The sequence below is a fragment of the Haliotis cracherodii genome, unplaced genomic scaffold (genome assembly GCF_022045235.1).
Source record: "Haliotis cracherodii isolate W230 unplaced genomic scaffold, xgHalCrac1.p SCAF_3, whole genome shotgun sequence".
Classification (NCBI taxonomy): Eukaryota; Metazoa; Mollusca; class Gastropoda; order Lepetellida; family Haliotidae; genus Haliotis; species Haliotis cracherodii.
The window spans coordinates 47,862,854-48,007,032 of record NW_027266286.1 but is presented as its reverse complement, the minus strand read 5'-3'; the positions used below and the strand labels follow the sequence as shown (position 1 = coordinate 48,007,032).

General features: G+C 40.1%; 5 protein-coding genes, 1 long non-coding RNA gene and 1 pseudogene across 10 annotated transcripts; 5 read left to right on the top strand and 2 right to left on the bottom strand.

Moving 5' to 3' along the window:
- Positions 1–19,247: 19,247 nt before the first annotated feature.
- On the top strand, positions 19,248–20,259 carry LOC139475485 (involucrin-like). Its single transcript, XM_071258686.1, has 2 exons — positions 19,248–19,361; positions 19,912–20,259. The coding sequence occupies exons 1-2, from the start codon at positions 19,248–19,250 to the stop codon at positions 20,257–20,259; spliced, it is 462 nt and encodes a 153-aa protein (XP_071114787.1).
- Positions 20,260–33,598: 13,339 nt separating this feature from the next.
- Positions 33,599–48,479, top strand: LOC139473840 (uncharacterized). Of its 4 annotated transcripts, XM_071256608.1 has the most exons (11): positions 33,599–33,707; positions 35,012–35,129; positions 38,069–38,184; positions 41,682–41,705; positions 42,608–42,622; positions 43,891–43,926; positions 44,708–44,731; positions 45,048–45,068; positions 45,590–45,671; positions 46,372–46,481; positions 47,604–48,479. In XM_071256608.1, exons 1-11 carry the CDS (start codon positions 33,671–33,673, stop codon positions 47,699–47,701), a joined length of 681 nt encoding a protein of 226 aa, XP_071112709.1. In that variant the 5' UTR covers positions 33,599–33,670; the 3' UTR covers positions 47,702–48,479. The 4 variants fall into 4 exon arrangements, with proteins under 4 accessions (XP_071112709.1, XP_071112710.1, XP_071112711.1 ...); XM_071256609.1 differs by lacking the exon at positions 42,608–42,622; XM_071256610.1 differs by lacking the exon at positions 45,048–45,068.
- LOC139473842 (uncharacterized) lies at positions 45,919–46,363 on the top strand (annotated as a pseudogene).
- Positions 48,480–52,575: 4,096 nt separating the features above from the next.
- LOC139475170 (uncharacterized) lies at positions 52,576–62,034 on the bottom strand. Its single transcript, XM_071258426.1, has 7 exons — positions 61,878–62,034; positions 59,492–59,603; positions 58,336–58,451; positions 56,616–56,642; positions 55,734–55,851; positions 54,451–54,560; positions 52,576–52,749 (listed from the first exon to the last, which is right to left on the bottom strand). Exons 1-7 carry the CDS (start codon positions 61,921–61,923, stop codon positions 52,637–52,639), a joined length of 642 nt encoding a protein of 213 aa, XP_071114527.1. The 5' UTR covers positions 61,924–62,034; the 3' UTR covers positions 52,576–52,636.
- Positions 62,035–70,093: 8,059 nt separating this feature from the next.
- Positions 70,094–74,236, top strand: LOC139474880 (uncharacterized). Its single transcript, XM_071258071.1, has 4 exons — positions 70,094–70,288; positions 71,836–71,956; positions 73,023–73,132; positions 74,084–74,236. Exons 1-4 carry the CDS (start codon positions 70,249–70,251, stop codon positions 74,185–74,187), a joined length of 375 nt encoding a protein of 124 aa, XP_071114172.1. The 5' UTR covers positions 70,094–70,248; the 3' UTR covers positions 74,188–74,236.
- An 11,711-nt stretch (positions 74,237–85,947) lies between these two features.
- Positions 85,948–109,974, bottom strand: LOC139475920 (uncharacterized). Of its 2 annotated transcripts, XR_011654032.1 has the most exons (4): positions 109,891–109,974; positions 108,864–108,929; positions 96,153–96,211; positions 85,948–86,100 (listed from the first exon to the last, which is right to left on the bottom strand). It is a non-coding gene; the product is annotated as an uncharacterized lncRNA (long non-coding RNA). The 2 variants fall into 2 exon arrangements; XR_011654033.1 differs by lacking the exons at positions 85,948–86,100; positions 96,153–96,211 and adding an exon at positions 107,329–107,382.
- Positions 109,975–113,027: 3,053 nt separating this feature from the next.
- LOC139474022 (uncharacterized) lies at positions 113,028–136,653 on the top strand. Its single transcript, XM_071256880.1, has 11 exons — positions 113,028–113,088; positions 115,784–115,883; positions 117,020–117,135; positions 123,358–123,405; positions 127,368–127,461; positions 128,541–128,647; positions 129,573–129,623; positions 131,661–131,681; positions 132,708–132,807; positions 135,176–135,282; positions 136,456–136,653. Exons 1-11 carry the CDS (start codon positions 113,028–113,030, stop codon positions 136,551–136,553), a joined length of 903 nt encoding a protein of 300 aa, XP_071112981.1. The 3' UTR covers positions 136,554–136,653.
- Positions 136,654–144,179: the final 7,526 nt, after the last annotated feature.

Genomic DNA, 144,179 nt, shown 5'->3' with positions numbered 1-144,179 from the left:
GAATGTGTGGGTATTGATAACAAAGACAGTGAATGTGTGGGTACTGATAACAAAGACAGTGAATGTGTGGGTACTCATAATATATTTTCGTAAGCTATTAACGTATTTACCTACAAGACGCTGCCATGTCTTTCATATTTCGGACTTGGTTTCCCAAGTTTTCGACACACTTCCCCACAGCGGCAAAGTCGCAGTCAGCACAGCAACTCCATACCAGACCTGCCAAGAAAAGAACAGAAACCTAACGTGGGGGAATTATTCTGTCGTGCTGTCAAAATCGAGCAACATTGATTATAACGAATTTTCAACGAGGTGGAACTACAGTTGCAGTGCATTTCATATCTTACAGAAGGAAGACATCTCAGAGTGACAAACAATAACCATCCACGAGGCTGTATGACAAGACGGATGACTTCAACTTACCAATAGTCAACATTCCCTTTATACCTACATTTCGCAGCTTACGAATATTTCAGTGAGTGAATTGTGTTATTTTCTGATTGAACAGTATTCCAGGTACATCACGGGGATGGGGAGAGCATGACTTGGTGCTGGTCTTACAGTCCACTTTGATGAAATCCACCAGCAAGGTAATTGGACCGACAATCCTGCAATAATAACGACACCCCTGGAATAACAGGGCGGATCTGGGACTAGAATCTAGAGGCATATGTTCCTGCATGCTGGATAAACTACAAGGGTCGATCCGGGAAAATGTGGTTGATTAAAGAATGTTTTAAAACTTTTGAACGTTTACATTTTTATTAATGTCTACCATAAGCAACCATGGATGCCATGGGAATGATACCATTGTTATGATACCATTGCTAGGATGGATCATTCAAGGGACCCACCAACACCTCCGGATTTAACGACCTATCCGACTGTGTTATAGCAGGAGTGTACCATATGTACCTGCATGTCTAATATTACACGGGGGCCACGGGTGGCCCAGTCGTCGAAGGCGCCGCGATTCGCTGTGCAGAGTTGAGTCCCTTGGGCACGCCAGAAACCTATGATTGTGGGTTCGAATCCCAGTCCTCCGCGATTATGTTTCTAGGTTTGTCAGCACCATACGCGTGCTCGTGGGTTTCACCGAAGTGGTAAACGTCTGAGACCTGTATCACTTCGGGCTTTCCTCCCACATTAAGCTGACACGCCGCGATATAACTGGAATACTGTCAAAGGCGGCGTTAAACCCAACTCACTCACTCTAATATTACACTGATTGAAGTAAACCTACATCTGTGGTACAAAACTACTTGATATATATATATATATATATAGAGAGAGAGAGAGAGAGAGAGAGAGAGAGAGAGAGAGAGAGAGAGAGAGAGGGGGGAGAGAGAGGGAGAAAGGGACACACACAGAGAGAGGGGGAGAGGGAGAAGGAGAGGGAGAGGGGTTGAGAGAGGGAGAGGGGGGGGGGGGAGAGAAAGAGAGTATACACAATGTGACGAGAGCTGTTCTGTGTTCAGTTGGTACTGCCACTTGCTCGCACATTATACAAACAATTGCTCTTGGCGAATAAAGGATATTATTGAAAAATAATCAACCTATCCTTGAGGTGGCCTTTGACCTCAATCCGTGTTGAGGATCCATATTTAGCTCCAAAAACATTTATTGTTCCATTATACCGGAATACAGTTATACGGAGCTTTATTTGGACCTTTCTGTCCCTGAAGTCAAGCATGTGAACGAAATGTTCTAAACACCAAAAAACTACAAGACAGCTCGCTAAACACCGAATTAACTGCCACTAGCAGAATATATTTTCCAGCAGACGAGGTCAGTATTGATAACATATTGACGGGTAAGTATTATCGGTCAGTGTCAGTTGCCTCATTTGACAAATTTTTCTCCTTTTTTAATATTAGGTCAGACTGACATTTATGGTTTCCCTACGCAATATGGATTGTTCAATGAAACAAAAACTCTCAATAAAGACACAACAACATCTAATCAATGAATGGGTTTTTTTTCAATTTTGTGATTTTGTCAAAGGATTACAGTCACAAATTGTGAAAATCCATTAGTCGTCCAATCCAAGATTTAAAACAAATACGTCGGGTGAATGCTGAGGTCACATCCATGGGTAGCCTCTCTCCCAGTCCCTAGAGAATAAAATTGAAAAAAGAGTTCAACTTTAGTCTAGAAGGATTTGGCAAGGATTGATCTGGGCTCCATTTGGATTTTATTTTGTTTATTTTGTGGATATATATTTTCGAATAAGATTCTGGGACTAAATGTCAGTCGAGTACATGGACGGCGCAAGGATATAGACCGTTTACGTCAGTTTACGCCCTATATACATGTAAGTGTTACTTCGCTTCTCATACAGAGATACATTTTACTGCTGTGCCAAATCAAGGTCGTATTCATATTCATTTGATCGATTGTTCAGTATGCTTCAAAATAACTTCAGAACGATCTGAGCAATTGAAGACAGATATTAAAACACGGACTATTTCAATTCCGTAACTGAAGTATCTTGACCTACCAGTTATCCTTTACGCTGCCAAGCTCACTGCAGGGCCTACTACATATCGCTGTGAGGAGCTTGCTGTGCTAATAATCAACAAGTCGGTACATCGCGAAGTTAGTAGGTCACGATTCACCCAGCAAAGGAGAACAAGCAATCTTGGAATGGTGAGTGCAACATGCATGACTTACAAAATCAATGAGGAGCTCCCATGGATTATTACCACAATCACTATAACAGATCTGTGAAAATGTGTGCGTTATTCTGTAACGTCACCATTCTGTGCAGCTAGTGTTCAGCATGAACTGGAATGATTTTAACTATATAAGCCTCCACATGTCTGCCATTTCAAACAATCATTTCTTTTCCTGTAAACGTACTTTACGGTGTTGTATTTCAATTGACACAGACGAACGATGGCGGTTAGACCGAGCGACGAAACAGAAGGCCGGGGGATTTCGGGACTGCAACGAAATCTTATTTTCATACTGATGCTGTGCGGTAGACTAACACTTAACGAAAGGGCTCTCTACTATAAATTCTTGAAAATAATTGACAACTGTAACGGGTGGAAAATACCAGAATAAATTCAAAACAAGATCAGACTGAGTGATGGGGAGCATGTTGTCTTCTATCACAGACAAATAATGCCGGAACGTGTGTTGTCACTTGTGCCAACCAAATACCCAAATAGGATAAATGAGCCATATATGGGAACTGACTTTGTTTTTTTTCTCATTGTATATATATTTATATTTATATATATATATATATATATATATATATATATATATATATATATATATATATATATATCACTTACTGTTGCTGTTGATGCGGTAGATAGCTGATTACTTGCTGCTGTTGATGTGGTAGATAGCTTTTCCCTTGCTGTTGCTGTTGAAGTGGTAGAGAGCTGTTTACTTGCTTCTGATGAAGGTGTGGTAGATACCTGTTTACTCACTGCTGCTGTTGAAGTGGTAGATAACTGTTTACTCGCCGCTGCTGTTGATGTGGTAGATAGCTGTTTACTTGCTGCTGCTATTGAGCTGGTAGATAGGTGTTTACTTGCTTCTGCTGTTGGTGTGGTAGATAGCTGTTTACTTGCTGCTGCTGTTGGTGTGGTGAAAAGTTGTTTACCTGCTGCTGTTGCTGACGTGATGTTGCTGTTGGTGGCTGTTGGTGGCTGTAGATAGCTGTTGGGTACGTGCTTCACGCAGAAAATGCTTTAGTCGATGCAGGAGAGATCAGGTTGATGTCACACAACAGGCTCTGTTTATATCGCGTCATAATACACGGTATTGCACTGGCAAGCTATTTTTTAACGCGACCTCATTTATACGAGGCTTTAATTGGGTTAAACACAATCAATCCCACGATAGGTTGGCGTTGAACACTTTTCTCCTCATCATCAACCAAGTCAGAGAGCTTGACCACCGCCATCCCGCGCCGTTTGTCACTTCTTACGACATACAGAAGCTTCTGAAGATCAATTTGTAACCCGGATCTTCACGTGTACGACCCAATTGTAACTGCTCTTGAACCACAACATGCGGTATTAACCCCCAGCTTCCAAGGTTATTTCAGTAGAGCAACATCATTTACACCTGTTTACTTAGGAACGAAAGATAACAAAAGTATAGATGAAGTTGCAGAATTATCTTAGTTACTCTGGCATAGTTTTTTAGGATAAACATATGAAATTAATGTCCCGCGTGGAATCATTTTACCTGCCAGAGAAAAGCCATTTCACGAGGGACATAAACTTGACATCAATAGGAACGTGTTTGTGTCCTATCTAATACCAACGACGCTGTTATTGGCAGAATTACGTCATATCCCCAGACTGAGAGCAAAGTGCGCATAGACAAAAGAAGTGTAAAATACATAAAGTCGCATTCCTTCCTGAATGCAAAACATCATTGCGAACAGAATACGGACTGCGGAAGTATTTGGGAAATGAACGTTAATGGCTAATCTTTGGCATTACATAATCTCCTTCAACTCCCTATGTATTAACTCGTTCAGGTTAAAATGACATTAATTTGCCTACTGTCGACATGATGATAGTCTAGGGAGGATTGTATTATACACAAATTTTTTTCATTTAAAATAAAACAAATATTCTGACGATGATCGTTAACTTGAGCTAAACAGACTTGCTTTTATACACATCTAGATTGGTTTTGTGTTCATAATATACAATTCCACAGTCATAGCAAAGGGTTATCTCCAAGTACACCAGAAGTGATATTCCTTGACAAAACTTTAGAGGCATCAGTGAATACCAGTATGTAAGTATGTATGAGTTGGGAATGACGCCTCTATTAACAGTATGTCAGTTATATCACGGCGTGTCAGCTTAATGTGGGAGGAAAGCCCGAAGTGATGCAGGTCTCAGACGTTTACCACTTCGGTGAAACCTACGAGCACGCGTATGGTGCTGTCAAACCTAGAAACATAATCGGGCCGAACAGGGGTTCGAACCTCCAAACTTAGGTTTCTGGCGTGTCCAAGAGATGCAACTCTGCACAGCGAATCGCGGCACCTTCGACGACTGGGCCACCCGTGCCCCACTAGAATGTTACTCCGAAAAGCAGAAACAAAAGCATCCTAAACAGCTTAAACAATATTTCGACGATTTTAATTTAAGAATTGATTTCCACCTTGCTGAAAGAAGACATCTCCCAAACGATAGCTGATTCAGGGTAAGTGCATCAAAATACATTAACTTCGTAAACAGGATGACGGAATTTCCCAGGGCTTAACCCGCGAATGTGGGAGTTGTCCTTTATATTAAAGTCATTTGCGGAATACAATCTCGTAAAAAAAGTATAAACGTCAAAATGTGTCATCCATTCGCTCATAAAAGTCAATGGAAAAGATGTATATTGTGTAAGCGTCACATTAAAAACATGTTCCTGAGCATGTGCCCTGGTTTATGAAGGCAACATGGAGATGATCTGGGCGGGGAAGACTTATCCACAGGATGTACATTATTACCCCCTGTTGATCTATGAGTGTCGTTGAATATCTCTCGGACATACTGTTCAGCAAACATGAATACCCTTTTGAAAATGAGCCACTATTGTTTGTTTGTTGTTTAACGCCGCACTCAGCAATATTCAAGCTATATGACGACGGTCTGTAAATAATCGAGTCTGAACCAGATAGTCCAGTGATTGACATCATGAGCATCATTCACGCAGTTGGGGCACGATGACATGCATCAACCAAGGCAGCGAGCCTGACCACCCGATTCCGTTGCTCGCCGTTTAGGGCAAGCATGGTTGCTGAAGACCTATTCGAACCCTGATCTTCAAGGGAAGAGCCACTTTTTAGTTGGAAACATGTTATGGTTGCCTAAAGAATAGAATTTTAAAGTTATTATCGTGGACACTCGGATAAAGATCAAGAATGATTAAGATTGCAAGATCTGGACGGGCACGAGTGTGTTATCCCACCTACCATTCCTGTGTTTGCTTGTTGGCGGTATGACATTTGGACACCATAATTATCATAATCATCACTGTCAACCCGATGAGCAGAGTCTATTGCGAACTTGTTGACAGTGTGTGGGATTTGACATGGCCGGGTTCGTAAACTGATCGCTCTTTTACCCGCTTTTAGCAGAGATTTCCTATAACTATGGAAATGGATTATTAAAGAGAACATTATTTACCACAATCACATACTGATGACCGACAACCACCCCCTGCTCGACAACTATGCACCGACATTATCTAAATGTCAGTGATAATATGTATGAGGTTTGGCGGCGCATTGTTTTTATTGGACCCTAATTACTTTATGATGACTTGGACTCTTTATCTCAGCTTCATAGCCGTGAGGCTGGAAAAGAGTAGCATGTAATTAATGAGGGTGGGTTATATCATTGAGCATACACTTGAGGGAGAGAATACTAATTACCGTACTACAGGAAGAGACCTGTACACGTAAGCGCGGGGTTGTGTTTTAGCTGGCCGTTCGATAATGGCCGCCAGGAGAAATGAGCTTTGACTGCGTCATCTAAAATAAATAATAAGATACAGCGCCACGGTCAATGTATCTTCTACTTGATCCTTGATACAAGAGTTTGGCATTCACAATATATAGTATTTCAACGTACAAAGGAGCACTGATCTAAAGCAATTCCGCGGGAGTAGTTGTTACCTGTGCATTACTGTATTTTCCCAGTGAGTACCCGGATGATATAGCAGAAAACTAGACTTGTTCGCGACCTGTGCTCGCCATCCGTAAGCGCATTTTTATTGAAAGTAGAAGGACGTATGGTCACACTGATCAACAAAAATGAAATACAGTTTTGGAAATGTAGGTATATTTGTTGGGTGCATCGGTAATGGTGATGCAGTTTTGATCAGTCACTTGCTTGGTAATTGTGCGATCTTCGTGTACACTATTTTGACTTGCAGCAAAAAGTAAATATTTCATCTGAACATTGCTTATTTTACCGTGTGTATATGTTTACATTCAAAATGTAAATAGATTTCACTAAGGGAATTTATTAAACGCCTAAATATTCAGTTTATTTTACAAATTAACTGAAAAATATGTCCATCTTTATTAATATGATAACGAATTCCAAATATTTGTTTATGTTTAATATCATCACCAAGTACAGTTCTGTATTTTATTGACTTCTTTTCTTAGCATAATTAATATATTGTGATGTGTTTAAGCTCTTTTGGTCGTCTTTATCATTTTTAGTCAGTCGGTTTGAATAAATCAATGGATTATTCAGTCAATTTGTAAAATGACTGAAATATTTAGATATTTAATAAATTGCCTGAGTGAATCATATTTTACACATTGACTGTAACATATACACGCTTACAAAAGAAAATACTTGTGAAAACAACGTCTATCGCGCATCGAAAAACTTCCCAACCAAACGGAAAGGAAGAAGAATGATTCTGTTCAAAGTTGCAGCGAATGAATGAAAACAAAATGCAAATATCATTATTATATATAATTACAACATACCAAAGTTATAATGTATCCGGGAATATCAACATAAAGGAACAATATCCATTGCGTCTGCAGCTGTACAAAAATACTTATTCGATGTCAAATGTCTATGTGAGAATCAAATACTTTAATAATAATTATTTGGAAACAATATTTGGAATATATAAGAAATATATTAAAATGTTTAAATATATCTTTTGTAAACGTTATTCAAATGTATCGAATATTATAACCCGTGTTTGTTTCTTAACTAATCACTTAGTTTGTTTCAATTGTTTCACATAGGTGCCAAGTTAGGTGAGAAAGCCCACGTGACAACTATTTTTATAATGTCCACGGTTCTTAAAAACATACATTGTGTTAGATAACAATGAACAACCAGTCAGTTTATTATCGGTTACCCTTTGAACAAAGTATGTTGTTTTTACGTCTGTATTTCACGCCATGATATGAGTGTATTCCCTAGGTTTAGTAAACCTACCTTCACATGTAAACACTTACCTTTGACATATCCACTGTGCAAGATAACAGTAATTAATCAATCAACGTATTTCCTGTTGATCCTTTGATGTGTGGGAATGATCAGTTGATTTACAAAAAAAAGTAAAGCAACTGATCATACATCTCTTGCTGGGCTGCCACGTGCATATCACATAACTCACATTCCACCTCACTTCATACCTGGATTTAGATTGAATAATTACCCCAGGTACAAGAGAGACCAAATTTGAACCTTTATCGGGTAATCTGAGTGGTGCTACAACTAAGTATACATGTTATAAATTCATTAACTGAGCAGCAAGTGAATTACGACAAATACACAAGTGTAGGGTTATACCAGAAAATGTGGATGACAACAAGGGAGTAGTAATTGTATCACCCACGCAATCCGAAATCCGCAAATGCTTTCACTCAGGGATACTTTTTTATTATTAATCTGTAACCATCAGGGGTATTTCCAAATAACGACATCCGATGAGCTTTCGCCGTTATTTGTCTGTTTGTTTAGACTGAAGAAATTAATTACTATGCGCCCTTTGTCGAAATCTTCATAGATCACGGGTAACCAATCAGTTTTAAAAAATGCGTAAGTTTATTTAGCTGTCCTTGCAGACTGGTAGCCCAGTCTCTTTTCACGCTCGGTTGCGTTAACGAGCAAATTGACTCACGGCAGCTAGTAAGCCCAAGCGGAAATCCAAAGGTCGTATTACCTGAAGAATCAACCTTTCTCCCAATACTAAAAGTCAGAACTTTCTAACCAAGGATTATCAGTTGAAACTGGTCGATGGCTGAACATTCCCAGGGAAGACAGCCAGTGTCCACTCTGTGATTCTATGGCTGTGGGAGATGAATTGCATTATTTATTCCGATGTGAAGCTTTTCACCACCCCGATATCAACTCTTAAATAAGCAATATCTTAAGTTTCCAAACATTTAAGAAAATTATGACCACTAACAGTGTAAGAAATCTAAAATGCCTATCTAAATTCCTTAACAATGTGTACAATACAATTGGTAAGAGTGTTATGTCAACATGTTTCAGTACCTATGCGATTTTGCTAGTAGAGGAGGTCTAAAGTTTGACCTGGGGTGGTTGTTCAAAGTGAAACGGACGACCCCGCCTGTTATCTAATAAATGCTGTGCGGCGCCTTTGATCTTGCCTCCAACCATACACCTTATAGTAGTAAACGACGATCAGGATGGCCTGGAAATAAACACAATTCTGTCTGCCCAGTGTATCCACAATTAACTAGAATGCTTCATATCTACAAATATGTATAGAAAATAGATATTTGCCTACAGCAAATATTCATATCTCTACGCCAAACAAGGAGTCCCTTTCGTCATGGTGCACAAGAAGGGGGGACAGGACATCGAGTACGACATCACAAACTACACTGACTTGTACCACTTCTTCCAGAGTAGTGGCGTACCGACCTCAAACCACTTCGCCGCCAATACCGCCGCCCTCCTTGCCAAGAGCCTCTACCAGAATCCCGACTCCCAGGATGAGAAGCTGACCAAGAGACTACTACAAGGATACCGCCGCTAGACTTCTAGCCACACACGCTCGCCATGCGTTCCCACGCTTGCGCCCCCCCCCCCCCCCCCCCCCCCCCGGCCCAAACTTTTCCATATTATTGAATATCCTTTAATCACCCACTCCCACCCACCGAAACCCCAACCCCCTTAACTTTATTAGAATAGGCTATAAACTTAAACAAGTTTAAGGGGGTGCACTTCTTTATTTAATCATTACGCTTTTTTACCCTAATAGTATAAGTGCTTCCCCGTGTGCGAGATAGGCTTAAGTCGGAAAGCGCACGTTAAATCTCCGAGGTACCTATCTACCAGAACTTTGCTGTTCTGGTCATACATAAATATATGTAAGTTACGTACATGGGGAGGCTAGGTTATTTACAGCTTACAGCAATATAGTGCAAATATTATGTTCAATAAAAGAAAACGTTGATAGATCTTTAACACACTATTTGTAGTATTAAACAAACTGTGGACATCTAGCTAACAAATCATGTCTATCTCTGAAATACACAAAACATAGTTGCTGTCAAACCTAAAATACATATTCAGGGAGGTCAGTTTTGACTTGCCAAGCACCTTAAGGTGAGTTTATATTTAAACTGTCAAAAGCGATTGTCCCTTCAATACTAGTATATGTCTGGAAGCTGTCTCTCGGACTGTTATGAGTTATGATGTATTTTATGATATAACTGGGGAATGTTCAAATTAGTTACTGTCATTTAATCCAACGTTCTCACTGTCAACTGTCTCAACAGCATCATAGGTTGGTTATATATCTCCTCCCTGTCTCTATGTCTTAAGTTGTTAATCGGTAACTGCGGTCCAAATGTATCAACTTATTCATCTATTGTTGCAAACTTGACTGATTTAAACATATCTAATTGATCATGAACTACTCAGTCAGTCAAGCACCTGTATCAGAAATGTAAAACCAGCCATGTTTCATGTAGTCCCAATATCACTGAAAAATGCCGATGTAACGTGACATATAAATTTACTCACAGACAATATATTTTTCGTTAGAGTGAAGCACAATTTTATTAAAGTTTTATTAACAATTTCATAAACTATAATGATATTTATATTAAAATTCATCATCACTTGCCAAGTTTATGAAAATGTCCCCATTTGGGAGATATCACATATAAACAAGGATTCGAACTAAGTTTGATCGTCTTTGACACTGAGGTTTATCCCCACTTTGCCAGCAAACTGCAGAAGATTAACAGTGAGTGAGTGAGCATCGTTTCTATGTTTATACAAGAAAAGATGTCATGCCAAAAACGCTCACAGTAGTTAGTGAGTAAGCTCACGACCTGTCATGACCTGGTTGAGTGACTTCCTCCAATCAACGTGAAAGGATTACCCACAGAGAAAGAAAGGATTAAAGTCACCCATAAATCTTATTCTAACGTAGTACTCCAACTTCTAAATGCCTCTCAAAGAAGGATTAAAATCCTAAAGATATCCTATCTACGTGGTAAAGGTACTCACAACTTCTAATAATAAACTGTTACGTTTGGTATCCCCAGCAATACTCACTATGGTCATTGGGCAAATGTAAAAATCACAAACCCTAACGAGATTCTGTCTACATGGTCACAACCGGTGATTGTTAAGATCTCAAATTCTATCAACAGTCAGACAGCATGGCTGTTCATATTCATTTACAACATCCTCTTATAATTAGTATAAAAGTGTCCCACACAAAACCTCTATCTAAAAAACTTGACCCAATACAATATCAGGCTCTCAAACTCATTACACGCACCCAACATGGCACCTCCTATACCTCACTTCAGGCCTTAACAGGAGAAATGCCACTAAGTCTACGCAGGGAACAGCTAAGCTTAAATTTCTGGGCCGCGTCCCAATCAAACCCTCTCATCCAAAACTTAATAAACCAAAACATCAGCCCTAAAAACCAAGCTCTAGCTCGTAAACACCCCTTACTTACCCCAATATCCCAAAGAATAACAAACTACCTAAATGAACACCAAATTAAAAATCTTAAACAAAACTGCAAACAATCAAATATCTTCACCCCTAAAGTTAAAATACCCAAAATAGACACAACACTAGCTAGCCAAATAAATAAACAAACCGACCCAAACATAGCTAAAACTACCACACTAGCATACATACACAAAAATTGGCCAAATTGGTGTCACATTTACACGGACGGATCCTCAGATCCGACCTCCAAACACACGGGTTTCGGAGTCCATACCACACAACCAACTAGAACCACACAATCCTTCCGACTCCCAAATAACCAATCAATATTCACGGCCGAACTAATGGACATGGCCTCAGCCCTCCACAATCAATAATCCAAAAACCACCCAAAAATCCTAATACTTACTGACTCCCTAAGTGGACTACAAGCCCTCCAAAACAAAAATACCAAAAACCGACCTAAATTAATAAATCAAATACTTAAAAGCTCCAACGACCTAACAAAAGCAGGCAAACAAATAACCTTCTTGTGGATACCCGCCCACGTAGGAATATACGGTAATGAAAACGCCGATAAAGCAGCTAAACTTTCCCTCAAAATCCCAGAAATAAGCTTAAACTTACCCATCTCAAAATCAGAAATTAAAAGTGTAAACAAACAAAAAATCACCAAAAAATGGCATAACCTATATCTAAACTCAAATAGCCAAATCAAAAGAGTGCTCAGCAAACCACTAACCAAACCAAAAATTCTCCATCCATCCAAAAAAATCGACAGAGTAATCACTAAACTCCAAACAGGACACACCAACCTAAATAACCACCTAAAAAAAATTAAAAAACACACTACAGGTAACTGCCCACACTGCAAACAACCAGAAACCCCAGAACACGCACTCATCCACTGCACACACTACCTAACACATCGAACCGCATTACAAACCACCCTCAATCTAAACAAGGCTCTCACTCTAGAAGCAATACTAAACCCACAAAATAAACTAGAAAACTTCAAGGCCTTAGGCGTATTCTTAATAAAAACGGAACTAATAAAACACATCTAAAACCATAATAACCTACCAAATCAAAATCACATAAACAAACAATCATCCACCATACCCAGCTCCCTTAGTTCTCCTCCCCAACCCCATCGGCATCTATTCCAAATCTCAAAATTCCCAAATTCTATATAAGCAACCCCTAAAGCCCCCTCTTGGGTTGCACAGACCACCCTCGCCCCTTTCGGAAACACATTAAATGGCCTGGCCGGGCCCGTGTGCGAAATACGCATCAGTCGGAAAGCGCACGTTAAATCTCCAAAGTAAGTAAGTAAGTAAGTACCTTCTTTTATTTATTCTTTCAAAATACAAAACAGAAAGTGGGGTGTGGGGAAATGGGACATATTCCTACGTGAAATAATGAGACATTAGTAGTGGTGACGGCTATATCATAATTGTACTGTTTAAAGCATAAATTTGGCGAACGAAAAACGTTATATTTGCAATCAAATGGAATGACTCGTGTGGGCAAATGAATATGTTCGCAATCCACAAACAATCATTTTATTAATGGCGAACATTTACCAACCCGCGACAATCGTGTCAACACGGGGGTTCCCCTAGCAATAAACTCGCATCTAAATTCACTACTGTTCTACTGTCGGCTAGCCACAATGGCTAGACTGGACCCTAGTGGAATGGTTCATGCCATAAAAGTCTAGCAACCGAACACTAATTAAGACGGGCCGACCTTGTATTTACGGTCGGGTGAACACAGCTCAATGGCCGCTCATTAACTCAAATTTCACATCTCACTGTTTTGTTTTATCTCACTATTCATTTGATAAATTTGTCAAATTCAACTGGAAACGAGGCCCCGTGTTACACGCGTGGCACACGCGTCCAACGGGCGCTCACCCCGTGTGCAACCCGTTGAGTACCCGTGTCACATGCGTGTTACACGCATTCTCAACGCGTGTTAGGGGAATGAACTTTTAGGCAGTAGTGTAGCAACAAAATACCCAAACAATGATTAAAGTATCTATCTATCTATCTATCTATCTATCTATCTATCTATCTATCTATCTATCTATCTATCTATCTATCTATCTATCTATCTATCTATCTATCTATCTATCTATCTATCTATCTATCTATCTATCTATCTATCTATCTATCTATCTATTTCACAATCATTCCACAACATTTGCTTGAACACACACACACACACACATTTTCTTCATTCGTGTTAGGGGAATGAACTTTTAGGCAGTAGTGTAGCAACAAAATACCCAAACAATGATTAAAGACTGAGGTCATCTATCTATCCATCCATCCATCCATCCATCCATCCATCCATCCATCCATCCATCCATCCACGATATGTCTGCCTGTCTACACAATGTGTGTTCCTGTACCTGTCTAGAAGCAATACGGCGTTTTGACCTTTTAAACTGACAATAATTGTATTCAGCAACCACTTTGAGCGGGTGTTTCCACGATATCTGATTTTCCCGTACTTTCTAGGACGGATGAGCAAGCAGACGACAAACATGATATACCGCTCAGTGAACAGACGCACACGCACACGCACACGCACACGCTCTGATACAATAGGTCGGAGTTGGAAGTGGAATTATTTCTTTGAAATGGGAATCATGTGTGATTTAAACAAGCTACAATACAACATTTGTTTTTCACATGGATGAGTTGGAAAGGAGCTAACATGTGTGACATGAAAAATGGAATGTCACAAATCCAATATTTGAACATCTTTCAAAGCAGTAAACTGTTTTATTTTCAAGTTCTGTAAGGCAGCGATGTCATGGTATCAGATTTCCCTTAGGTGTTTATCCAATGGGACCCAGAACGAGACTGGAATTCCCTTCTGTAATTAGCAGACAGGCCTCAAAGAGAGAGATGTAAGTGAGCCAAACGAAGCAGACAGACAGACAGACAATAGTTTATTAACGTCTCACTCCTGTACATACATAAAACAGCTTTATACAACTTGACATAGATAAAATGTACAGAACCATTCAATAGAATTATGAGAGACGAATTATCACAGAATTTATACATAAATGATATAAAGATGATATAGTAAAAAGTTATCCATATAAAAGATGTTTTCTACGATTAAGAATTAAAAAGCAGACTTTGGCAAGTATAAAACACACACTGGAGTCACTGAAAATAAAACAAAGTTTGTCGACATCAGGCATATCTAAAACATAATAAGATTTAGCAATACATTCATTAAAAAGAGTTGCCCTGATATCATCATATAATGCGCAGTGAAACAAAACATGGACCTCGTCTTCTACGCTGTCATTACAGTGAAAACATCTTCTATTATTGACAGGTACACCTTCGTGTCGACCGGTTTCCACTCGAATAGGAGCCACACCACATCTAAACTTGGCTAGTGCCGATCTATAGTTTCTGGGCATCTTATTTGAAACATAGTATTCTGTCCCATATACTTGTTTGTAACATCGATACATTCTCAATTTATTAAGCCCATTTCGCCCCTCTTCCTTTCTTAACATATCGCTCCAACGGGTAACATATTCATTTTTACACCATTGTTCCACCTGTGTACAAACAGAAAATTTATCAATAAAACCTGTAGCGTTTAATAGATGTCCTAAATCCATATTATTAAACTTCTTTCTTACCCTACCATTCCAATTTTTACAGCGTATCTATCAGCCCAGTTAAACACATGTTTGTTTAACCTACTAGACATATTCTTAAGGCGACACCATTGTCTTGCTACACTTTTCCACTGTCTGACAACAGGCGGTATCCATCCCATGTCCCCATTTATAGCGACGTTAGGGGCGTATTTGCCGAGTCCCAAATAAAATCTAATGGCTCTATGGTGTACAGCATTTATTGCTGACACATCATAATTACCCCAGATAGCCGCCCCGTAGTCAAGAACAGACCACACCATACTATCGTACAATTTGGAATAGGTTTGGAAATGCATACCGCCTATTGTCTTAACTTTGGATATCAACAGACCCAAATCCCTATTAGCAGACTTCGCTGCTGCACGTGCCATTGCAGTAAAATCTAAGTGGTCTGTGAACAGTAGACCAAGATAATTATACTTAGCAGCAATGTCTTAAATCATATTTCCGACATTAAAAACTGTTGAGAGTATATAATAAATCATTTATGAACAAGTTAAAAAGCAAGGGAGATAACAAACACCCCTGTTTTTAAGCCACGGTTTAACGTGAACCAGGAAGTAAAGAAACCATTCACTCGAACACTGCATTTAACACCCTTGTATAATGATTGCAAAGCAGGCAACATTTTGCCTCCAATACCATGGTGAGAAAGTTTATCCCATAAAATGTTTCTATTAACACAGTCGTAAGCTTTCTTAAAATCTATGAATGCAACAAATGTAGATTTCTTTTTTACTTTTCTGTTTTCTATAATTGTTGCTAGCGTTTGGACGTGATCGATAGTAGATCTTGTGCGCGCGCGTGTGTAAAGCTTTGCCAGATATGTTGAATTCAAATGGGTCACAAAATGACACTTTCCACCAGACCTGACGAACGCTGCCAACCAAGATACCCGACCGCGTCAAAGATATAAGATCTGGGGTAGAATAGGTCTTCAGCAACCCATGCTTGCCGTAAAAGGCGACTATGCTTGTCGTAAGACTCGATTATTTACAGACCACCGTCATATAGCTGGAATATTGATGAGTGCAGCGTTAAACAACAAACAAAACAAACAAACCAGAGATATACATCCGCTTACACATAGTCTATGGAATCCTTTCTTACACAATACAATTCTCTCCTCTTATTCATTTCCCTGATTCTGATGCGCTAGACGTGGTTTTTCTCATATAATCGACATTGGTTTGGGATTCATAAAATGCATACCCACAGTCATGAAGCATGACTAGGGATACGGCAACATTACACCGCATGTATATGTATGTATAACTGCAGCTTATTTCGGGCAAATACATTCATTTACAAAACATTTATGACACGAAAAGCATTCTTCAATCACCCTTCTATCACACAGCAGCATTTCATACCAACACGCTATAAAACAGTCACGCCAGACTTTATGAAATATATCATGGCAAATGTTCTTAAAGTATCATTTTTGATCATAGCAAACCCTACCTCCAACTACGATGATGGAGAAAATAACCCTGTCCATGGTGACTAGTCCCGGCTGATAGATCAATGTTACCCTTACAACGTCAGGAGTTAAATCAGTGTGCGAGCTCAGCCTATGTTACCGCTTATAGATGAAAACCAAGCCTCGCTTTCACACAGGTTATAAGTAGATACAATGCTAAAATCTGATAGCATCACATTCTAATGACAGATATGTTACTTTAGGGCAGTTTTACACCGTTTGTTTAAATTTGTGTTGACTGATATGTCATTGAGGGTCTAATTTGTGTCTAGGTTGTAGTGTTTGACATTTGGTTCTTTCTGTCTTAAGCTGTCTGGACATAGTTTGTGAGTGTTTTCACACTGAACAGACATTTGCGCTTAAATAAATCAGAACTTAAATCTCAAATATGTATTGGTTTGTTAGTTTTAATTAGGAAAAATAACCCTTCACAGCACCGGAAGTAGTCAAGATTTTAGTCACGTGACCTCTATCAGTAAAATGATTGGCTCAAACCCATCGTCTGCTGTAGCAGTATTCTACTGTTTCTGTTGTGGTGGACGATTACTTTTGGATTATACCTTGGCTATTGCATTTTTATGCCCAATCATGGCTAAATTGTGTTTTTCAACTGTTATTTTCTTGGCACTCACTTGGAATACCAGTTTCTTACCAACTATTTATCATGATGCGACTTCCAACTGACACCACTGAAGATTTGTCAAGAAAGGTATGAACATATTGGAATTCTGACGCCTCTAAAACTAATGAATTTTCAAGTGGAAAAAATCAAGAGTACATTTTTACAAATAAGGCTTGTGTTTGCATTAATATTATGTAGAACTTGTACACGCTCGCAGAATTTTGCATCTTGTGAATGTGTGTGCATTTATGCCATCCAAAAAGTCAGAAAGGAAAGGAAACAAAAGCTGGAATGATGGCATTCCTCCTCAGAAAAAATGTAAGACATCGTATCATTATGGTAGCCCATGTAGTCCCTGTCAGGTATGCATACAGTTGGGAACATTTTATCAAAGATGGTCCTCATCATGAAATGAATAAACCTTATCACCCAGGTGAAAAGCATGAATATTCAGTGAATATATTTCGTAACATGGAAAACTAATAAAAGTACAAAAACACAGTTGTTTTAGTAGAAACCTGTTTATCCAGCTGACAGAAACTAGAGAGTGAATATGTCATCTGCTAGCAAATTGTATTTACTGTTTGTAGGTCGCATTTGAGAACGAGGCTTGGTTTTTACGGGAAAAGATATCAATTACAAAATTGAGGCTAAGCTCGCACACTGAATGAGGATTTCGGCAACCGCAGCGCGTATGTCAGTAGGGGCATGTGCCTTCCTCCATTCGATTGTCACCCTCGGGATCTGGCTGATTTGCAATGTACTGTTCCCCGGGAATAGGGGAGTCCACTTGAATTTGTATACCTTACGTTTTGTAAATACATTTTTTGTTATTGTATATATAGTGAATGTAACTATTCTATAACGGACATGGTTACAAGGAACATTATTTCGTAATTAATGTATATAAGTCATTTGATTAAGATATGCACTTTGACTGGATATATTCTTATCATGCAGTAACTGTTTCATTACTATCAAATTTGTAGCCCACATACCTGTTGTCCTGTGATGTTCCGTAGCAGCCATATGTACAATATGCATCAATAACACATATTCACCACTAATGAACTGCGATATGGTACACAATTTGTTTGTAGTCAGCTTCTAAATGTATTTGTATGATTTTGTGATATTTGGCTCTGACTTGACCTGACATGAGATCATGCCACTATAGCCATCATATATATATATATATAAATACATAGACATAATTTAGAAGTGAGATCTGTTTTGTTATATTTCAATTGTTTTAATATGTTAATATGTAATTGTCCACAGTCCCAAGCTGAGGGGCAGAGGGCCACATGACCCCTTATCCATAATTGTATGTGGCAGAGGAATGTAATGTTTAGAACATAAAGTGGGAAGCCGATTTGGGTGCTGAAAGGCTGTAACTGGCGGTTTAAGCTGAGGCCATGAGAAATACTATTCTAGTCCATCAATGCAGTATCAACACTAAGTGTACGCTGCCAGCCACCTCATGATATACATACATGTTTATATGATGTAAATGAAATAACATGTAATACCTCTCTGTATAATGTACATCATGTATATCTACCTTTCATGTCTATAATTATATATGTGTCCATTTGTAGCTAGTTTGTACCCTACCCTACGAGGGTGTCCTGTACAATAAAAATTCTTGATTCTTGATTCTTGATTCTTGATTCTTGATTCTCTTGATTCTCTTGATTCTTATTGTCATAAACCCACACGTGTTTTCTTTTAAAACGCTCATCACCATCATCTATGAACAGGTGCTGCGAATTGAGAAGGAGTGTCCTGCTTATCTCAGCCTCATCACCAGCTCCGTCATACTTCCATCAGTTTGCTTCATCTCTTAGTTAGGCCGTGCCAGCAGGTTACACACACGATAAACATCATGGAAGATTAAGCTTGTCATGGGTGGCTCACATACCGGTATGTTCATGAACACGTCTGTAAGAGATTAAGTTATTTTAGATGCCGGTACTGGAGCTCCTCCAACTTTGTCTCCCACGACTGTTTATCCACTGCACTACAGCTGCTCTGCAGAACGGTGTCAGGTTGGATGGGGTCGCGCTGCAGGGGCATATGGTAAAATAACTACTAAATGCATGTATGAAGAGATCGGTATATCAGTCGCTCATATAACCCTTACAGGGAGATAGTAAAGTCGCTAGTTTCCTGTTTTGAATGGGAATGCAAGCTTAGCTAGATATGAAATCATCATTGCTATTATTTATTGTTTACTTTTATAAAATAGCAAAATCTAATGTGTAATAAATATGAGTATGAATTTAACCCGGCTGTGACGCGTTGAAACTCATCTACGCTAGATACGCCTATAGTGTTGAGCTGAAATGATCAAAATGAATTCAACATGGAACAAAAATAACTAGGCCACATTAACAACCATCCCTCTTCGGATTTGGCAACGGTTATAAACATGGTTTGGGCAAGAGGTTGACTAAACACAATTCTCTATCTATTGTATTGCAAAGGTTTAACGTTGACGAGCAAACGGGGAACTTTTCAACTTTCCAACATTAATGCAAAGAAGACTGACAACTGAAAACAACTTTCAAACATTAGTACACGGCAGATTGACAACTTAAACCACTTTTCCAATTTTAATGCTCAGCAGATTGACAACTTAAAACAACTTTTCCACATTGATGCTCAGCAGAATGACAACTTAAAACAACTTTTCCACATTGATGCTCAGCAGAATGACAACTTAAAACAACTTGTCCACATTGATGCTCAGCAGATTGACAACTTAGAAACATCTTCAAACATTGATGTTCAGCAGAATGACAACTTACAACAACTTTTCCACATGGATGCTAAGCAGAATGACAACTTAAAACAACTTTTCCACACTGATGCTCAGCAGATTGACAACTTAGAAAAATCTTCAAACATTAATGTTCAGCAGAATGTCAACTTAAAAAAACTTTCCCACATTGATGCTCAGCAGATTGACAAATGAAAATAACTTTCCGACATTAATACTCAGCAGATTGACAACTTACAACAATTTTCCATTTGGTGCCTTTTACACCGGTGTATGTTTCAAATGGATTGGCATTTCTGCCGTGTGGCCCATATTCTGAACGTTAAATACAACCGGTGTTTTCTGGTGTTCTTGGCGTCATGTTCGTTTCCTTTTGAATTATTAATACACATGTAGTGTAAGTGGATACCGACAAACGGCAGGATTCTTTTCATCACACGTTCATCACGGTTGTGTCGTTCTAGTAACGTGATTTCCTCGCATAATATTCGGCTACTGGGAGCGTGATTGGTTTTTTGAAATTGTATGCTGCTGATGGACAAAATAATTCATATATATATATATATATATATATATATATATATATGTGTGTGTGTGTGTGTGTGTGTGTGAGTGTGTGTGTGTGTGTGTGTGTGTGTGTGTGTGTGTGTATATATACATGTGTATTGAAGGGTTAAATTAAATTTTACACACAAAACTTTAGCAACCGCGTTCAAAGTTACAATTCCGTTACTATCCCCTCAATTATAGTCTCAAAGCAAATTCGTGAAAAGATAAAACAAAACGAATATTGAAGAACTGTATCATTGCTTCATTGCTTTAATGATATAAGACTGACAGAACGTTAGGAGAACGTACAATCCAGTCATTATCGTTGTCTGGAATTCGTTACCATTCCAGTAAATCATATTAATTTGCAATTGTCCAGGTGAGGTGAGGTGAAATTGGGTTTAATGTCGCCTCCAAGATTATTGCACATAAATAGCGTCGTGCATGCTCGTGTGTGTGTGTGTTTGTGTGTGTGTTTGTGTGTGTGTGTGTGTGTGTGTGTGTGTGTGTGTGTGTGTGTGTGTGTGTGTGTGTGTGTGTGTGTGTGTGTGTGTGTGTGTGTGTGTGTGTGTGTGTGTGTGTGTGTGTGTGTGTTGAATCAATACATTTGTCTCAGTTGTAACAAAGTCACAAACTAATTGGTTTCGTGTAGTCCTCTCCCCTGCCATTCAGTAGTAAACCAAGTACGTTCTTTCATGTACATAGAGGAAGTCACAAATTGACGTATAAATAGCTTTTGACATTTCAAAATATAGATATTTCATAAGAAATGATATTTTTAGTATAAGGAAGAACAAAATGTTATATAGAGAAATAATTTGGGTGTGAATATATGTGTTGTGAAAATAACCCTTATATCAATACTTCACTGTTCTGACTTTTTTACCTGATTTCAGGCTCTACTACTAACAACCATAGTCTATGTATATAATGTTAATGGACAGTATAATAAATATAATATTGTGGTATTAATCATTATTATAAGCTTTAGGAGAAAACAACTAGAGTTGTTTCAAATAAAAACCAGTCGACAGAAGATTGTTACCTGAGGAGAAAGCCATTCTTCGTCGTTCCATTTGTTTGCAATTATATCATATTTGTTTGTCAATGATGGACCAGGAGCGTAATTCGAAATTGCTGGCGAACCGGCCAGGACAATATTTTCAAATAAATATTATGGCAGAATTACAGTTTATGACATAAGATGTTTTATCACGATATTCATAGTGATGCTTTCTTTTTCACGACAATATGTGTGTGCTTTGTGAATCACGATGGAAGCGAGAAAGTAATATTGTTTTGCATCATATCACTCAAATATTTATATACAAACACATTTATCCGCCGATTTTACCATTACGTCTAGGATAAGGGAATACGTCACAGGTTTGGCATTTCGAGTGGGACCCCCCCCCCCCCCCCCCCCCCTCCCCCCCCCCCCAAAAAAGGAAAGTAATCAACTCATAAATATTGTTTTAATAACCGGTATGGTTTTTAAATATATGGAAATACAAATATCATAAAGATGCGTTAAGTTAGATAAACTCTCTTCTCTTAGCTGATATGCTTCGGAAAAAGTATTAAATTTACGTAGGAATGAATACAAGCGCAAAAACGCGACATTTCGTTGTCATGACTGCAGTCATGGAATGCAGTAATCTGCACAGCCAATTAACAGGTTTGCGTATCATCAACTGATTACTTCCATTATTGTTTGATTGGAGCTCTGGGGTATGTCAAAAATGCGTTTAGCAAAGAATGTCCGCCAATACCATGACTATGTTACTGAACAGCAGTTACACGGTCAGACGAACTAAGGGAAGTGTAATACATGCGTGATTCTTGTGGTGTTGTCTGTGATTAGTCACGGAAGGAGGGACAGTGGCTGCAGTGGACTAACATCTAGTCTCTGAAATGAAATATTTTGCAGAAGAAAACGCTGTTCAACTATCCTAATAAAATATAATATAAAGGAGACAATAGGCTATCTTCAACTGCAGTAATCTAGACTTGCTAAATATTATAGACTTAAGGAAGATAATATATGGATGTGAAAGTGTTTTTTATGAGGAACAAAACGTTCACAACGTGTATTTCACCTGATGGAGGAGTAAGCATATACTCAGAAACGTTGTGTTCCTTTTAATAAAGAAGTTGACATCCATACATTCTCTTCCTTATGTGGATCACTTCTAAATGCCGTTCTAAGACTTATTATAGACTTGCATGGGATATATTGGCTATATTTTTGTTTAAGAGGCTGTATGGACAGTAATGTATTCTTATTTTGCACATAAAACAAATTGCATGCATCTATCCCTGTTATTGACATATGAAGTATTTGACTGACTGTCTAACCCTTTGTGACAGCAACTGTGAGTGTATGAATTGACCTTTGCCCTCGTGTGAAGACCTTGACCTTTTCAGCAGAATTATAATAGTTTTATCGTTCGAATTTCGAATGAACGACTGTGACATACGTTTAGTCTAACCTTGACACCATCCTGACCTTAAACTGCTAATATGATTGATTAACCTTTACATTTGACCTTGACCTTACAACATAGTGAACGGCAGTATATATTTAAATGTATTATACGTGTACCATGATGAAATTAACAATCACCTGTATAAAACTTTGACATTTGTATTGAAGGGATAAATCAAAATTTACACACAAAACTTTAGCAACCGCATTCAAAATTACAATTCCGTTACTATGCCCTAAATTATAGTCTCAAAGCAAATTCGTGAAAAGATAAAACAAAACGAATATTTTTGGCCACTTTATGCCGAACGCCAGGCAGTGTAACAAAAAGTACTATCACTATCACTCGACCACGAGGGCGTTCTGCACATGTATGTGCAACATCCAGAGCACTTGCCTCCATGCTGATCCTCTGCCCTAAGGCAGGATGAGTTAACTCCCTTTGGCGGGTGGTTGATTTGACAAGAGAACACAGACTTTGTAGGATTTGTAAAAATGATTGTATTGAAGATGAATATCATTTTTATGTGTATGCCCAGTGTATAATGATTTACGAGGAAAATATCTTAAAAAAACTATATTATTGCCACAATCCAAATGGTAACAAAGTTTGTAAACTATTGACATGTTATTGTACAGACACTATGAGAAATTTATCAATGTTCATTTATCATGTTATGAAACTAAGAAAATGTCTGAATTTGTAACGCGCCCCAGACAATATACTATAGGCCTTTGATCCGATTAGTACCATGAATAAAGATTGATTGATTTGACAAGGCTACCATGAAATAACCATTCTTTAAGTAATTATAGTGTAAAGGGCCCCCCACACTGACGCAGCGCGCGAGCGGCGCGCCCGCGTCAAAAAATCGCAACTGTTATTTCAAGGAACTGCCCATGCTCACGCGGCGCGCGGGCGTCGTGATTTTCGAATCGCTCAAAAAGCGATTTTTAACGCGTGATGCCCCAGAAAATGCCAAACAAAAACATTAACGAGGAGAAATTAATAGAAATACCCTTTTCTGTATAATGTGGATTCACCCCACTACAAAGACAATGTAATGGCATTAAATACCTGGAAATCAATCAGTTCGTCATGTTAGGGTTCAAGTGGTAAATATTCGTATCATTATTATCAAAATACATTTAACGAAGAAATACTGGATACAATTTCTCTAGTATCTGGAGTAAATAAAAGACTGTTAAATAAAATTGGATCTATGATATATTGATATCCTTCACGAATGGTCAAAGGCATAAAACCATATTTTTTCCTTTAGCGCGCTATGGGCGGTAAAGCAGCGCGTCATTGTGGAGAAAAAACGCGTTGTCGCGCTGCGCCGCTCGCGCGCTGCGTCAGTGTGGGGAAGCCTTTAGAGTAAACGCTTCATTGGCGTGTAATTAATTAAACGGTTTATGTCGCGTAATAATAATAATCGAGTCTGGACCAGACAATCGAGTGAACGATACCATGAGCATAGATCCACGCAATTGGAATACGATGACATGCATCAACCAAGTCAGTGAGCCTGACATCCCGATCCTTTTAGTCGCCATTCACGACAAGCATAGTCGCCTCTTACGACTAGCGAAGATAATTCCTAAGCAAGAAATGACTTGTACAGGTATATGTGAATTTACGGATTTGAAAGTGTAACGATTCAATGCTTTGTAGATGATAATCAATCTTTTATGTTAAAATGTTAATACTGCTTTATACAGATGACACATATTTACAAAGGTTGTTGTTACTGTTCAAAATGGAAATTATTAGTTAATATATCAAAGACAAAATAGTTATATTTGGCGGAGGGCCAACCCATGAATACCGATTGACCTTCTGTTCTGGAGAATATACCATTGAAATTTTGATTATTATTTGGAATAACAATTACATAGGAACAGACGATTAAGTCTATTAACAGCAAACAAAGTTATGTTTTGTCTTCTGAAAAGAGAAAAAAAAAACACATCTATCAATAAACTGCACTATTAAGGCTTTGGATGTGATGGTACTTCAATATTGGTGGGGCGGTCGGGTAGCCTAGTGGTTGAAGCGTTCGCTCCTCACGCCGAAGACCGGGTTCGATTCCTGACATGGGTACAATGTGTGAAGCCCATTTCCGGTGTACCCCGCCGTGATATTGCTGGAATATTGCTAAAAGCGGCGTAAAACCAAACTCACTCACTCAATATCGGTATATCATTGTGAAATCTGGGATATGAACATTTAGAAGTAACAGAAAAATTCATACTCCGATTAGTTAATTTTTTTTAAGATTGTAACTGCTTTTAGGAACTTTGCTCCAAATGTTCTGGTAAAAGAACCCATAAGTGTCCAAATGTCAAAATGATTCAGTAGTCCTGTGAAGTGAATTACGTCTAATTCTCCAGCGGCACGCAATATGTTCTAACTCTTCTTACTCTGTTCCCCCCGCGTGAAGGACGTAAACAATATAGACGGCATAGAAATATCAACTGCGTAAATGTCACTCTCAAACAAATGTCAATGCCTCTAAGTAAATACAGAAATTCTAATCACAGTTTACTGATTGAGACCCATGAGAACAGAACATACTGCATGTGCGACGCTCCATGTATTGCAGATGAATGTCACTATCTATTTTAATTTCCGTATAGTAGTTCTCATAGACATACATTTACAGGGAAGACATTTTACTTGCCAAGCGTACTTAAATATTAACATGTGTTAATCCCTTCAAGACTTAAAAATATCAAGAAACTTTCTAAATTTACTTTCAAAGTTCACTTCTGTCAACCATACATAATGTCGTTTATTATACCAGTATTTATGTGTATGACTTTCATCACGTGTATTTATTGTAAATGTTCTGTAAAATATGTTCCTGTTCTACCGTGGGGGTTATGAGAATAAAATTACTTACAAATGACTTGTTAACACTTCATAAACTCACTTTGTAATCTTCCAAACACACCCACTTTCAACACATCGCATTTAAAGCTTCTTTCAAGTCACAGATGGTTCTCTTAGATACTACTTATATGCATGCCTTTCTGTTTGAGGAGAGTATATACGTTAAAGACACATACAGGCAAAAACAATTCGTGTTAACCAAAATAACAAATAAGTGTATTTTCCTGGGAGAGTTTATCTAAATGACAGTTTAGTAATACACCGAGCCTTCATCAGGTAAAGCACTCACTGATGCAAGGACGGGATATGTGTCCAATACCAACCCTCCTCCTTCAATACCTAGATTAAATGTAATACTATATCTTATTGTGCCTGTGGTGATTACAAATCAATCTATCGTTCTAAAGTATACTCACACGCAAAAGAAACGCAAGTGGTTTTCACCAAATAGGTAAGAATCACGGAACCATAAATTTATACGAGTTTTAGCATGTAGTGAAGCCTGATGGTGTTATCAATATTTTTGGTTGCATTTTGAAAGCCCCGAGTAAAAACGCAACATAAAAAACGAATCGCCAAAACGCACCATTTCAATGAATTTGTGGGCATGATGCACCCATTTCTCGCGAAATCGAAAATGCACGAACTGTCACGAACTGTAGTGTGTATAAAAGTGTGTCCGATTCTTGGACCTACCACTCCTTGGTCAACAATGCCACGCCTAACTCAAATTCAGAGAAACCAGGCTATCGGACGTTTGGAAGCTGGAGAGTCTGTCCAAGATGTTGCCCGTCATTTCAACGTTAACATAACCACAATTTACCGTCAGCTGCATCGATACAATGCTACACAGATGACCTTCCTCGGAGCGGTCGTCCCAGGGTCACCACACCTCGACAAGATCGGCAGATTACCCGTCAACACCAGCGACATCCGTTCCTGACTGCAAGTGAAAGTGCTCGACAGACCACAGGAACACATAATCGACACATTAGCCGGGACACTGTGATCCGACGTCTCCGTTTCAACAACTTGAGATGTCGCCGACCAGCACGTCGTCCTGTTCTCCAACCACGGCATCGACAAGCACGACGAAAGTCGCTTTTGTGTCTCCCGTGAAGACGGAAGAGTCAGAATTTGGCGGCGTCGAAGTGATCCTTTCGCTGACAGAAACGTTGTGGTAAGGGATCCGTGGGGTGGACCTAGCGTCATGATATGGGCAGGGATTGGACCTAATGCTAGACTTGGTCCCATGTGCTTTCTGAATGTTGGTCAAGGTCGGGGACACGGCGTCACTTCTCAGCGGTATATCGACCAAGTGATCAGACCCCACGTTGTTTCATTTTTTGCACAACATCAACAAGACATTTTCCAGCAGGACAACGCTCGTCCCAATGTTGCCAGAGCTACCATGGCCTTTCTGCAGCAACACAACATCCGTGTTCTACTGTGGCCAGCCCTCAGCCCTGATCTGAACCCTATCGAACACTTGTGGTATGAGGTTCAAAGGCGTCTGCACAATGTGCGCCCAGTCCCTACAACTGCCGATGAACGACGCACAGCTGCTCTGGATGTGTGCAGGAGGATCCCTAGGGCCTTCACAAATCGTCTGATCCACTCAATGTACAGTAGATGTGTGGCAGTGATCAATGCTAATGGTGGTCACACCAGATATTGACTGACATTTTGGGTATTGACCTGAAACTGTGTAAGCCCTTAACATTTGTAAAAAACAATTATGTCATCTGTCTTTTAATCCATGAAATTGTCTTCAGTCAAATTTTTGTCAATCTTGCCCTATCAGTATTTCTTTTCTTTACTGTTGAAAATAAATACCATGTATACTGCAAACTCGGCTTGCGTTTCTTTTGCGTGTGAGTATATGTACAGAATTAAACAGAGGGTATATCACAGCATATATCACCTGGCATTAGTATTTACGAAAAACAATCAAATCCTCATTTTTTCAGATTCGCCGAAACCCCCAGATACTGTTTCTAGTCGTAAAACATATATTACTTAAAATGTATGTATGGATGTATTCATAACAATGTACAGAGACAAACACCTGCCCTTACTCTCTCCCAAAGTACGAAAACATTATAGTATTAGTAGTGGTGGTAGTATTAGCAGTAGTAGTAGTAGTAGTAGTAGTAGTAGTAGTAGTAGTAGTAGTAGTAGTAGTAGTAGTAGTAGTAGCAGCAGTGGTGTTGGTGGTGGATGGGGCGGGGGTGACGGAAGGGAGAAATTCCTTGTGTATGTAAAAGCGACCAAAACAATTTCTATAAACAAATCACCACTAAAAGTCTTTATGAGTGCGGCGTTAAACAACAAACAAACAAACAAAGACGTAACCTCCAAATTGTCAGACATCCCGTTTGTCAGACAGCTTATACCAGGATTAGTCCAGGTTGGTTAGTCAAGCAACAGTTACCTGTTTACCTGTTTACCTGTTTACCTTTCATTAAAGTGGGACAGACTAGAAAACACACATTTTGGGAATTTACAAGATTGGTTTATTATGCACTTATAATCATCAAATCACACTTTTTGAAGTATTCATTACGTTATTGCAATATTGCTATCCACACAATACACACTGATCACAGTTCAGTACAATGTATGGCTGTTTTCGGCTCAGCTTCAGCAAATGTTCAACAGTAGGGTAGGCAACACATATCTATTGTGAATTTGGTATTCACATACTTTCTGTTTTTGTATTGATATGATTTCTATTTTCGTATATTGATATAATTTCATTATTATCTTTGGCTGCTCTGTTTATATACGTTCGAGTAGCTGTCCATCTCTCGTAAATAGACTTAGTTTGGTCTCCCTATTGCATCTCTTGGCTTTAGGAGATCTATGACAGGGTCTGTTGTTGTTGCATTAAGTGTTTAAGAGGTCGTCTTCTGCCTAAGCAATTTCGGCTGACCTGTCCCTCTTTGGGACTCCTGTGTGTGAGTAGGGTACACATATCTATTGTGAGCTAGCGGGTCTAAGTGCAATTCTTTTTTTAACCAAGCCCGGGCATTCCAGTACCATGTGAGCAATGATTCAGGTTGATTTGAACATGGACAAACCTTTTCATAGTGCTTTTTGTGACCGAGTCTGAGGCGTGAAATGGCAATTTCAACTTTCCTTTCATATGAGTATGAGTTTGGCTTTTGGCGGAGACTACATGGGACGTTACCTATACCATATTTGAGATAAAACTCGGGTTATTCTATTTCATGTGTACTTATTCTACCTAATATTGTATTTAACATTGTTTGTTAATCTTCACTGAGTGTCCTGTATTCTATATCATTGGAAAAAAAACGTCTCCAAATCTTTGCTAATAAAACACCTGCAACCCGACACAGATCAAAAGCAACCTACAAACACAATCATAATCTTGCTAATATGTATCACTTAACGGGTTGGAGTCGCATCGTCTGCCCACAGTTGGGAGCAGTTCATTAATTTGTAGGTAAGACCAGACAGCTACACTCGTCACAATTGACTGGTCTGTCTGACAACTGGGACGTCTGACAATTGGGAGTGAACCAACAAAAAACATCCATTAACTCCCACCTTTGACACAAAAACATCACAAAACTCTAAAAACAACTTCTATGACCTTGAACATGTTTATCATCTTGTACGCCTCTCCCGTGATCATGAAGTGAATATTTATTTTTACGGGATAGACATACATGTATTCGACTTATTGCACAACCCACTTGAAATACAACGGAATAAAACTGATATTGCAACACCAGAACCCACTGACCCGGTGACACTGTATCTTGTGACTAATCTTCTCATGACTCTACGCCCCGTCACGTGTTTATATTTCGACATACCCTGAAAGGTGCGATGGCGGTCCCGCGATGGCTGGGAATGTGAACGTGTGAATCCAGTCATTATTCAACTCAACCCAAGCGTCACAAACATACAATAAAAACCACACAGCCCCGGGGTTGTGCAATGTCGGTACTAGTGTACTTACATTACAGTAAAGAGGGTGAGGTGAAATTGGGTTTAACGTCACGTCCAAGATTATTGCACTTATATAGCGACGTGCATGCACGTGTGTGTGTTTGTGTGGCTGCTTGTACTAGACCGGACTGATGCCGATTTATAGTGCTAGCCCAGTGAGATACCATGCCGCAATTTAACATGAATACCCCACTCAGACACAGTTTACTGACTCCGAGCCTACCAGTCCTTGTTTTAGCCCCTTAATGCCGAGCGCCAGACAGAGTAACAAGTACCATCTTTTAACGTCTTTTGGTATGACGCGGCCGGGGATCGAACCCCGGACCTTCCGCTCTCCGGGCGGACGCTCTACCACTAGACCAGGGAGGCGGTGTAAGGGAAGAGAGAATGATATGTACAGGGACTGTGAGCAATGATCAAGTCTGTATTTAAAGATAGTCATCGAGTCCCACTAAGCCTGGAAGGCGTAAACTGACACGTGGCATAAATACGTCAAGTAGAATACGCGTCAGCAATACAACGTCCTTATTAAAGGTATCACAAAAGCAAATAAATTCAGTAAAAAGTGTATGGAGCCCTGTTTTTTTTCGTACCACAAAGTCGAGACCCAAATCGTTTTTGAATCTGCCGCTTGATGATTACCTCTGAAATGGTGACTCATTGTAAGATCGCGTCACCAAAGGAAACACATTTAGGACAGAATACACATACACTCGTTTATTTGTATTCGAACGCAAACATGAGATTCATGTGTTTTTACATGCACACCCCATATACTGTTATTCAGCGGGCATTCATAAGAACAGACTCGTTCAGACCCGGGGAAGGTCTTCAGCAACCCATGCTTGCCGTAAAAGGCGACTATGCTTGTCGTAAGAGGCGACTAACGGGATCGGGTGGTCAGGTTCGCTGACTTGGTTGATGCATGTCATCGTATCCCAATGGCGTGGATCGGTGCTCATGATGTCAAGCAGTGGATTGTCTGTTCTAGACTCGATTATTTACAGACCGCCGTCATATAGCTGGAATATTGCTGAGTGCGGCGTTAAACAACAAACTCAACTCATGGGATCAGTTTCATCCATATGAGTTCTACCATGCTTCACAGGAGATAGCTTGACGTTTAGAAACACATTTTGTGACCGAGCATAAAAGCAAATTCACAAATAAACCTGTATCTATATATGCTCATGTAATAACTAACGTGTCTTAGCAGTTCTTTTCTAGCTTATATAAAACCGCCACTGCGCATAATGTATACGCGTTTTGTGTCCTAAAGTACACCAACAATCCTTATTCAATTCGTATTCAATCTCTTTCCAATACGTTTCTACTTAGATGTGTGAAATCATAGTAGGTCGTGCCAATAAACAGGTATTTTCTTTTCGGTAGGACGTACTGTTATTCTGCTGTAACTACCTTAATATAAGTTGATATGTACATAAATTAAACCGAATACCTTGTCCCATGTCGTGTAATTGTGTAGTTTACCTGTAACTAATTTATAATTTATCTGTCAAGTAAACTCTGTGCGTATACATCTACAGTCGCACCCAGTCTGTAAGGACCTCATTTACCCAGGAACCAGAATCTGTCCAGAATAGGTCACTGCCGTGAGATTGGAAAAGTTGTCTCTGGTTTGATCGCGGCAAATTGTATAAATTTCTTTTCATGCAATGTTTATTTATTTTCAGCAACCCATGTTTGTCATAAGAGGCGACTGACGGGATCGGGGGTCAGGCTCGCTGACTTCATTGACGCATATCATGTTATCTCAATTGCGTAGATGGGTGCTGATGATGTCAATATTCGTCTGGTCTAGACTCGACTATTTACAGAGCGTCTTCACTATGGCTATAATATTGCCGAGTGCCTGTGCACAAACAACCAAACAAACAAACAAACACGCATAATCTGTGCAATACTTACGATTACTGTTAGGCGTGTGACGTTCATACACACAAGACAATTCTCCGAAACAATGACTTGTTACATCGGACATTTGTTTAGAACCATTTCATAATGTCCGCTACCGCCTTAAATGATTGAATGAATGTTGTTGAACGTCCCGGTCAGTCATATTCCGGCGATATCACGCGGGGCTGTAAAAAACGCACAACATGAATAGGGCCAACATAAATGGGGCCTATTCTGACCCGAAGTTCAACGTTGCCTTATGAAATTATGCTACATATTAACCAGGGCCTAACGTCTATATTTGGTTAATAGGTAGCATAACAATAGGTATATAGGTATATATATACTGAACCGCAAAAGAAACGTCACCATGGATAGATATATGAGAAACCTTATTTGTCAGAATAAGCATGTGTATTTCAATTTGCATGGGATTCACGTGCATAGGGTTACCATGGCCGTTGCCGTGATGCGTTTGGGCGATCGGTTTTATTGTCACCTGCTTTGTTGTTTTATCATCAAATTTCATTTTTCCGGACAAGGTAATGTTAAATTTTAGAAACTTTGACAAAAATTACCGAAATATTTAAATGACAACTTTTCATGCAATATTACTTGGGGTGACGTTTCTTTTGTGGTTCAGTACATTTGAAGTAGGTTAGGGCCTTGTGAAAAGGTAGTGTATAAATATATTTTATTTTTTTATAAGTCAGATATGGGGTCATCATAAGTCATATTTATATAGTTGTGTTAAAGTAATGCTATAAAGTGGTGTTAATCTTTCTGTATAAGACTACGTTTTCAGAAAATATGATGAGAAATGTAGAATGCAGAATTAATACTCGTGAGCATGCAACCACCTGGAAGGAATCGTTTTAATACTGTCAGGTAGAAAAAGGATTTTTGTCTGATTCTGGTATCATCGCTATTTGATAGTGATTTATAAACACATGCTCATGATATAGTCGGAATCGTGCAATCGGCTCTGCTTTATGCAGAGATTTCTATTGGACGTGGAAAGGGTTTTGTCGCTTTCTTTAAAAGGAGGCCAAACAAGTATGAATTGAACAAGAAATTCTAGTCAACATATTTCACCATTCTCCGTCGTTAGTGTAAAAATGCACACAATAACAGTCACACCCTGTCTGTGAACCGATCTGACAACGCCTTTTACATTGATCTGTTCTACCTGACGGTGATGACCCCCCTGTCTTCCATGCCTATATATTTCTAACGGTTTACCTCCACTGCTTGGTTAGAGTCAATCAATGCTCAGGACCCAGCAGAACAGAGAACATAGGGTTGTTCCTGATACATTTCGCCTTTATATCCAACCTCATACTCAATATATGCATATGTCACACTTTATCGAAACTATATCATGTGGCTCTCTGCTGCTCTTCCTTCTTGACAACGTATGCCAAGATACATTTGTTCACAAGTTGTGAAAAGGGTGTCCTCACACCTTCAACACGAGTATGTATCCTTTACACCGACATGTGTAACTAGGGCGTGTGAGAACCTGGCCAACTGGTACGGAGGGCTGCAAATAATATTGACAATGGATGCGAGGTTGAACGAATATTCAGAAGCACCAGTCTGACTGGTGAGGCAAGGTATATCCTTTCAAACACGTTTCGTTATAATGTACGGGTGTATGTGTAAAAAGCGACCGCTAACAATGAATGTGCACTCAGGTGTGGCTTTCTTCAGGCTGGTAAAGACACGGAGAGGCGTAACAGCAACCATAACAGTCTTAGACAGGCAACATGGAGGGAGCGATTGCCATTTTCCTCTTTCTTGCGGGTAAGATTTCGAATCATGTTGATTAGTATATTAAACATTTGTTTTATATATGTGTATGTTGTATTATTAGAATACATGTTCAACTTATTCAGTGGGAGAAGGAAAGAATAGGCTCAGAGTCAACGTCGGGATGGAGGTTTGTGGGTTAGGAGACAATCTGACTTCTCTCTTGAATTCGTTGGGTAATTGTAGTCAATCAAACATAGTCAATAGAATAATGAGTGCGTTTATCTACATGTACTTTTCGAATAATTAATTATTTACATGATATCCAGTGTCAGGTCAGATACATGAACTTTCAGAACATAATCTTGTTCCTTTCTACTAATCGGTAGAGGGGCGGTCGGGTAGCCGAGTGGTTAACGCGTTCGCTCGTCACGCCGAAACCCGGGTTCGAATCCCGACATGGGTACAATGTGTGAAGCCCATTTCTGGTGTCCTCCGCCGTGATATTGCTGGAATGTTGCTAAAAGCGGCGTAAAACTATACTCACTCACTCACTTGTTGGGGTACATGGTAGCTCTTCTGAACTACAGTCGGACCCGTTATATCCGGAACCGATACCTCCACCCTTCTCAGGTCAGTACCGTATCTCTAGATAAATACATATAAATGTGATCGCTTGTCTCGAATTCGAGAGAAAATTACATTTCTCTATCTCGAACATTGCTCTCGGTCCCAGCTTTGATTTTACAGAATGTCGTACCTTTTATCTCCAAGTTGGCATTTGCCAAATTAACAGTTTTTAAAGGCGCAAATAAGCACTTCACTCCCAGATATATCCAGTACCTTTCCTCACACTGTCGTCTAAAATTGCTGCAAACTTACAGTGCTATTTGAAGTATTTGTTCAGCCACTGTCAATACTCAGTGGACACCATAATTTGACCATGTACTCGAACAGTGAATAACTAGAATGCCCTATGCGTAGTTAATAAACCATTTCCTTATTATGACTACGTCGGCAGTGATGGGATGTATTTACGACATTGCCCAGAGTACACGTTGTATTTGTCAATCCTGAGTTTAATACACATGGAAAATAGCTAATTACATTTCTCTTCATCATTGCATGTACATTTTCTTCATTCTCGAGTTATGCAATCGTATTGCTATGGATCTATGATACTTACACTTACCTCGCTATCTCGAATGTCCGGATATCTCGAAGTTACAACACGGCCCCGCTTCGAGATACAAGCGCCCGAATGTATAATGCTTACATTGTTATGACATAAACGCTAATTTTAAGTGTTAAGAACAGTCAGATCTATGGATTATATACTTGTTTACTTGTTCTTCTAGCTTCTCTGCCCAGTTGTGATGGGCAGAGTTCATGCAACTACAACAAGATCACTAATTGCACCAACAAACTCACGACGGACGTATTCAGCAACTTGAATGACAACACTATGGTCTGCAGGTAATGTCATTTCTAATATTTTTAGACAGACTTGAGATACCAGGGTCACCGGGTCATTAAATCCACCCTTACCACGGTCTAGTAACCGTTCCACGGTCGTCGTTCAATGTCATAGCATTCTAGGTTAGAGAATTGGTGACCCGACTAATTCATTATCTTGTGATAAACTGGCACACTCATACCATGTATTGACTTGATGTATGTTATCTCCTATACCTGTTCGCTACCTTATTCTTGTGTTGAAAATGTTTTTGTAACTATGTATGACTTTCAAACTTTAGGGGAATTTATATGTACACTCGTATATTTCTCATGTATTTATGATCACTTTTGCCTCCTCAATAATTGTACACAGCATTGTATATATTTTATAATACCGTTGGAAAGCCCATGTTCCGCGCTGACATCGTCCGTATGTGTATAGAAGTTAGTTTGCTATACGTGTTTTTCACATGTTTAAAATCACAGACTGGCCAAGCTCCTTAAAGGTAGTGGTTTCACTTTTCTTACCAACTTACATCATACAGATACGGAAAGTATCCAAGAACTCTTACCAAATATCGAGGTACTTAAGCATTTATCACTTTAGAATAAATAAATTGTGCCGTGAATATGACAAATGAACCTTGTGATAAAAGATCAAATTTGGGACATTCATGTACTGGTAATGGTATAGCCGCTGAGATAGCGTATTGCTAACGTAATAATCAGTCGAGATAGCATATTGGTTAAATCATAGTCAGTTGAGATACGTATTGTTTGAGTCATAGTCAGTTGAGATAGCTTATTGGTTGAGTCATAGTCAGTTGAGCTAGCTTATTGGTTACGTTATAGTCAGTTGAGATAGCATATAGGTGAAGTCATAGTTGAGATAGCATATTGCTCACGCCATAAACAGTTGAGATAGCTTATTGGTGAAGTCATAGTTAGTTGAGATAGCATATTGGTGAAGTCATAGTTAGTTGAGATAGCTTATTTGGTGAAGTCATAGTTAGTTGAGATAGCTTATTGGTGAAGTCATAGTTAGTTGAGATAGCTTATTGGTGAAGTCATGGTCAGTTGAGATAGTATATTGCTCACGTTATAGACAGTTGAGATAGCTTATTGGTGAAGTCATAGTTAGTTGAGATAGCATATTGGTTAAGTCATAGGCAGTTGAGATAGCATATTGGTTAAGTCATAGTCATTTGAGATAGCATATTGTTCACGTCATAGACAGTTGAGATAGCTTTTTGGTGAAGTCATAGTTAGTTCAGATAGCATATTGGTGAAGTCATAGTAAGTTGAGATATACTTGGAATGGCTAGTCTTTGAGAGAGCTTATCGTAAGTTAAGTATTCATGGTGGTAACCTCATAGTCAATGAAACAGCAAATTGGCGACCCCACAGTTTGAATAACATATTCCCAAATCTTGTATCTGTGCGAACTATAAACAAACCCTTTGTCCATTTGGTTATTGCAGATGATTAGTCTCTTAAACCTGTAAGAATGTGGTTTATGCTTTTGTTTATGTTATGACAAGCAGTTTGTAATAACAAAATGTTAATTAAAACCAGATTGGCACATGATTAGAAAGTCAATAGGTTTCAATGGTAAACTTTGAAATGCCATATTTATTGTAAGCGCTATCCCACACACAACACGCCTGATGGATTACAAATACGCATAGTTAACATGCATGGCAAATGATAAGCATTTGATTGAATTGAATAACATTTTATGTTTGCGTCCCCTTATGAACCTATCCCAAATAGATGTTGCTTGTACCCACTTCATACCTTGCTGAAGAAAGTTGGGTTTAATTTCATTCCCCGAATGAAACGGTTTGTATGAATTGAATAGTTTCAGTGGGCTTGTAATAACTCAATATGATGAATACACTGATCACATGTAACACATAACAAAACTCCCAAACAGACAGCTAAGAATCAGTTGGAAGAAGGAGAGTGTTTTGCTTGTTGAACTACAGTGTAAACTGATACACATATCCTTGGGCGTAGCATTCACTATATGTGGACACGACCATGTAGGTAGGTATTCAAGCAGGCCACCCCTTAGTCTGTCTTACAGACCCTGATAAAAAATTTATATCAAATACAGCCCATGCAAGTCTATAGTGTTTGGCAAGTCTAGATCACTCCAGTATCTGAAAATGAAGAGAGTCACTGGGCTCCTTTTTATTATATTTTTATTAAGATAACTGAACAACTGTTTTTATGTACGATATGTTCATTTCAGAGACTAGATTTTAGTCTAGCCACCCCTTTCAGCTGCATGTACAATGAACGGAGAGTATAGAACTGGGCTGTTGATTATATCATGAATCAGGCACAATCGTATGTAAACTGAGAAATCTGACTGCATATTGTGCACATAGTAACTATTCTCCTTGTAATTACGGAAGGAGAACGAGGTCATTGCTTGACAATGACGTGGCGTGACATTCTTTCAGTGAATATGGTTTTAAGCCGCTTCCAGCAATATCACGCTGAGGGACACCAGAAATGGGCTTCAACGACCGTACCCATGTGGGGTATCGAACCGGGTCCTCGGCGTGACAAGCGAACGCTTCAACCACTAGGCTACCGCAGCGCCCTGACATTCTTTCATGTTAATAATGAATGACTAAAGTACTTTGGTTGTTGTCTCGTATTTCTTCATATATTCAAACAATGAGATATATTAAGAAATGCCACTGCCAGGAGATGAGATAAGAAGTCTATGGGTTCATGGCGGCAAATAGTATAAATTTAATTTATTAAATGTTTATCTTAGTTTTCTTAATTAATCTTGGGAGCTGATACAAGTCATATGTGCATTCCATTGTCGAGAGCTTACAGCATGGGTACTGCTTTCAGCCTCAGCAATTTACAATACTGGTGTGTGTTTTAAAATCCGAGGTTTAGATTAGTGCTTCATCTTTCACACTTCACTTCAGGTCCTACTACCAATACCAGCAGTGCGTCTACAACGAACCCGGATGCGATGCGTCGACAATTATTGCTGAATTGAAGAGACAGATGTTGAGAAGTAATGTGGACTTTCAGGAGAGATGTAAGTAAAACGTGGAGATCCTAATTCCCCTGGGATGCCGAGGCAGAATATATGTAGGCATCCAGTACCCCCTTCTCGTCGGTATCTCCCAGGTACAAACGGGTTCGTGTGGTTTCAATGATTCACCTCGATGGCATGGACCATTGCATTCTCTCTTTTTGTAAGGCCCACGGTTATTTGCCGCCGGACGACTGCCGAGTAAAAAACGTTCACTTACAGGTATATATCTTTAATATACATTTTTGAAGCTGAAGTATTAAGCAAAAATCACATGATACACGTACAAGCATCTATTCTGAAAAGTTGCATTGACAGATTAAAGAAGTTGAAATTCACTCTGAGAAAAACTGAACGGGAAAAGAAACCTTGCACCAGATTGAAGTGACTGTAATTTATCAACTAAAAATAACAAAAGTTTGAGGTAAAGTATATTTAACAAACCAACAATTCCACAAGTATTGAACAACTCAAACTTGACATTTTGTGGTTAAATAGTGTACACCAGACAAACAAAGTCAGTGGGAGTTGAAAATGCAGTCCAGATTTTCACTGGAATTCATTCAAACACGGAAAGTGGCCTCGATCTCACAGACACAAAATATGTCACTTTAATACCGAATGTGGCCACCACGTTCCTCCATACATGCAAACACTGCGTCGGACGGAAAACGTCAAACGTCTGATGAGGTCACGTGGCAAGCGGTTCTATTTATCTTGTGAAGATCGATCAACTGGCGGGAGGGTGTGATCGGACTATAACTCGCTTGCCTAAGACGTCCCAAAGGTGTTCAATGGGTGATAAGAAAATGCCGGCCACGGTAAGATGTTGACGTTGTTGTTGGCAAGGAAGTTAACTACATTGTACGATACGAGCTGTGTGGGGCCTGGGTTTGTCGTGTTGGTACAAAACACCTCGGGGTTGTTGCTGGAGGTAGGGCAGCACTACTGGACGGAAGATGTCATCTCTATGGAGTTGCGCATTGAGGTTTCCAATGATGACTACGAGTGGCGTTGTCTGTTCTCCACAAATTCAACCCCACATCATAACGCCACCTCCACCGCAAGGAACGACTTCTTGAACGCAGCAAGCAGCGGCGCGTTCACCTCTGCGACGGTTAACACGCTGTCAGCCATCAGCTCTAAACTTTTCGTCCGTAAAGACCACGCGTTGCCAATCCCCGCGCTGCCATCGCCGCACTGTATTAGCCCATCTTCGTCGATGTTTAGCGGTCAATATATGTCCTCTGAAAGGTCGGTAGGCTCAGTTACCCGCTGCATGAAGTCTTCTGGTCACTCTGTGAGTGCTCAACGGCCGACCCAAAGCATCCACTGCCGATGACGTCACTGTGAGGAAGATGTTGCGGAGGTGCAGCGTCTTCCTGTGGCGTAGTGACCCTTGGTCTCCCTGTCCTGGGTCAGTCCGATGTCCTTCCAGTCTGTCTGAAACGTTGCAAAACGTTTCCAACAGCAACACGGGAACAGCCATATGTTCTTGCAACGGTGGTGTGTGAGGTCCCCATCTGGACCATCCCAAATGCTTGCTCACGTTGTTCTGATGTTAGTCTTGGAATTTCAACATTCTGCCTAACGACGGGGCATTATCATTCACGTTGCTATATGATACAATACCATAGTTAATTCGTTACGGCTCTGTCAATTCAGGTGTTTGAACGAGTGCCTCACACTCCTACTGATGATGTTCACGGATCCGTGTTCGATGAAGCACCGTGCATATATACTCGCACGCAAAAGAAACGCAAGTCGAGTTTGCAGTATACATGTTATTTATTTTCAACAGTAAAGAAAAGCAATACTAATAGGGCAAGATTGACAAAAATTTGACTGAAGACAGTTTAATGGATTAAAAGGCAGATGACATAATTGGGTTTTTTCAAATGTTAAGGGCTTAAACAGTTTCAGGTCAATACCCAAAATGTCAGTCAATACCTGGTGTGACCACCATTAGCATTGATCACTGCCAAAGATCTCCGGTACATTGAATGGATCAGACGATTTGTGAAGGCCCTAGGGATCCTCCTGCATACATCTAGAGCAGCTGTGCGTAGTTCATCGGCAGTTGTAGGGACTGGGCGCATATTGTGCTGACGCCTTTGAACCTCATACCACAAGTGTTCGAAGGGATTCAGATCAGGGCTGAGGGCTGGCCACGGTAGAACACGGATGTTGTGTTGTTGCAGAAAGGCCATGGTAGCTCTGGCAACATGGGGACCAGCATTGTCCTGCTGGAAAATATGTTGTTGATGTTGTGCAAAAAATGGAACAACGTGGGGTCGATATACCGCTGAGCAGTGACGCCGTGTCCCCGACCTTGACCAACATTCAGAAAGCACATGGGTCCAAGTCTCGCATTAAGTCCAATCCCTGTTCATATCATGACGCTAGGTCCATCCCATGGATCCCTTTCCACAACGTTTCTGTCAGCGAAACGATCACCTCAACGCCGCCAAATTCTGACTCTTCCGTCTGCAAAGGAGACACAAGGAGTGGTAGGTCCAAGACTCGGCCACAGTTTTATAGCCACTACAATTCGTGACAGTTCGTGCATTTTCGATTTCGCGAGAAAAGGGTGCATGATACCCACACATTCATTGAAATGGTGCGTTTTGGCGATTCGTTTTTTATGTTGCGTTTTTACTCGGGGCTTCCAAAATGCAACCAAAAATATTTATAACATCATCAGGCTCACTACATGCTAAAACTCGTATCAATTTATGGTTCCGTGTTTGTTACCTATTTGGTTAAAACCACTTGCGTTTCTTTTGCGTGTGAGTACTAAGGAAAAAAGAACAGCCGTTTAGATCCGAAAACACGCGACTGATTGGATATCTGTGGTCGAACACCATAGCGAAGGGTAGATTTCTATACCCTAGGTCTGAGTGAGTGAGTATGGTTTTACGCCGCTTTTAGCAATATTCCAGCAATATCACGGCGGGGGACATCCGAAAAGGGCTTCACGCCCATGTCGGGAACTGAACCCGGGTCTTCGGCGTGACGGGCGAGCGCTTTAACCACTAGGCTACCCGACCGCCCACCCTAGGTCTGAAAATTTTAGGCAGACCGCATATTTCCTGTCAATGTCAGTAGCCATCATTGTACCATCTGTAACACTCTAAATATGGTACATGGAATATTTCTAAAAGCGGCGTAAAACCATACTCACTCACTCTATATATTCAGCAATATCTCAAAAGATCGAATAGCTCCTAAAATAGATTGACATGAGCAGAATCCATCGATCTCCTCAAATGGCTTCCTGGTTAAGCCGACCTCGGGCTTCTGCAAATGAAAAATAGTGTTACTATTATGATAATTTGATCATTTTTAGTTTTGTTATTATAAGCATGTCTCTCTGGACCAAAGCTATGTTCACATTTTTATTACTTAAAGGTTTGCATCTTGATGTTTTGTTATCGCTGGTTTAATATTTAATTTATTATTATTTGTTATAATATTAGTTATTCTTGATATGTTTGCAGGTGAGGTTGGAGAAACCGCAAGAAGTAAGTATACAATCACATTAACTCGTCATGCCAACATTAGACTTCTACAACAGAATTAGACCGTATGGGACATCGCCCCTTCAGTCTGCAATTAGCCATGACGTTAAGAACACTGTTTGATGCAGGAGATGTAATTGAAAGTAACCGTAGTTTCCAATGTGTCTGATCATTTTAACATCAGTATTAGACTAACATGTGCCATGTTCAATGGGACTGCGGTTTAACGAGTAAATCATCTTCCTATCGCTTTATCACTCTTCCACTTTTATTTCCTCTTAATTTCAATTATGCTCTCATTCCTTTTGGTTTCACCTTCTCATAGTTTTTCAGCATTTCTTATCTTAGCTTCTATTTTCCCATCTCTTCGTCTCACATCTATCCCCACTCTCTCTCTTCACTTTGATTCTCCAATTGTAATATATCCTTCTCCTCTCCTGTCTAATTTCTTCTCTGAGGTGGGGTAGCCTAGTGGTTAAAGCCTTTCCTCGACATGCCGAAGCCTCAGGCTCGATTTTTCAGATGAGTCCCGTGTGAGAAGCCCGTTTCTGGTGATATAGTGGTATATATGCCTTAAAGCAGCGTCAAACCATACTCACTCACTCACTAACTCATATACTTATATTTCTCATCATTATTCTTCATTTCGAACTTTCTTCCTTTATCAATATTACTGAAATGCAGCGTTACACAACTTCACTCACACAACTAATCAATGCACTTGTTTAACCATATGAAAGTAGAAGTGGTTTCTCGGGCCCCTGTTAAATATGAGACATACAAGGAAACTAATTTATAAATTAGATCATTTGTTTAAAAAAAACTACAAATAGAAAATATTTTTTTAATGGTAAACGTTACAGTCTTTTTCGCATACTTTCATCTGACATTTGCTTCTGTTTCAGCCCCTCCAATGATGCGTGAGTCTGTGTTCATTTCTCGCACGTATTGATATATTTTAGCTGACTCTTGTAGCATGTGTAAGACATGTAGCTTTAATTTGTGTATTTTACTTGATCAATATATGTCGAATTTTCACTTTACCTATCTTCTCGTGCGTCTTTTTTACTTCTGTTTGTGTCTCACATTTTCTCTAGCTCTCTTTCCTATCTATGTCTGTTCCAGACTCGATTATTTACAGACCGCCGTCATGTAGCTGGAATATTGCTGAGTGCTGTGTTACACAACAAACCGACAACTTCCTCCAGTTCTACTCTCCTCATTCGTCTTGTCTACTTCCTCTACTGTCTTTGTCCTCATTCTTCCAGTCTACTTCATCTAACTTTCATCGCCTTCACTCTTCCGTTCTACGCCCTTTAACTTTCTTCTCCTAACTCTTCCTGTCTACTTCCTCTAGCTGTCTTTGGCGTCACTTTTCCGGTCTACTTCATCTGACATTCCTCGCCTCACTCTTCCGTTCTACGCCCTTTAACTTTCTTCTCCTAACTCTCCCTGTCTGCGTAATCCAGCGTTCTTCTACCGCACTATTCCTATCTACCTCCTCGAGCTTTCTTCTCCCTCTCTCTTCCCATCAACCTCCCCGAACTGTCTTAATATTTCCCTCACTCTTTCTGTCCACTTCCTTAACTTTCTTTTCCCTCTCTCACTTCCTATCTACTCCCTTTAGCTTTCTTCACATTCACTCTTCTGTCTAACTCTTCTAGCTTTCCTCTCACTAACTCTTCTGTCTACCTCTTCTAGCTTTCCTCTCACTAACTCTTATGTCTACCTCGTCTAGCTTTCCTCTCACTAACTCTTCCTGTCTACCTCTTCTAGCTTTCCTCTCACTAACTCTTCCTGGCTACCTCTTCTAGCTTTCCTCTCACTAACTCTTCCTGTATACCTCTTCTAGCTTTCCTCTCACTAACTCTTCTGTCTACCTCTTCTAGCTTTCCTCTCACTAACTCTTCTGTCTACCTCTTCTAGCTTTCCTCTCACTAACGCTTCTGTCTACCTATTCTAGCTTTCCTCTCACTAACTCTTCCTGTCTACCTCTTCTAGCTTTCTTCTCACTAATTCTTCCTGTTAGCTTTGTAATCCTTCATTCCAAAAACTTTCTTTCTGGATCAATGATAGGTATCTTCTTTCCCTCTCCGTATCTCTCTCTCGTTCCCTTTCTCTAGTTCTCTGCTATTTCGCTCTCATTTATGCATGTCATGTGTGTTCACTTGTCACTGTTTTTTTGCAGCAACAACTCCGTGGCCTATGTGGTCAACACCTCGTGGTACGTACTTAGTTTCCCATGGGCAGCCAACAAAGAGAGCCCGTGAACTCACTTACTCTTCCTGTCTACTTCCTCTAGATTTATTCACACTCACTCTTCCTATCTACTTCCTCTAGAGTTATGCTCATTCGCTCTTCCTATCTACTTTCTCTAACTTTCTTCTTACTCATTCTTCCTGTCTACTTCATCTAGTGTTCTTCTCCCAAACTCTTCCTATCTTCTCCCTTTAGCTTTCTTCTTCCGCACTCTTCCTATCTACTTCCTCTAGATTTATTCTCACTCACTCTGCTTATCTACTTTCTCTAGCTTTCGTCCGTCTCATTCTTCCTGTCTACTTCACCCAATATTCTTCTTCCTAACTCTTCCTATCTACCTCTAGCCTTCTACTCACTAACTCTTCCTTTCTAATCCTTCATTCTTCCTACATAATTCCTAAAACTTTTTTTCTGGATCAATGATAGGTATCTTCTTTCCTTTTCGTATCTCTTTCTTTCCCTTACTATAACTCCCTGCAATTTTGCTCTCATTCATGTATTTCATGGGTGTTATTAACAAATTGTCTCTGTTATTTTAACATCAACTCCCTGGCCTTGGGCGACAATACCTCGTGGTATGTTCTTCGATTCACCTAGGAACTCAGCAGACCGTTGTAATCATGACCTTTCCTTCTACTGCCATCATCCTAACTAAGAGTACATTCACGATACTCACGATACACTGACATCTTTAATAAAATTTAGTGTTTGCAGTGTATTCAACGTTCGTTTAATGATTGTTTCAGGCACATGGCGACCAACAAGTTGGGGTATGTACCATAAGGGGACAATCAGTTGATCAATCATGACCAACAAATGTTTGGTGTGATACTTCCAAGATGCATTGAATTTGAATTTCTCTTTGCATCTCGATTATTATGACATTATTGTGCGTGACGTATCTGAGAGCCGTATCAAGAAAATACTGAAAAGTGGTATACGCTTATTTTACTGCTTCTGTAATGCGCATTGTTGCTCTGAACAGAGAAAATCTAATCACTATTCCCAAGGAAACTGTAAAAAGTAAAATTGTAGTAATTCGTTTAAAATACATTTATCTGTATGTCTGTGTCGTTATTGTTTCAGCTCCTCCAATGACAACACGATGTGAGTTTATATCTACATAAGGGAAATTTTGGTTACATTGTGTAAACTTATGATAATTACTTCCAGTCCACATTTCAAACATGACCGAGGAAGCTGAATTGTGGTTGATAAACTTTGGATAAAGGTATACCCACGTATGTCATGTGTGGAAGTGTATTCTTCCAATCTACCCGTCTATCTTAAACACCACTCTTGTATTAGCGAGTGTGCTGGGTTTAACGCCGCTTTTAACAGTATTCCAGTTAGATCACGGCGTGTCAACACTTCGGTGAAACCAACGAGCACGAGTATGGTGCTGACAGACCTAGAAACATAATCGGGGCGAACCGGGATTCGAATCTACAATCATAGGTTCCTTGGGGTTGTCAGCATCATACCATTGCTCACTCAAAACGACTATGACCTGCGTCATCTTGGGTTGCGTACAGCATTATGCTGTTACGGCATCAAGATATTGTCCAAAGCGGGTTGCACCTAACGAAGTCCTTTGTATGAAGTAATAATGTTAAATCTAATTACAGACAACATGGAGTGCGACGTAAATGCCATCAGGATGTGCAGCAACAATCTACAGAGAGAATATGCTGCTGGGAAGAGGTGTGAGTAAGTGTCCCCAGGAAATAATCTTGCCAGCTGAGAGGTAGTGTTACTTTGGGAAGTGTGTATGTGTATGCCCGGAACAGTGTTTAAGTTTCATGTATGTCACTGCGTGTTGCGCCAAAAGGGACAAATTAGGGGATGATGATGATGATGATGGTGATGGTGGTGGTGATGATGATGGTGATGGTGGTGGTGGTGATGATGATGATGAGGAGGAGGAGGAGAAGGAGGAGGATGGTGATGATGATGATGGTGATGGTGATGGTGGTGGTGGTGGTGGCGGTGGTGTTGGTGGTGATGATGATGATGATGATGATGATGATGGTGGTGGTGGTGGTGGTGGTGATGATGATGATGATGGTGATGTGGTGTGATGATGATGATGAGGAGGAGGAGAAGGAGGAGGATGGTGATGATGATGGTGATGGTGATGGTGATGGTGGTGGTGATGATGATAATGATGATGATGATGATGATGATGATGATGATGATGATGATGATGATGATGATGGTGATGGTGGTGGTGGTGATGATGATGATGATATACAGGACCATAATTGTAGCAACTCTTTGTCTCGAGACTATAATTAGCGGATCCTGGAACATCTGCAAATGCACCACCTGAACTTACCCTGTTGAGATAACCCAATTGATATCGTTTGACTCTATAATACTCTCTCACAAAGATATGTGTTAATTTCAGCGCTGCCCGTGACTTTGTGGCGTGTCTAAACAGACTGGTATCGTGCATGCAGAACCCGGCATTTACCCAGGCAAGGATGGAACTGGAGGGTCTCGGTCTTCAGGAAATGTGTAAGGACATCAGTCGCAGTCCATGAATGTTGTTTTATGCCATGATAAGCATTATCAATTATCAAAGCTATAGCCTGCCGATGACGTCTGGACCAAAATGTTGACGAGACACAATCGACGAATTCGAGGTACCATTACACCATAACCTGATACTTTCGGACCCCGAGAGGGTAATGTTTACTCGGCTCTTACGATATGCATTGAGCAGTAGGGACCAGTTTGTCACGTGGGGATATGTCAGCAACGAATATAACGAAACATACATACCGAAACCACTCCTTATGATTTGAAACTCTTCCCGTGGCTGATGTCAGAGTCCCCACACTGTCACTGATTTAACACCGTAGTTGTAAAAGAAGCCTTGGTTCAAGCTGACACGGTGCACGAGTGGCCCAGTCGTCAAAGAGTTGCGTCCCTTTGCTGACACGGTGCACGAGTGGCCCAGTCGTCTAAGACTTGCGTCCCTTGGGCACGCCAGAAATCTATAATTGTGGGTTCGAGGTTTCTAGGTTTGTCAGCACCATACCCGTGGGTGTGGGTTTCACCGAAGTGGTAAACGTCTGAGACCTGCATCACTTCGGGCTTTCCTCCCACATTAAACTGACATGCCGTGATATAACTGGAATACTGTTAAAACCGGCGTGAAATCCAACTCATTCACACACTCCACCTGACACGCTCGATATAAACATATTACACTAAAAGTCTTCATTTCTATTTGAATTAATACTAGAGTAGCTAGAACACCATCACTATTTTTTATGACGATTTGACGTTTATAACAATTCCTAATATTTACACGAGAAGGCGTGTATATCTACTGACAGTTATGGGGTTACTTGAGTCGGGATATTTCAGCATCCACCGAGCTGACGATACATACTGTCAAATTGGACACAAATGTATGGATAACAACTTCTTTAATACTGTAAAAAGCGACGTTTTAGTTTAGATCCATATACCGTTGTCAAGCAAGACTGACAACGGTATAAGGATCTATACCGAAACGTCGCCTTTACAGTATTGAAGAAGTTGTTATCAGTAAATTGTGTCTATTTTGTCATCCGTCAACTACTAGGTAATGCCTATCAAACGATTGGTACATATTGTGTTTGTTTTCAGGTGGAGATGTTATGCCCCCAGTAACAGCAGCAGCAGCCAGTCTCGTGTCCGTGATGACATCACTTCCCTTTGCTTTGATGGTTTACCTGTGGATCTGAGAATTGGAACATGGGGCCATCTCCTGTGTTTCAGCTTCTACAAATCTAGAAGCAGTTCCCGTTTTGAAACAAAAAAAATGTTAAATCATTTATTAAATCTAATATAATTCCTCGTCACTGTCCTGACCCGAGTTCATCAAAAGTTCCGGAAAGCTTTATTTACATCTATTTCATAACTTTAGGAACCTTGTTTCAATTTATTATTTTAATTGTTGCATTTTGTTCTATTGTCCTCGAAAATGTCAGACATAAATACAAGGGGATTGCTCAATTCAAGATTCCGATATGACCAATAATCAGATGTATATGTTTCATACATTGTCTCATAGTGTAGCAGCTTATATGTTCGCGTATACTCTAATCTACATGTTTATGTTACTGTGCTTGCCCCTCGCTAGTTTGGAAACATCGATAGTTTGGTAGTCATCTGTGAACACCGGGATCTTTTCCGGTAGATAAAGAAGCAACTTACATACAACAGCGGCATTTCGTGAACTCGAACACTCGATCCATAAAATATATTATCGGCTCTGTGATCTAACACTTGAACAACGTTTGTCTGGAACTAAGGATAACTCTTCGATTGTGCCCTGGATTGAGATTAATCAAGTTATATTATAAGAATTTCTTATGTGACGTTTTTCTTTTTCTCTGTTGTCTGTAATGTTCTAATTAAATTAAATGTGTTATTTTTTCTATTTTTATCCTCAAAATGCACCTATTTGCATATGACTAATATATTTTTTAAGAAAATAAAATTATATCGATCACATCCAAATTAGAAGTTTGTCTCACCATTGATTATCATTATGTTGCGTTGAAGTTTTGTGTTCAGCTGTATGGGATTTGAACAGTGATTTGATTTGAATAGTATACATAGTGACTGGCTGGGTTAGGTTCACATCGCGTGTGTGTGTGTGTGTGAGAGAGAGAGAGAGAGAGAGAGAGAGAGAGAGAGAGAGAGAGAGAGAGGAATGCCCGAATCACTATAAACGCGCTTGTGTGTGTGTGTGAGAGAGAGAGAGAGAGGGGGGGGGGGGGGGGGGGGGTGCCCGAATCACTATCAGCGCAAGTCTTGGATTTGAATCCACGTTAAGGAGACACTACCAAAGGGGCGCAACTCATCTCGTCGAATTTGCGATGCCTTAGATTGAGTGTGAGTGAGTGAGTTTGATTTTACGCCGCTTTTAGCAATATTCCAGCAATATCACGGCGGGGGACACCAGCTTAGATTGAGAGGTAGAGTTCTATTCACTTTGGATAACAAGTTATCCGTATATCAGTTGTAACGTTATTTTGATATTCCAGTGAGTCGGTAATGGTGCGTTGGGCTTCGCTTGAAGCACTATTCCTTATTGGGCTAAAAATTGTACCCTTGTGAGCAATCGTGGCTACAATGCTAGTTACAAATGAGTAAGTGAGTTCGGTTTAAAGCCGGTTTCAACAGCATACCAAACGAATGTGGGAGAAACGCCCGTTGTGACAGAGAAGGTTTTTAAATGTATCCCACCTTGGTGAAACCCAGGAGCACGGGTTTGGTGCTGGCAAACCTGGAAACATCATAAGGGCGAACACACGATCATAGACGACTAACATTTCAAAAGGACGCGCCTTAGACGACAGTTTCCGCACTTACCGAACGACGTTGGAATTTCAGGGCTCGATCGTAGCGTCACCAGTGGCTATTACGAGTTATGTCCCTTCTATGTCCCTCCTATTGGCCAACCTTTCATATCACTTGCAATTGCTTCAAACAAAATGGCGGCGCACAGTCAAAATCGTCTGATCTATAGTCAGGATCTATATTGTAAGAGAACGGACCTTTCTGTGCAAAGTGCATCACTTGAACATCTTGATTAAAAACATGAAATCTGCATGTAAAACCATGTTGTTTACGAACCGGAAATCTAGTTCTTTACGCGATTTTGACTGGATTATGCATAGCCACGCTAGTCCAACCAAAATGTTACTCAATAATGCCAGCCTAGCTCGGCAAGGGTGAAAACTGGACGTTTATAGTCAGTTAACTCCCTTTCCTCGGGAGGATGCAGTGACCTCTGCTTGTCGTAAGAGGTGACGTGGTTGATTGCATATCATCGTCTTCCAACTGAGTGGATCGATGCTCATGTTGTGCCACGAGGAGTAGAAAGTGATGCCCCCACCCTCGTTGTTAGCCGACATAGGACAAGATAATGAGAACGTATCGACAGTAGGGTTATCATAGCAATGTTCGAATCCATATTGTTTAGTTGTTTAGTTCATACACTTTTAAAAGTGTTCTTATTATCAGTAGGGCTATTTGAACAAAGTAAGTATTCTTTGTTTTTCTTCTTTTGTCCGAGGGGGCACAGGTGGGCCAGTCGTTCAAGGCGCTGTGATTCGCTGTGCAGAGTTGCGTCCCTTTGGCACGCCAGGAACCTATGATTATGGGTTCGAATCGAATCGCCCCGATTATGTTTCTAGGTCTGTCAGCACCTTATCTGTGCTCGCGGGTTTCGCCGAAGCGGTAAACGTCTGAGACCTGCATCTTATCAGGCTTTCCTCCCACATTAAACTGACACGCCGTGATATAACTGGAATACTGTGTCTTTTGTCCGAGGTCATCCTTTACCCTCATTTATTAAAAGAGGGGGAAGGGTGGCACGTGAAGTGCATATATTGGCTTTGTGGTGGTATTGACCGGCCGCTTCAATCACTTCATGTTAGCAGAATATCAGTGAATAAAATAGAGCTATGTCCCTTGATCACTTGTGATTTCTTGGCTGAATTGTCTACGGAAATGTTTGTGTATGGAATCCACACGTAAGACATTATTGCAATTATTTGTTAATGGCATGGGAGAACTACGGTGGCCCATAAGGGACATGGAGTCTGTTTTTCAATATTTTGATGTTTCATTTACTTTTATCGTAACCTTTTGCAAATTAACACAATTTGTCATGATACAAATATGTGATAAATCATGTCTAAAAACAACCGAAAACATGGAAAATGTACTTTCAAGTAGCTATTGAGTCGCCGAAATGTGAAGCGAAAATGTCAAAAAGCAAAATGGAAATGTCCATAACCAAAACGAAATGGTCAAAAACTAAAATGGAAATGTCAAAAACCAAAACGAAAATGTCAGAAAACTAAAATGAAACCACAGAAAACTATTTCCACCGCGGTGATAATATTTCCACCGTGGTATAAATAGTTTTCACCGCGGTGGAAATAGTTTTCTTCATTTTTATTTTAGTTTCTGACATTTTCGCTTTTGTTTTTGACATTTTCATTTTCGTTTTTGACATTTTCGTTTTTGTTTTTGACATTTCCATTTTAGTTTTCAGCCATTCAGTATCTTCTTTACACATGATTTATCACACATTTGTAAGACAAATCGTGTTAATTTGCAAAAGGTTACGATAAAAGTGAGTGAAATATCAAAATATTGAAAAACGAATTCAATGTCCCTTATGGGCCACCGTAGAGAACAGTAATTTGAGTAATTTCTCGGCATTCAAACAGCATGTGGAAAAGGTGTGACTGTTTTGGCACTATATACATGTAGTGATAATTATGTTTTACCTAAATGTGCGTGTTTTGAAAAAATCTCATCATGTTTGGTAAGCTGTTGTGTCCAAATCCTTCAACAATGAGGTGTCAGCAGCCATTATGATAAGTATCGATATGTAAGCTATCAATAGATCGCAATGTCTTTGCATGAAGATGCTTGTTAATTCGATACCTGATTTTGATCGTATTTTCAACAGTCAGAATTAAGTATTCTTCAGTGTCATGGTAGGATAAAGAATAAACTTTCCCTAAGCTAGTGAGTGAGTTTGGTTTAACGCCACTTTGAACAGTGTCAGCTTGATGTGGGAGGAACTGCCCATATGATGTAAACTCTCTGTACGATATCCGCGCATGGTTAAAATGACACGACTTTTGGTTGAATTGCTACTCACTCCTTATGAGAGTCACGAGACCAGCTCCTAATTTATATGGGGTTAAAATGTATATCCGTAGCAAATATACAGAAAGCGCCGGAGAATTTTCGGTATCGATTATCTGCCGAAACAGATTCCACTGGGCGATAAGGAAAATAGTGGTTAGAATTTGTAAATGGATCAGTGACGAACAGAGATGACACCCTGAGCCCCGTTTCTCAAAGCGATCTTAGTGCTAAGGTGATCGTAAGTCCAATACTTTAGCATAGTCTTACGATCATCGTAGCGCTAAGATCGCTTTGAGGAACGGGGCCTAAGGCCATGTTCCACAAAGCGACCTTAGTGCTAAGTTGGTCGTAACTCCCATACTTTACCATGGCTTACGATCAACGTATCACTAAGATCGCTCTGTGGAACAGGGCCCAGGTGTTCGCGAAAATGGATATCATGTCCTACTCTACCGGTAGAACCCGCCACCCGCACACTTGGCATAACATTGCATGTACGTGTTTGTTGCCTAACGCCGAATAGCACTGTTCCTGCCACACGGGGACCATGTCGTAAGATACGTGTGACATAGATGTGAGGTGAAATTGGGTTTAACGTCGCGTCCAAGATTATTGCGCTTATATAGCGACGAACATGCACGCGTGTGTATATGTGTGGCTGCTTGAACTAGACCGGACTGATGCCGATTTATAGTGCTAGCCCACTGAGATACCATGCCGCAGTTTAACATGAATACCCGACTCAGACACAGTATACTGACTCCGAGCCGACCAGTCCTTGTTTTAACAACAAGTACCATCTTTTAACGTCTTTTGGTATGACGCGGCCGGGGTTGGAACACCGGACCTTCCGCTCTCCGGGCGGACGCTCTACCATTAGACCACGGAGGCGGTCCGCGTGACATAGAATTGGTTTGACTAAAATGACACAAACTGCTCTTATTATAGCTTTATTATATCATCAGTTCACAAAGTGTTGGTTGTTCTCATTACATGCCTCAGTTGCGTTTCAACATCCAGAAGCAGAATAACAGCGACATAGATATTATGCTGGCAATAGTGTTGCCATGGAAACTTGGGGAACTTGACGGGTATGCAAACGCTTGTGCACCTGAAGAAAAGAGCAGTAAATTGCATTGATTTAATCTGTGCAAAAACATAAAAGCTACTCATCGTGAAAACATTTGGCGACATGTCAGTCCCACGATTGAAGAGCAGAGTAATTTTGGTTTGTTGTTAAACGCCGCACTCAGCAATATTCCAGCTATATGACGGCGATCTGTATATAATCGAGTCTGGACCAGACAATCCAGTGATTAATATCATGAGCATCGATCCACGCAATTGGGGTCGATGACATGCATCATGCATCAACCAAGTCAGCGTGACTGACTACCCGATCCCGTTAGTCGCCTTTTACGACAAGCATACTCGTCTTTTACGGCAAGCATGGGTTGCTGGGTTGCTGAAGACCTGTTCTACCCCGGCTCTTCACGACATAGTAAATAGTTGAAGTATGTTGTTACATGTATATACGAAGGGTGGCTGAGCTGTGTTGATGGAGTTAGTTGCTAATTATTTCTCAACTTAACACCCCCCCCCCCCCCCCCCCCCCGCGGTCCACGCACTTCTGCAAACGATACTGAAGTGTCACATTGAGTGCCTGGATCCACCTCGAGTGTCTGGATCCAACCGAGTGCCCGGATCCACATAGAGTGCCTGGATCCATCTCGAGTGCCTGATCCACCTCGAGCGTCTTGATCCACATCGAGTGCCTGATCCACCTCGAGTGCCCGGATCCACATTTAGTGCCTGGATCCATCTCAAGCGTCTGGATCTTCCTCGTGTGCCTGATCCACCTCGAGCGTCTGGATCCACCTCGAGTGCCTGGATCCACTTCGAATGTCTGGATCTACATCGAGTGCCTGGATCCACCTCGAGTGCCTGGATCCACATCGATTGCATGGATCCACATCGATTGCCTGGATCCACATCGAGTTTCTCGATCCACCTCGAGTGCCTGATCCATCTCGAGTGTCTCGATCCACCTCGAGTGCCTGATCCATCTCGAGTGTCTCGATCCACCCTGAGAGTCTGAATCCAAATGGTGTAGAAGGCTTCCTTCTGGTGATGCAAAACAGTCCTCCACAACAGCATGGCGTCATCGCGGTTTGCGAAATGCTTGCAAGACAGTTCTTTCTTCAATTTGGGAAGAAGAAATCTGACGGTGCTGAATCTGATGAACACGGAGGATGCTCAATAATTTCAAAGCCACTGTCATGCTTTGCAACCATTGCGACAGCAGACTCGCCCTGGTGTAACAACACACCTTCAGTGATATTTCCACAACGTTTAATCTTGATATTCTCACAGTTGCCTAAGCAGATGAGCATAACACTGGCCATAAATGCGACAGTGCACCGGTCCTTGGGTGGAATAGCTTTGGACTCCCAGAAAACCGAAGCCATCACCTTGCCACTTCGGGAGAGGGGGCGTTAGATGTTTCCACTGGCTTGACTGTTGATCAGTCTCTGGCTGAGAGTAATTAATCCAAAACTCATCCACGCTCACCAAAAATCAGCTGGGTTGTTGGATTCAAAACGGCGTAAATTCGCAATTAAGACGATGAACCCGAAACGTTTTCTGAAACGATTCAGATACCTTGAACCCAGCATGCTGAAACCTTTCTCATGCCCAGTTCATTCCTTAGAATGGTCTCAACTCTCCCATAAGACATGCTTACTGTATTGGCTATTTTACATGTGACAAGAAGATAAGAAACACAGTCACAAATTAATATCGATGGCCTCACATATATCCTCCAGATTCATTTCTTCCAACGTCTGTCTGGCTTGTGTGAAGGTCGGGTCGTTTATACACGATGTCAGCTTGTTGAGACATGTAACATACTTGGTGGCAGCTCTGTTCAAAGGAAAAAAGATGAAGCATATATGATAATAACAAGCTTCGTAATGTTTGTTTAATTGGCCAAATTGATTGATTGGCCAAATTGATTGATTGGCCAAATTGATTGATTGACCAAATTGATTGGCATTTGTGCTTGATTGATTGATTGAATGATTTTGATTGATTTTGTTTGATTGATTTTATGATGGATTGATTGACTTTGATTGATTTATTGATCGATTGGCATTTGTGATTGGTTAGTTGGTGAAAAGGGGGCCTCCACACGTTGCTAAGACAGGGGGGTAGTCAAGTGCTTAAAGCCTTCGTTCGTCACGCCGAAGACCCGGGTTTGATTCCCCAGATGATACAATGTATGGAGTCCATTTATAGCCCAATGTTGTCAAAATTTGCGTAATTTTGTAATCAGGGTTTGCAGATTACACCCTGGCATCTACCTGTAGAAAAATAGTAACTACATGCCCGGATGTAATCTTCAAACCTGTAGTAAGAGTGAGTCAGTGAGTTTGGTTTAACGCCGATTTTAACAGTATCCCTGTTATATCGCGGCGTGTCAGCTTAATGTGGGAGGAAAGCCCGAAGTGATGCAGGTCTCAGACGTTTACCACTTCGGTGAAACCCACGAGCATTGGTATGGTGCTGACAAACCTAGAAACATAATCGGGGAGAACCGGGATTCGAACCCACAATCATAGGTTTCTGGCGTGCCCAAGGGACGCAACTCTGCACAGCGAATCGCGGCGCCTTTGACGACTGGGCCACCCATGCCCCCACCTGTAGTAAAAAGGTGGTAAGGTCATTACTTAGTTGTTCAATCACGGATCCGCCGAGAAGCAACAGTAAATCAAAATTTAAATTTTTGTGATAACTCAGAATTAAATACAATAACAAAATAAATCATCAAGAACTCTCACATGAATGTTAATCTCTACATTCATTTGTAACCTAAGTTATCAGTTTCCGTGCAAAATCCGAAGTTCTGCCCCTTGCCGTTTATACGGGGATTTTGCTGAAATTATCCTCAACCGATTGCCTTACGAGAAACGCCATACCTAGCGCACACCAACAGAGTTGTACAATCTGGGATTACCTGAGGGGTGAGACTGATGCCACTGTTTATTTCCCCCTGCCTGATTCTACACATAAAACATAATGCTCTAGTTTACATACTGGCATACTCTCTCGTCGTCACTGCCGGCCTGTTGAACCTCCTGAGCCAAGATGTAGCCACAGTTGTAGATGTCGACGATGTTGCATTGACTCGGAAATTTGGTGACGTCTTCAGGGCCTGAGGCAAAATGGAAATGGGAGTTTAAACGTAATAGAAACAAATAAATCATACTACAAAAATCATTTATAATGGTCAACATATCCCCAACAAGAATAACATTATAGTACCAGAAACGGCTCGTATACTAAATATTTGTTATTTGTAACGGATGATACGTACGATACAGACGAATTCAGTGGTAGTATTATGTAATAAACACACTGTATGTTAGTGGTAACTGATATTCTTGATAAATTCATGTATTGGATGTAATATACATGTATACTACTCCAAGTTTAGTATGGATCCTGATCAGAGACTTTAAAATCAGTTTTGTGGAATTTAAAAAAGGAATATGTCATTCAAAATTTTTGAGTATTTTTTCTCTTCTGTTACGATTTTATCCCAATGTTGAATCCACCTCGTAACACTTCTGTGTTCACTCGTTACGTTTTGGAGAAATTCAGTACTATGAGTGAGTGAGTTGGGTTTAACGCCACTTTTAACAGTATTCCAGTTACATTGCGGCGTGTCAGCTTAATGTGGGAGGAAAGCCCGAAGTGATGCAGGTCTCAGACGTTTACCACTTCGGTGAAACCCACGAGCACCGGTATGGTGCTGAGAAACCTAGAAACTAGTCGGGATTCGAACCCACAATCATAGATTTCTGACGTGCCCAAGGGACGTAACTCTTCACAGCGAATCGCGGCGCCTTAGACGACTGGGCCACCCGTGCCCCCCAGAACTATGAAGCGGGTCAATGTGACTTCAGAAAACCATACCTTTTGTGCTTGCGACACCGACATGGCCTGGAATAAGACAAGACAGTGGTATAGCGAAAAGGAAAGAAGCGACAAAACTAACTATGGTTGTCAGACATGATACATAGTCATTCATAAACACATGCTTATGATATTGTCCTTATCTAACAATGGATTCTGATTTTGGCAGCTGTTTCTCATGATTATGAGAAGAGTTTGGTCTCAGCTGACTATCACAACTGTATATATTATGATATCTTATAAGAGTGTGCAATTATTGTTGTTAGGAATATTCCTGTTTTAATACGTAGGGGAGAGCGTTGGGACAAACCCACGACCCTTGGTATTGTGCAGGCAGACCAGATCGCCACTTAGCAAAGTTAGAAGATCTCCGATCCCATTAAAATCAGATGTATCACTCCGATGCTATTCCGCGCAGCTTGAAGACCACACCTGGTGAGCTTTACAGCCCTGGGGCACAGATTATATTTAGGTTTAGAGTGAGTCAAGCATTCAAACCAGCATATCTGTTATCTGTATCTCGAAAATGAACTTAAACGATCTTTTCCGATTATACGTTATGAAGACGGCGCTATTTCGTTTCTGTGTTTCTGAGGTCCGTGGAATCTATACCCTATAAGGACTACCATCGGAAGCATATTCGTGTCCTACGTAAGGAATATATATGCCATTCAAAGTTTTTGAGTAGTTCTATTACGATTTCATCCCCATGTTCAATCCACCTCGTAACAATTCAGTGTTCATTCACATCACTTATTGGAGATATTCAGAGTGAGTGAGTGAGTGAGTACGGTTTTACGCCGCTTTTAGCAATATTCCAGCAATATCACGGCAGGGGACACCAGAAATGGGATTCACACATTGCATCCATGTCGGGAATCGAACCCGGGTCTTCGGCGTGTCGAACGAACGCTGTAACCACAAGGCTACCCGTTGTGGAAAGAGTTTGGTCACAACTGAATATCACGACTGTATGATGTTGTGATGCTTTAATACGTAGGGGACAGTGTTGGGGCTATTCCTGATGTACTTATTTTAACTTCATACTGACTTCACGGGAATTACTTATTTGCTTTTTGAAGATATGAGTGAGTGAGTGAGTGAGTGAGTGAGTGAGTGGGTTTTGGGTGGCTCGAGTGAGTGAGTGAGTGAGTGAAGACCAAAAGACACCCAATAGGAGGTCACGCAAGGTGAACTTCACACCGCTGGGGCATAGATTAGATTTGGAGTTAGAGTGAGCCAAGCATTCAAACCTGCATATGCAATATCTGTATCTCTAAAACGAACTTAAACGACCTTCCCGGATTGTACGATATGACGACCGCGCTATTATCTCCCTGTGGATATTGCTTACACACTCCGTGGAACCTACACCCAGTAATGCCGAGCGCCAGATAGGGTAACAACAAGTACCATTGTTTAACGTTTTTTTGGAATGACGCGACCGGGAATCGAACCCTGGACCTTCGGTTTTCCGGGCGGACGCTCTACCACTACCGGAGGCGGTTCAGAAAATATACAGAATGTGAATGTGTTCAGAAATCATTTTTCATGCCGTTCGATGAGATTCAATAACTGTTTCAATAAACACACCAGAAAAAGGAGAACGCCCCTGCAAACTTCTGTATCTGAATGATACTTCTTTGTTTTGTTCTATGACATCATCGTATTACGTCATGACGTAATACAACATATCTAGATGTACGTATTATTTTCTTACACAATAGCTTCATGTCGATTCCAGCTTGAGCCAGTTGTGCCTCCGCCTGGGCGATGGTGTTCGCAGCGTTACATCCCACTACACCAAGCACACACGCCTTGTATTCCTCGTAGATCCTGTGCAAATATATGCAAGTCAATGTTTGTACAGTGTATACATTTGTTCGTGGAGAGCTAGCAGCTCAAAGCCTTATAACCTACTTAGACTTAGGTGCACTAATGCGTCGTTGCGATCCCTAACCGTGTCCCATCCACTGATGATCACGTTACGGCGATCATTCGTGTAACCACATGGGGACGAGACGATTCATATTCGAGAGCCAACATTTGCGAAAATGTTCTCAGACTTAAATCAGGGGCGGTTGGGTAGCCTAGTGGTTAAAGCGGTCGCTCGTCACACCGAAGACCCGGGTTCGATTCCCGACATGGGTACAATGTGTGAAGCCCATTTCTGGTGTCCCCCGCCGTGATATTGCAGGAATATTGCTAAAAGCGGCGTAAAACCATACTCACTCACTCACTCAGACTTAAATCACATTCCTACAAGTAGAGTTCGACAAAACTTCGAAAATATTTGAAATTAAATCAGAACTCATGATCAGAGCCTGTATGTTTAACTGTGTGATGTGTTCTTTACAGATGATGCCAGTGTACCAAGTTCCATGGGACATTTCAATGCATGGTAGAATGATTTTTACAATTTCGTAGGGTTCTAAACGGGTATGTTATCATTCGCTTGCGCGTTTTGAAACCATCCATCTACGCAATAGGGATACGAAGACATACATCAACCACGTCAGCTAGCCTGATCACCCGATCCCGTTAATCACCGCTTACGACAAGCTTAGTCGCCTTTTACGACAAATATGGGTTGCTGAAGATCTATTCTCACTCGAGTGGCCCAAACGTATAAGGCGCCGCAATTCGGTGTACAGAGTTGCGTCCCTTGGGCACGTCAGAAAAAGAGTGAAAAACATATTGTCACAATTTCATTTTCGCGTGTCAGGCAAATTCTAATTTTTGACAGTCTGGAGCATGATTAATTATTTTAAGAAATTTCGGCTACAATATATTTTATTCAATAAAACTCTCCCCACCTCCAATATATCAAGTAATTATAGCATGAAGTCGACGGGAAATGTAGTTTAATGACGTACCTGCATTGTTCCGGTAAAACTGTATTGCTGCCGATATTTGCAAGAAATTGGTTACATCTCATAATTTTATTTACGTCACACTCCGTCTGAGCATTCACGTTGAACTCCAAAGCTGGAAATACACGTATATGGAAATATGACATTTTTAAAAGCACACAAATTAATAACACGTGAAGCTTATGATATAATTCGAACTTAGAGTAAGTTAGTGAGTTTTGTATTAACGCCGCTTTGAACAGTATTTGGAAACCCCAAACTGATACAGGTCTCACACCTTTAACACTTTGGTGAAATCCACGACCATGGGTCAGGCATTCGAATCCACTATCACAAGACCCTGGCACACCAAGGGGACGCAACTCTGTATCGCGTAATTAGTGGTGGCTCAAACGAAATGGCCTCTCGTACTCCTTGCACCTGAAACGACTGAACGTCGCATTCAGCAATATTCCAGCTATATATCGACGGTCTGTAAATAATCGAGTCTGGATCAGACAGTCCAGTGGTTGGCATCATGAACATCGACCCGCGCAATGGGATACGCAATGGGGAGCCTGACCACCCGATCCCGTTAGTCGCCTCTGACGACAAGCATGGGTTGATTAAGACCCGGGTCCTCACACCTGGAATAAAACGATCATTACTTGTTTTCGGTGAACTATTTATGTGTGATACATAACAGATCACGTGATGCCCCGGCCGGTACTTGTTGTTAACCTGCTTTGCGTCAAATGGCTAGATTTTATGACAATTTATGATATAGAGAATCTCACCTCAGTGTCTTTTGATATCATGAGTTGATAAAAGTGGAAAAAGTTTTTCCACTTTTATCGAGTGTTGATATATTTTATATCAAAATACACGAAGGTGAGATTTTATTTAACACCCAACGGCAAGTTTGTAGACAATGATAAGCAGTGTTTAAAGTGTAAAAAGTACTGTTAACAGCTTCAGTAGCAGAGACATTAGTGATGTCATTTGATTGTGACGTCATGGTAACCAATGACAGTGGTCTACAAAGCAATGTGATGCAATTTCATTGCAGCGATATCTACAATGTAGATATCGCGTGATCTCACCCAAGTGATATCTCCTGTTGGAGCCAGTTGTGGATGATAAAGTAATTTTTCTCCTTGTGAGACCAAAGTAGAGACAATAAGAAATAAAAAAAACCATTAAATTTTCAAAAGTACTATATCCGAGATCCGTCAAACGAAATTATTGATTTGATCATTATACCTTTAAGTCTGGTGTATGGAACATGTACACACCAAATACCGAGCCATATACCTCAAATGGAACAGATTATCCGCTCTGACAATATCAGTCGATTTTCATCTTGTCTATTGTAACCAGATACTCATTATGTTGAGAAACTATAACGTTTACTGTTATGTGAAACACAAACATATTGTCTTGTTTTTTTTCGTTTCCTGTACAAAACCCTAGCCGGAAATAACTGCACAATTGCTGATTCGGCGACAAGCAATTATCACTCTCTGACTGACACATGCATAACGGTACACTTCTACTTAATCGATTACACTGCATAGTGGGATGAATTACACGTAGCGGTACACGTAAACTTGAGGTCACTCGCTGCAAGCAATATGATACCCCGTTCACATGCATAACATTTACTAACGTAAGTACTTTTGCCCATATGTAACTATACATATATCTTGTAAATTTACTAGTTACATTATACAACTTAGGTGTGTAATGTAAATAAAGTATGTAAATTGTGTAAGGCACACATTTTTGTCAGTGTGTTCATGACTTTCAACACAAAACAGGTTGTTTCACGGAACATTTTCGCGTGATCATGAAGCAAAATGTGTTTGATTCAGTTTGTACTATTTTTTCTCTCCTTGAAACCAAAAGAAAACACCGCCTCTAAAGTTGGCAACTGTTGACAACATGTTTGGTGTTGGCAAACGAACAGATATTAATTAGATCATCCTCTTACGTTAACATAAACATTCACATTGCAACATATATACACACAGTGCAAATTTACATTGACATTTGCACCTGCTCCAGACAAGATGAAAATTTGCTCCTGTTGTAAATATACACACATGATTAAAAGCGTTCACATGACAAGTATACTCACGTAAGTATTTCTACACAGGTATGCACATATACATACATATGTATAGAGGCGCATGTGAACGGGGTATATGAAAGCACAGTCCGAAAAACAAAAAAATAAACTACAGTTATTATTTGGTTTAATAAATGTAACCTGAAAATCGTTAGTTTTCACAGTCATGGTCAAAACATAAACAACGAGTAAATATAGTTTGACAATTAAATATTAATCTGATTTAATGGCTCCCGTTAAAATTAATACTTTGAGATTTCATAAAGTAGGTCATCTTACCCGAGAAAAAGCAGAGACAAATTGCGATGTTCCTCATTGTGGGCATTAGGGTTTTTGACGTCGTTCACGGCTGGACTTGTGAGAGAAAATGAAGATTGTAGAATTCACTCCTACATATATCTGGTTAATAGACCCGCTACATTGTTTAGAACTTGTTTTATCAATGTCTCCGCCTTTTACAAACACCGTGGCTACTAAGCACAAACTGGTATTGACATAAACCTGCAGCAGTTACAGCATCCAAAAAGTGTGAGAATTAGGGCAAACCTTTGAAAAGAGTAACATGCATCTCCAATGTAATTCAATTCGTCAATACTGGTAAGGTCGATCCATGATCTTAAACGCAACCCCTTAATTTTTTTAAGTCGTTGTGGTCTGATAAAGTTAATACCACAGGCTCTTAAAATTTGATAGCAAGTCAACATGTATATCGGCCCAGCTTCACACCCTCCTCACGTACTTGTATTTGAATGAACAGAACGTCCATATATGTTTTATCGTGACCAATAATATCTTTTATTCCCTGATGCAAATTTCTGTCAAAGCAAATAAATACTGAAGTAGTCTGGAGCATCTATGGAGGCGAGCTACGTTAAAGTCTGCTTTAAATAAACACTGAAAATGTACTAGTCAAGATGGTGATATTTCGTAATCCCGTGCGCTTTGCCCCAGGACCTCCAAAACACGAAAATGATATTACAGAATGAACGTCACAACTTTTTCTCACAAAACTGCTGGAAAGTTTTTGCAACAAATGCCATTTTCGTCATTTTCGAGGCTTTGATAATAAACTGCTTTACGGATATCTGTTTCACTGATGTTTTGTCAATGGCTGTTTCTATAGTGACTGTGTAAATTATTGACAGTAACTTAACTGACGGCCAAAACAACTTTACCACTTAAAACTTAAATTGCAAATATTGAAAACACAAGTTGAAACTAAATCAATGCAAAACACATCGTTCAGACAGAACAATGCTCGATGCAGAAACTGGTGACAACAGAAACAGAAACTACACGTGCAAGAAAGGTATAAATATGATACGGACGGCATGATACTCACACTGACTAAAAAACACCACAGAAAGGCCACAGTCGATACCCGAAGAACGCTAGCGGGCACTGGGCATGATAAAGATGGTAGCAACACATGCTCACTTTGCTAGAACCCTTGGCTGCACTCGTGTTACTGCAACGTTACAATCAGACCGGGCAGACATCAGACAGGCAGACACAGGGTAACTACGCGCAGTGAAGGCCAGTACTTGTGTATTTTGAATCTTCGGAATTGATTTCTGACAGTGACGTTATCAGCGTCATATGGTTAGTCGACAGACAGTGGCCAGTTGACTCAGGCCTCAAGGAATTAGGGCTTACAGACCTTAGAGAGGACAGAGAAGGAAATGGGCCCGCAATGTACGTCGGTGTCAGTGAGGTGACTGGCAGAGGGTCGTCCTCACTGGTGAAAGCCGGTTCAGTCTGTTCAGAGCTCATGGAAGACAGCGTGTTTATCGCCGAAAGGGAGAACGAACGGCGACAGGTTGCGTCCAGGAGGTCGTGGCGTATGGTGGAGGGGGTGTTATGGTGTTTTCGAGGAATTTGTGGTCAGGAGAGAACACCACTGGTCACCGTTAACGGAAATTTGACAGCTCAGCGTTACATGGATGTCCTAGATTTTTTTATCAGCAGCCACGTTGTCTCCTTTCCAGCATGACAACGGCTGACCCCAATGACCCAGCAGACCCAGCTCAAATCGTACAGATTCCTTGCAGCTAACAACGTCAACGTCTTGCCGTGGCCTGCTCGCTCCTCAGACGTCCCCCATAGAAAACCTCTGGGATGTCATCGATTCTCGTGTTCGACAGCGACCTCATCCTCCAACCAACCGACAAGAACTGATCCAGGCCGTCCAAGAAGAATGGCGGCTTATCCCACGTGACGTCAGCTGACGACTGACTTTTCTGTGCGCCCGAGCGTTTTTACGTGTCTTGTAGCAGATTGTGGTCATACATGCTATCATTGTGACGTGTCATTGAACTTGAACGATTTTAGATAGGTCTGCCCTTTGTCAATTACGTTGAAAGCTTGTTTTTGCTACCCCACCTCAATACGGGCAACTGTCATGCCAATATTGGATGTTTCTATGACTGTCATACTGTTCTCGTTGAGATTTTGATCTTTTCAATACATTTTACTTCATGCATCTATCTTTTGGGTTTTTTAAACTAGAGTGATTTAAACTAAAGTTGTAAAGATTCGTGTGGCCGTCAGTTAAGTATACATCATATTTAAATGAAATTAAGATGATAGATAACACGGGCTACACTTACAGAATGGGTATTCAACGTTTGTACTTAATCCGGCATTGTAAAGTAATTGGAAAACATATTCTTCCCGTGTTCTATATGACATAAAAGGTAATATAACTTAGCATGACTGGTTATTTTCTTGTTTTGACGTTTTATGTTTCCACTTCCGCAGCTAGTATAATAACCTGTTTATTTGACACGAAACTAGATAAATGAAAAATATTTCCAAACAAATTACTCACATTCGATCTTGTCTCGGAAACCGCCATAATAAACAAACCGTTGAAAATACTTCACGATGACAGTCTTGTCGGCACTCTTGCTTATTCCGTGAATATATGTGTGAACACCTACCGCCAGGACGCCCACTGAGAGACCCCAAAACATAAACGAACAGGTTCCACCAGTCCTTTACACCAGTTACTATCAGTTCTCCGAACCCATATCTGACTTTGGAAAATAAGAACGTTCAGCTCCGGCAAACGCTATTTCTGCATTAGTTCCATACAAATTCTGCATTTAAATCATAAAAATTCTGCGGTAAGGAACATTTTCTGCAAACCATTCCACGCTCACTGGATCACAGGATTTGTCCTGTATTTCTACATATTATAAACCTTTAAGGTTCGTATTAGAGAAGATAATGATGGCAAGGCATTCCCTTCCTACTATCTTATTTTAACTATTGTATTGTTTAACGCCGCACTCAGCAATATTCCAGGTATATGACGGCGGTCTGTGAATGATCTAGTCTTGACCAAACAATCCAGTGATTGAGATTATGAGCATCGATCCACGCAGTTGGGATACAATGACATGTGTCAACCATGTCAGCGAGCCTGACTAACCGATCCCGTTAGTCGCCTCTTACGACAAGCATGGTCGTTTTTTACGGCAAGCATGGGTTTATGAAGACCTTTTCTACCCCGGATCTTCACGGGTCTTATCTTAACTACACAAATAGTGTTATACCTCGAAGCTGTGTAGACTGTAATGTGCTTTACGCTGATGCCCATACAATCTAGACGTTTATGGATTAATAATTTTCCAAAACCCCATGTATTTGTTATTCATTCTAGAACATATCGCTGATGATAGTAAGTCAACGTTTTGTCACGAATTTGGTAGGATGCTCCCATCCTGCAATTCATGCTGTTTGAAAGGCTTCTATCAAAAATTTGTTACTTTGAGATGACCAGCTATTAAATGAATCCTCATTGTTATTGGTCAATAAAGAGATTTTTTATATCAATGTTCGAATAACAGCATATTGTCTTCGTTGAAACTCCAACAAAAATAAGGTCTCACGTAGAGTACAGATTTACGAATATCCTACCCCCACAACACAAAAAAATCCCACTAACAGAAAAGGTACTGTTAGACAACATTTGTTCCCAGAAGTAGAGTTATCGCATTATATTTCTACAAAATAATTTTAAAAAATCTAAATGGAGCCCAGCACAAAGCTTAATTTCAGAAGCTAGAGTCGAGGCAATCTACACTTGCCAAATCATTCTAGACTTGAGTTGGGTTCATTCCGTTTTATTCTCCAGTGTCTGGCCATGGGGGACAGACTATGGTACCGCTGAGAATGCACTGAGTAAGATCTTAGATGTTTCGAACATACTGATGTTAGGAAGCGAGTGTCAGAAATCATAAATACCTAAATTCTTACACGAGTATGACACATTATTTCTTAATCGCTCTGATCATGACCGCCGTCTTAGAAAAACACAATTATCGAGTGACAACAGCTTCAGCTTTGAGGTCTGTTTAGTGTGACGTCATTCCGACCTCACATCACAATAACATTCTAATGACGTCAACAATGCCGTGCGGATGAAGTAAACAATACAGTTGTGCATGGGAAATGATATTTGAACCCGTGCATATACGATATATTATAATGCCTCAAAGTGAGAATGACCAATCAGGGAGCAGAACTACTAACTCTATATGAGCCCGTATACCGTCAGTAAAAATCCAAGATGGTTCTTACTGACCTAATATGAGACCGTATACCGTCAGTAAAAAATCCAAGATATGAACTTGGTCCTTTCTAACCCGATGGGAATTCAATGTATGTATCACTTAATGGATGGGTTTCTCGGAAAGATTAACCCAACGGGGTCATATTCGGGTAAGGATGCAAATGTGATAGGTCAAGTAGGTACTACTTTCAGTGTTTACAAACAAACATGGCGTCGCCCTTGTCAATCGGCGATCGAGCCAAAATCAACCGTCGGGAATCAGGGGGCACTGCAGGGATAATTGTTGTCACTATCAAAACAGTTGTCTCAGATACTGAAAATCAGTGTTTTAATGGGTCGTAACTGAGGCTTTTTACAAATCTTGGCAACTTTGGAGTAATTATTGAATGTAAATGAGTGTTATGTTGAGTGAGTGAGTGAATTGGGTTTAACGCTGCTTTTAACAGTATTCCAGTTATATCACGGCGTGTCAGCTTAATGCGGGGGGAAAGCCCGAAGTGATGCAGGTCTCAGACGTTTACCGCTTCGGTGAAACCCACGAGCACGGGTATGGTGCTGACAAACCTAGAAACATAATCGGGGCGAACTGGGATTCGAACCCACAATCATAGGTTTCTGGCGTGTCCAGGGGACGCAACTCTGCACAGCGAATCGCGGCGCCTTAGACGACTGGGCCACCCGTGCCCCCAGTGTTACGTTGAAAACATCACACAATCTAGCCATCTACCAATATCATTAGTCATAAAAACAATAGCATCATTTGATGAGTGAGTGAGTGAGTGAGGTTTTACGCCGCTTTTAGCAATATTCCAGCAATATCACGGCGGGGGACACCACAAATGTCATTTGATGAGACTTCGACCAGTTGTATGGAAAGAAATATATGGAGTGATGATAAAGCAGGGGAGTTTGGGTGGCTTTCGTGAAGGTTACTCTACTTCTGATAATATTTTTGTTTTTAATGCTCTATTCGACAAGCATTTGTCTAACGTAAAGGTAGATTCTACGTCGCTTTCGTACATTTAAAAAAAGCGTTTGATTCCGTAGATACAAAATATTTACATTATCTCTTGGAGCATACAGGCCTAAAAGAAAATATGTTGAATGCTATGAAATCTGAGTACGAAATACCGTCTAGTCCAATGGAAAATTTTCCGATATATTTGAATCTCACATAGGTTTAAAACAAGGGTGTGTTTTAATCCCTTTATCATTTTCTCTGTATATAAACGAACTCGTTCATACTTTACACAATGAAAACATTAGATTTGTACAACTATTTCCTGAAAATATAGAATTGTTGATACTTTTATTCGTAGATGATATTGTATTGTTTTCAGATACGATTTCTTGTTTACAAAACCAACTAAATATTCTCAATAAGTATTGTACTAAATGGAAATTGACAGTTAATTTAGACAAAACAATAATAGTGGTATTTCGAAAATAAGGAATTTGGAAAACACAAGAACAATGGACTTTTAATAACCAAATTATCGAAATTGTAAAACAATATAATTTAAACAAAATAAAAATAGATATTTTGGTGTTATGTTGCACTCAAATATGAATATGATAAAAACAGTGAAATAAACATGCCAAAAAGGTAAACTAGCACTTTATGAATTTTTAAGATCATTAAATGAACTCGGGTGCTTGTCTGATGACATATTCTTTAAAATATTTGATGTAAAGATTAAGCCTATTTTATTATACGGTGCAGCCATTTGGGGCACCAATTCGTCTTTTCTTCTTGCTCTAGTACCGGAATATCAGAGAACACAGGCATTAGACTGCATTTTCTATGATTATAGGTAGTAACACAGTGAATAGTCCTGTCGTTCTGGGTATGCGTTTTCGTTTCCAACAACTCTTGTCTTGGTTTTCCTTTCGATTTTTCAATGGCGTCTATTATTAGTTCTAATGATATCCTTACACGTTATTGCCGGTCACAATCAGAGCGCTCAAGCTCAAGGGGTATTCACATTGCACCCTTAGAACAACAGCTTGAATCCCATGTCACGTCAACGAACACATACACCGCCGCAGAAGAGTGTACCGTCATGCCAGGTTGATGGGTAACGTCCGAACACAGCATACCCTGTGTAATTGAGTGGTTGAGCGAGAGGATACCGCCCGGCTACGGAAACCTAGAAGGCACATCAGTTTTTAGCAAAAAACATGTAAAAATTTACCTGATTAACCACAGTGCTAATGCGACCACGCGACAACACGACTTCTGACCAATTTCGCCTTATTGGGCTTTGAATAATGTTTTGGTTTTTTCACCAACGGGTGCTGTCGCGCTTTGTTTAAATTGGTGAGTTTTGGCTCAGTTTCGTAAGCGCGACAACACGACAATGTCCCTTCTAGGATTCCATACCCAACTCTAGTTTCTACGGCTCGTGTTCCTACGTGATTATAACAGTACATCCACTGTTTGTCTTGCACTGACAAAACAATCTGCGTCATCGGTATCTACATAAATGTTTTCTCAGTATTGACAGCGCGCTGTCCATTAGCCTTTAGGGGTAATGGACGATAAAGCCGACATTTTTTGCACAACGTGTGCAGATCCAGAAGGTATTGGTTTGAGATTAAACAAATAATAACGAGGAGCAATAGTGAATTCAGCTATAACACAGTAAGGGGTTGGGTAATACTTGGCTGATCACCAAGAATGTTCTGTTCAAATAATAACGAGGATCCCTAGTGACGAGCTATACCACAATAAGGGGTTGGGTAATACTTGGCTGATTACAAAGAATGTACAGTCATATAAGAAACTTAAGTCATATTGCATCAAAGTTTAACCAAAATTACAGCACACTATACAAATAAATCAAACATAGTCCATACCTAAACAAAAGCATTTAACAAGGAATGTTATTCACATGTAAAGGCTGATACTTACCTTCTCCATTGATATGCATGGTGTACTTTATACTCATAACCCCGTTTTGCTTTGCGAGGGATCGTTTTGTTTTCACTTCTGAAAATGATGTAAGGATGTTGTGCGGGGAATGTGGTGAAGCTCCGTAATTAGGGGTCCTTAACGTGAGTTTGACCTCAGTTACAACAGCAGAAGTAAACAAGCATGACGGATTACAACATTCAAAGTTTGTTTGAACATGCATTGTGTGGTGTATATCCTGTGTGTGCTGGAAATGTTGTACATCCTGTGTGTGTTGAATGTTGTGTATGTTGTGTATGCTGTGTGTGGTATATATGTTTGTACAGAACATGCACTGTGTGGTGTATATCCTGTGTGTTCTGGAAATGTTGTACATCCTATGTGTGTTGAATGTTGTGTATGTTGTGTGGTGTATATGTTGTCTATGTCGTATATGCTATTTGGAGTGAATATCCTGTGTGCGATGAATATGTGATGCATAATGCACATGTTGTGTGCGGTGTATAACCTGTGGGTGGTGGATATGTTGTGTATGTGTATGGAGTATATATTGTGTATGATGTGTGTATGTTGTATGTGCGATGTGTTGTGGATATTATGTTGTATGGCGGATTACAACATTCAAAGTATGTTTCGTACAGCAATAAAATGCTGGACAAAATGCAATCATGATTGAAATGCCGCTTGGAATCTGACAGAAGATAGGTACTAGAGAAGGCTCTGGCTTGATTCACGGATTTAGCCATCGTGTTTTGATTACAAGTGTATTTTCATTCCACAAAATGTTAACAAACATTAAGAACTCGGATCCTAAAAAAACTATTTCAGAGATAAACATAATATGAACGTATATAGTCTGATTGACCAGTCACCAGGTCATGATCATCGCGTCATCACGCATCATGGATCACATTACTAAACCAACCAAGCCATGGTGAATACAGTGACCTGATTCATGTGTTTAAACAGAGCAGATTCTACACAAAGGAACACTCCCAAACACTCACAAACACTCACAAATTCTCACGCACAACGCTGCCACCCGTTCCCGGGATGTCGCAATACCGTTTTTGAAAGCCTTTGAACCGTCTCCGGCGTCCTGTATTTCGTTATAGTTGGATTCACGGAGAGAGGTTGTTTTCAACTACCGAGACAAAATGTGGAAAGTTGTGCTTTATGCAGTTGTTATGCTTTCAGGTAAGATAGAATGCTGTATTCATCATGGGGATTAGTCAATGCAGGCAGCAAGCATGTACTTCTCTCCTTACATCAGTTAACGTCATTTGACGTTCATTGTCCACATAAACAATGGCCCTCATCATGTGTGTGGTGAATATGTTGTGTATGTACATAAGTTTTGTAAAACTGTCTCTGTTGTGTTGACTTAATGGAAAATATATACGAAGAAAATGTCTGTCTGTATGTTGTATATGCTGTGTGTTGTGTATAATATATGTTGTGCGTGGTGAATATGTTGTAGTGCTGTGGGTGGTGAATCTCTTGTGCATGTTGCATAAACTATCTGCGGTTAATATGCTGTGTGTGGTGAATATGTTGTGTAAGTCGTATATGCTGTGGGTGGTGTACATAATGCGTATGTTGTTTTAGCTGTGAGTGGGGGATATGTTGTGTATGCTCTGTGTGGTGTTTATGTTACGTTCGTAGTTTTAGCTGTGATTGGGGGCTATGATGTGTAAGTCGTATATGCTGTGGGTGGTGTACATAATGCGTACGTCGTTTTAGCTGTGAGTGGGGGATATGTTGTGTATGTCGTATATGCTGTGGGTGGTGTATATGCTGTGAGGGGGGATTATGTTGTAGTGTTGTGTGTGGGAAATATGTTAGGTGTATTATATTTGCTGTGTGTGGTGTATGTGTTGTGTTTGCTGTACATGTTATGTGTGTTGTATATATGTTTATACTGAACATGCATTGTGTGGTGTATATCCTGTGTGTGCTGGAAATGTTGTACATCCTATGTGTGTTTAATGTTGTGTATGCTGTGTGTTGTATATATGTTTGTACTGAACATGCATTGTGTGGTGTATATCCTGTGTGTGCTGGAAATGTTGTACATCCTATGTGTGTTAAATATTGTGTATGTTGTGTGTGGTGTGTAACCTGTGGGTGGTGGATATGTTGTGTATGGAGTATATATTGTGTATGATGTGTGTATGTGCTATGTGTTGTGAATATCCTCTGTGTGGTGTATACCTTGTCTGCGCTATATACACTGTACATGGTGTATATGTTGTGCGTTCAGTACATACAGCTCATAGTGTATAATTATGTTGTGTGTTCTGTATATACAGTTCATAGTGTATATGTTGTGTGTTCTGTATATACAGTAACTGTTCATACTGTATATGTTGTGTGTTCTGTATATAAAGTTCATAGCGTATATGTTGTGTTTTCTGTATAATTATACAGTTCATAGTGTATATGTTGTGTGTTCTGTATGCGCTTTTCACGATGTCTGTGTTGTGTGTTCTATAAGCGTTGTTCATGGTGTATATACTGTGTGTGCTGTCCATGATGTATATGTTGTGTGTGGTATTCGCCGTTGTACAAGCGTTGTCGGCGACTCGGCCACCCGTGTTCTTCGTTCAGCACTAAAGAACACCTGTACATATATAATTTTGATAATTTAATGCTAGAATTCTAGAATCTATCAGTATTAAATTCCAAGCATTGCATAGAACCCGTTCTGATGACGTTTGAGATTGACTCTTCCTTCATTGCAGCTACTAGCTACGCGCAAACGATGCCCCCGAGCCAGTGTGACGTCGCCGCCATCAACTCCTGCACCACCAGCCTCGCTGACTCCATCCGCGGCGGCACGGAGTCCACTGACAGCACCTGCAGGTGCGACGATAACTTTGCCACCTTCCACTTTTAAAGATAAGCGACAAAACCCTTTTCATAAATTATAAGAAATCTCCACTGTGAAAGCAAAACCGATGTTAAACCCCATTTCACCTCACCTCTATGACGTCTTGGTAGATGGTTAAATACTGTCCACTGAAGTTCACGGTTAAACTGTAGAGCTTCGAGAATCGTTGCGCTACGAAGGTTTTAAGTTTATGTAAAACTTCCATGGTCGGTGCGAATACTCAATGGGCCGAAGCTACGTATGCCTGACATCACATCAGTTGTTTTGCTCAAATAAATACAAGCGACAAAATCCATGATAATCAATAAAACAGAACATGTCATCCACATAAAGTGGGGGCCGCTTCCGTGGTCTAGTGGTAGAACGTCCGCCCGGACAGCGTCATACCAAAAGACGTTAAAAGATGGTACTTGTTGTTTTTTACCCTGTCTGGCGCACGGCATAAAGGGGCTAAAACAAGGACTGGTCGGCTCGGAGTCAGTATACTGCGTCCGAGTTGGGTATTCATGTTAAACTGCGGTATGGTATCTCAGAGGGCTAGCACTTTAAAACCGGCTTTTGTCCGTACTAGTACAATCAGCCACACGCACACCTCCATGCACGTCGCCATATGAGTGCAACCATCTTGGACGCGACGTTAAACCCCATTCACCTCACCTCACCTCACCTCACCTCAAATCACCTCAAGGGCGGTCGGGTAGCCTGGTGGTTAAAGCGTTCGCTCGTCACGCCGAAGAATCGGGTTCGATTCCCGACATGGGTACAATGTGTGAAGCCCATTTCTGGTGTCCCCCGCCGTGATATTGCTGGAATATTGCTAAGAGCGGCGTAAAACCATACTCATTCACTCACTCACTCACTCACTCACCTCACCTCACCTCACCTCACCTCACCTCGCCTCGCCTCGCCTCGCCTCGCCTCACCTCACCTCACCTCGCCTTGCCTCACCTCACCTCGCCTCGCCTCACCTCACCTCGCCTCACCTCACCTCAACTCACCTTCTTCACGGAAATTCTTCTGTAACTTGTCTCCCTACAGAGCTGCTGATATGTTTGTGATGTGTCTGAACAAGCTGACATCGTGTATGGACGACCCTGCCTTCACACAAGCCAGACAGTGGATGGACTCACTGCAACTGAAAGACTCATGTAAGAACCGTCTTCCAGTCACCATATACGCCAGTGTTCGTCACAGTGTCACGCCACTTTAAAGGAAGCCTTCGAGCGATACCCAAAGGCAGGAAACCTAAAGCAACATGTGACCTCAAAACGTTGACACATTTCATTTCCGTCTCTGCACACGATAGATTGTTATAACAAATAGTGAGAATGTATGCGTCAACCAATGTATGTCAAGTAACACGATACTGTTACGTCTCATTGTTGTGTTTTAAGCAGCGTTCAGAGACGGCTTTAAGACGCCCAAATAGCCTGGGGACGAATGCCATCGTTGATCTTAATCGCTGTCGCCAAACCCGTATGGTGGTTCAAATCAGGGATCATAATCGGAAACGGTTTTTTTCGAATCACAGCTTATGTTTTTATTTGTTTCGCGAGTTTCACCAAAGTGGTAAAGAACTAAGGTCTGCATCCCATCGAGGTGACACGCCGTGATATAACTGATATACTGGCCAAAGCGGCGTTAAACCCAACTCACTCACTCACTCATAGCAATTTATGTAGAACACCTTACACAAATAGGAATTTCATTTTGCTTGCGTTTCCATGGAAACACTACAAAACAAGATGACGATATTACCAGCTATATGAATACTTACTCAGTCTGTTTGTAAATGTATTTTGTTTTACCGGCCAAACAGTTAGTAATGGTATCGATTTGTTTAAACATGTTTGACAAAAAGATTAACATGTACATGTATTTGTTCTCACCGCTGTTGGTTGACATATTACCGAAGCGACGTTAATAATAATTCATTCGCTTACACTGAAGCGATATGTGACATTCATATACTTGATGTAAAAGCTGAAAACGATGAATATTGCACTCATTGTCAGCTGTACGTTATCACCATGAGCTAGGTTTATAGAGTTATTTCATATCATGCAATGATTTTATCTGAATTAATGTCTTGCTTACAGGTCCCCACCTAGGCCACTACCCCCATGCTAGCGCTGGCGGCATCCCAGCATTCACAGCAGTCCTGCTACTGATCCCTCTACTGACACTCTGGATCTTCACATAAACATCCCGTCGAAGAGGCATCAATGACGTTTGAATATGAAATATATTTTTAATAATTGGAGTTCTGTGTTTATGTAACTGTTTGAAAGGCTTGGCAAGCTTTCAAAGCCTTCTTACCCAATATGGGCTGGGGTCGTCCATTCAACATGCTATGCACACACACACACACACACACACACACACACACACACACACACACACACACACACACACACACACACACACACACACACACACTGACACACACGCACGCACGCACACACACACACACAAACACACACACAAACACACACACTATATCTATATATAGAGGCGAGTAAGTGAGGATGGTTTTACGCCCCTTTAAGCAATTTTCCAGCAATAGCACCAGAAAAGTGTTTAAACTTAAGATCCTATACACAAAGTCACTTCTTCGTGCAGCTGTCTAAAACCCAAGCATGTACACCGTCATTGAATCAGTTATTAAGCACATCTACATGTAAGGGAGACTGATAAAACTCGGATAAATGAAACGTTGGTACGTACGGAGTAACGCCCCTTTATGTAGCCGTTCCAGTGTTAAACGTTCATGTTGGTGTGCACTTTTTGTCCGGGTACATGTAAATAAAAATAACTCATGCAACCGTGAATACTGAGAATCTTATTAGGGATGAGATTTGTTTTGTTTGTTTGATGTTTAACGCCGCGCAGTAAATAATCGACTCTGGACCAGACAATCCAGTGACTGACATCATGAGCATCGATCCACGCAATTGGGATACGATGACATGCATCAACCAAGTCAGCGAGCCTAACCACCCGATTCCGACAAGCATAGTCGCCTGTTACGGCAAGCATGGGTTGCTGAAGACCTATTCTACCCCGGATCTTCATGGGTCTTGTACATGAGATCTTCACGGGTCACGTACAAGAGAAGGGTGTGCAGATAGACCGTTGGCTACCCACGCCAAATACTCGGTTCGATTCTAAATTGGGTGCAGTGCGTGAAGCTACATCCATATGTTTCCTTCAACGAAATGACTGGAATATTGTTAAAGCTTCATAACACAAATTCACTCAGTCTATCCTGAAAATACGATGCCCAATTTATTTAGTGATAGCTCTCACATGTGTTGCTCCCATATTAATCGGTAGTATGCTCTCTGTTCCGAGTCCTCTTGACCATTATCCTGATCTGTGGATCTTACTGAAGTCAACATGCTATGACGCAAACTGTATTACACACAGGCCACATGGGGTGTGTGGTAGCCATGTGGGTTGAGGTCTGTTAAGGTTCGATTCCCTACACGAATTCCTACACCATGATAATGTTGGAATTACCCTTGAAGCCCTCTCACACATGTAAGTTATCTTTGATCGACTAATTAACAATACACAGTATTGCTTAGCATTCCAGATACATTAACGCAGTTTAAATAAAAGCGACAGACCCCTTTCCTCATTTATTAGTGTGAGTTTGGTTTTACGCCGTTTTTTAGCAATATTCCAGTAATATCACGGCAGGGACACCAGAAATGGGCCTCACACATTGTACCCATGTCGGGATTCGAACCCGGGTCTTCGAAGTGACGAGCGAACGCTTTAACCACTACGACCGCCCCTCATTCATTAGAAATCACTGCCAACAGTAATGATAATGGTCGCGAAAAGATGAGCGTATCCTTCCTAAAAAGTGGCACCCGTCACAACCGTGGATTGTGAAATCGATTATTCACCTGAAAAAAAACACATATTTTGTTGGTTTTGCAGAGGCCTTGATAATGTTGTACTTTTGATCAAACAACTTCTGAGCAAGAGTCGGTTTGTGTAGATGAAGAGTCGTATAATGAATGTTGCCTTCCACTGGGATTTCGTTCACTATTGACTGGAGCTTTTATTTTGTGAGTTACGGTAGCACAATATAGAAGGCTTAAATTTGACATCAACTCTTTTAATCGGTATGACTGAAGGTTTAACAAAAAGTAAGACGTGAAAAACTCTAACGATGTCATGTCAGTGAATAGTAAATGTAGTGAAATAGGGCATTGCTTTATTGAAGTAACACAATATATATATATATTGAAAGAGTTGGTGTCAATAACACCATGGTTTTGAGATGATAAAAATAATTGTTCCTGCGGTGTGAGTGAAAACATATTTCTATGTGAGCAGCTATATTTATAAACCATGTAGATGACTCGTTCCAGTCGGACTCGTCGAGCAGGTGTCTCTTCAGATTCTTGCGCAATATCGCTATGTATAAAACATTGATTTTACACCTGCTATTGACACTAACGCTCTGCACAAGGAAAGCACCAATGAAAGTACAATTGTACAGGAAACAATGCAGGGTACAATTGCATGGGACTCAATGCAGAGTGCCAGTGAAAAGGACACATTAAAGGTCATATTTGTAGAGGACACAATGTAGAGAACAACTGTAGAGGACACAATGTAGAGTACAACTGTAGAGGACACGATGGAGAGTTCACCTGTAGAGGACACAATGCAGGGTACAGAGGACACAATGTAGAGTACAACTGTAGAGGACACAATGCAGGCAAACACTGTAGAGGACACAATGCAGGGTAACACTGTAGAGGACACAATGCAGAGTAACACTGTAGAGGACACAATGCAGGGTAACACTGTAGAGGACACAATGCAGAGTAACACTGTAGAGGACACAATACAGGGTAACACTGTAGAGGACACAATGCAGGGTAACACTGTAGAGGACACAATACAGAGTAACACTGTAGAGGACACAATGCAGAGTAACACTGTAGAGGACACAATGCAGGGTAACACTGTAGAGGACACAATGCAGGGTAACACTGTAGAGGACACAATACAGGGTAACACTGTAGAGGACACAATGCAGAGTAACACTGTAGAGGACACAATGCAGGGTAACACTGTAGAGGACACAATACAGAGTAACACTGTAGAGGACACAATGCAGGGTAACACTGTAGAGGACACAATGCAGGGTAACACTGTAGAGGACACAATGCAGGGTAACACTGTAGAGGACACAGTGTAGAGTACAACTGTAGAGGACACAATGCAGGGTAACACTGTAGAGGACACAATGCAGGGTAACACTGTAGAGGACACAATGCAGGCAAACACTGTAGAGGACACAATGCAGAGTAACACTGTAGAGGACACAATGCAGGCAAACACTGTAGAGGACACAATGCAGGGTAACACTGTAGAGGACACAATGCAGGGTAACACTGTAGAGGACACAATGCAGGGTAACACTGTAGGGGACACAATGCAGGGTAACACTGTAGAGGACACAATGCAGGGTAACACTGTAGAGGACACAATACAGGGTAACACTGTAGAGGACACAATGCAGAGTAACACTGTAGAGGACACAATGCAGGGTAACACTGTAGAGGACACAATACAGAGTAACACTGTAGAGGACACAATGCAGGGTAACACTGTAGAGGACACAATACAGAGTAACACTGTAGAGGACACAATGCAGGGTAACACTGTAGAGGACACAGTGTAGAGTACAACTGTAGAGGACACAATGCAGGGTAACACTGTAGAGGACACAATGCAGGGTAACACTGTAGAGGACACAGTGTAGAGTACAACTGTAGAGGACACAATGCAGGGTAACACTGTAGGGGACACAATGCAGGGTAACACTGTAGAGGGCACAATGTAGAGTACAACTGTAGAGGACACAATGCAGGGTAACACTGTAGAGGGCACAATGTAGAGTACAACTGTAGAGGGCACAATGCAGGCAAACACTGTAGAGGACACAATGCAGGGTAACACTGTAGGGGACACAATGCAGTGTAAAACTGTAGGGGACACAATGCAGGGTAACACTGTAGAGGACACAGTGTAGAGTACAACTGTAGAGGACACAATGCAGGGTAACACTGTAGAGGACACAATGCAGGGTAACACTGTAGAGGACACAATGCAGGGTAACACTGTAGAGGACACAATGCAGGGTAACACTGTAGAGGACACAATGCAGGGTAACACTGTAGAGGACACAATGCAGGGTAACACTGTAGAGGACACAATGCAGGGTAACACTGTAGAGGACACAATGCAGGCAAACACTGTAGAGGACACAATGCAGGCAAACACTGTAGAGGACACAATGCAGGCAAACACTGTAGAGGACACAATGCAGAGTAACACTGTAGAGGACACAATGCAGGGTAACACTGTAGAAGACACAATGCAGGGTAACACTGTAGAGGACACAATGCAGGGTAACACTGTAGAGGACACAATGCAGGCAAACACTGTAGAGGACACAATGCAGGGTAACACTGTAGAGGACACAATGCAGGGTAACACTGTAGAGGACACAATGCAGGGTAACACTGTAGAGGGCACAATGCAGAGTAACACTGTAGAGGACACAATGCAGGCAAACACTGTAGAGGACACAATGCAGGGTAACACTGTAGAGGACACAATGCAGGGTAACACTGTAGAGGACACAATGCAGAGTAACACTGTAGAGGACACAATGCAGGCAAACACTGTAGAGGACACAATGCAGGGTAACACTGTAGAGGACACAATGCAGAGTAACACTGTAGAGGACACAATGCAGGCAAACACTGTAGAGGACACAATGCAGGGTAACACTGTAGAGGACACAATGCAGAGTAACACTGTAGAGGACACAATGCAGGGTAACAATGTAGAGGACACAATGCAGGGTAACACTGTAGAGGACACAATGCAGGGTAACACTGTAGAGGACACAATGCAGGCAAACACTGTAGAGGACACAATGCAGAGTAACACTGTAGAGGACACAATGCAGGCAAACACTGTAGAGGACACAATGCAGAGTAACACTGTAGAGGACACAATGCAGGGTAACACTGTAGAGGACACAATGCAGGGTAACACTGTAGAGGACACAATGCAGGGTAACACTGTAGAGGACACAATGCAGAGTAACACTGTAGAGGACACAATGCAGGGTAACACTGTAGAGGACATAATGCAGAGTAACACTGTAGAGGACACAATGCAGGGTAACACTGTAGAGGACACAATGCAGGGTAACACTGTAGAGGACACAATACAGGGTAACACTGTAGAGGACACAATGCAGGGTAAAACCGTAGAAGGCACAATGCAGGATAACACTGTACATTAAACAATGCAGAGTAACACTGTACAGGAAACAATGCAGGATACAATTGTAGAGGACACAATGCAGGCAAACACTGTAGAGGACACAATGCAGGGTAACACTGTAGAGGACACAATGCAGGGTAACACTGTAGAGGACACAATGCAGGGTAACACTGTAGAGGACACAATGCAGGGTAACACTGTAGAGGACACAATGCAGGGTAACACAGTAGAGGGCACAATACAGGGTACAGCTGTAGAGGACAAAATGCAGGATTCATAATATCCCCTTTGTATACGTTTTGCTACTCTAAGGAAAGATGCTATGACTACCTATGAAGATTGTAATGAAGAGAAATAAGAATGAAACGTATTCTTTCGAGGAAGTAGTTGTTTAATGTATACTAACCCAGAAACGAGACTGTGCACAGCAAACAATGAATACAGTAAATGTACAGTCGAAATTTATTCAAAAGCAATGATATTGCATGAAACACAACGTGACCCGTCAGTGAACATCACACGTCTCCACCTGTACAGAGGGTGCCTGACATGTTGTCTGCACCATTGTAGACATGCCCGGCGATGACGTAATGTCATAATGGGACGAATAGCAGGTCTCCTAGCACGTTGGCCGTAACCTTTAGGCGGTTGATGACAGTTTGTGGACGAATCCGTCTACAGTTAGGAATGATACGTGCTGTTGTTGTTGCTGCTTGATGCCGATTTCGGAGAACCAGCCGAATCCATCGATCTCGAGCAGGTGTGGAAGTTCTCGGTCTCCCTGAACGTTTATGGTCTCTGGCGTCATTTTGTTGTACATAACGACGGACTAATGCGGATATGGTGTTACGATGACAACTGAAATGCTCAGCAACCTCCCATTGGGTGGTACCGGACCGTAGCATACCCAGGGCCATGGGACGTTCAGCTGTTGTTAGTCTTGGCATGGCATTGAAGCGGGATGCGTCGAGATCTTCAGTTGAAAATGCAAATGTTTCGAATGGACATGTGTGGGCTTTTAAGTAGGCATTTCACCCTCACTATTGCATGCATATCATGATTTTTCACATGCAAAACATGCTTGTTACCTCACGCGCATCACGCCTTCCAACGTCAAAAGCATTTTCATTGGCACGATCATCTCACTTTTCAGTATCACTCATGCACATTCAGGTTTTCAATCACTTCTCTTATTCCTTTGATTTATTCTTTTTGTATTATTTTAATTATTTAAATGCAGTTTCTTTTTTGGGCTACTATATAATCATTGCGTGTGAACTATTTAACAATATTACAAAATTATTTTTGAAAAGTGTTAACTTCGCATTTACTTTCTAAGATATTTTGCAAATTTAAATGTCTCATCAATCATGTTCTTTTTTGTTTGATGAATACGTGCATTTATTTAAAATGAAAACATGAAAACCGCTCGTCCCTTGTTCCACTCGATTTCCGATTTAAGAATGAGCAAGGAACCTGCATGATTGTGCACTTATGCTTGTATTTAATTGCAGATTATTGCAATGATAGACTGCAGAAAACATCATTGACACAAAAGGGACCCAAACGCAACGTAGACGGAAATCAGCGATTTTACACCATTAATACATTGGGCAGGGAAGATTCTTCTCTACTGGCGATGGCAAATACAAAGGGAAACCACTCCCATCTAAAGTATAAACTATGATTATCTGCCCTTGAGCTATCCAAAAGGTCACGGTCAATAATTGTAGCGCTAAGATTGTTCTGTTCAAGTGGGCCCTGAAGGTCGCGACCACAAAAACGTTTTCACGGGTTTCGGGAACAAATGGAAGATTCCAAACTGTGCCGGTGCAATAGATGCAGCACATAGTCCCAATCACTTGTCCATCCTATTGTCACACAGACGCCAATCGCAAAGACTGGTACTCGATCATTATGCTGGCTGTATGTGATGTCTGCTACAGGTTTACTGATCTGTGTATTGACTGGCTATGGCGCGTCCATAATGCCAGAATGTTTGCAATTGATCAAGGGCGTCTTCTGACAACATCACCAGAATGGATTTAACTTGTAGGTGATGGACAGTTTGAGGCTGATTTGCCGGTCGCTTTGATAGGAAGCCCAACCTATCCTTTGTGTAACTGGCTGCTGAAAGGCTGCAGAGGACACCTTCCCCGTCTCCAAATGCAATATGCCTGTTGCGTTGATAGGGGACCCAACCTACCCTATATTTTCCTGGCTGCTGAAACCGTTCGGTAACAGAGGACACCGTCCCCGCCTCCCACAGCAACTACTTCAACTACAGGCTCAGCAGCGCTCGCTCGACGAAAGAGAAAACAAACGTTTCAAAGGTCGATGGAGAAGGTTTCTCTAAAGAGTAGATGTTAATGTGGAGTTTTTTCCAACAATGGCTGCAGCTGCGGTGGCTATGCACATCTGTGAAACTGAAAATGATGATGTTCAACCACAGGTGTTCAATAGATACAATGATGATCCCGGTTGTTGACAACAACAGGAACAGGACGGACAGAGCAATGCCATTGAACTACCATACGGGAAGCACTCACACTGCAAGAAGGAAATGAAACAACACCACTTTGTCAAATCGGGAAGCAACGATTCAGTCTTAAAAGACGAAAAATAGTGTGATTCAAGGCCAGCTGCACTCATCTACAAGCAATTCCCCGGGACTTTGTTATTGATTTTTTTCCCCGTGTGTACCCGGATGATATAGCAGAAATCTCGACTAGTTCGCGACCTGTGCTGCACGTATGGTCACAATGATCAACAACTGAAATACAGTTTAGTCTTGAAAATAATAAGGAAATGTAGGTATCTTTGCATCGGTAATGGTAACGAAGTTTTGATAAGTCACTTGCGTGGTATTGTGCTATTTTCGTTTACACTATTTTGACCTGCAACGCAAAGTAAATATTTCACCTGAGCATTGCTTATTTTATCGTGTGTATATTTTATAGTCAAAATGTGTAACATTTTCACTTAGGCAATTTATTAAACGCCTAAATATTCAGTTATTTTACAAATTGACTGAAACATCTGTCCCTTTTTGTTATTATGATAACGAATTCCAAACATTTTTATGCTTTAATTCCATCAACCAGTGACTGTCAATGATATTATTAAAAGAAAACGAAACTGGTTTACATTTCATAATAGCATAATTAGTCTGTTGTGATGTTGTCCTTTCGAAGCACTTAATAATTGTTAGTCAATCTGTTTAATAAATGGACAGACGTTTCAGTCAATTTGTACATTACTGAAATATTTAGATATTTTATAAATTGCCTGAGTGAATCACATTTTACACATTGACTATAACATATACACGCATACAAACGAAAAGGCTTTTGAAAACAACGTTTGTCGACCTAGCATCGAAGAACTTCCCAACGAAAAATATCATAATTACAACTTACCAAAGTTATACTTAGGTATAAATTTAGGCAGCTACCTTGTCCGAGGAATGTATCCGTGAATATCCACATAAAGGGACAATATCCCATACGTCTGCAGCTGTACAAATAAACTTATTCGATGTCACGTGTCTTTGTAACAATCAAATATTTTAAAATATAAAAAGCGTTTCGGGATATTATACCCCGTGTTCGTTCTCAACTGATCACTTAGTTTGTTTCAGGTGTTTCACATAGGTGTCAAGTCTCAAAGGTAAGCTGAAAAAGCCCAAGTGACAACTATTTTCATTATGTCCACGGTTCTTTAACAAACCATAGAGTTAGATTATAATCAATCAACGTATTATCGGCTTATCATTTGAACAAAGTATGGTGTTTTTACATCGGCACTTCACGCCCAGATATGGTTATATTCCGTCTGCTTTTCTAAATCTACATATGTTATAAGTCACTTACTTTTGACAAATCAAATCCACTGTGCAAAATAACAGAGATTAATCAACCAACGTATTTTCTGTTGATCCTTTAAAGGCGATGAATGATCCGTTGGTTTACAAAAAAAGTAAATCAACTAATCACTCCTCTTGCTGGGCTGCCACCTGCATATTACATAACATACATTTCACTCCACTTCACACCTGGATTCAGATTAAATAATTACCCCAGTCACAAGAAATGGGAACCTTTGTCAGGTAATCTGAGTGGTGCTACCACCAATTATACCTGTAATAAGTTCATTAACTGAGTTTCAAGTGAATGGAGTTCAATCGGTGAACTATATTCACATATACTGTTCTCAGTGAAAACATAAAGTATATATATATATATATATATATATATATATATATATATATATATATATATATATATATATATCAATGAGTGAATGAACATATTAATCATCAGTGAGTGAGTGAGTGACCGGACGTCAAAGTTCCATTCATTGGAAATGTTTCCAAAGAGGATGCCCGATCCCCATTAACACCACAGACTTTGTCACAAAGCACACAATATCTCACTTAGCAGTGGGTCGAGATCCAACAAATCATCTCGAGGGGTGGCATCCAAATCTGTAAAATATTCCTTGAGATACTGTAGGTTGGGCAGAACAATCCTGTTAGTTTGATAGTACCCAAAATGAAGAAGAAGGTTCGAATTCTTCCCCATGAGAAGGAGAAGAGACAGCTTCTCGCCAACGAGAAACCATTTATCGATTATCAGAATGCTGTTTCACATGAAGTTGGATTGTTAATTATGTAAATTTGAGAATTAGAATTACAGGGAAAGCGTATGTTAATTTATTTCTGTGTAGCAAATCGTTCCCGTACAGAGTTTGATAGGATACACCAACACACACACTCCCCCCCCCCCCCCCTCCACACACACACACACACACACACACACACACACACACACACACACACACGATGGGGATTATCCTCCCCCTGGCCAGCTGCAGGACAAGTGTGAAATCTCCGTTTATGGTTCCCAACATGATATTGTTATTTTTATTATATACTGTGAGTTAATATAAGTTAATATTTAACGTCACATCGGCAGTATTTCAGCCATATCGTGCTAAATACCGTGAAAGACTGAGTTTTCGGAAGTTGTGAAAAGTGATATTTTCATTTCAGTGATCAAAACATTTTATATTTCACTTCACTTTCATACAAGAGTTTCCTCCCAGCAAATTGTCTCCCTTTATCGTAAATGTCCAGACCGCAGACAGATTGTTGACTTCCTTTTCACGTTAGTTCTACATTGATAAGGTGAAATAATGGTGGCAGTTGTTTAATTATTCGGTATAACCCTTCACACAGAACACTACACACAGAACTACACTACACAAAACAAGACACACAGAACACGACGCACAAAAGTCCACACAGAACACGACGCACAAAACACTACACACAAAAGTCTACACACAAAACACTACAAAAACACGACACACAGAACCCTTCACATAGACCACTACGCAGAACACCCGATCTTACAACAAGAAATGGTGACAAGGGACGTATTTCGTCACAGTATCTACGCAAACACATTATCATCAATCATGAATCTGCCCTGTTATATTTCGCAATGAGCATTTCGAAATATTTCTGATATCAAAACCCGCTAGGTGGCAGCTTCCATTTCATTACAGCTGGGTCCACGGTAAGATTACCAACTATGTGGAGGAACGTCCTTTATACAAGCTTCGTTGTTATCACAGGTGAGATACCGGTAGGCTCTTACATAGGCCAAACAGAACGGAAGGGCAAGGGGCTAACACATGTGTTTTTACCACATATTCCTTCGTGTCACTTACCTTAGAAAGTCAGTTTGAAGAAACATTAAAAAATGTAATATGAAAGCATAAGGTTCTATTGTCCGTTGGTTGCAATATCGTACCGATGAAATGCAAAATGAATATAACTCCAAATGCAAGACTTCGTTTTACATGGCATGAAAGTTGTTTCTTGTCCATAATATCAGATATGGTCATGAAGTAGAGAAAAAGTTGTTTGACAAACTCTCATGTAATTATTTGTGTATTAATGCCTGTTGTCACACGGGATCTGCACTGGAAACTGAACATCCCTACATTCGCAGGTGAAACGATCGCAAGTTGAGCCAACCCACTACTGTACTGTCTGAAATTAAATCTTCGCAAATGAAACGTCTAATTCAGAAGCGTATCTTTCTGTAGTAGTTATTAAACGGAATATACAATGAGAATCTGTAAAATATTTTCAAAGCAATGTTAGTGATGTTCTTGCTGTTGCTATTCGGCTAATTTCAAATGCAAAATATAGCTGCAAGCAGCGATGTCGGGCTTCGTGCGTTGCTGAAATATATTGGCGGATATTGGTTTACATTCGTGGAAGTCCATTTACAATATCTCACTTGGGTTTCACAAAGAACTAAAACAATGAAACCGAGTTCTTAATTGTCCTGGGTTATAAGGCATTCCCTGTTGTCTTATAAGTCACTTCCGGTATCAGGAAGGATATGTTCACGGTGTTCTCCAATTAGTAAGACAGCCGAGTTGTGAGACACCTAAAAACAACAATGTCATACCTGGTTGCATTTGTTAATCAGGTAATTAACCCCTATCATGAAAATGGACTTGTCCTGTTATAGACAAAAGCAATGACTCAAGATGTTTGATAACCCAGTTTTACTTTATTTCATTCAACATTTTAATTCACCCATCCCTTAAATCCATTGTATAAAAATATTCGCCACTTGAAGTTAATATCACAGTTCACATCACAGTTCATATCGAGGTTGTCACACTGACACAATCGTAATCCATCTTCAGAAGTTTGCCAACAGCATCCAAGAACTGGAGTTGTGCTTGACACCAATGTTGCCTAAGTTTGAGAATGGGAGTGATACAAGAAAAGTATGGTTATAACATACTCTAAGGGACCACTAATTTTAATCAATTATAATCGTAGTTCGTTAGAAGATATATGTACAACATATATACAGAAAATGAACAGGACTATATACTGTAGAAAAGTGAGTTTGTAGTTTATTTATGTGAAGATTATGCGCGCGCGCAAACACACACATATATATATTTTTAGTAAAACTGATGATTAATTAAACATGCGCTACGTTTCAACAGCTAACAGCTAAATAAAGGCGCTATACTGCTAGCCTGTCTTGCTATATCGTAACCGTGGCTCATGCTCCAATATGCACAAACTTACACATGCTCATGTTACGCGCGCGTGATTTCTATAGAGCTTCATATAGTCTCTTCGTTCCTGCTAAAATCGCTAAACCATAGCGATAAAACAATTGACGTTCACCAGGGAACAGGACACAGAATCTCATCGCAGACGTCACCTTTGTCCGGTGTTAAATTATGAAACAGATATGCCTATTGCAGAAGGCCTACACCTATTGCAGAAGGTATTTTGGAACAACAGCCATCAATGTTGAGACGATTGAAATGCAGTGAAAGGGGCTTGTTTGTACATTTTACAACCGCTTCTGTTAGTGTCTTTACTGAACAAAGTTTGCAGTGTCATTAAATCGTTTCGCTCACTAATTGTTATTCACTCCAAATTAAAAATGTTTTCTAAATGATTGAATACTTTCATATAATGAAAACTACTTATCCACCATTAACCTGGTGGCTCATGATGTTAACCGTGTTCACTGATAGGGACCTATAGCTGTTGATTGTCCAAGTGAGATCACTTCACCTACCACCTTTGTACATGGTGCCTTTCCTAGTGAAAACAACACCACTGTTAATCCCCACCAGCCTAGTGGCAAAGTGGGGATCAGCCTGAATGATACCAGCATGCAGGGGGTGCAGGTGATTTGTTGTTGTAGGTGTGAGAAAATGTGACATATTGCACGTCCTCGGGGATAATGTGGCTTGGGGCATTGTGTAACAATAAAAACACGTCGGTCACTTCTTGTCAAGGCAATTGGAGCAATTAGCAAAGAATGATCCGGCCATTTCAGCTATATGTTGTTAGCTACGATGAAAATACGGTTAACTTTAAAGACAACTGAGATCGATGAAACCAAGAGAAGGGCTGGTTTCTAATAGGAGAACGAAATGATACATATTGGTGAACGTTACTGTCAACACTTGGCATTACAAATAGGGAATTTAAAAAAAACCCATTGGAATTGGTATTAAAAAAAGGCTTGCTTTATAAAAAGGTAATTTGTTAGTACGAAAATCCGTTCCAAGGACATTATGCCCTCTGTTCAAGATCTCTATCAAGTTAGCTGTCAGGAAGTTAATGTATGTTTAGGAAATGCCAAGTGAAAATATAAATGTAATGATGTAGTTCTAATTTGTATCCATTTGAAAATACTTTGTGAATAATTAAATTATGGTATTTAATAACAATGTGATATTTCACTGGTTCGTTTGGGCGTACAGTCGTCTTTTCAAAGAGTAATAAACAAATTCGTTTTGGTACTGGTCCTCTTTAATAGGCATCCGAATGCGCATTGAGAGCTGTGCGTTCAAGCCACACACATCCAGTTTAACTGGTCATTGCCAGGGGAGGTTACTTTATTTGACCGATGTCACTTCCTTGGTGGCGCGCGCATTTCCCGCCCCTTGGATTGCCATATTCTACAGGTGAGGAAACGGTATTTTGCTGTGAGAAAGAAATGGACATAATATGATATATCTTAGGCTTTCACTTAATCTGTGAATGTGTGTTTACAAACTAATATTGTCGGTTATATATTCAGTGGATTTGATGTTCATATTGATGAGTTGTGGGATATATTTTACCTTTTGAAAAGTAAGTGCATCTGTGGCTACACATCACGTGGCTGGGATTTGCAATAATCGCCTCATCATTTCTATCGTGCTTTTAATTCGAGGGTGTTTTCGAAAAGGGGTGTTGGATCGCCAAGGCGTGTCAGTTGAGTAGTGCATTCAGAACAGTATTGCGAGACAACGGTAGTGCTGTAGTGCGGTAATTGAGCTGTTTGTAGCGGGCGAATCAAGACCCCGTAAACTGCGTTGCTGCTTATTTAAACATTAGTATTATTGGTTGTATGTTAGTATTTGTCAGTGCCAACATGTGTCTTTATCGACTACAGCATAGTTGAAGTGTTTGCTAAGTTCAAGAGACTTTGTTTTGACCTGAATTTATGCCTGTGTTGGTAGCGTTACTGTGATTAATGTTTTCTATTTAGGCCTTACGAAGTTGGATGGTTTAGGATGATGGCAGGAATAAGACGAATTGGGTTCAAAGGAGGGGGCAGTTATTAAAACTTCAACTACTGTAAAAGTCTTCAGTACATTACTGAAAAGCCGTATATTTCCCACTGCATGAGACAAATACTACTAATAAATATGGTGTGAGGAAAATGATATATTTCATGATGTATGGTATGGATTTCTCCAGTAAGAGATAGTTCGGAATGTACATTGCAGAGAATTTTTGCAGCTGATAATTTGTTCAAATTATGACAATAAGTCTGTTTCACTGTGTTGATGCAATTGTGGCTTAAAAGCCTTATCATTCATAAATAGACATGTTACAAGCATAGAAATTGTTTGAATTTACAATATTTAAATTCCAAGTTGTCAAGAAACAAGGGTTTATGTAATGATTTTATTTATGATCTCTTCATGAGATTCCATTATCATGTTGCTTTGTCGCAGTAGTTTACACCATGGGTTAGGAGTAGATGACATTACTTTGTGTAATATGAGGGTGAGTGCATGGTGGCAACATCTTGAAAAGAAAAATAATACTTTTCATTAACGTTGAAATGTCCCTTATTTCCACAGGCTATGATATACAAATACGAATTGTGAATATGTTAAAGCAGAAATGACATATTTCATATTTAATGTTATTTACTTACTACAGTATAACAGATAGAGTAAGAGTTAACTCCCTGGCTTAGCAGCAGTTGATATATAGTTCTTTGCTAGATGTCATTATCATGTAAGGGTACATTTTTCTGTCAGTAGTTGATATTAATTACTTGATGCAACTGTGGCTTCAAAGTCTTGTTACTAATAAATAAGTAGTCTTTAGACATTTTACTGGCTTAGAATACTTCAAGATTGAACAAATAGTGACAATCATATTATCATCAATTGTCACATGGTAACAACAAAGATTAATTTGGGCTGGTTCACCAGCTTCAACTGTAGTTAAACAGTACTTGTCATTATCATTTTGGCCATTTTGGGAAATATTTTGCTTTGAGATGAATGAAATGAAATTACTGTCTTGTAAGGTCAAGTAATATTTTCTCAATTGCAATCCAGCTCTAAAAACATTCATCATGTCTTTAAAAGTACCAATCAATAATGGTTTGGGTCATTTTTTGTATTTTCATGACCAAACACATTACAATAAGTTGAAGAACTGACCTATTCTGTAACATTTGTAATCTTTAAACTATCAATTTGTAGATTTTGAAGTGGTTGTATGTTCAAAATGTATCATTCAGGATGCTTGAGCATAATGTAAATGGAAATGAAATGAATGTATTTTCTTCAATAATATTAGCTGGACATATTGGTTTCTTATACAATTAACATCTATGTTGCAATTTTACTCTATTCTCGCATATGAAAATAAATCTGAATTGATGGCTACAGTAGAATTCAAATCACTCAAAATAATTAACAGGTTTAATTTCAATATGTGACAGGTGTTTGAAATTAATATGGAGACAAAAACACATTAGAAACATCTGTCATTGTGTCCCTGTAATCTAAAACACTGCTGTAGACCTTGTTAATTCTCCTGCAGAAAAAGAATGTTTGAAAATCACAATTGACAGCAATAGTTGAATTCAATGCACAGTCTAAGATTCATAATGGCATAATTAAATCAAGGAGTTCAATATCAATGTATCAGATATCCCAACATTTAATAAAAAAATAATATGAAGAATGATCCCTGGTGATATATTGGAATTATCAGTCCATGTATATCTTACATTTAGATTCAGAAAGACATTGACATTTAGATTCAGAAAGACATTGCTTGTGTCTTTCAAATTTCTGAAACAACGGCTACAGTTAAAACTCAATGCACACTTTAAAATACACAATAACAGAATTAAACAAATGTGTGAACTTGTGAGTGAGTAGGGTTTTACACCGTTTTTAGGTGTATTCTGGCAATATCAGGGTGGGGTACACCATCACACATTTTACCCATGTGAAGGATCGAACCCATGTTCAGCAAACACTTCAACCAGTAGACTACTCCACCACACATGGTCAATTATCATATTTAGGCCAATCCATGGGTGTACTTTGGAATTATATATCCAAGTATATCCTACAATCTAATATGCTTCAGGCAGTCATTGTTTGTGTCTTTGAATTTCAGAATTTACAGTCTAGTTATTTTTTTGTACACATCATAATTAAAAAAATGTGTTCACTTTCAAGTGAGTATGATTTTAGCAATATACCAACAATATCACAACAATATCACCAGAGTGGGCTTTATACGTTTGACATGTGGGAAATCGAACACTGAGGGCTTAAATCGTTGCTCATTGTCAATCACAAATATTGCTGTCAAGCACTGACTTATTTGCAGGGCATTGTCAGTTGCAATAATACTCAGTGTAGAGTTAAACAATAAACACAATAATACAACTTTTTGGAGTATTGACCTATTACGCAAAGATTTGTACACTTGTAGTAAAGGCTCAGGTGATTCCTCATAGCAACCTCTTCTGGGCATGAGGTGACGAAGTGGATTGGATGGTCAAAATTGACCAGATTTGTTGATTATGTGTCAATGTACCCTGACAAGGTGGATCGTTGTTCACAATATCAATCACTGGATTGTCCAGGCTTGATTATTTACAGGCTGCCATCATGTAGCTGTAATATTGTTGTGTGTGGCTTTATACAACAAAGACACAAACATTAACCAGCTTAATCAAAATCATCAAAGAAGTATACAAAGTCCACATCTCGTTGTGCCCAGCTGGTTACCAACTGGATTTTGGAGTGAAGCCATTGAGGTCATAATTTGGACACAATAAAATCATGTAAGTATAGCATGTCTTTTGTAATGTTCTTAGAAAATATAGATTGTTTACTGGCTGCCATCATAGCTGCAATACTGCTGACAATACTAATCACTGGATTAAGTGATCAATCTGGATGAGATTAATTACAGGCTGCCAGCACATGGCATTAAAGAACGAAAACAATATAGTATGCTGTACAGATGTAGGTTGTAATATTCATAATTGTACCTGGATGACCGGGGTAGAATCAGCAACTCATGCTTGCCATAAAAAGTGACCGTCTGACTAACAGGATCAGGTTGTAGGGGTCTGGTGGTCAGACTTTCTGACTTGGTTGATGCATGTCATCATAACCCAATTTTGATGGATTGAATCACTGGTCCAGAATCAATTATTTACAGACCAGCATCATATAGCTGGAAGGCAGCATTAAACACTAAACAATGAAAACAAATGCATGTATTCGTATCCCAAATTGCATGGATCAATCTCATGTGTTCAATCATGGATCGTCTGGTCCAGACTTGATTATCTACAGACCACTGAAAACAATTTGCTGAATCTTCAAGATTTAGCATGTCTGATTTGTAATTGTGTTTTGAGAACATGGATTGTTTGTTCACAATACCAATTACTGGTCCAGATTGTGAGTTGTTGACAATTCCAATTAACCCGTGAAGATCCGGGGTAGAATAGGTGTTCATCAACCTATGTTGCCATAAGATGCGACTAACCGGATTGGGTGGTCAGCCTCTATCGCTGACTTCATTGATGCATGTCATTGATCCCAGTTGTGTGGATCGATGCTTGTGATATCAATCACTTGATAGTCTGGTCTGATTATTTACAGACTGCAGTCATATAGATGGAATACTGCTGAGTGCAACGTGAAACAATAAACCTTTTAACGACAATAATAATCATTGTCTTGTCCAGACTTATTTACAGGCCCTCTCCACATAGCTGCAATATTGCTGTGTATGGCATACAGGATGGTGAATCTTCAACTTGGAGGTTTGACCAATATTGTAAGATTGTTACAGTTACAATAAAGACTAAAGAAAACCCTGTGTTGTGTCAATTTGTACTTTTGATGTGGTTGGAAATTATATATTTCAGAATCAAACATTGTCAAATGCAATAGAACAGAATGAAATGAGAGAATTGAGAATTGTTTTGTGCTGCTTTTTCAATATTCCAGGAGTGTCACAGCATCAGAAGTAGGGAATCGAATCTGTGGTGAACAAACACTTTAACCAGTAGGCTACTGTACTGTTCTTTTTTTCAAAATATCAAACATCTTAAAATAACGACAGGTTGCAGTTCAAACATAAGATTTGAGTTCAATGCACACTCTAAGTGAGTGAGTATTGTTTTACGCCAGTTTTACCAATATTCATGTAAGATCACGGCGGATGTACGTTGTACCCATATAGGAATTAAACCCGGGTCTTCAGCATGAGGAATGAACACTTTAATTCATCCGAAATATTCGAGTGAGTATTGTTTTACTTCGCTTTTAGCAATATTCCAGCAATATTACAGCGGAGGACAACAGAAAAAGGGCTTCACACATTGAACAGCATGATGAACAAAGGCTTTTACCACTAGGCTACTCTAGTGCCTCTGTTCATCAAACATCCTAACAGGTGGTAAAAAAATAATATAAAGACCATGGTGGTACATTTCAGTTAGCTGCCAATCTACCTCCTTCAACCTAAGCAGCTTGAGCATCAGAAAGACTGTGTTTTGAGTATTGTTTCAGCCAGTTTTACCAATATTCATGTGAGATCACGGCGGATGTACATTGTATTCATATAAGAATTAAACCTGGGTCTTCAGCGTGAGGAATGAACCCTTTAACCACTTACCTTACCTGTTCATTTTCAAAATATGAAACATCCTAAAATTTAAATGAAGACAAATTCATGTTGGTACATTGCAGTCGGGTGTCAGTGATGTATCTCCTTCAACACAAGAAACTTCAGCTTGGGACACCAGAAGTGGGGAATCAAACTTGGGTCTTAAGCGTGACGAACAAACGCTTTTATCACCAGGCTACTGTTCACTTTCAAAATATCAAACATCCTTAAATATAAAGACAAATTTATGGTGGTACATTTCAGTTAGCTGTCAATGTATCTATTTCAAACAAAGAAACTTCAGCTTAATTCAGTATCCGAATGATTCGAGTATTGTTTTACTTCGCTTTTAGCAATATTCCAGCAATATTACAGCGGAGGACACCAGAAATAGGCTTCACACATTGTACCCATGTGGGGAATTGAACAGCATGATCAACAAACGCTTTTACCTCTAGGCTACTCTAGTGCCTCTGTTCATCAAACATCCTAACAGGTGCTAAAAAATAATATAAAGACCATGGTGGTACATTTCAGTTAGCTGCCAATCTATCTCCTTCAACCTAAGCAGCTTGAGCATCAGAAACTGTGTGTTTCTGAGTGAGTATTGTTTTACGCCGCTTTAAGCAATGCAGTCTACACAATATTACAGCGGACACCAGAAATGGGTTTCACACATTGTACCCAAGTGGGAATCGAATCTGGGTCTTAAGCCTGACAAGTGAATGCTTTAACCAGTAGGCTACCACACCGGCTCTGCACATTCTAAAATGCACAACCCAATTAAATAAATGTTACTTTCAAGTGGGAGTGAGTGAGAGTTTTAGCAATATTTTTACTACAACTGAAAAGAAGCAATGGGCTTCACATATTTACCTTTGTGGGGAATCAATCCTCAAGGATGTAAATTGTGCTCACTGATATCAATCATTGGTTTGACGCAATTATTCACAGTTGTACTATTGCTGTGTATGGCATTATACAACATACAAAGAAAAACATGGCAGCTTCTTGAGTATACAAAGTTAACATCTCAACTGCTGCTTACGGAGAGAAATTAGATGCTGTGGAAGAGGTAATTTGGACGCATTTATGTAAGTATAGCCTGTTTATTGTAATATTAGAAAAAATATAGATTGTATACTGGCTGCCATCACATGAGGCGATACTAATCACTGGTTTGATTGACCATTGAGTGCAATGCAGTCTACAAGATTGTTGTTCAATCACGGGATTGCTTGGTCCAGTCTTATTATTATCAGATTGCGATCATACAACTTCAACATTCCTGAGTGGCATTAAACATAATGAATGAACAGGTGATGTGTATTGTTTGTTCAATGACGGGACACCTGTGAATATCTGGGTTAGAGTAGGTCTTCAGCAACCCATGCTTGCCATAAAAAGCGATGATGCAAGCCGTAAGAGGTGACTAATGGGATTGGATGGTCAGGTTTGCTGACTGTTGATGCATGTTATCGTATCCCAATCGTGTGGATCGATGCTCATAATGTCTATCACTGGATTGTCTGGTCAAGACTTTAATTACAGACCATCATATAGCTGGAATATTGCTGAGCAATGTCATTAAACAACAATGAAAACAATACGGCACAACAGTATTGTGGTACAGAGATGATTATATAAATACTGGTTGCCTTCATACAGCTGCAATAGTGCAGAGTGGGGGTATTCAGCTACCTATGCTGCTGTAATTGCTTGGATTGATGCCCAATCTCTGGATTCTCAGGTCCAGATTCAATTATTTATTATTACAGACCGCGGACATATAGCTGGAACATTGCTGAGTGCGGCAACAATCAAAGGTAAAGAAAACAATGTGCTGATATACTTGTCACAAGAGGCGATTGTTCTTGTCACAAGTGTCGATTAACAGGAATTGGTTGATGTATTCATGATATCAATCACTTGATAGTCCTGTTTAGGCTTGATTATTCACCGTCATATAGCTGAAATATTGCTTAGTGCAGTGTTAAGAACAAACAATTTTCTAGTGAGTGAGTTTGGTTTAACGCCGCTTTTAACAGTATTGCGGCGTGTCAGCCTAAGGAGGAAACCCATGGGCACGGGTATCGTGCTGACAAACCTAGAAACATAATTGGGGCAAACCGGGATTCGAACCCACGTTCATACGTTTCTTGCATGCCCACAACTCTGCACAGCGTATTGCACCGCCTTAGACGACTGGGCCACCAATTTTCTAGTGACATATACAAGCTGCCATTATATAGCTGAAATATTGTTGAATGGTATGAAACAACAATGAAAACAATACAGCATGCTGACACTTCAAGACTTAGCATGCAAGGTTTGTCATCATGCCAATGACTGTCTGATCCTGTCATACAATAGCTGTAATATTGCTGAGTTGCATGAAACAACAATGAAATCAATACAAATACAGTATGCTGAATCATACAAGATTGTTGTTCAGTATACCAATCAGTGGATAGTCTAATCCAGACTCTACTGGGTGCCATCATATAGCTGCAATTGACTGAGTGTATCATATTCAATTTATTAAAGGGTCAAGAAAACAATGTGTTGTGTCAATTTTTACATTTTGCATTAAGTGTGTTGAGTTGAATGTTGTGTTGAACAATATTTCAGTTAAATCAGGACAGGAAGGGAAGGATTTTGAACGTTTACCAATGGGTGAATCACAATATCACCATATCAAGAAAAACAACTCATCAATTTTACCTTTGAACGGTTTTATGGCAAGAAAATGGACTTCTAACAATGCACATCCTTCCATTGTGTTGAACTAACACGTTGACAAATATTTTGAAGTGGTTGTAAAAAATATATATGATATAAATTTAAACTTTTTCTAAAAAATTATGAAAACACTGTACTAATCTGGTCACCATTAATGAACGCATGTAGTATAAAACTGAGAGATAATGATTATCTATGTGAAGTAGGTCAAAGAGAATGGAACACATTCAATAGTCTGCTATTTGTGCAATTTACTAAAATAACATTCATTTACACATTAACGTGGTGCAAGAAAATTGATATACCTTTCATTAGATTGGATGTCGTCTGTTGACATTCTGTTGTGCATCAGATTGTCCATGTCCTAAAAACAAGATGAAATAATCAAAACTTTAGGGTGTTGTCATTTCTTTCAAAGTGTAGCTATGTGCTGTTTAAAAAAACACACAATTTGATGAAAAATTATTTTTGTGCAAATGTGAATGCTGAAGATATTGAAGTTCTATAATCCATTGTTTCTTTAAGAACTATGAAGAATATTTTTAAGGATTTGTCAATATGATCATCACAAATCTAAACGTGTTGTCATTCAGTGTGAAACCTGAAACTATTGTTTCTTCAATCATCAAACCCAAATTTGTTGCTTACCCATCAACCACCGTCTTGTCAAGGCATGTTTATAAGATGCTTTGTATTTTTGCTGCAAAAACACTGTACGAATGTTTCTCCTTAATACACACCTGGACATCTTAAAGTTGAGATGATAATGGCAAACTGAGAGATTAGTTACTAAACTTTCATTCATTTTTTCTGAATGCCTCATTTTTGCAAACACAGTGCCTTTTGAACATCTGTTATATAGGTTTCAATAACTAAAGTCACATGCTATATATAAGTAAGTATATTTTTAACTGTGCCAATCATACTGAAGACACATATAATGTGTGCAATGAGTTTACCCTTAGATTTGAATTCAGTTGGGGGAAGTACAAACTTATTCAAGGAGTATAGTTGTTGGAATGAGTATTTCATCACTTATGTTTCTTTGAAAAGCATTAGGAGTTGGAGTAAGGATATGATATATGGATGAACAAGTTCTTTATTACAATTAGGAGCATTGTTTTGGTGTAGGTTCTAACAGTTATCACCTACACAAAAACTGAGTTAGAACTGTAACTGTTAGAACCTACACCAAAACAATGCTCCTAATTGTAATAAAGAACTTGTTCATCCATATATCTTATCCTCATTCTTTTTTCTGTTTCAGAGATGCCACAGAGGAAGAACTGGAGGAAGGTGCAGGCCATGCAGCGACAGATGGAAGAGAAGCACCTGAGGGCGCGACGACAGATGGAGGAGTATCGCCTCCCTAAAAATGATACCGAGGATGGCAGCCTCGTTAAAACCTGTTGTGAAACCACAAACTCTGATCAAATGACTGAGGCGTATCACCTCCCATACAAAGATACCGAGGATGGCAGCCTCGTTAAAACCTGTCGTCAAACTGATCATATACTTGAAACTGAATCTATGCCTGAATCAATGCCTGAACCTATGCCTGAATCAATGTCTGAACCAATGCCCGACCCAATGCCTGACCCAATGCCTGACCCAATGCCTGAACCTATGCCTGACCCAATGCCCGACCCAATGCCTGAAGCTATGCCTGAACCTATGCCTGACCCAATGCCTGAACCTATGCCTGAACCTGTGCCCAATGCAGAAACCTCAAAGAAGTTTCATGAAGTTGTCATTAGAAAAACACCATGTGTACAAGGAACGTTTGATCAAAGTCATGCAAGATTTGGTGAACACAGTGGTAAACAATGTGTAGCTAACAGTACATCTGCTATGCTGTTCAATGCAATTAAAGATATATCCTTATGGGACACACATGATCTTGACACTGTTCTTTGTGCTGGAAACATACTTTATCAACACATACTAAACAATAGACAGTCAACTTCTCGTCATGCATACCTTCTGCTGGATGAAATTCCTCGAAGTGTACCCTACTTTGGTCAACAATTTACAATAGAGCTTGGTGAATCTCTGAGTGGCTTTTTGATGAAGGATATGGACCTAAACCTTCCACAAGTGATGTGTCTTGATGCTGCACTTCAAACCATATTTTCCGAACATAACTCTACTTTTGTGACATTTGGAGAAGCAACATTTGCTGTTATGGAACAAAATGACAAATACTACGTATTTGATTCACATTCTCGAAACGCTGCAGGATTACAAGTACCTCATGGCACTAGCATTTGTATTGAGTACACAAATCTCCTTCAGGTCTATAACCATTGTTTGAACCTTGCACATTCAAGGAATTTGAAAGCAGACACCCAATTTGAAGCAACAGCACTGAGAATTATATCTGGCGTTGAGGCACATGCCATTTCTATGGACAATTGGTCTGACACTGCAATAGAAACCAATGAGACTGATCATGATGATGTGGTGGACATTGATGAACCTGATGAGAACTCACAAGATGTGGACATAATTGCAACTGACAAACATGCAATGCTATTCTGCCCTGTGTCGTCAAATGTATGTGAACAGTTGTGCAATAAGCTTGATATTCAACACCAATGTGTAGCAAAGTGTCAAGATCATGAGTTTGGTGTGGAAATTGGTGAACCATGCAGAACAGTGTCTATTGAAGGTGATGGCAATTGCTTCTTTAGAAGTCTTTCATATGCAATCTCTGGCAAAGAAAACAACCACAGGAAAATCAGACTGGCTGTTGTGACACACTTGAAAGAACATGCTGAACTTTTCCATCACTTCTTAAGACCAGGTTACGAGTCAGTTGAACAATACATATCTCAGTCAAGAATGTGGTACATTGGAACATGGGCTACAGAACTAGAAATTCTTGCAGCTGCAAATCTACTTGAAATTGACATTTGCACATACACTGACAACAGATGGTTGAGATATTCAAGCAGTCAGATCAATTCAGGCACATCAAATACTGACAAAGCCATATATCTAAATCATATTGGTGGATCTCATTATGAAGTTGTTGTTTGTGTCAACACAGTTAGTGCTTTGAGAAACTCGTGCACAGACAAATATTGTGAGAAACATTTGAATTGCAGTCCTAATACAAGGAGAAAGAGAAATGCCAACCAGTCTGTATTTGACAAACCCTCAGTGTTGAAAAAACAAAAACTTGACAACAAAGTATGCACTGATGCTCATGAAGGGACACCTGATGAAGGACAAACAAAAAAAACAAAAGGAAAATATGCACAGGCAAAAGCTAAAAGAGAATATATCAGAACCAAAAGGAAACCAGAGAAAGATATGTGTGAAACACTGAATTTGAATGTGAAAAAAAGCAAACAGACTAAAGATAAAGAAAAGTATCACAGTGTACCTGAATTAAGAAACCGCAAGAAAAAGTCCAGTTCAAATCAATATGCAAATGATGAAGCACACCGAGAACACATGAAAGCATACAGTAGAAAACAATATTCTGAAGACCCAAACCACAAAGAAACTTTGAAATCATACAGTACTGACAAATATGCCAAAGATGTAAACCACAGGGAATCTGTAAAAACAAGGAGCACTGACAAATATGCCAAAGATGTAAACCACAGGGAATCTGTAAAAACAAGGAGCACTGACAAATATGCCAAAGATGCAAACCACAGAGAAGCTGTAAAAACAAGGAGCACTGACAAATATGCCAAAGATGCAAACCACAGGGAAGCTGTAAAAACAAGGAGCACTGACAAATATGCCAAAGATGCAAACCACAGAGAAACTGTTAAATCTGCAAGCATTGCAAAGTATAAAGCTAGCAGTGAATACAGAGAGAATTTGAAAGAGAAAAATTCTGCCAGAGCTATGAAAATCACAAAAGAAAGGAAAATAATGGAGAATGTTGCAACATCCTTTGTCAGAAACATATGTCAAGGTCCTGAATATGTGTGCTCTGTTTGTCATCGGAGGCTTTTCAAAAAATCGGTTGTTGAATGTAAAAGAACTTTGTATGAAAACAAAGGAACTAATGTCGCATCGGTATCTGAGAAATGCATCACAGACTCCTACCTACACCAATGCACAGACAGTTGTGATGACCAGTGTTCATTTGTCAATAGTCCAGAAGGCACATTGTGGATTTGTCATACTTGTCACAGAAAACTCTTGTCTGGAAAAATGCCTGCAGAAGCAGTAGTGAACAATCTTCAACTTAACCCTATTCCTATGCAACTGCAATGTCTAAATGAACTAGAGCAGCACTTGATTGCCTTGAATATCCCTTTCATGAAAATGATGGCATTACCAAAAGGTGGACAACATGGTGTACATGGGCCTGTAGTATGTGTTCCTTCTAACATTCAGAAAAGCACCAGTATGTTACCAAGATGTGATACAGATGATCAGATGATCAGAGTTAAACTAAAAAGAAAGATTACTTACAAAGGCCATTATCAATATCAGTTTGTAAACAAAACTCATTTAAAGAATGCTTTGGAATATCTTCAAACATCTAACAAATGGTACACAGATGTGAATTTTAATGCAGACTGGGTCAATCCTTTGCCGGTTATTGATGAGAAAGATGAAACTAATGCTTCTGATACTGACACACTATCACTAAATGATGATGACAAGGATGGTTCAAACATGGAAATGACTGAGTCTGAGAAAGAGCATGGATTACTGTTGAATACGTGTCTACAACCTGTTGATATTGGCCAAGAAGTACTTGATCAACACTTGATATCCTGTGTTGCACCTGCTGAGGAAAATAATCCTGTACGAGTATTGACAGACAAAAGCAATGAAGCAAGATCCTTTCCAGTACTGTTCCCTTCAGGGTCCCCTACCTTCCATGATGATCGTGATGAGAGAATCACACTTGCTCGTTACCTACATACACGCCTCATGAACGCTGATCGACGATTTGCCCAAAACACTGACTACATATTTTATGCTCAGTATCTCTCCGAAGTTGAACAGGTTATGTCAAATGTTTCCATTGCAATGCGAAAGGGATCACAGTCACACAATAGAAAAGTTACCGCTGAACAACTGATAGATTCTGATTCTTTGAGAGAAATATTAAAATTTGATGAAGGCTACAAGTTCTTGAAACCCATAAGAGGAACTCCACCATTCTGGCAGTCTGCTCAGAAAGATTTGTTTGCAATGATAAGACAACTTGGTATTCCAACCTGGTTTTGTTCATTTTCATCAGCTGACATGAGATGGCCAGAAATGATTGAAACAATTTTGAGAGCAGAAGGTGATAAACGTAAAGCCACTGAACTTGACTGGTCTGAAAAATGTTCTGTACTGAGAAAGAACCCAGTGACAGCAGCCCGAATGTTTGACCAAAGATTTCATTGCTTCTTGAAAGAGGTTATCATGTCTCCAGCAGAGCCAATTGGAAAGATAAAAGATTATTTCTATCGTGTTGAATTCCAGCATCGAGGTTCCCCTCACACTCACTGCCTTTTCTGGGTTGAGAATTCTCCAAAGGTTGACAAAGACAATGATGACGCAGTAAAATCCTTCATTGACAAATATGTAACATGTGAAATGCCTTCTGTTGAGAATGATGAGGAACTGTTCAATATAGTCAATAGTGTCCAGAAACACAGCAAAAGACATTCAAAGACATGCAAGAAAAATGGCACAACATGCAGATTCAATTTTCCCCGTCCACCAAGCAATGAAACATTCATTTCACGATCAGGAGGTGAAGACAAGATTGAACCAAAAGAGGATTTGCCAAATACTCTTGAAGAACTCTGTGAATATCTAAAAAATGTCAAAGTGATGACAATCCCAGGTGCAAAAACAATTTTGAAACTGATTTGGCAAGCACTAACAGATGATGACCAAACATTTGAGTCGGTTGATGCATTGTTCAACACTATTGGTATTTCACAAGATATGTTTCAACTAGCATGTGATACTGTAGCCAAAAAGACAAACATTGTCATGAAACGCAATCCCAATGATGTATGGGTCAATCAGTACAATCCAGACCTCCTCAGATGTTGGAATGCTAACATGGATATTCAGTATGTTGTTGATGCTTACTCCTGTGTTGTATACATCATTTCGTATATCTCAAAGGCAGAAAGAGAAATGGGATTACTGTTGAATCATGCACAAAAGGAAGCCAATAATGATAACACTGATGCAAAATCTGCTCTCAAGAAACTTGGTGCTGTATACCTACACAATAGAGAAGTGAGTGCTCAGGAAGCTGTCTTTCGAGTTTGCAATTTAAGATTGAAAGAAGGATCACGCAAAGTTCAGTTCATTCCTACTGTAGACCCTGTCAGAATGAGTTTGCCTCTTAAAATTTTGAAAAACAAACAACAGAGTGGTGAACTAGATGAAGATGAAATTTGGATGACCAGCATTGTTGATCGATACAAGAATAGACCAAAAGATAATGAGTTCAATAACATGTGTCTTGCTACTTTTTGTTCGGAATACAGAGTGGTGTCAAAATCTGAAGTATCCAGAGTTTCTAAACCGCAAAGTCCAATAGTAGCATTGCAAAATGGCCTTGGTCATGTGAAGAAACGTACACGAACTGATGCCGCAGTTATCAGATATGCCAGATTTTCCCGTACAAAGAATCCAGAGAAATACTACCACAGTATACTACAGCTATTCTTGCCATACACATTTGATACTCAGTTAAAACCACCTTCCTTCAATTCATTTGAAGATTTCTATCAAACTGGTGCTGTTCAGATTGAGAACTGTCCTGTAGAAACTGTGAAAGAGATTGTTGACAGAAACAAAGCAATGTTTGAGAAGGATGGTGATGCTATTGATGAAGCAGAGGAATTGCTTGAACAATCAGATCAACTGCAAGATGCTTGGGCTCAAATCTGTCCAGAGACTGAATCTGAAAGAATAGAATGTCAAGATGAGCATACTCACATGTCCGATGAGGAAGCTGAAACTGAATCAGTTAGAAACATGCCAGACTTGTTACACACTGATAAGACACAATGTAAAACAGAGGTGCTTCAGAGTACAGTGTCAAAAGCAGAAGCAGATACAATAATGAGATCAATGAATGAGGAACAAGCTGGTGTTTTCTACAAAATAAGACAATGGTGTTTGGATAAAAAGAAAGGCAAAAATCCTGAAGCATTTAACCTATTTCTGACTGGTGGAGCCGGTACTGGAAAAAGCCATTTGATCAAGGCAATTTGCTATGAATCTACACGACTGCTAGCACCCATGCAAAATAACCCAGATGATATGTCTGTTCTTTTGGTAGCTCCTACTGGCATTGCTGCATTTAACATTAATGCATCCACAATACACAGTGCACTTTCAATTGGAATTGATGCAAAACTGCCATACCAGCCACTTGGTGAGGAAAAGATCAATAGCCTTCGAGCAAAGCTGCAAAGCATTCACATTCTTATCATCGATGAAATTTCAATGGTTGATCATAAGCTGTTAACGTACATTCATGGTAGACTGAGACAGATCAAACAAACTGCTGATTATTCACCATTTGGAAATGTATCTGTAATTGCTGTTGGAGACTTTTATCAGTTATCACCTGTTATGAGCAAACCATTATATGTTGGCATAAATGGATATGACCTGTGGAATGATAATTTCTCTATCACAGAATTGACCCAAATCATGAGACAAAGAGACCCTGCATTCGCAGAAGTTCTAAATCGATTACGAACCAGAAAAAAGTCAGAACCTCTTGAAACAAGTGATATAGATATGCTCAAGCAACGAGAAACTGATGAAGATGATCCACATACCATTCACATTTTCGCAACAAATGCTCAGGTTGATGAGTTCAATGTCGCTACTCTTCATTCTATATGCTCAGATCCAATTTCCATTGAGGCACAAGATTTCTCACGAAATGCAAAAACAGGAAAACTTGAAAAGAGAGAAAACCATCATGAGAGAGTTTATAACTCAGTCTTACAAAAAAGTCTCAATGTTGCAATTGGTGCTCGTGTGATGATCACAAAAAATATTGATACATCAGATGGTCTTGTGAATGGAGTCTTTGGAACTATTAACCACATATGTTTGACTGATGGTGAAACATTCCCTTCGAGAATATATGTTGTATTTGACAATGACTATGTTGGTGAGAAATTGCGAAAAATGAAAAGGACTTCAACTGCATTACACTCTAACTGCACACCCATTGAGCCACTAGAGGAAACTGTTACAAACAATGGAGGCATTAGACGACAATATCCACTGAAATTAGCCTGGGCTTGCACAGTACACAAAGTACAAGGAATAACTGTTAACAAAGCTGTCGTTTCATTAGACAAGATATTTGCAGCAGGACAAGCTTATGTGGCATTAAGTCGAGTATCCTCTCTTGATGGTCTGATCATTCAGGATTTTAACCAGTCAGTGATATACAGCAGTGAAAAAGTTGAAGCAGCATTGTCTAGTATGCCAAAGTTCATGCCTTCAAATCACAGTATACATGATAGTGATCCTACATGTACCTTGACTATGCTAAACATTGAGGGCCTTCATTCCCACATTCAAGATTTGCAGAATGACAGGAGGTTTTTTGAGGCTGATTTCATTTGCTTGACAGAAACATGGTTATCTGACTCCCACCGAGCTGATCAAGCTAAACTTGATGGATATACATTTCATCATAAACCCAGATCACAGTCCTATGAATCATCTGAACCAATACTGATGGAACTAAAGAATCAGAGTCATGGTGGTGTTGCAGTCTATTCTAGTGATGTGAAAACATGTGAATTTGCTCAGTTACCAGTATCCAATTTAGAGTATCTGGCATTTTATGTCATGCAACTACAAGCTCATGTTGTTATAATCTACAGGCCAAACTCATACACAGTTGATATATTCAAAAAGTATTTATTACAGCTTGTTCAGGAACTTGATAAGCATTGTGGTCGAGCCATTATCATGGGTGATTTCAACGAAAATGTGTTTTCATCATCTTCCATACTGACTTTAATGGAATCAAATGGTTTTACACAGATTGTATCAGAACCTACTACTGAAGGCGGAACACTTATTGACCATGTATATGTCAGAGGACTAAAGAATGTATCTGCGAAAATTCTTCCTACATACTTTGGGTACCATGAAGCTGTTGAGATCAGATTATGAATATAGCTGTCAAAATAACAGTGATGAAAACAATCTTTACCATGTCATTATTTGAAAAGTGCCTATTTTATCAAGATTGTAAATTTTGTTCAACAAAAGACACTGGAATGTTATTGCACCTTGTTGTGAAAGCATAAAAGCATTTCATAAAAGATGCATGATTTGTTCTGACCTCTGAATATCCAGGGTAGAATAGGTCTTAAGCAACACAACACAAAAGGTGATTATGCTTGTTGTAAGAGGCGACTATTGGGATCAGATTGTCTGACTCACCGACTTGGTTGATGCATGTCATTTTATCACAATTGTGTGGATAGATGCTCGTGATGTCAATCACTGGATTGTCTGGGCCAGACTTGATTATATATAGACTGCCATCATATAGCTGGAATATTGCTGAGTGCTCCATTAAACAACATACAAACAAATGAAATGTACTTGTATTTATCATAATTATAGGCCTGTATTTATCTTCTTGACTGTTATTGCGAAAGCATCTTCTACAAAATATGAATGGACTGTACTTGTATTATCATGAATGTGGACCTGAGGCCAACTTCTGATTTTACAAGGAATATTGTTGTTGAAAAGTACATCGATTCAACTGGATGAAGTAATGGATGTGATTTTATTGATTGAAAAGACACTGATATTTTGAATTTAGTTCATGTGAAGTTATTGCACATGCTCAATTATTTTGTGTATAATATCATATGTACATAAGGTGCACTGTACATATTATGTATATATATTGAAGAATTATAAACATGTATATCTGAAAAGTGCTAATCTAAACCAATTTGTAAATCTTCTTCAATGAAAAACACTTACATGTTTTATCATCTGTATTTATAAATAATGACTTTTGTAGCTGTGAAAGCAGCAACATTTCATAAAAGATGCATGATTTGTTCTGACCTCTGAATTTCCAGGGTAGAATAGGTCTTAAGCACTACATACTTGCCACAAAAGGTGATTATGCTTGTTGTAAGAGGCGACTATTGGGATCAGATTGTCTGACTCACCGACTTGGTTGATGCATGTCATTGGATCACAATTGTGTGGATAGATGCTTGTGATGTCAATGACTGGATTGTCTGGGCCAGACTTGATTATATATAGACTGCCATCATATAGCTGGAATATTGCTGAGTGCTCCATTAAACAACATACAAACAAATGAAATGTACTTGTATTTATCATAATTATAGGCCTGTATTTATCTTCTTGACTGTTATTGCGAAAGCATTTTCTACAAAATATGAATGGACTGTACTTGTATTATCATGAATGTGGACCTGAGGCCAACTTCTGATTTTACAAGGAATATTGTTGTTGAAAAGTACATCGATTCTATTGGATGAAGTAATGGATGTGATTTTATTGATTGAAAAGACATTGATATTTTGAATTTAGTTCATGTGAAGTTATTGCACATGCTCAATTATTTTGTGTATAATATCATATGTACATAAGGTGCACTGTACATATTATGTATATATATTGAAGAATTATAAACATGTATATCTGAAAAGTGCTAATCTAAACCAATTTGTAAATCTTCTTTAATCAAAAACACTTACATGTTTTATCATCTGTATTTATAAATAATGACTTTTGTAGCTGTGAAAGAAGCAACATTTCATAAAAGATGCATGATTTGTTCTGACCTCTGAATATCCAGGGTAGAATAGGTCTTAAGCACTACATACTTGCCACAAAAGGTGATTATGCTTGTTGTAAGAGGCGACTATTGGGATCAGATTGTCTGACTCACCGACTTGGTTGATGCATGTCATTGGATCACAATTGTGTGGATAGATGCTTGTGATGTCAATGACTGGATTGTCTGGGCCAGACTTGATTATATATAGACTGCCATCATATAGCTGGAATATTGCCGAGTGCTGCATTAAACAACATACAAACAAATGAAATGTACTTGTATTCATCATAATTATAGACCTGTATTTATGTTTGTGACTGTTATTGCAAAAGCATGTTCTACAAAATATGAATGGACTGTACTTGTATTATCATGAACGTGGACCTGGGGCCAATTTCTGATTTTACCTGTTAAAATATAATTTTTCTTCTCTGTATATGTTATTTATATGTTTACATTTTCGCATGTATATATTTCAACTGACCTAAAAGAAAAGAAACTCATGTCACCTTATGGCGCTTTCTCAATTATTCTCAATTATTCTATGAATTACATGTTATACATTCTAATATGATAAAACCATTACATGACACTTAAAGAGTTTAAAGTTACTGATGTTACCATAATGGTATGGAGAAATATTACATTGTATAATCATGGCCCCTGGTTGTTCATTGGGGACTGCCCATTTAATATTTCCTGTGTGCATCATGTACCTGTACACAAGGGATGTCACAATGTGTAAACCTGATTATATGACACACAAAAACCTACCGATGTATCAATTCATGTTTTAACTGTATCCAATATTCAAGAAGTAGTATTTACATTTGCAACAACCTGATATAATATGTACTCTGGAAAGAAAAGATGCACTCATGTATTCAGGAAGAAGTTGTTTCATAACTATCTGACAATAATTCATAAAGAGATGCTTATGATATGGTGAGAAACACAATATGGACACTAATTTTAGTAGAGTTTTCTTATGAAACTGGAATTGATTTTGTTGTGGTTATTTGACACCTCAGGGACCCTCCACATTGTATTTTCGATGGTGGAGTCAGTCCCAAAAAGGGGTGTTGAAGCTATTCATGTTTGAATTCTGTATACAATTTCAAAATGTTTTATTTTATTTCAAGTCTAAAACACCCCAGGGACCCTCCACATTGTATATTCGACGGTGGAGTGAGTTCCATAAACGGGTCCCTCCACATTGTATTTTCGACGGTGGAGTAAGTCCCATAAAGGGGTGTTGATGACGATGAAATTCACACATGAGATTCACATTGTTTTAATGTGTATCAATTTTCAAAAAGTATTATTTGTGTTTTACTACATCGTATGTATGTAAAGAAAAGTGACAAAAACATTCCATAACCTTTACTTAAAGAAGTGTCCATTTTCTTTTTCCGACTATATCATAAGCATGTGTTCATGAATCACCATCAAATAGTTATGATATCAGGTGTATGTGAAAAGGAGAGTATTTATTATAGCCGGTGTAGTTATCAGGCCAGTTTTATGCTAAATGTAATTACTACCCTTTTGAATTTTGGACACAGAATTAAAACTTGAATCAATACATCCAATAGTTTATTGCGTATCCAAACAACAGGTTTAAACCATATTACTAAGGTAAAATATTACACCTCCATCTTTTATATCAGTAACTTCAACACTCTGCCATTTCCTTCCACCCATATTCAAACATGTTAATGAATCTGTCCTTGGAATTTTGCCACAAGTGTTTTAAAAAAAAATAATCATGTTAGTCTGGTATATTCATTTCAATGGTTATAACCTGAAGTTGAAATTAGTTCATGTAAGAATGACCCAGTTTAAAGTAGGTGAACTCTTATTACTGTACTGTTTTCTTGTTACATGAGAAATGATGAAATGTGCCAATTGTTTATTTATATATACAACTTGACAATTATTATGCTTCTCTAATGCTGTTCATAGCAATGCTTCTTTGTTAAATGATGTTCTATACAGAGCACTTATCATGTTAATATTTAAATGAATTTCAGAATTTGTTCCATGAACATCAATAGTCTGTTGTATTATTCTTTTTTTTTTATCCTACAAACATGTGGTTGTGGAGAAACATCACTGATGTAATCACATGCATTGGCACTTGATTGATGTCAATTAAAAGAGCATGGTTGTGATTGAAATGTTTCAATGAACTTACCGCAACCAATGTATCTTGTGATGACATTCTTCAGTGGAAATTTAACTTCTTTTTATGCTTTGTTCCCTAGAACACAGTAACTTAATATTTAATATAAAGGTCAAAGTCATTATATACAAACAATCCTTATTTACCTTGAATACATCTGAGTGTGGACTTAAACAACAACCAAAGTGTACATGGTATGTTCATCATAACATGAACCGTATGTCATTTTGTTGAAACCAATACTTTTGCATGTTTATTTACTGCGAAATGTAATAAAATATATTAGCAACGTGAATCGGCTAAATTTGTTTTAATTTGGGAATAATTGTATGATACTATAATGCTCTTGTCCAGAACCAGCAACACACTACATGTACTGAGTTGACCTTTATATTTGTTGGGGATATACTGGTTATGTTTTTTCTGTAATAAGTGTGTTCAATATCAACACATTATCTTCAGTACTATATCAGTTTGCTTGAAACATAAACAATATTAATCTCCCTGAGGTTATTCGTTAGAATAGAGATCATACTGTCATGCCAATAATGCAATTAATACATAACCTAGAAGAATGCATTTATTTCAAAACTTTCACCAGGTTGTATTTAAATAAAATACAGAGATATTAACTATTCGGAAGTGTTATTTTTAATGATATCAATATCCCGTAATTTTGGGGATTTGTGGCTGCCACCAGTAATTGTACATGGACACAAAAACTAGTCAAAATCAGACAAATGTATACAGAGTTACAAGTGAAAAAAAATCAGTGTATCTCAGATATAGAATCCTCGTTTGACACTAAAACGGAAGGAACACATCCTAGATCACATGCGTGACACAAGTAATATGAATGAAATTACTTGGTATGGTTATTCTAACGTGATATCAAAATACCACGAAAATAGGTGACGGGGCGGAATAATCCGAAAGCTAATACATACAACTTCTTGAGTTATCACAGAAAACGGTTAGAAATGTCAAAGCACATCACTATTAGGACCGCCCCCCATTATGTTATACTGTAGAAACCTACCTATCGAAGTTGCTTTGTTAGTTCAAAAAGCATTTACACGACTTCGTAGGGCTTCCCCGAACATACACAATATACAGTCCGGATATAGACTGCTTGCCGGCTCGAGAAACTCCTAACAGCGACAGTTTGCTCTGCACATCCAATGATGAAAAATGTGTCATACGCTGGGATGGAGCTTGGTCATTATATACACCAAGCTCCTCACAGCGATAGTACGTTCCCGGAGCTCTCTATACTATCGCTGCCATCAGTCAAAACTACCCACTGTGAATAGGTGGCCACAACCATGCTTGGAGTTGAACTCGCAACCGAATGACCGTTATGTTTACAAACAAGTGACGACTGTCGTGACACCGAATACACTTATCGCTGCTAAATTACTTTCTTCGTTTGTCAATTTGAATTTCTGTTTCATTAAAACTATCGTGTTATTGATATATATAGTAAGAATGTAAGGGAGAAGTTGGTTGATTTTCCGTTAGTCTGCAATCTCGAACCAATCTGATTATCAAAACAACAAAGTGAATTCATCTGGAAAACATGGTCAGTCGTAAACCTTTTCAAATTGAAATATGATGGCATTCCCAGAGACATAAACAAAAGTATAAACGTTACTACATATGGGGTTGGAGGGCAAATTTCAAGATTCTTGAAATGGCCGCGCCCACACTGGTGGCAGCGATGTTACCGAGAGTGTAACGAAGGTGTCACGCGCTGGGAAGGAGCTTGTATATACACTGGCTAAGGGACGTAACTCATATATTTTTATAGGCAATTCCGCTAATAGCCAGCGCTGCCTAATTTTTCGTTCCTTTAGGGGCTGAACCAACTTCGTTTTCCGTCGAAGCAATTTGTACTTGTGCACTCGATCTTCATAGTATACATCAGACTTAATTGTAACATCGCATCTACAAGTGTAAATAACCCTTTGACTATCATTTATGTTTCAACAGCAGACCACTCAACGCCGGTGTGGTCTTATAGTCCGTTTGAGCACATATCTCTTATAGGAGCCTGCAGTTTCGTCCGTTTGTGCCGGCTTTATCGACACGCGATTGTTTCTACACGATGTGACTACAATTAAGCGTGGTAACAGACAATCCCATCCTAAATTGCAACTTTTACAAAATAAGAATCATTAGTGCGTCTTCATGTAATATTGAATATAGACATGGTGCCAACATACAAAATACAAACTTTTTTACAAGGAAGATATTTCTTTATACATTGATTCTACTGGGCGAATTTGTTTTTTATTTATTGATGGTATATTATTGTTCAATGGAAAAGACACTGTGATATTTGCAATGTAGTTGATGTCAGATCATTGCACATGCATAATTATTCTGTGCATCAAACTATATATCTACAATTTGTATTGGTCGAGAGCAGGATTGGCTCACACAGTCAATACACGACCTGGGAAACAATACAGTTCCAGTTTCCCCGCTATAGCTATCGCTCTCTATACCTTTACACTGATTCACGCACCAGTGCACCCCATTTATCCATCCCTATTGCTATTAGGGAAGCAGATACAGTATAGCTTCAAGGTGTGTATTGGCCATTAGGGTCAGACAGTCAGTGCACGACAATGCATTAGAGCCCGAGTATTAAACTTTCAGACATAGCCGAATGAGGATCTTGACACGTGATTTCTATAGTCCGTTTCTGCAGACGTTCGCTAGTGGCATAAGGAAGTAAATTTGTTTGACATCGGTAAATTAAGCGATAGAAAAGTGCTGCAGTTGACCAGGAAACAGGGTAGAACATTACAACCACCACAAGGTCGGTACTAATTCAAGAAGTACGTGTGCCTATTGAGAAGTCCTTTGCGAGCACATTATCAATGTTCTAAGAAGATTGAAATGCTGTGAACGGGGCTTATGCCGATATTTTACCGCAGCTTTTTTCACTTCTTTGTTAAAATACATTTCTATAGTCCGTTTCTGCTTGCGTTGTTTATTTGAACTATGTACACTCGAATTCACCGAGACTGATTAGTGATCTCGGTAGTCGATAGCGGATCAATGGATTCGCAGTTCGCTGAAAATTATACTCAAAGACCACGGACTTGTTTATGAAACCAACAAACCTACACCACAGGTTTACAGACAATGCTATAGCGTACAGCGCCAAGAGCAAGGACGCTTCTTTGTGCGTCTTTACTGAACAAGTTTGAAGTGTCGTAAAATACCACTGTTTTCCCCACAAAATGACATTTTCAGAGTCAGATCACAGTTTGCTGTATTGTGATTTTGTGAATGCATATCAATATCGAACTGCATATATACTAAAGAGTGCCTGGTCTGACAGGTATTGGATGGTCTGGTGAGGTGCAATAGGTTAAAGTATGTTGTTATACATGAATTCTGTTTCATTTTTCTTTCCGTAGCCTTGAATTCTGTGTCGCTAGAATTAAACATGGCCATGGACAAGCCCAGTGTATACAAACACACGAAGTTTGGTCGAAATCGGACCAGTTTTAGCCGAGTTACAAGTGTTTAAAGTTCTGCTATATTGCAAGTTTATGGACGGGGGCCAAAGAGTTCCCTCTTTAACATGTTGTAACATTCTTCTCAATTGAGCTACAGTCAAACGGTTTAGTGTTCTGGATTCGTCAGGAGATAGGCTACCAGAATAGCACATGATAATGCATGTGTAAAAGCTTGAATCCAATATGGCTGCCAAACGGTGCGTTTCAGCGACATTGTCCGTCGAGGCAAAATTGATGGGCATCTGATTGGGCTGCCGCATGCCAAATTTGGTAGTCATTGGACTGTTAGTTTCGGAGATATTTGCTGCTGAAATTGAAATTTTTGAAATTGTTTTGAGTTGTCTGCCCTTTGCCATTGCGCCTACGGCGTTGGATTTTTGCTGGTATCTGCGTCACGTTGGTGCCGATGTTGCTCTCGATTTTGGAGCGATTCTGCCCACTGGTTCTCTTTGTAGCTCTGGTACAAAAAACGGCGGAATAATAAATAATAATAATAATAATAACATTTGCAATTACAATAGGGCTTCTGCTTTGCAGGCACGAAGCCCTAATTAAAAATCGTTATTTGAGCGATTTTGGCAGTTTTGACACCGGAATCGGGTAGCAAGACAAAAAACATTTCGAAAAAACCAAGGTCACCATGGTGACGGGGTCAAGGTCATTTGTGTACTTTTTTATGCCTTTTGGGGGCGAGCTGAAACGTGACTGTAGTTGAATGTATGGTGGTGGCGATTGGTGTTTGTGCTTAACCCCGACTTGATGTATCATTCGTATTATTCAGATTTGGAGAATATTATGTCCGCCGTCCGTCCGCGTGTCTGTCCGCCAAAAACGTTTTTTTAGCATTACTCATAAACCGTTCAATGTACAGTGCTGTAACTTTGTAGAATTCTTTATATGGTCTGTATCTACTCATGCTGTGAAAATCAAGCCATTTGGTTTTCAAGTTGTGTTTCCATGGCAACCTGAAAGAAAAAATCTTAAATCCAAGATGGCGGCCAAACGGTTGAATTTATCAATTTTTAGTCTAGGGGGTAAAATGATCAGTATCATATGACGGTGTCGCATGTAAAATTTGAAAGCTATTGGGTCCATAGTGTCTGAGATATATGCTGTTTTATGCCGTTTTTAATCAATTGATGCATTCAATCCAATATGGCCGCCAAATGGCTCAACTTTTGACAAGCCACTAAGAACAAAACTTGTTCGGCTTGCTATGCTGATGCGTCATGTCACTTTTCAACGTTGATTCACGAAGAACTTGGGCAGATGTGCTGTGTGCAGATAAATTTCCAGAATCCAATATGGCCGCTAAACTAATTACATTTTGACATGCATGTAAGAACAAAATATGTGCGACAAAAAAAAGTTATTATATACTGCCAATTTACAACTATGTCTATGCGAAACCAATGACGATATATTCTTTTTAAAAAAATATTTAGGACAGTATTTTCATCAGAAGCAAACTCTTATATTTCCGTAACAAATTGAGATATGTCAAAACGGTTCTAGAGTGTTGACGTTTGAACTATGGACAAAATATGTGCAAATTTTGAAAGTACTGTGGCTGATACAGGAAGAGAAAATGATTGCGGAAGAGGCGAACCCAGCACAAAATGACAAATCCGCTATCAACATGTTCAATCCAATATGGCCACCAAACCACGTGACTTTTGCCATGTGTTCAAGAACAGAAAATGCTCAGCGGCCAATAGCAAGATAGGAAGCAGTTGCTGCAACTACTTTGCATGATAAGATTCCATGTAAACACGTAATTGCAAAGTCATGCATTATGTTGGTGACAAATTTCGGCCGGAAGTAGCATTCAATATGGCGGCTATTAAAGCAGATATCAAAATTTCGCTAAGAAAATTTGTAGTGTGGTGCATAGAGACCAAGCATGCAAAGTTTTGAAGCCTTTGCTCTGGTAGTTTCAGAGGAGATAGATTTGGCGGCCAAGTGGTGAGAAAGTGCTAAAATGCATGTGTAAAAGCTTGAATCCAATATGGCTGCCAAACGGTGCGTTTCAGCGACATTGTCCGTCGAGGCAAAATTGATGGGCATCTGATTGGGCTGCCGCATGCCAAATTTGGTAGTCATTGGACCGTTAGTTTCGGAGATATTTGCTGCTGAAATTGAAATTTTTGAAATTGTTTTGAGTTGTCTGCCCTTTGCCATTGCGCCTACGGCGTTGGATTTTTGCTGGTATCTGCGTCACGTTGGTGCCGATGTTGCTCTCGATTTTGGAGCGATTCTGCCCACTGGTTCTCTTTGTAGCTCTGGTACAAAAAACGGCGGAATAATAAATAATAATAATAATAATAACATTTGCAATTACAATAGGGCTTCTGCTTTGCAGGCACGAAGCCCTAATAATAAAACAAACAGAACGAGCTCAATATATTATTACAATACGGTACATGAATGAAATTCACAGGTGATTTGAAAACCTTGGTATTTCACGTTCTTGATTACTGCACGTCGGAGGGGGTGCACTGACAATGTTGAGACGGGAATAAAAGCTTCATATTATGAATGAGAGGGATATTTTAGACTACCCCTGTTTCCACGAGGCCCTTCAGCTGTTATGTTTATTGTGCAGACCCCCTTGTAACAACAGGCATTGAAACACAAACAATTACATGATAGCGTTTGTTAAACAATATTTTCTTTACTTGATGAAAATGTCTGAAATTATGGTGACGAGTTGGTGTGGACAAAAAAACAACAACTTTCATGCCATTTAAGACGAATTGTGTACGGATTTATATCTACATTGCATTTCATCGGTATGATTTTGCAGCAAATGGACTATAGGTTGACAGAATTTTTCACAGATTTAAATATTGGCTGAAATATAGCCTTCGCGGTTTTAGAGAGCTTCCATCAGAGAACGGCAAAGACAGTATGGAATTTAAATTTCTTTATTGTGCATAAAATTAACTGATAAATCATGTGAGAGAGAGATTATGTCAATCTAAATGTACAAGCACGCATGCAACATATTAGATATGTTATAAAGTATATATCATGTAACTACTGTGGCGATAGCATTAGTGAGTTTGGTATAACGCCGCTTAAACATTACTCCAGTTACATCACCGCGTGTCAGCGTGGGAGGAAAGCCCGTAGTGATGCAGGTCTCAGACGTTTACCACTTCGGTAAAAACCCATGAGCCCGGGTAAAGTGCTGAGAAACCTAGAACCATAATCGAGGCGAACCGGGATTCGAACCCACACTCATAGGTTTCTGGCACGCCGAAGGGACGCAAATCTGCACAGTGAATCGCGGCGCCTTAGACGACTGGGCCACCCGTGCCCCCGATAACATTAACTCCATGAAACGTTGAGTACTGCAGTACACACGAACATGTAACACCGTTGTTTTTCCAGGACTGGTGGCTCACACTGAAGCGTCATGTGGCCTCAGCGCCATAGCATCGTGCTCCATCTCTCCGTCCGAGATGGGCACCAGCACAACGTCAATATGCAGGTATGTAAAACAGCATGACAAATAGTTGGTTATTGGGTCGCCTTGTGGGCGTGGTGTAAAAGAGTGGTGTCGAATCTCTGCTCATTGATAACACAAGCGACAAACTGAAAAAAACCTATATCGATCAACAAATTGAAAGTTGCAACACTATATGACTGGATTGTCTGGTCGAAACTCGATTATTTGCAGACAGCCGTCACACAGTTGAAATATAAGATGTTTATCTGTTTGTTTGTTTGTTTGTTTTTCAACGCCGCACTCAGCAATATTCCAGCTATGTCTGTACATTATCGAGTCTGCGCCAGACAATCCAGTGATTGACATCATGACCATCGATCCACTCAATTGGGATACGATAACATGCATCGACCAAGTCAGGGAGCCTGACCACTCGACCCCCATAGTCAGCCTCTTATGACAGCATAGTTGCCTTTTACGCCAAGACCTATTCTACCCCGGATCTTCACGGGTCTGGAATATAAGAGTGCGGCATTAAACAAACAAGCAAATAACCACAGCAGTTCCAAAATTACCGCGTCATGAATTTCGGATAATGATCGTAGTCATTAAGATGTCAATACGTAGTTTTTAGAGTTTGAAGATGTCAACATGTAGCAACAACTAATACAATAGCTAGCTACTGATTTATTCCCTTCTATCAATGATTGGTTTCATGATCACAACATCTGGTTAAAACTAATACAAAATCTAGCTACTGATTTATTCCCTTCTATCAATGATTGGTTTGATGATGGCAACATCTGGTTAAAACTGACACAATATGTTTTTTTGTTTGCTGTTTAACTCTACACTCTATTCAACACACTGTTTAAAGCCGCACTCAGCGATATTCCAGCTATATGACGGCGGTCAGGAATTAATCAATCCTGGGCCAGAAAATCCAGAGATTGATATCATGAGCATCCACGCAATTGGGAGACGATGATATGCATCAGTCAAGTAAGCGAGCCTGACCACCCGATCCCATTAGTCGCCTCTTGCGTCAAGCATGATTCACGGAGACTTATTCCAACCCGGATCTTAAGGGGTCATGTCAACATGTGGACACAACTAATATCTAACTGTTTATGCTTCCATCAGTGATTGGTTTGAACATGTCAGCCTTCTGTTTTCAGGGCCTTTCAGAAATTCAAGACGTGTATGCTGGGACTGACGCAATGCGATGCTACATCATACATCCATGCGTATGAGAATAAACCAGACATCTCAGGCAAAACCTTTAAGACGATGTGTAAGGATTTTCTTTTTATTCCTATCAATTGTTGCCATTCGAAGTACATGTTATAACCATGTGAATATCTTCTCAATAATGTAAATGGTTGTGTGTTTCCGAAAAGCACTGTTCATGTCAGAAACCAATCGTCAGCACGTGTATGTGTATGATTAATTGATGATGCATTTATAAGTCAATACTGATGAGACTTGATTTAAGTAATATCTACTTCCCTATTAATACACAAGCAATAGTAAAATTACAAAAAAACGAAATGTACATATTAATAATCGTTTTTTTGTGTGTTAATTATAAAGTCCTGACAGGACCACAGCATGGAAAACGTTTTGACCAGCACACTATATATAGTATCATATATCATGGCCACACAGCAGAATATAACTTTTTTGAGAGCCTCAGGGATAGAAGTGTTGAGTCAATCTAGAAGTGGTAAACGTCTGAGACCTGTCATCACTTCGGGCTTTCCTCCAACATTAAGCTGACACGCCGTGAATACTGTTAAAAGCGGCGTTAAACCCAACTCACTCGCTCACTCATGGGGCGGGGCAGTTTTTAACTATCTATATCAGTGTGGATGTGTAAATATTCGCAAGCGACTGCACGGTAAATATGATATTATACGATTGTGGATTTAAATGAAAAGACTGACGGTTATCAAATTTAATTCCAGCATATATGCTCCTAAGTTAAATTTGCTAAAAAGCTTTCACAGACACAAAATATATCCTGTCGTCATGGAAACACTTCATTTTTTGATAGTTTCTCACCAATTTATATTTTCCGAAGAACACTATTCATGTTACCCAGGAAAACAAGTAAAACGTCTTGTCTACCGCTGCAGGTCTCTATTAAGTGTTGAACGAAAACGTGTCAGTGGAAAATTAATGTACACGGGTATACAGGTTATCCAAACATCTAGAGGCAACGATATCCTTTGGGTCAAGTATTCGCACATTCATTGGATGACGTACATAATGGTAACATTATGCGGTCACTGTATGGGTTGTATTGATTCGTGAAAGGAGAATGTTACCTCATGTGTCTTGTGAACGTCACTGATTTAAGAAGGGCAAGTTGATGTCTGTGTATGGTATATTGAATTTAGCTTTGTGGGAATGTAGTTGGGATGTGTTTCATTTTGTTACTCAAAAGTAAACAAGATGAACATGTAGGTTGTAAAATGGTACATTAAAGCGAAATCTTTTCCAAATTTATAAGAAATGCCTGTTAAAAGCAAAATCCATTTTTCGATTCCGACTATATAATGAGCAGATCTTTGTGAATCATAAACAAATAATTATGATACCAGGTGTTCCAGGTGTTCGCGAAAAATGTGAGCTTATACTGCCCCAGTGTGGCATCAGCTACAAACACATGCAAAGGCAAAGCAAAAGTAAGGAATTGCACCGGACATCATTTTGGTCCCTGGACATTATTTTCTAAGGTCACTTACCTTTTTAACGCCCTTACTAATACCTTAAAAGTTGTAACCCGGGTCAAACGACATTTGTTCAAGAGTTGTATTACGCTCTTTGAAATCTTCCATGAATGACCGATCTCGATTGTACCTCAAAAGTTATGAAATGTTGGAGCTGCTGGAATATTACTCGACATAAAATGGAAGTTGACTATTGGAGCAACGGTCCATGCCGTCGAGGTACGAGGACACGCGATCAGCAAAGTCACCGAGTGGTAAGCTGTTGGGGTCACATCCTTTACACGACGCCTTGTTTTCAGGCGGGCTGCATAGAGCCGGTTTTTAAAGGTCGATGTTGCAATTCTCCTTGGTATTACACGGAATTCTCTATTGATAACAGGAAATTTGAATCTATTGCGTTGTGAAATTAATGTAATGAGAATATCTTGTCTAAACGTCGTTTTTGTTAGGCCCGCCTCACCCAGGTCTCATTGTAACCAGGGGGAACGGGTGGCCCAGTCGTCTAAGGCGCCGGAATTCGCTGTGCAGAGTTGCGTCCCTTGGACACGCCAGAAACCTATGATTGTGGGTTCGATTCCCGGTTCGCCCCGATTATGTTTCTAGGTTTGTCAGCACCATACCCGTGCTCGTGGGTTTCACCGAAGTGGTAAACGTCTGAGACCTGCATCACTTCGGGCTTTCCTCCAGCATTAAGCTGACACGTCATGATATAACAGGAATAATGTTAAAAGCTGCGTTAAAACCCAAGTCACTCATTCACTCATTGTAACCCCACCCGTTTGACGATACTAGTCCCATCGTCGAGAAATTACACGTTTTGATTTGCCAATATACGGGCAACCTCGGCTTGTGACGTACATTCGGATATTTGGAAGAAGAAACAAAATGCACAGCGTGGACGATCATTGGTACATTGACCTCTATAATCCGGACACCCCGCTTTCGGACGCTTATTGTGGGACATCGGGGTATACGACATTAGTCCATACCAATAACTCCTTAATCCGGGCACTTGTTTAATCCGGGTGGGACAATGAGAACGGGATAGTCCGGATTAACGGGGTTTCGTTGTGTACACATGTGCATGCACTCAGTGATTAAAACAATAAATACTCATAACAGTCAACGTTCTGTACAATGTCAATAGATGAATGCCTCTGAAAGGAAAGTTGTACACATACGACTGTATGAGACTGAGGAATTCCAGGTCAAATAGGGCGTTGCTCAGGTTAATATCTGGCACATCTGTGAAGGATTGTCTGGAAAACGTTGAGTACCCGTTACCGTAATCCTAACCCATCATGTTAAACAGACATTGCTCGTGTCACCAGGACGCCGTGTCAATATGTCGATATATCACGGTCTAGCTCGCCGAACAGGGTTTTTTATTAATACCAGGAGGAAGTGTCGCAATAATGCTTCAGCCAGGTCAATGTGGAATCTGACGACAGCTCAAGGGTAGAGGGTGTGTCAGTGTTAAAGCCACCATGTTGAAAGAGCTGCTATATACAAGTATATCGGTCGTGGCAGAAAGTGGGGTTGATTCATGTCACAGAAGATTTCACTTGAAAACAATGTTTCTTTAAAACGCTGCTAATTGTCTGTCTCGTATGTTTGGGTATTTGAGTCTTAGAACGGGATTGTGTGGCCTGTTTCCGCTTGTTGTGTTTCACATTATCGACAACTCGCTCCAAAATGGCCGTTTCGCGGACGCCAGGTGTCGTTACCGATTTTCAGTGTCCAATTAATATATATACACAGTAAAAAAAGTGTTGCACCCCCTATACTTTTTCATGGAGGGGTGTTTTGAAAGGGTGTAAAGATAACCGAATTAATATTATAACCAGGATTTCGTGTATACCAACAAACCAGTGTATTGTCTATACAATGAACTTAAATGGGGTATTCCATGACCTTATGGCATGTAATAATCTCATGCTGAACTTTTACGAAAAATGAACGAACAACGAAGACGCATTAAGTATGGTGACATCTCAATAATTTTTAGTGACCAAATTCATCCAATAGGGTAAGAATGTCATATGGAGATTTGACGAACACAGTAAGTCAATATCGAGAACTTCCACCAAGCACTTGGATCACAGCTTGAAGTCATCGTCTCATACCCCTCACCAGACGTTGGAATCGCTCCATGGGCAGCTGCTGCCACTCCTCGTGTAATACTGCTTCCAATTCACGCAAGTTCTGTGGAGGAGGGTCCCGACGATAAATCAGGCGTCCCACAATGTCCCATACATGTTCCAGAGGATTCAGATCTGGACTCATTGCTGGCCATGGAATCTGCGTCAGAGCATTGTTGTGGATAACCTGGGTCACAGCTCGTGAACGATGTGGTCTGGCATTGTCATCCATGAATATCGGTCTGGTGGCCAGTGGATGATTGTCAAAATGGGGCACCACAACTGGATTCAGCACCTCTTGGATGTAGCGCTCCCCTGTCAAGTTGCCTCGTATGGTCACTAAATCAAGCTTACAATCAAATGAGAAGCATCCCCAGACCATAACAGATCCACCTCCATATGGTACAGTTGGCATGATGTTTCTTGCAGTATAAGCTGTTCCAGGACGCCTCCATACTCTCACTCTGCCATCAACAACATGCAGAAGGAACCTGCTTTCGTCCTACCAGTGGACTCTTCTCCAGGACCTCAAGTTCCAGTTCTGTCTCAGTCTACACCAGGCTAGACGTAGTCGTTTGTGGTTGTCTGTGAGTTTAGGTCGCTTGATAACCCTTCTGGACTTCAACCCTGCAGCTTTAAGACGATTTCTCACGGTCTGGGTACTGAACTGTTGACGAGGAAGCCAAAGACGTTTCAAGGTTGTGCTTGTAGCAAATGGATGACGCCTTACCACCCTCAACAACGCTCTGTCATCTCTAACTGTGGTCTTACGTGGTCTGCCAGTGGGTCTGCGATTCCTTACATCATTAGTTTGTGCGTGTTTTCTGACCAAACGGCTTATTGTTGAGTAGTGATGTCCGGTTCTTCTGCCAATCTCCTTGAACGAAAGACCTGCTCCATGAAGGCCAATAATCTGCCACTTGACTGCTTCTGACAATCGTCTACCCGGCATTGTGGGTTACAATAAACTGGGCTGTCAGAGAACATCTTTTATAGGCGATGTTGAGCTTAAGAAGATACTGCAATCTGCAAATGTCATGCACCATGCAATTCACGTGCTGATTGCTACGTTTTGGTGATCATCTTCCCTCCGAAAACATTACACATTTCACATCAGATCCCCAAGGAATACCTACCATTAAAACCAGAGTCGGGCGTTTTAAATGTTGTGATGTATCAAACGTATTAATGTGGGGGTGCAACACTTTTTTTACTGTGTATAGTTCACAACTATTTTTTTTCTTTACGACCAATGGATTTTTTTCGTCGGAAGGTCGAGACTGGTTGTACTCTGGCGTTGATTACAATAACACTACATGATAAATTCTCCTTATCGTTGAAGATAAAACTGCATCATATATCTAGTACTATAAAACCGTATGGCAAATCTACGTTATCTTTGACGATAAAACTGTATGATATATTCTACTGAGTCTGTGATAACAAAACGGTATGATATAATGATACGATATGATGATATGGTATAACTTTCTGGTATATTGTAGTCTCTGTGACGACACATTTGCATGATATATTTTATCTGTATCTGTGACGACACAATTGCATGATATATTTTATCTGTATCTGTGACGACACAATTGCATGATATATTTTACCTGTATCTGTGACGACACAATTGCATGATCTATTTTACCTGTATCTGTGACGACACAATGCATGATATATTTTAACTCCATCTGTGACGACACAAAAATGTATGATATATTCTACTGTTTCTGTGACGACAAAACTGCAGGATATATTCTAACTGTATCTGTGACGACACAAAAATGTATGATATTTTCTACTGTCTCTGTGACGATAAAACTGCAGTATATATTTTAACTGTCTCTGTGACAGCACAAAAATGTATGATATATTCTACTGTCTCTGTGGCGATAAAACTGCAGGATATATTTTAACTGTGTTTGTGACGACACAAAAATGTATGACATATTCTACTGTCTCTGTGACGATAAATCTGCAGGATATATTCCACTGTCTCTCTTACGATAAAACTGCAGGATATATTCTACTGTCGCTGCATGTTTCAAAACTCGAGCTAACAGTGAATAATCAAGTCATATCTTTCACGTATGTCGACCTTGTTTCAACGGCTAGGCTGGCAATGACAAGGCAACTTCTGACATTTATCTTTACATACATATTACGAGGAATATCTTTATACATTACCGGTCATTCATGATAAAATAAAATATTATTTTCATGGAAGTAATGTAAAAGAATTGTTTTCTTAATTCCAACGTTTGATTGCCGAGTTTCCTTTTCCTTTCGATGATAACCACATTCAACTTGAATTTCATTCAACCGGAAAGACATTCAACAGCTCCTTATTCCAAATCGGGCCAATGTTTTGCCATATTCTTAAACACCGATTGTGACTTTTGAATTACAAAATCAAGTTTGAGTGTCCATCGTTTACAATATTTGGGAAGCAGTTCCAGAAAATGATATTCTTCAAATGTTTTAGATGACTTGCGACGGCACGTCGTGTGTTCCTTCACTGATTTTTATAACATTTATACCTTGTACGCCCAATGGAATCTGTTTCGGCTGATAATCGACATTGATTGTTCTTCAGCGTTGACGTTTTCTATTTGTTTGTGTATGTATTTCCAGGTGCGAACGTCGCGTTCAGCGACACGTCCACAACTACAACTGCATCAGGTAAGCGTTTACCTCTCGATAACGTTGTTCATACACCACGATTACGTTGTTCATACCACACGATGACGTTGTTCATACACCACGATTACGTTGTTCATACCACACGATAACGTTGTTCATACAACACGATTACGTTGTTCATAAAACACGATTATGTTGTTCATACACCACGATGACGTTGTTCATACACCACGATTACGTTGTTCATACAACACGATTACGTTGTTCATACAACACGATTATGTTGTTCATACAACACGATTATGCTGTTCATACCACACGATGACGTTGTTCATACACCACGATTACGTTGTTCATACAACACGATTACGTTGTTCATACAACACGATTATGTTGTTCATACAACAAGATAAAGTTGTTCATACAACACCATAACCTTGTTCATACAACACGATAACGTTGTTCATACAACACCATAACGTTATTCATACAACACCATAACGTTGTTCATACAACACGATAACGTTGTTCATACAACGCGATAACGTTGTTCATACAACGCGATCACGTTGTTCATACAACACGATAAAATTGTTCATACAACACCATAACCTTGTTCATACAACACGATAACGTTGTTCATAAAACACGATTACGTTGTCATCTTTCATACAAAACGATTACGTTGTTCATACAACATGGTAAAGATGTTCATACAACACCATAACGTTGTTCAAATATTGACACAAGAGTGTCGTTAACCCAGACTGTCTCTTACTGGGGTGTGGTGTGTAGCATACGAAGATAGGCACCCATGGTTTATGTAATTGACCCCTGATTTCGAAACGTCTCTTGGAAAGTGTTCTCGCTTCTTTATATGTATGTAATGAACTAGTACAGCTAGTGTAACGACTAGTCAATCCCTGGACGAGAAGTGTACAATAAAAAGGCAGTGTGGAGGTGCTGTGAAATATGTGTAAGCATGGTGAATTTGAAGGGTTGGGAGGGGGTGTATTTAGTTGCATCACTTTGGTGCGCCAGGATTTCTGTTAGTGTGGGTTCCAAGCTCAGATTCCCCTGTTTATGATTCTTGGTTTGTCAGCACCATACACGTGCTTTCACACGTGCATCACTTCTACGTTGAGCTGACATACTGTGGTATACTAGCAACTGAAATACTGCTAAAAGTGGCGTTAAACCGAATTTGTGTTAAAATGAATGAATGAATGAATGAATGAATGTCCACTGATGAGGAGTCTCTAAAATCATGACATGTCTTAAACTCAAGCTTTTAAGGTGCAGTCAAATGTTATTTATGGTGATTTTGCGTACGTGTGTTTATTCCAAGATGTTGGTGATAAGAACATAAGAACATCTGCGTTTAGAAGACGCTTAAGAGATATATTTCCAATCATGGTACCACAGTGTACAGAGTCGTCTACTTTTTAGTGCATTATGCTAAAATAAAATCTCTTCTGCAACCCGAATAATACATAACAGTACTCAGAGACAAACGATTTGTTAGATCAATGTGTAAATTTTGAAAATCTCTTCACAACTTTCGAGTTTACATTATTCGTAAAAGGTCATTGTTAAATATACCTCATACAGAATATATATGTAAAGAATGTGACCTTTTGTGGCCTCATGTCTTTTTTGTATGTAAGAAATATATTCACTTGAGAAATACTTTTTTTTTACCTCATTACAGAAATATTATAAAGGTAATATTACGTTTGCAAATTTATTTAAATCATGTGATATTGATGTACTACGCTTGATAGCTTTATATTTATGAAATGTTTTTAAAATGAGATCGACAGAGATGTAAGACTCTGGACATGTGACCTAAAGTATTATTTATCTTACAACTGTACAACTGTATGCTTGATTGAATGACCGATTGAGTCAGGAACGTCATATCAAAAATATATCTGATATCAGCTTCTTGTGAAACTACTTACCTATGTTATTTTTATATTTCGGGTACTCGGTCACAACACAAGGTAAATATTAAAACGCATTAATACAATTTGTTTTTTGTTTTTTGTTTGTTTATTTGTTTGTTTGTGGTCTAACGGTTCATTCAGGAATATCCCATATATATATATGACGGCGGTTAGTAAATAGTCGAATCTGGACCAGACAATCAAGTGATTGATATTGTGAACATCGATCCACATCGTCGGACTACGATGCCTCGCTATCAACCAAGTCAGTGAGTCTGACCACCCAATCCCGTTAGTCGCATCTAACGACAAGCATAGGTTGCCGAGGACCTATTCTAATAACAGGATCTAATATCAATAGAATAGAAATATTATATGATAGGATGTGGTGGGCTAGGTCGGACAGGACAGGACAGGACAGGACTTATCCTACGCGCGTAACTGAACATCGAAGCGCCATAAAATATACAATACACGACAAAATAGAATATTGTTCTAAGAACTATGAAGTCGTTTGGCGAACCTCTCGATATTAATAGTTTCAGTCTACGTATTAGATGAATGGAATATCTATTTTGCAGCGTTATAATAAGTATATAATAAGTGTGTTATAATATAAAACCAAACAGATATTGTATCTTTAAATATCAACGTTATTTGACGACCTTCTAACACTTGGCTGCATATGTTCATCACACACATGGTGCATTACCGGCACAGTCGCCAAAGGAGCTGCAAGCTGCCTTTCAGAGTTGTCTCCCCATGGCGTTCCAGTCACCTATGGTCATGAGTTCGAATCCCGGTTCGCCTAGATTATGATCGTAGGTTTGTCAGCACCGTATCCCTGTGTGTGGGTTTCACCAAAGTGGAAAACGTCTCACGCCTGCATCACTTCGGGCTTTCCTTCCACATCAAGCAACCCGCGAGTGAGTGAGTGAGTTGGGTTTAACGCCGCTTTTAACAATATTCCAGTCATATCGCGGCGTGTCAGCTTAATGTGGGAGGAAAGCCCGAAGTGATGCAGGTCTTAGTGTAAGAGGCGGCTGTGCTTGTCGTGAGAGGCGTCTAACGGAATCGTGTGGTCACTCGCTGACTTGGTTGATGCATGTCATTTACAGACCGCCGTCATATAGCTGGAATATTGCTGAGTGCGGTGTAAAACAACAAGCTAAACACCCACCTCAAGCCGTAGGTTAACTGAAATACTGTTCAACGTATTCGATAACATTTGGTTTTGATAAAATCAAACTGGGGATATCTGGTCGTATCTTTATGATCGTTCATGACTGTTCGAATAGCTATATGTTTAGAAGATGGGTGGGTGGCGAATGCCTTTGACAACATCAACGTCATCGCCGACTGCAACGACAGCCTTAGTAAACCGCCAGGCATAGACCTAATGGTGATTAGGTAAGGTGAAATGGGGTTTAACGTTGCGCCAAAGATTATTGCACTTAGATAGCGACGTGCAGGCACATGTGTGTGTGGCTGCTTGTTCTGGTCCTGACAGATGCCGATTTATAGTGCTAGCACACTGAGATACCATGCCGCAGTTTAACATGAATACCCCACTCAGACACTGTATACTGACTCCGAGCCGACCAGTCCTTGTTTTAGCCCCTTAATGCCGAGCGCCAGACAGGGTAACAACAAGCACCACCTATTAACGTCTTTTGGTATGACGCGGCCGGGTATCGAACCCCGGACCTTCCGCTCTCCGGGCGGCGCTCTACCACTTGATACGGAGACGGTCTGATGATGACTAAATATGAAACAAATAAGAAATGGTTATAATATGGTGATGTGTATGATACGAGTATCATATTTGTGGTTTTGAACTTAAGTATGCACTTGTTCATCGACTATTTTCAGCCTATTAAAGCTTTGATAATTTTGTAATTTTTGGGTCAAATCTAATTTGCAAGTGTAATCTTTCTTCTGCTCAGTTTATGAACTCAATTTAAGGAAGGCGAACGACAGGATATTGAATCGGTGTGTACATGTTATTGTTGATGATGATGTTAATGTTGGTGATTCTTTATTCCTATCTAGCCGTCCATTGTGACACCAACGAAATGTACGAATGCAGTAATACCGTGGTAACAGCGGTCGATGGAGCCAACGGGGATACCGACACAATCTGCGCGTAAGTAACATATTTGCATCCCACTCCTGCCGCTATCAGCAGTTCATAAAATGTTTACAATACTTATAGATATAATAAGATTATAAGACGTATAAAAAGTCATTCCCTCTTTCAATCAAGATTTTAGTTTGAACGGATCTGCTCGCGTTGGTGCATGTTTAGCGGCGCGTTGGTGCATGTTTAGCGGTTTAGCTGTTATGTCAGTCTGTGTTGAACCTTTGTAACTAGACTAACATCTAGTCTCTGAAATGAACATATTTTTAAAATTATAGTTATAAAATATAATAAAAAGGAGGCCAGAGACTTTCTTCATTTTCTGATACTGAAGTAATCTAGACTTGCCAACCATTATAGGCTTGCATGGCCTGTATTGCATATATTTGTTTCAGGGTCTGTATGACAGACTATATTGTAACGTACATTACTGACTAAGTGTGTAAGCACCAGCTGGTGTAGCTATTACTATGAAAGGTTATCATAGTCTTAGCAGCAGAATCAACTTACCGAGTCAAGGGAGTTACCTGATTGTAAACGTCCAGTTTCCATCCTTGCTGAACTAGGCTGCATTTATGGAGTTAAATTTTGGCTGCACTAAAGAGTCTATGCAAAGTCATCAAAATCGCGTAACGAAATCGACACCCGGTCCGTAATAACATGGATTTCAACGCGCTGATTTCGGCCGACTGCAGGATTTGCAAACGATGTGTACCGTCATCGGGGCGTTGACAAATATTTTCCAAATATTTTCATGTTTTTAATCAAAGTGCTCACATGATTTGATGCACTTCCCGAAGTAAGACCCGTTCATTACAGTATATATTTTGATCATCGATCAGATCGTCTTGAGAGGTGGAATCTGATTGGTCAATAGGAGGGGCATAGAAGGGGCATAACTCGCAATAGCTACTGGTGGCGCTACGGTCGAGCTTGGAAATTCCAGAAAAGTTCGGCAAAGGTCGAAACTGGACCTTCACCGTCAGTTAATTCCCGTGTCTCGGGAAGATGAAGCAGATTATGTTCTCGAATTCATCAAATATCGAGACAAAATGTATTTAAAAGTTTTAACATTATTTCGCCAGAGCTGCTGAGAGTTATGCACAGTGTCTCAAGAAACAGACATGTAAAACAAGCCCCGTCTATCTTCAAGCACTCGTCACCACCACATCCAGGAACCTTTCCCGAACTTGTGAGATTTGTGTTCTTAATCTTGTTCGTAATGCTGTAGCACATTCTAACCATAACGCTTACTATAAGCACACACACTCATATACACACACATATTTTTTTCTTCAGGGAACAAAAACATGTTGGAGAGAATTCGTGTCGTTTATTATTTTTTTAATTTGTCTATTTAATAGCTGCTGTACACCAGTAAATTTCACCTCTCTATATATTGACTTTCGACTTTGACGAATTCGTTGTCATATGATCATAATATAACAAATGGGAAAATTTGTAAAATTTTAAACATTGATTGTGAAATATATAGCTCGCCAGAAACCTATGATAGGTTCGAATCCCCGTTCGCCCCGATTATGTTTCTTGGTTTGTCAGTACCATGCCGGTGCTCGTGGGTTTCACCGAAGTGGTAAACGTCTGTGACCTGCATCAGTTTAGGCGTTTAACTCCCACATTAAGCTGACACGCCCTGATCTAACAAGAATACTGTTCAAAGTGGCGTTAAACCCAACTCACTCACTCATTGTTGGATATATAGAGGTTGGATATGACAGAACAGTCTGGTTACGTTGGACAACTATCAGGGGGTGCCCGGGTAGCCAAGCGGTTAAAACGTTCGATCGTCACACCGAAGGCCGGGTTCGATTCCCGACAAGGGTACAATGTGTGAAGCCAATTTCTAGTGTCCCCGCCGTGATATTGCAGAAATATTGCTAAAAGCGTCGTAAAACCATACTAACTCACTTACTCAATGCTATGGACGCACACGTACATAACTTTACAATACATAGCTAGATGTACTGCATTTAATATGAAGCAAACATATCTACATGAAAGAAAAGTTTTGTAAATTCTTTTCATTTTTTTGTGATGTCTTATCTGTATAAGTGTTCACGCCAAAACGTAAGACGTCATGTTGTTTTTATTTCAAGGTCCGAACGTCGTCTTCACTGACCCGACCACGCCTGCAACAACTACAACAGGTAAACCTTCACTACCGAAGCCACTTTGTCCAGATCCCGTTAACAAAGCAACGTAAACCAAACCTCACTCATTCCTTTAGCCTGTTCTGGGTACACTACTAAGGCAGATGTCAGTGTGACCTTCGACGTGTAGTTGCCTCCCTTAGTTGTAGTTGCCTCCCTTGGTGTGTAGTTGCCTCCCTTGGTGTGTAGTTGCCTCCCTTGGTGTGTAGTTGCCTCCCATGGTTTTTGTCACCACCTTCCCGTACCCATGCGTGGGTTTCAACGAAATGGTCACGTCTCCAGTATAACTTCGGGCTTCCCTCCGACATTAAATTGACACGCAATCGTGTAACAGAAATACAACGACCCGATCTCATTTATCAACTCCTTTACTGGTGGCGTGGGAAACACGGACCAATTGTTTCATTTTGTTGCAGGGATGTTAGTCTAAATGTCCGCAGCCAACGAGTCTTCCTACAATGTACCGTTACGATGAACTTATGGCAGTGTTCGAAATGCCTTGTATTTGAGTGACAGTTGCACGGTTGCAATCTTAAATGAACAGTCAAATAAAGCGACAAAACCCTTCCCATATCTAACAGAAATCTCTGCATAAAGCAGAGTCGATTGTACAATTCCGACTGCATCATGAGCATGTGTTTATGAATCACTATTAAATAGTAATGAAACCAGGTGTCCGCGAAAAGGTGAGCGTATCCTGCCCAACCGGCACCTGTAACAAACACATGCAAAGTCAGGTTAATTGTTTACCTAAATTAATACAGGAACATATGGTACATATGGGAATTGCACCGGACATCATTTTTTGTCACTGATACCTATGCTCCTGATACCTTAAGGGTATACAAATATGTTTCTCCAAATGCCTCGTTGTGATGTATATTATACGAAGCATGTGGCAACTGTTCTTTATCAAAGATAATCTGGATAAACAGGTAAAATGAACACACATAATGCACAGTATGATTCATAAAGTAAGCCAAGGGATTCAGAAATTGAATAGATGTTTCCAGTCACAAAGAAAAGGAAGTTGTTAATTCCAACCACCTACAGTAAACTACGTTTTTAACGAACACGCTTAAAACGAACTGGCGGATATGACGAACTGGTCCCAGCCATTTGCTGTATATATTCTATATATGTGTTTATAACGAATTTAGGTTATAACGAACTAAAATAAGTGGTCCCTTTAAGTTCGTTATAACCGTAGTTTACTGTATTATGTAACTCGTGGTGAAAATACATTCATCGAATTTAAAGATGCATCGAAAGTATTTTTGCACTTACATTCCAAAGGAAATATATAAATATCTCTGCAATGCTAAATAGAATTACAGTTATATTTACCCAGGGTTTGGAATGTATCAGATATGCTTCAGACAAGCATTCTTACACAATCAAACATGACATCGTCTTCACTGGGCCAGATGAGTGTGTGACAGACGTCTCATTGGTTCTTGGAGAGGTCTAACTGATTAGATGAACTCGCGTAGTCCCAGAACTAAAGTAATTGGTAAAGTTAAATGAAAATAGTTCTGAAAGGAACCTTTAAGTCTAGGGCTGAAAGGTGGATGAGTATCTGATGCTGGAGCTGAAAATGGAATGGGACAATGGTTTTGATTTATCGATGCTCTGGGGTCTGTAGGGAGGCACGGTGGCCCAGTCGTCTAAGGCGCCGCGATTCGCTCTGCAGAGTTGCGTCCTTTGGGCAAGCCAGAAACCTATGATTGTGGGTTCGAATCCAGGTTCGCCCCGATTATGTTTCTAGGTTTGTCAGCACCATACCCGTGCTCGTTGGTTTCACCGAAGTGGTAAACGTCTTCGGGCTTTCCTCCCACATTAAGCTGACACGTCGTGATATAACTTGAAAACTGTTAAAAGCGGCGTTACTCCAAACCAAACTCACTCACTCACTCACTCACTCACCCTGGGGTCTGTAATGGTGTTTATAGTTTGTGCTGTCAGTTCTGGAAGGGAGATTACCCGGGTGATGTTCGAGGTTTACTGTTTCATCTGTGTTTACTTGCCTTTCAGGGGCTGGCTCCACAACTCCAGGTAAACACCGTAAACGTTGCGACATATCAAGGAGAGTTTGATAGATTGCGATATTCCTTTGTGTATTTGGAGGTCTTTTTATACATCGTTTTGTTTGGCCATGACCTGAGCATTCTCGCATTTACTGAGAATGTGGAGAATTTATTGGTTGTTAAACGCCGCAATATTCCGGCTTACTGTTATAGCCTGTAAATATGGCGTCTAGACCAGACAGTACAGTGATTGATATTGTGAGCAAAGATTCTATAAAACCATGTGAACAAATCACAGAGCCTGACTGACCATCCGATCCCTTAACGACCAGAATAGGTTGCTGGGGACCAATTCTAACCCGTCATCCCTTTCGGAGGAAGAGAGATGTATGCGGGAATGCGTTAACCCTGAATTTAATTGATGTCAGCAGTATTGGAGCTTGATCACGACAGGGTGTAAATATTCTTGTCTGATCCAAGCAAACAAGTGGTCAACAGCATGAACAACATCGAGGTATGGTGACACTCAATAAGCCAGGTCACACTGTGATGCCACCTGGTCCACGTGTCAGTCGACCTTTGACCTTTCGGCAATAAAGGGTACAGGAAATCTACACTACCTCGGTATAACAAGTACATACATGTCCTAAAACACAAGATTGATCCCGTTATGATCCGGCTCCTCGACAACCCATGCTAGTCGAAAGAAGCGAAGGGTGGTCAGGCTAGCTGACTTGGTTGATGCATCTCACCGCATCCCTATAGCGTAGATCGATACTCATAATGTCAATCACTGGATTGTAAGGTCCAGATTCGAATATTTACAAATCGCAGTCATTTAGGTGGAATATTTTCCTGAGTGCGGCGTTGAACAAAAAACAAACAAAACAAATGATATAAATATATACACACATGCATGTAAAGGCCACTTAAAATGTGTATTTTAACTTTATAAGAATATGCGTTTTTATTCATAATAATTTAATTAAGACTATTCAAAATAATTAATAATTCACCAATCAGATTTCTGATTATCTCACTGTTTTGGACGTAGCAAGCATCACTCACTGTGACGTCAACGAAATGTACGCCTGCAGTGCTGCTGTGGTTGCAGCGGTCGACACACCCAACGCGGCTACCAGCACGATCTGCACGTAAGTACTTTTCATGACAACTCTTATTGTGACAATGTCCGGATATAACAGTTGAATAAACAAAACGAAATGTTAACACAAACTATGACATACAATCCTATTACCGGGGGCATGTGCTCGTGCATGTGCTCGTGGGTTTCACCAAAGTGGTAAACGTCTATGACCTGCATCACTTCGGGATTTCCTCCCACATTAAGATCACACGCCGTGATATAACTGGAATACTGTTAAAAGCGGCGTTGAACCCAACTCACTCACTCACTCACTCAATCCTATTACCGGTAATTGATAAAGTAATGAAAGATGAATAGTCTATATTTCTGAAGGGCGACATTTGGAATGGCACTCATCTAAAGTCTGGTTCTGTTCCCCACGTGTTTAGAGAGGACGTTGGCGATGTTGGTTATGTTTGATTTACTTGTTTTGTAGTCCAAATATTCATTAAGTTTTTAATATAGATTTGAGTACAGGGGTCACGTTTCTGTTTCTACCTCTGCACATTCCATACAAGTACATCTTGGTTAACTTGATGCAAATTTAAATTTATTGAGTCCCGTTTAAGGATACGCCAAATACAAACTTCGTAGAAATGTATAAAGTGATCATTTAATCTGTCAAACTGAGGTTTTCTATGAACGTATACTTTCCTTTCCGTTTCCTTCACAACAAAGCTCAGATATTGCGACTTTAAATTATAAATTCACCACTTAACTAATGTCTATTGTATTATTACATGGGCGTTTTCAGATTAGCCATGTATACGACTAATCAGCTATCTGTACCAAATAACAATGCATAAAAACACACGGGAAACTCACAAATAAAAAAAGGAATACTCCCCGCTTAAGACGGGGGTACTCCACATCGGCTTGTACATTTTATGGCGCTTCAAAGAGTTTTCGCCAAAACTGTCCACTCACCAAAATACATCAAATCTGAGATAGAAAACTTCAAAATGTTTAACAATCGAATGAAATATGATGACAACACTTTGACGTGCTCATGAAGGGTCTCTGTTATAATGTAAGAGCAAGCAGGCGCAAATGTCGTACTGGCCGGGCAAATCAGAAATGGCCTCTTCAAACCCGCATTGTCCCGCTGAACCCGCATTGTCCCGCTTAACCCGTATTGGCCCTCTTCAAACCCGCATTGTCCCGCTGAAACCGTGTTGGCCCTCTTCAAACCAGCATTGTCCCGCTTAACCCGTATTGGCCCTCTTCAAACCCGCATTGTCCCGCTGAACCCGTATTGGCCCTCTTCAAAACGTATTGGCCCTCTTCAAACCCGCAGTGTCCCGCTGAAACCGTGTTGGCCCTCTTCAAACCCGCAGTGTCCCGCTGAACCCGTATTGGCCCTATTCAAACCCGCATTGTCCCGCTGAACCCGTGTTGGCCCTCTTCAAACCCGCAGTGTCCCGCTGAACCCGTGTTGGCCCTCTTCAAACCCGCAGTGTCCCGCTGAACCCGTGTTGGCCCTCTTCAAACCCGCATTGTCCCACTGAACCCGTGTTGGCCCTCTTCAAACCCGCAGTGTCCCGCTGAACCCGTGTTGGCCCTCTTCAAACCCGCATTGTCCCGCTGAACCCGTGTTGGCCCTCTTCAAACCCGCATTGTCCCGCTGAACCCGTATTGGCCCTCTTCAAACCCGCAGTGTCCCGCTGAACCCGTGTTGGCCCTCTTCAAAACGTATTGGCCCTCTTCAAACCCGCATTGTCCCGCTGAACCCGTGTTGGCCCTCTTCAAACCCGCAGTGTCCCGCTGAACCCGTGTTGGCCCTCTTCAAAACGTATTGGCCCTCTTCAAACCCGCATTGTCCCACTGAACCCGTGTTGGCCCTCTTCAAACCCGCAGTGTCCCGCTGAACCCGTGTTGGCCCTCTTCAAAACGTATTGGCCCTCTTTAAACCTGCATTGTCCCGCTGAACCCGTGTTGGCCCTCTTCAAAACGTATAGGCCCTCTTCAAACCCGCAGTGTCCCGCTGAACCCGTATTGGCCCTCTTCAAAACGTATAGGCCCTCTTCAAAACGTAATGGCCTGCATTTCCAGCTGTAAGACACGGGGCGATCTGAGATCTTTTAAGAGAGAGTTGATAAACAAAGTTTCAAACAGTTATAACATAGATGTTAGACATTACATTGTACAGTAACACCTGTGTAGATGGCGTGTGATCAACATAACGTATATTTTACTGCATACATATGAATATCTATCAGCTAACAAAGATATCACAATTTAAGATTGTTATTTTAAACAGGAATTATTTTCACAGAAAACGTTCAAAATAAAAATACATAAACTAGTATTCATTTCATTATTGACACTTTCTGGACAACGGATATTAAATTTGATAATATTGTTACATTTTCCAGAGCTGCTGAAATCTACGTAGAATGTCTCAACAAACAGACGTGCAAGACGAACAGTGTCTACCTCCAAGCTCTAAGAACCATTACGGCGAAGAATCTGGACACGACTTGTAAGATTTTTTTATATTGTTTTTGTAAACATGTGTTTAAACCAACAGGTGTGTCTGGCACATTAAATACATGACAATCTTTCATTCCAAATCTGCCGATTCGACCCGAATATGAAATAAAACTGTTCTTAAAACATCTTAGTACTTGACACAATTTATGAAGCACCACCTTGTTGGGTGCCACTACCTCCGCCAGCAATAAAACTTCTTCCATTGTAAAGCTTGGCCGTCTCTTTTTCGATTCTTCTGTCTTGGTCCTATGTAGCCGGTGCTCGCTGCGCTGTTTATTATCGTATGTGCTGGCCGGGAATTCCCCGAAGACGTTTATCTTTCTCTTAGTAAAAAGAGATCCCCTGGTAGGCTAAAAATTGCTGGGTTAGTCCCTAGCGATCACGTGATCTCTTCCGGTAAAATTGACTTAGTCTCTGACTGCAGAATTTGTCATGTTTTAGACTGAAACGCTTCGTGAATACCAACATAAGTTTATGAGTGAGTGACCGAGTATGGTTTTACGCCGCTTTTAGCAATATTCCAGCAATATCAAGGCGGGGGACACCAGAAATGGGCTTCACACATTGTACCCATGTCGGGAATCGAACCGGGTCTTTGGCGTTACGAGCGAACGCTTTAACCACTAGGCTACACGACCGCCCCATAAGTTTCTGACTTGGCTAAGCCAATTTTAAGAAACATAAGTCAAAACTAAGTTGTTGTTTGAATACGGCTCCAAGTCATCCTCCAAACCCAAGATCTTGAAACAAACTCATTGTTATCTTGAAGTGTTGGAATTGCTTCTCAATCCACACACGGGTATTAGGGTAAGAAAGTGTTTACCATGTTTGACAAGTTAGCAAGAAGGCCCTTTCTTCCTCTCTGTGGCCACACTGTTGAAGGTATAATAAGAACCCTTTTAGCCCACTGGATATACCGAGTTAAGGAAAGCTAGAAATATTGAACATTATTCACCTGACGAAGGAGTAAGCATATACTCTGAAACGTTGTGTTCTTCATAATAAAGAAGTTGACATCCATAAATTATCTTCCTTATTGTTATAATTATATGCTATAATTTCAACTAGTATTTGTCTTTCTTAAAGTGATAGATTTGCACTTTGGACATGATCAGATATTGGGAGGAAGACGATTGTTCCTTTATTTGGACTTTGTTCACAGGTCCTGCAGTGGTATTCCCTACGACTGATTCGGCTGGAATTGTCCGCAGTGGTGTAGTCTGTCTTCTTACGGTCCTGCTGGCCCTTCTTGTCAGATAGACACCCCAGTATACCCTGTATGTGTGTACTTAAGGTTATATCAGATGGTGTACAACGTATGGTATATTTGTTATATATAAACAGTTTATTTATAGGACAATATAAGATAGCTGCGCGTTCAATCGCAAAGAACAATTAAGAACGAAGCGTGGTTTATTTCACGATAAAACATATTTCTATCATGACCTCAATCCTTGAGATTCGAACATGGGCTCGTCACTTGACGTCGCAAGTTGGACAACGTTATTTTTGAGAGGGGACTGTCCTGTGAGTTGTTCCCCCATGGATCTATCCACCTGGGCAACGCAGATAACGTGATGACCGAACGATCGCATCCAAAAGCGGGAGAGATATGACAATAGGTATTGGGAGAAAAGGTACAGATAATAGCCGTGAGAATTGTGAGAATATGCAGGAAATACCTACCTGTGCATACAATGGACATGTCCGACATTGCCGAGATCGGATTCTATTGAGGGATTCATCATTATTAAAATACAGGTAAATGTTTGTAAAGCTTTTACATTTCATCATCATCCTTAAAGAGGCTGTACAAAATGATGATATCTCATATAAGAAATAAACAACTCGCTGCGCCCGTCATGGTTTATTCTCCCTGCAGTGTTTTATTGTACGATCAACAACTCCAACTTGTCATTTATTTCTTAATTAAGGTATATTCCCATTTCATGTTAAGTGTATGTCTCGAGTGGAATAACTGCTTCAGATAAAAGTTGTTTTCAGGACAGACATAACTTGATAGGAAATGGAAACGATTTTTTGTATACTGCGAAACGACTACAGAGTCTGTTGAATTACTTGGAACATCTCAGCTGACGGCAGAGTTTTATCACTACATAATCCACTTTAATAACCATTTTTGTATACATATCTTACGTCGATGAGGCACTACATTTTACTTTAATATTACTGAAATAATTTGATTTTCCGTTGCGACTTCAGGAACGCGAAGTCCAGCTGCTCCCGCAGTACTGGATCACGTCAGAATTGTCAGAATTGTCAGAATTGTGTGTTTATAGAGCGTGCTAGTTTGCAATATCAAAACAAGGAGCTAACAGGCACATGTTGGTTGGGCCAACAAATTTAAGAAAAAGTCATGATCGTGGATGATTATCGCCGGTTTAATTTTATTACATGTCAAATTTCATCCTGTTGATCAACCAGTGGCAACGTTTGACAAGCACAAATATCAGCAGGTAGTCATATGAAAGTGTGAAAATAAATTGTTGAGTTGGGTAGGTCAGCCTATATGTCATATCTGATTGGGTTTCATACTTGATAGAGCACATATAATTCGGGTTTTTTTCAACCTTACTTTTACAAATATTTCAGATTTTCAAAGAGAAAAATGAGCGCAACATATAGTCAGTTGGTTTTGAAATCCAAGTCCCTTCATAGTTAAATTTCCTTATTTCTGCTCATCTATTCTACCTAAAACAACACACAGTGTGGTACGCCTTTATTCATCTACATTGATTTTGTGTACACGTGTATGGACTTTCAAAGGCCTGACACCCGTGAAGATCCGGGGTAGAATAGGTCTTCAGCAACCCATGCGTGCCCTAAAAGGCGACTATGCTGGTCGTAAGAGGTTGACTTGGGTGATGCATGTCATCGTATCCCAATCGCATGAATTAATGTTCATGGTATCAATCACTGGATTGTCTGGTGCAGACTCGATTCCTTACAGATCGTCGTCATATGGCTGGAATATTGCTGAGTGCGGCGTTAAACAACAAACAAACAAAACAATTCATAGTCCTGACTGATTACCTCTGCCTGGCCATGTTATTTCAGTAAATCAGACATGTACAGCACACGTTTCTTCATGAAACTGCATTTACATCTATCTCGACCAAGAACATCGAAATTTTATATGAAACATGTATACAAACTAATGCAACTTATGACATATGTATCTATCTATATATGTAAATGCATCGTGTACTATTATACATTATTTGACAGTACAATGTGAAAACCTGTCTGGAGATCGCCAGCAACCTAAGGTAGATCACCATACTAGGCAATGGGGGACTTACGGTACCTCTGCTACCTGTGTGGTACAAACAGCAGGATTTAAACTACCCCTTCAGCTGCTGGCGTTCTTGACCGATTTAGCCGAATATTAATGAACACAATTCTACAAATGAAATCGTGGCAGTAATAGTGAGTGAGTTTGATTTTACGCCGCTTTTAGCAATATTCCAGCAATATCACGGCGGGGGACACCAGAAATGGGCTTCACACATTGTACCCATGTCGGGAATCGAACCCGGGTCTTCGGCGTGACGAGCGAACGCTTTTAACCGCTAGGCTACCCGACCGCCCCCGTGGCAGTAATAAAACATAGTCTTAGTGGTCTTATACTCGTATACCAACTCAGGGTGACAATATTATTTACGCTTACGCAACCACCGTGGAGGGTACAGCCACGAACCATCTCAGTTTCTAATACTATTCCACCAGATCAATGACACTTTACGAAACATAAATTTAATCACAATGTTTCAATTCATGCAAATGCTTCTTAAAAAAAATTATTAAATAAAACTCCGTTGTGTTATGAATACACAATGCCATTTAGAAAGAGGTCAGATGTAACTAATGTTATATTTGGGACAACACTTTCCTTGTTAAGTACAGATTCTCGGACATTTTTGGGTGAGTCCCATCCAGGACTCGAACCCACACTGCCAGAGTGAGGCACTTAATCGCCAGCACACAAAGTCAGCGATCTAACCTACTGACACCATGGCTTACACAAAAATAAAAGTCGGACAACTGGTTGTCTAGATCACATACGTTGCGTACCTCTTTGACGTAGGGGGGCACGGGTGGCCCAGTCGTCTAAGGCGCTGCGATTCGCTGTGCAGAGTTGTGTCCCTTGCGTCCCGCCAGAAACCTATGTTTGTGGGTTCGAATCCCGGTTCGCCCCGATTATGTTTCAAGGTTTGTCAGCACCATACCCGTGCTCGTGAGTTTCAACGAAGTGGTAAACGTCTGAGACCTGCATCACTTCGGGCTTTCCTCCCACATTAAGCTGACACGCCGTGATATAACTGGAATAATGTTAAAAGCGGCGTTAAACCCAACTCGCTCACTGATAATAGTTTGGGTGGACGTATTTATTGATACGTCTTTTTCTACTTTCAACAGGCCCGGCTTTGCTTGAGGAGGAAGTCCCTGTCAACACAACAGACACAGTAACAACAGTGTCTCCGTGCACGTGTTCAGCTACTACAACTCGATGGTCTTACGCCAGTCTGATGTTGTTAGTTGTGTTGTTAACAATGAGTTAATATTACCGTCTTTGTTTCAACCAGATGTCATAATAATCACTACCGGCCCCGTGCTCGTGGGCTTTTACCGAAGTAGGAAACGTCTAACACCTGTATCACTTCGGGCTTTCCTTCAACATTGAGCTGACACGCCGTGATATAACTGGTATTTTGTTCAAAAGCTTCGTCAAACCCAAGTCACTCACTCACTCAAAGAATGGGAGTGAGTGAATGTGGTTTTAGGAATATTCCAGCAATATCACGGCGGGGGAAACCAGAAATGGTCTTCACACATTGTGCATATGTGGGGAATTGAACCCGGGTCTTCAGCGTGACGAGCGTTCATTTTAAACACTAGGCTACCCCACCGCCCCTCGAGTCAATAAAAGGGTGAACATTATTTTTGTTCAACGTGTTCAACAGCTGGAAATCAAGCAGGACTTACACGTTTTCTACTTTGGGTGCTTGTACTAGCCAGGACGTGAACACCCTACTCGGACACAGTACACAGACTCCGAGCCGACCAGTCCTTGTTTTAGCCCCTTAATGCCGAGCACCAGGCGGGATAACAACAAGTACCATCTTTTGGTATGACGCGACCGGGGATCGAACCCCTGACCTTCCTCTCTCCGGGCAGACGCTCTACCACTAGATCACGGAGGCGGTCCTGTACATGCAGAGAAAGGAAAATGTTCTACGTAACATAAAAAATAGTGGTCTTGTCACAGCAGAAGTGTGATCGGTGTACGGCCGATATACAACTACATGAGGAGTTATCTTGCTTTTGTTTGTTTGTTGTTTCACACCGCACTATATTCCAGTTATATGACGGCGGTCCTGTGACAGAGATCGATCTACCAATTAGATCGATACGATGGCATGCAGCAACCAAGTCAGCGAGCCTGACCACCCGATCCCGTTAGTCGGCAATCATGAGATGCTAAAAATCTATACTAACCCGGTTCTGTTAGCGGTCGGGTAGTCTAGTGGTTTAAGCGCTCGCTCGTCACCCCGAAAACCCGGTTTCTATTCCTGACATGGGTACAATGTGTGATGCCCATTTCTGGTGTCCCCCGCTGTGATATTGCTGGAATATTGCTAAAAGCGGCGAGGAAACGTACTCACTCACTCACTCACCCGGATCTTCACGGATCAGTAGTCTTACTTAATACCCATTGATGCCTTCAGGCTGAAGGGTTTCTGTACATAATCCTTACATACTGGACATTCATAGATCGTACAATGTAGTGGTCTGTCTTCTGAGCACTACGACATCGTCTTGTGTTGGTTACTCAGCCATATTGGGGGCGGTCGGGTAGCCTAGTGGTTAAAGCGTTCGCTCGTCACGCCGAAGACCCGGGTTCGATTCCCGACATGGGTACAATGTGCCAAGCCCATTTCTGGTGTCCCCTCCGCCGTGATATTGCTGGAATATTGCTAAAAGCGGCGTAAAACCATACTCACTCACTACTCAGCCATATTGGAACACAATGGCTCAGGCTGCAGCAAAACTAACTCGCACCCCTTTTTATCATCGTGTGTCTGGGTTTCACCCGGATAAATGTCTGAGACCCGCATCGCTTCAGGCTCTCCTCCCACATCAAGGCGGTACACTGTGATATAACTGAATACTGTTCAAAGCGGCGTAAAACTAAACTCGCTCACCTCTCTATATGGCATGCAATAAAAGCGAACCATTCACGTGGTCCCAAGCGGAAGAACATCAAAAGAAACAACTTCAGCACCGGTGGGCCTACTGTGATGATTTTACGATCGCATCTATTAGGACGTGAAATGATTTCCCAGTCTATCGTCTTGGCCATGAGGCCCACACGCGTCAAACATAGACGAATATTACAACAGGGGGCCTAACTTTGGTTACTGGCGATCCACATCCTGAGTTTTATTCTAACGCTGTCTAATAGCCTGAGTACATGTTCACCAACCGGTTTTAAATAAACCTGTGATCTATTACTGGTGAATATATTGTTCTTCGACAACATTTTTTTTTGTATAATATTGCTGTAAACTTGTTTGATATAGCCAACATTCACTCACTCACTCACTCACTCACTCACTCACTCACTCACTCACTCACTCACTCACCCACCCACCCACTCACTCACTCACTCACTCACTCACTCACCCACCCACTCAATCACTCACTCACTCAATCACTCACTCACTCACCCACCCACCCACCCACCCACTCAATCAGTCACTCACTCAATCACTCACTCACTCACCCACCCACCCACTCAATCACTCACTCACCCACCCACCCACCCACCCACCCACCCACTCACTCACTCACTCACTCACTCACTCACTCACTCACCGGTGCCTGTACTTCAAGTACACCAACGTCACCACAATATATGTGAACTGACAAGACTCAAGGCAGGACAGAATAGCAGCCCATGTTTCTCGTTAGAGAAGACGAAATTCAGACCGCGTGTTCACAAGGTAAGACGTGGATGAATTGGTGTCGTCGTTCACCTCTGACGGAGATGTCTGGTTTGTCTGGGTATGGATGCAATATTTAGGGGTCGCCGTTATGTAGCTGAAATACTGCTGACTGCGGCTTACACCAACATTCACCCTCACCAAAGCAGGGTTCATCTGTAGAAGACTGGAACAGAATACACGTGCATGATGTGACACACACATGATCACATACGCATGTGTACAGTTAAGTGCTCTGTAACAAGATTATCTTATAGTAGTGCTGTGTCTGGAGGTACTCCTACGACGTGGATCGTTGCTACTTCTATGAACCATTAGGAGGGCCTGACTATGAATCGGTGACTTAACTGCAGCTATTATTTTGTTGACTGGCGGTTAAAGGGCCATTTATATTTTACCTACAAACCTACACGAGTGAGTGAGTATGGCTTACGCCGCTTTTAGCAATATTCCAGCAATATCACGGCGGGGGACACCAGAAATGGGCCTCACACATTGTACCCATGTGGAGAATCGAACCCGGTCTTCGGCGTGACGAGCGAACGCTTTAGCCACAAAGCTACACGACCGCCCCTAAGCTACTCGAGGTGGACACACCCGTTGACGAGCTTGTACATGTGAGAGTTTTTAATCATTAATGAGAACTTTTGGTGGTCGCGAGATGCCTGAACTCATAGGTGTCAGGACCGCCTCCATGGTCTAGTGGTAGAGTGTCCGCCTGGAGAGCAGAAGGTCCGGCGTTCGATACCCGGTCGCGTCATACCAAAAGACCTTAAAAGATGGTACTTGTTGTTATAAGGACTGGTCGGCTCGGAGTCAGTATACTGTATCTGAGTGGGGTATTCATGTTAAACTGCGGCATGGTATCTCAATGAGCTAGCACTATAAATCGGCATTAGTCAGCCACACACACACCCACGCTATATAAGTGCAATAATCTTGGACTCGACGTTAAACCCCATTTCACCTCACCACCTCATAGGCGTCAGTTGTCGTGAAGCTCAAAGCAACAATAACTATTTATTGTATGTTATAACTGAGAAACTGTTAAACATTTTATGTTCGCATCGCTGAATGTGATGGTTCGCACATGTGCCTTTACTGGCGCTTCATTTAATCGTAGTATTGGTATACTTTAGCTTTGGTGATTATCACGATATGTTTTGTTTTTCATGTGTGCGGTGATAATTTCGTTTAAGAATTGATGAACACACAATCTGAACACATACCATCTGAACACACAATCTGTACACACCATCTGTACACACCATCTGAACACACAATCTGTACACACCATCTGAACACACAATCTGTACACACAATCTGTACACACCATCTGAACACACAATCTGTACACACCATCTGTACACACCATCTGAACACACCATCTGTACACACCATCTGTACACACCATCTGAACACACCATCTGAACACACCATCTGTACCCACAATCTGTACACACCATCTGAACACACCATCTGCACATTCCATATATACACACCATCTGTACACACCATCTGTACACACACCTTGTACGAACACCATCTGTACACACACCTTGTACGAACACCATCTGTACACACACAATCTGTACACACACCCACAGTACACACACAATCTGTACACACACCCACAGTACACACACCATCTGTACACACACCCTCAATACACACACAATCTGGACACACATTAGTCCACACACCACCTATACACACACCATCTGTACACACACCATATTTAAACACACACCATATGTACACATACCATCTGTACACACACCATCTGTACACACACCATCTGTACACACATCTGTACACACAATCTGGACACACACCATCTGGACACACATCTGTGCAC

What these genes read in the sequence shown, in the direction of transcription:
- LOC139474880 (XM_071258071.1), top strand. Translation starts at nt 70,249, where the DNA reads ATGTGGAAAGTTGTGCTTTATGCAGTTGTTATGCTTTCAG. An exon ending in TGCAGTTGTTATGCTTTCAG is followed by an intron (nt 70,289 to 71,835) that starts GTAAGATAGAAT and finishes CCTTCATTGCAG; the next exon opens with CTACTAGCTACGCGCAAACG. An exon ending in TCCACTGACAGCACCTGCAG is followed by an intron (nt 71,957 to 73,022) that starts GTGCGACGATAA and finishes GTCTCCCTACAG; the next exon opens with AGCTGCTGATATGTTTGTGA.
- LOC139473840 (XM_071256608.1), top strand. Translation starts at nt 33,671, where the DNA reads ATGGAGGGAGCGATTGCCATTTTCCTCTTTCTTGCGG. An exon ending in TATGTGGTCAACACCTCGTG is followed by an intron (nt 43,927 to 44,707) that starts GTACGTACTTAG and finishes TGATTGTTTCAG; the next exon opens with GCACATGGCGACCAACAAGT. An exon ending in TCCTCCAATGACAACACGAT is followed by an intron (nt 45,069 to 45,589) that starts GTGAGTTTATAT and finishes ATCTAATTACAG; the next exon opens with ACAACATGGAGTGCGACGTA.
- LOC139475170 (XM_071258426.1), bottom strand. Translation starts at nt 61,923, where the DNA reads ATGCCCACAATGAGGAACATCGCAATTTGTCTCTGCTTTTTCTCGG. An exon ending in CGGTGTCGCAAGCACAAAAG is followed by an intron (nt 55,852 to 56,615) that starts GTATGGTTTTCT and finishes ATTTTGCCTCAG; the next exon opens with GCCCTGAAGACGTCACCAAA. An exon ending in GACGACGAGAGAGTATGCCA is followed by an intron (nt 54,561 to 55,733) that starts GTATGTAAACTA and finishes TCCTTTGAACAG; the next exon opens with AGCTGCCACCAAGTATGTTA.
- LOC139475485 (XM_071258686.1), top strand. Translation starts at nt 19,248, where the DNA reads ATGCCGGTACTGGAGCTCCTCCAACTTTGTCTCCCACGACTGTTTATC. An exon ending in TCGCGCTGCAGGGGCATATG is followed by an intron (nt 19,362 to 19,911) that starts GTAAAATAACTA and finishes AATGCTCAGCAG; the next exon opens with ATTGACAACTTAAAACAACT.
- LOC139474022 (XM_071256880.1), top strand. Translation starts at nt 113,028, where the DNA reads ATGGTGACGGGGTCAAGGTCATTTGTGTACTTTTTTATGCCTTTTGGG. An exon ending in AGCACAACGTCAATATGCAG is followed by an intron (nt 115,884 to 117,019) that starts GTATGTAAAACA and finishes TTCTGTTTTCAG; the next exon opens with GGCCTTTCAGAAATTCAAGA. An exon ending in CAGGAACCTTTCCCGAACTT is followed by an intron (nt 128,648 to 129,572) that starts GTGAGATTTGTG and finishes TTTTATTTCAAG; the next exon opens with GTCCGAACGTCGTCTTCACT.